Here is a 137,549-nt window from a genome sequence, read left to right on the forward strand (position 1 = left end):
TGTTTAGACTACTTACATGTTTAAATGAAACAAAAAAAAAAGAATTGGAACTGCTATACTCATTGCTAGAACAAACACGTAATAAATTACTTACAGACGTTTGAATGGTAAGTAAAATTAATATAACACATAACCTACCTTATTTCATCAGGGCATAAATAAAATAAAGAAACATATATTTACAAGTTCTGTTCAGAAAATAACCGCCACACGCCATTATTCCATGGCTAGAAATTGGCCTCAATGATTTGGGATCGAGGGGGATTATCCCTCTTTATCCTGCCTCATCTCGTGTAGGCCTGGAAAGCCTTCGTAGGTGGGCCCCATCCGTCGTCTACCCCGACCGCAAATGCGGCCGGTGTAGGCGCTTTGTGGGACCTCCTTTTGTCCTGGCTGGGCCCCGCCGGCTAGGTCCCTTTCTTCTGGCGCTCTTCTTGCTTCGCCGGCTCGTCTGTGTAAACCCCGGGGGTAGTGTCATGTTTATGTGTGGTATGGTTGGGTAGGGTAGTGCGGCTATGCAGCCTGGGATGCGCTTTGCTAAGGTGGCCCTTAGCCCAGCGCGGGAGGGGAGGGGTAAGGAGGGTATGGGGGGTGTGTATGTGTGTGTGTGTCGTTGTCTTCGTTTCTTGATCCTGGCTGTCTCTGAAACAGAAAAGGTTAGCGGGCAGGGGGGGGGGGGGTCGTTGGGGTGGTCACCCAGGGTAGAAAATAACCGAATTTTGTGAATTATGCGCTAATGCAGATATTTGGTGATATGCGGTTGGCAACATTGCGTTGCGCATGACCTCTTCTGTAACCTCATGTACTTAGATTATTGACAACTCATTTAGATTTCGTGATATTGTTATTTGATGCAACATAAAATTTTATTGGGGAAAACTTTCACGGGAAAGTTTCAACTTTTGAAACAAGCTTACGGAGAAGATGCATTGGGTCGTACGCAATGTTACGAATTGTTTTCACGATTTAAAAGTGGTCGTCAGTTAATTGGAGATGATCCTCGACTAGGAAGGCCTCCGACTTCACCTGATGACTCTCACGTTCAGAAAGTCAAAGATATAGTGCGTGTAAATCGCCAAATCGACTATTCGACTGTCAGAGAAATTGCTGAATAGCTTAGCATCTCAATTGGATTGTCATGAAATTTGAACTGAAAAATTGAACATGCATCGAGTAGCAGCAAAATTTGTTCCTCGTTTGATGCCCGAACAACAGAAAGAAAAAGAAAGACGAAAGCTTGGTTTACGACTACGACATTGAAACAAAAGTTCAATCATCACAATGGACTGGCAAAGCATCTTCACACCCCACGAAAGCACGTCAGTTTCGATCGAATGTCAAAGTGATGCTCACTGTTTTTTTCGACTTTAATGGAATTATGTACTTAGAATTCTTGCCTCAAGGTGAAACAGTGAACCGTGTGTGCTATCAAGACGTTTTACAACGGGCACGTGAAGAAATCCGTAAAAAGAGAAGAAAGCTGTGGCGAGACAACTCATGGTTCTTGTACCATGACAATGCACCCGCGCACACGGCTTTGTCAATTCGTCAGTTTTGTGCCAAAAATCAGATTACTGCCCTCCCTCACCTTCCTTACTCTCCAGACCTGGCTCAATGTGATGTTTTCTTATTTCTGAAATTAAAATCGGTGCTGAAAAGAAGCCGTTTTCAGACTATTGATGACATCAAAGCAAATTCGTCACAGAATTGAAGGCCATTATAAATAAAGCTATCCAGAACTGCTTCGCGAAATGGAAAAACTGCTGGGAAAAATGTGTGAATAGGAGAGGGGACAACCTACTTTGAAAGAGACAAGAACCAACAATGTATAAAATTAATAATAGATTAAAAAAATAAAGTTCGGTTATTTCTGAACAGACCTCATATTTAAAGAACTAATGCTATTTAAAGACTAAACATAAAAACAAACAAATATTATTTAAATATTAAAACTGAATTTACAGCTTATACAATAGTAATCGGACTATTTTGCAAAACCTGCGAAACTGCTGTATTTGGATGACCGCCATCGTGCATGATTTTCTCGTCAAATTCGATATTATTTTGCAGATGATCATCCACCTTTCTGTCTCTGTGGAAAATCTCCATCTTCCGTGTCTTTTGAGCCCTAATATGTCAACACCTTTATTGACAACAGTTTTGCCGAGGTTCTTCTAAAAGAATGACCAGTATAACTCAAATCACCCAAGTTTTTGACTTCAGCTTCCAATAGTCCCCTACTGCATATTCGTGTAGATAGGTAATTTAAAAATAAAAATTTGCTTTTCATATAAATTGGTTGAATGTATTTTCTAAAGACTACTAGTAGTGGATTTTATCATACTTTATTGGTTAAATACATTTTTTAAATACATATACGATTAAATAAAGTAAATTAAGAATGCAATTTATTGGATTTTAGTATTTGCAGTTTAAACAATGATGAACTAAAATTTCTTGATGATCGATGTCCATCATCATATTTATAGAATATATACGAGTATTTATAGAATTCATCCCTTTTGTCTGCTATTCCTGGGATCACTCCTACCTAAAAATACGAATGTATTTTTGCACCATGTACTAATCTAAATCTTAAGGATTAGAAATTTATCACCGAACTTCATTTATTTTTCTTTACAGAAAAGAAGTCAAGGTAGAAAATTTTGAAAAATCGATTCATATTTAATATTCCATCCAGATACTACCAGATGACTTTCATGCTTTATTCCCACGAACAAAATACACCATCATTATTTTATTGGCGCATCTTCCTTCCCAGACCAACTTTTGAACATTTTATAAGTTTTTCATAAAGGTCTTTGGATTTTTCTAGAATTATTGCTGTACATCCGATCTCCCACGTATTTTCTATTTAAATATTATCTTAAGAATCATTCTATAATTAAATAAATTAAAATTAATGTTTGCTTGCAAATAATGCTGAATAATATCCTGGAAATATCCATCTAATTTTACAACAAAATAGAAATTAATTTATTATGATAAGTGTAATACGAATACATATTTGGAAAACAATACATCGCAAACGTTACGCGTTGTTTCTGGTTCCGGCAAAACTGGCGTCGACCGATAATTCTGTACTATCTGTGCTGAAATTTCTTTTATTTTATATTAACACTGTAGCTTTAATTTGTTCATTTTTTTATAGTGAACAAATTAGATAAGTAAATAATTAAATACACCTAATCAAACGTACGTGACTTCCTAATATTCCAGTGATATTTACTTGACTTATTCCCGGAAATATTAAATGCTGTCTCAGTTGCCTGATGTTTGGAATTTCACAGGTGAAATATAAGTAGATACTTTGTGTTTCCCTAGCTATATTATGTTTGCTGGTCAGTCATATCCTCGGAATCCTTCTACTCGGTTACTGACTTTTAATTATTCATTGTCATTAGCGGAAGTGGATATTTTATATACAAATATGTAGCAGTTTTTAACTGTACTTTCGGAAAATACTTTGATTTTTATGTAAGGCTATTCAAGTGATTTTATAATCATGAAGAATAAAATGCAGGGTGTTTTAAATGAAGTAGTAAAAATAGTACCAGTGAATGTAGAGCCAAAAATAAGAGGATTGAAGTAAAAATACCTTATATGAAAGTTGCATCCCTGAGGAGATATACCCTCTTAAAGGAGGGGATTGAAATTCACATTTTAATTTTTTTCTTTAACATGAGGAATGCTAGAGACACGAAACTTGGTATGAGCATCCTACTAAAGAAGCAACTTTTCAATATTTGTTCGATCATTGGCGTATTTTATAACGGAGTGAAATAGTCAACCCCATTGCAATATATTAGTAGAAATTTTTAATATGAAGCAAATTATTTATTTAAAAATTTATTCGGAAGACTTATTTATTGCGCAACTTTTTTATCTTTTGTAATTTTTCGATAAAACCGATAGTTTTCTATTAAAAAAATTAGATGCGTCATCGTTCACTAAAGGGGTAAATGCGAAAATTTGTAAAAATAAAGTAGGTGGCTGTCATAACAAATAAATTGGTATTTATCATATTAATAAATTGAAGTTATCTGTCAATAACCTGGTAATTTAATAATAACATTAAGAATAATTTGCTATTAATTAATGAAAAATGTTTGATAACTTATAACTATGGGGCATATATTAAGTAAAGTAAGTTATCTGAAATAAAATTTAATACAAACCAAGAACAAGAAATGCAAAATTAAATTTAAAGAATATTCTCGAAATAATTTCCATTTTGCTGCAAGCATAACCTAATACGTCTGTTGAAGTTATAACGCACGCGCACAAACAGTTCTTGGTTATTGCGAAGGTCATCAGCTGCCTGAAATATTCTTAAGCGTAGTTCTTCTAAGGAGGAAACAGGAGTGGCATAAACAATACTTTTTATGTGTCCCCACAAAAAGAAATCCATAGGCGTTAGGTCAGATTAACGTGCAGGTCAACAAACAGGGGCATCACGACCACAACCAATCCAGAGATTCGGGTAATTTAAATTTAACCATTCTCTAAAGGCAAGTGCACTATGTGCAAGCGCCCCATCGTGCCTATACCACATCACCTGACGTGTAGCGAGGGGTACATCCTCAAGTAATGTTGGAAGATTTTCGTTCAAAAATCTAAGATACTCGGCCGCTCCAAGCCTGTGTGGAAGAATAAAAAGACCTACTAGAGTATTTCCTACAATTCCCATCCAAACGTTTAAACTGAAATTATGTTGACATCTTGAAACAAATATTTCATGAATGAACATTATGAATGCACTTACTCTAGGTAAATTTGCTTCATCGGTGAAAAGTATATTCATTAGGAAATTTAAGTCATGCCTGGAAATATTAATGTACCATTGACAAAAATCCAGGCGGTTAGGTAAATCAGGGTCATTCGATTCTTGCACGGGTTAATGGTGAAAAGGGTATAAAATATTTTCATGAACTACATTCCACACAAGACTGAGAAACTTGCAGTTCCTGGATACCTGTCTTGTGCTTGTACCACAGTCTTGTTCCAGATGTTCCAGTATAGTTTCCTCAGTTTCAACAAGACATTACGCCTTCTTCCGGCACCCTCGCGAGTGGGCTGAATTGTACCAGTTTCGCGAAGCCTTCTTTCCATCGAGGCCAATGTTTGTCTATGAGGAATCGGTCGGTTTGGATATCTTTGGTGGTATAATCTTACTGCACCGTTACTATTTTTTCTGGATTCGAAAAACACTTGGAGCACGTCGACATATTCGTCATTGGTATAAATATTATTTGCCATAATTATTCTGATAATAAATTAATCAATTGGTACTAATTATTGGTTGACAGAAAGTGTCAATTTATTAATATGATAAATAACAATTTATTTGTTATGACATCCGCCTACTTTATTTTTACAGTTTTTCGCAATTACCCCTTTAGTGAACGATGACTCATCTATTTTTTTTACTTGAAAACTATCGATTTTATGGAAAAATTACAAGAGGTAAAAAAGTTGCGCAATAAATCAGTCTTCCCAATAAATATTTTTAAATAAATAATTTTTTTCATAATATATAAAAAAATTCTAATAAAATATTGCAATGGGGTTGACTGTTTCACTCCTTTATAAAATACGACAATGATCGAAAAAATATTGAAAAGTTCTCTTTATTAGTAGGATGCTCATACCAAGTTTCGTGTTTCTAGCATTCCTCATGTTAAAGAAAAAAATTAAAATGTGAATTTCAATTCCCTAATTTAAGAGGGTATATCGCCTCAGGGGTGCAACTTTCATATAAGGTATTTTTACTTCAATCCTCTTATTTTTGGCTCTACATTCACTGGTACCATTTTTGCTACTTCATTTAAAAACACCCTGTATTTTCAAATCAGTAATGCAATTATAGCTCACACGATATGTGAAGATAATTCTGCCGATTTTATTTATAATATTTAAACGATTTTTTTGGACCAAATGTTCTATTTTATGATGTTCTATAACCTCCTAAATCTGTATATTGATAGATCAAACCTGTTTATCAAATTTATCCTAATTGTACTTACATTTTTATACTCAAGCTAATTTATTATGTACACAAAGTGCACTACGCTTGACAAAAATGTATTATTGAAACAGTAGGACGCTGTTTTTCCGCCAAATAGAATTGTCATATCATTCTGTTAATCTTAATAACAAATCGCCAAATGCAAATATAATGATTCTGAACACAATGAATTAAAATTACGTTTACAGGTAGTTTTTTTTTATTTATTTTATACATACAGCTCTTTATTAGTAGTATACTTAATTACCGTGCAGTAAAAGTGAAACACCCAAAAATTAAAGTAACCTGAGAGGTGTGTGTGTAGTTTTGAAATTATCAAGCAGATGTCACTCTTTCGTACCCCAACTGACGGGCTCCAAAATGATGTGTTATATAGAGCTATCATAAATGTTTACAAGCCACGTGACCCTCGAGCATAGGCAACCAACAATTCACGGGTGGTAATATCAAATGAAAATCCCTAAACCTCAGTGGAGTATTTGAAGGGGTTACATGAAATTAAATGAAATTGTTTTTATAATTTAGTATTAGATACTTCCGAAATATACTTTTTTTTGTTGAAATACTTTTAACTTTATTAACAAATTACAAATTTTTACTACGAAAGCAACACATCATGTAAACCTATAACAATTTAAAATTTTTTAATTAAGTTGAACATAGACAGTTTGTTTACTCTTTATTATAGATAAAATAGCATTCCTTCACTAGCTATGGACAAATTTACTCTCCTGTGCATATTTTCATACACATTTTGTGGCTGCAGTTCTGTTATATTGAATTTGTCGAATAGTTGCTGCTGATAATTCTTCAATGTGCATTTCAGATATCCAAACAAAAAATAATCTAAAGGAGTTAGATCCGGTGACCTCGATGGCCACAACATGTGCGGTTGCCCTATCTTGTTGAAAGTAACCTACTTCATTCGTCCATATGTAACTGTGCTAAAAATGGCTCTAAAATTAGTGTTCGATATCATTCAGCATTCATAGTTTCGTAGAAAAATATAAGCTCTATTATATGTCTTCTTGACATCGCTACCCAAACGCCTAGTATTAAGTATGTAAGCCTGTTTCTGCAAATGTATGATATTTTCTGCAGCCCAGGTTCTATAATTTTGGTTATTTACGTAACATGATATTTGAAACCATGCTTCATCAGTGAAAAACAAGTCCATTATTCATGTATTCTATATACTACTCATAGTACTGTAATGGTCTGATATAGTCTATGGGAAATTCCTGCACAACAGTGACGTTGTAAGCTTGTTCCAACTTAAAGAACAAAAATGAAATTTTTAGGATAATAACTATACCTCAATCTAATCTCAAGTTCAGGTAAAAATTTCAAAGTTAAAATATTTTAGACAAAAACTAAATTTTAGAATATTTGCACGAACTTAACAAAAAAATAAGTAAGCCATGAGTTTTTAGATATATTAAGACATCCGCATCAAATCTGAACAAAATACCCTGAATATAGTCATTTTGGTAACTTTGTAATAGTATCTACCTATTATTTATATTAGATATGTTGTATTTTAATGCAAAATTAATGATCATATTCTAACTTTAGGATGAGAATATTGAATTTTAGTTTCAATGTGGATTATCTTCATTTACGAGAAACGTATAGGCAACCAACTATGCCACTGAATCACTATAGAAATCTGATATCAGTTAACATTTCATATTAGTGGATGCTCCAGCTAATAATGGCTGAAATTTACCATTCTTATATAAGTACATATTTAATTATAATAATTTAATTAGTATTCCCCTTTAGCGGCCTCTTGTGGTTGTAAAGGCAATAGTACCAAATGGGTATACGGGGGGCGATAATTAATAATAGAAATATCTAAAAATAAGCCTATTTCTTTTACACAATGGTTTACTTAAGAATATTGTTCATAATTATGTTTATTAGTGACCTTAACTGTCTATAGATACGCAATAGCAAATCGTGACTGCACAATTAATAATATATATCATAAACAGCTGTATCATTTAAAAAAACACAGTCGATTATCGTTTTGATACAATCATAGGATTTTAATTATGACCAAGCGTTTAGATCAGTGACAATGTGCTGAGATAATGACTCAGCCTTTTTGCAAATAATGTAGATTTCAAATTTTTAATCAGTGCCGATATATATTTTTTGAACCTATTTAATATGCAATGTTAAGGATAAAACCAATATTTAATTATTAGTAAATTGTTTCATTTTCTTTTAATAAAGTTAAATGATTCATAAATGAGTAGGAAATACACAAAAATAGATTTATGAAACTCAAAAAGGGGGAAAATTAAATATCTTTTTGAAGACTGCCATAAATATCTCAAATTTTGAAGAATTAAAAACAAACGATGATGATTAAAACACTGATTATGAATTCAACTTCATTAACTCAATTGTTTTAGTTGTCCACAATCGTATTACTTTGTTATTTCCATTATGTTTGTGATCGATTAGGTGCATATCATTAATAGACAATTGTTTCATATCTTGTACGTAAGTGTAATAGCTGGAACTATATCTAAATGACATTAATTCTACGAAACCTAAACATCCGGTGTTGTAATTTTACGGAAAGTTTTATTGGTAATCGGAATTTTTTATGTTTTCCTGTTAGGAAAAGTTCTCAGCTAGGAATATTCCTGAAAGAAATAAACGCCGGAATTCAAATACTCTATTATGTGAGACTTAACATTATGGTAGAAAGCAAAAACTATTACTTGGTAGGTACCTAGCTGTCAAGTAGGTAGGTAAGAAAACGATGGATAAAGTAGAAATTTCTTATTTCTTGTCAAAATTAATTATCAAAATATATGTTAACATTGATTATTAGCTTTGCTGTTGTTCTAACATTCAACAATGATTTGTTTTAACATTTTAATGATCCATGAAGTGCCATTGTAGACCATAATTAATTTGAAATCTGAAGCTTGAACATATTTAAGCGCATCATTGTAGAGACATCTATGGTCTAGTAATAAATATTGCCACTCTTACAGAAAGCGTTCGAAAGGTTGTCCGTATTATTGAGAAATAATAGTGCCAAACTTTCACCAACAGATAGCGAAACAGATATGTAAAAATTAATTTCGAAGAACAAACGAGAGAATAAACAATAAAAAACATTTTTCCAATAGTTTTAATACTTGATTTGGAAGATAGTTTTATTCTTTAAAAATTGACATATTTTGTTTTCTAGAATGTAACTTAAAAATTATTATATAAAATACTTGTCTTTACTTTAGCCATTAGAATCAATTATTTGATATATTCACAATGTAAAGTAAGAATAGAAATTAGGAGAACATTCAGTAAAATGCAGGTGCAGCTTGTAGAATATATTTATCAAAACACCTTATTCAATATTAGCATAAAATGGAGATGGGAATTTCTATGGGAATAATAATAATTTAAAAAATTTTTCTTGCTCAAAATGATCAAATGAAAATAATTCAGTTTTAAGCTTCGTATTCATTTCCATTTTTAAATTATGAGTCTGTTCACACATTTCCATCGTTTGCAATTTCTTTATTTAACTTTGTTTTTGTTCTACACTAAATACATAATACTTTATTGGTTATTGCATTGCCTTGCTGCTTGAGTTTCAGCAACAGCATGTAAAACCAAGACATGCGAAATCCACATGATTTCTCGCTTTATATATATAGTGTTTTTTGTCCGTGAGAGTTAAGAATTCAACCTTTAAAATAATTAAACTTGACTTTGACTAAATTTGGAATGGGTGTGGTGTATTTTGAAATACAGCCTATGAAAATACCATTCAATGTCATGATTTGCTTTATAACTGTTATACTCACACACGTTTCTTATTATTAATATTGTCTTACTATAAATAAATGACTATACAACGTTCTTATTGATAATAGGACATATTATGTAACTTAGTCCACTGCGAAAAATATTAAATGAAGACAAATAGCTATTTTTTATTTTAACTTTTCTTTCTCGATTGAGAGCTTTTTCAAAAATTTTTTAATCTAAATTCATTTTATACAGCCATTTAAAATAAAACAAACGCAACCATTTCATATAATCTAAAAAACTAATTATTTAAAAACTATGGGTTTTTAAAAGCTCATAGAAATCAAACTTTTGAAGATAATTTTAATATTAAAAAATTTGAAACAATGTAAAAAGATGACGAGTTTCGAAAGTGGCTACCATAAATGGTATAGTTCTATGATTTAAAAACAATATTTTGTTTAAGACATTTTTACTTTAATGTGTTCTGTAGTAAAGGTTATTAACAAGTTACTATTAAAGTTTCCAATGTGTTTGTAACTTTATAGACGCATTCTAAGTAGAAGCGATTTGATACATTTTCAAGTTATACAAGGAGGATCTTGTATAATTTTGAATTCGCCTATAGTGCTATCTACTCCATATGATAAATTTAAAATAATTTTGATGTTCTGGTTACTGTATGTAGATCAAAATCGACAAAGTATATTTTCTCATTCAAAGAGGTATTTATTCTCTACACGAATCTTAAATGCATGTTACAACTACTTCGATATTTGTATTTGTCACTTTCTGTGTTAGTTATTCTATTAAATATAACGAAATTGACACAAAACATAATTAATAATATTCGAACCTTTATAACAAGTACTGACTTAAGATATTTTCTATTACTAAACAAAACCTAGATAAAAATATGAATAGCTGGTGAATAGACTTATTGATTTAGATTGGCATAAGGTCAAAAGCTATGATGTTTCTCTACACAATAAGTGATTTCACTGCTTTCACTTGTCAGCTAGGATAAATGATTAGAATATGTTCAATATCGTACCTGGTAAACCCTTTTTTATCCAAAAAATTAAACCAAGACAGTTCATATAATATACAGGGCGCCCGCAAATTTCACCGACAAAGTTTGACTGCATATTCACGACGATAAATAAATACGATCTACGGAAAAAAGTTGGTTTTTGAGTTACAGATCTTCAAAGTTGTCAAAAATAAAACTAACTTAATTAATAACTTCATAACCCTTTTACCGACCGCGTTAAAATTTGGCACATTTACTATTATGGCGTATTATTTCTTAAAGCTTTAGTCAAAGATACACTGGGTGATAGTTTTCTCCGGTTGCCTATTCCTTTCAGCGGTCAAAACTTTTACAGTAACTGGCAGCAACATTAAAAAAGTGGTTTCATTAAAAAAAAAATATTGTCCCTTGAGAAAATCGCCTTCTCAAGAGACAATATATTTTTAAATAAAACGACCTTTTCAATGTTGCTGCCCGTTTTAAAAAAATATGACCACTGCAAAAGTTTTGACCTCTAAAACGAAGAAATAACCGGAGAAAACCACCACCCAGTACATCGATTTGACTAAAGCTTTAAGGAGTAATAGTCCAAATAAATGTGCCAAATTTTAACGCGATCGGCAAAAGGGTTATGTAGTTATTAGTTAAATTAGTTTTATTTTTGATAACTTTGAAAGCTCAAAAACGAAAAATTTTTTATTTGACTTGTTTTCGTAAATTGTTATTATTTATCGTCTTGAATATGCAGTCAAACGTTGTCGGTGAAATTTGCGGACATTCTATATGTAATTTTTGTAAGTTATTTATTTGTGGTAGTTTCAATATTTCTTTTGTACCTATATTGGGTACTCGTTACCTGTAAAAAATAAAAAAATAATAATTAATGCACCTAAAAAAGCTAACTTAAAAAAGAAACGTCATTTTCAGTTTTTTTAACAATAAAGTAATATTGATTTTTCGAAGCGTTAAGTATAATTGAAGAGCAAGTGATGTGTTCTTGTTTATCCTCGTCTATTTCGGTGCGAGATTTCTGGATAGGCAAAAATAGTTTCATAAAAAGAATTTTGGTCTAGTTCTTTTGGCAAAATTTTTTACAGGTTGTAAATACCCAGGCCAATACCCAAAATTTAAAAATTAAATTTTTGTTTTTTTAGGGAATATCGCGTAGAAAAAAATTGATAATTTCTGTACTTTTATTTCGTGTGAAAGAAATTTATTAAAAAGTAATGTAATTACTGGTTGTGATAGTTCAGTTTGTTCGTAGCAATTTCAATAGATTTGGTAAAGTCGTATACAGTATGTCCGTGGTTTTACAAGAAGATAAATGGACCAAAAAGTGCGAGATACGAAAAAAGGCATTCTTGATAAAAGTTTTTGCTTGTTTAGAAAATATGAATCACCATGACGAACTTCAATTTTATTGTATAGGGGGGCCAAAAACACAAAAATGTTATTTTGCGTAAGAGTAAATATACCTTATTCTGCAAAATACGAAAAAAAGGCGTCCTTTATCTTCAAAAATGAATAAGAGTCACGTTATCAAAAATTTAATTAAGTATTCTCTAAGACACCTCTATTCACAATACATTAATGAAGCGAAAAGACTAGATTTGATTTTCGTTTGTGAATTTTTACAATAACACCTGCAATAGTATATCGTACTTACAATTAGAAACGTTGATGCATTTTTTAGCGATGAATGCGAAAATCGCTAAAATATGTATTTTCAACAGGATGGTTGTGCAACATATTGTGTTCGTCAAGTAACAGCATGGCTTAACCATAGATTTGGTTCAAGATGGATTGATAGAAATGGTCCAATTTTGTGACCCTCAAGGAGCCCTGACAACCATGGCCAATATGTTTCTATGGGTTTGTCTATGCTACTCCAATACCAAATAATATTGAAATGCTAAAAGGCAGAAATACCCAGGCTGTTCGTTCAATATCTCAGGAAGAAATTAGAAATTCCTTCAGATATCTAAGTAATTAGAAGAATATGTTCAATATGGGGGTTTTTGTGTTTTTGAAATTTGATATCTTCATTATATCGCTTTGTGTACTTTTTTTAGCTTAATTGTTGTTGTAATTATGTTCGTATTATTTAAAAATTACTCTTGAATAAGACGTATTTTAGATTTGTTGTTTGTTCCCTGTACAGAAAAATTAAATTTTTGACAACGTGACTCTTATTCATTTCTCAAGAAAAAACCTTTATCAGAATGCATTTTTTCGTATCTTGCAAAATAAGGTATGTTTACTCTTACGCAAAATATTTTTGTGTTTTTGGCCCGCCCTGTACAACAAAATTTAAGTTTGCCATGGTGATTCGTATTTTCTAAACAAGCAAAAACTTTTATCAACGGTGCCTTTTTTCGTATATTTCACTTTTTGGTCCATTTGTCCTCTTGTAAACTCAATCCGCGGACATCCTGTATATCTACACATTACGAATTAGGACACCCGTCTAAAGAATTTTGCGAGAACTATTTTATTGATATTGGCCTTCTAGATGTATTTTTTCAATCTATTTTTTACTTGTTAATTTCCGAATATTCCAAACTTCCAATTTCTTTAATATAATTTGTTGAAATAAATGTTACTTGTTATTGTTTTTTACGTTAATACTTTGCGTAAAGATGGGTATCGAGATGGAGATTCATTCTCTTTTTTGTTTCAATGATTTTTCAATGTTTTTAGAAGAGTCCTCGCAGCCTTATACAAATTACCCCTTATACATATTATATTACTTCTAATTATATAATTTTCAGATGAAAGCAATACCTATGTCTGTACCAAAACTGATAGCTTCCGGTTTATGCATTTTCCCTTCTACAAAAAAATATCTGTTTCTGGTTAATATTTAGAAGAGGCAAATGATTTTCCTCTTCCAGCAAGTTTTGCCAGGTACAATTTTTCTATTATTAGTTATTAGTTGTTTCCGCTGTTAAACATTATTGAAAGATTATCTCTATAACTTGATGATACTTGATTTAATTTTAATCTAATTACATTAAAACTTGTAATACTTCACTATATTTATTATGAAAATAATACATATAGTAGTCCATATGGCACATTTCCTCAAGTGTTCTTCTACAAGATAAATGAAAGTGAATTGTGTTGAACGACCTTCACTGTACTTGCTCCTGTTAAACCAGTATTTACATCACAATGTTGGCGTCGATCAAGTAGAATGGACTGGTTCCGGATACTGATACGTTCCTTATTGGTGGGTGGAGCTGGATACGAGGAAATCAAGGCTTTGTTTTAAAACTTTTGTCTTCCATTCATGCCGTATTATGAAAAAGATTTACTCTTCCTAAGCTGTCAGGGTAAACAGTAATACTCTGATGAGGTAGTGACCAAAATTACAAATTAGTTGTGTTAAATTAATTTAAAAACATCTACTTACATCAGGGAGAAAATAATAAAGAAACGAGAATGTCCAATCTGATCCTATTTTCATGGCATCACTAAAATTTATTGAGGATTTGTGCATAAATTGCTGTCATATTGTTTAATATTATTTGCAAGTTGTAGAAATAGAGTCGATTCTGGTTCTATTAATTAGCCTGTTAATAATTCGTAATAAAATGAGCATTAAGATGATGTCCTTTAGAATTCCACTTAGCGTTTTCTAGAAATTGATTTGTCTTAGTTATTTTTTAAAAAAGCATTCATTATTGGAACACTCTAAATAGAGTTTTTTACTTACAATTTGTTTATTAACAATTTATTATGTTAACAGCTGTTTTACATTGGAAATTTATTTATGAATAAATTGACGAAGTTCTTCATGTTGTTATTTCAAATAAATTCATAAAAAGTTTAGTTTGATTCATTGCAGAAAGAATCATCAAAAATTTGATGTTTAATAACACTTTAATAGCGATTTCCTGCTAAACGGTTATATTTCTCGGGTTGAATAAAGAGTATATAATTTTTTCTGATATTGTTTCTCTATTCAATAATGTGATATCTGGCAAGAGAAAAAAGTTATGAAAAAAACAAATTTTGGATTCTAGGTAAAGTGCCCTCTAGCGGCGCATATTGAAAGTTTTTTCTGACTGGTCCAATAGAGATTCATCTACTTAGTGGGTGTGCCAAATGAGAGATTAATCGAAATTAAATTAAATAAGTTATTTAAATAGAAAAATAAAATAAATTGAACTTTGACAAGCTGTAACTTACACACAATTGACAATTCGAAAGAAATTTTAGTTACATTATGCTAATATTTTAATCCGTAGAATCACCTCCCGGAATTTCCTGACGGACTTTCAGAACACCCTGTATAACAAAGTACTAAAAAAAGAGTTATCGGAAAGACGCCTAACTTGAAAGAAAGAATGTTCAAATCGGTCGTATAAGTTCCGTGATAACGAATGTCAAAGTCATCAAACGTTAGCTGCAACAAATAATTGAATTTGGTATTTTTTTTTTCAAGAACTTTCCGTTATGTGCTTTTATAAATTTTATCGCACGTAAGGTAAAGGTAAGGTAAAAAATATTTATTGTGCATAGTTATAAGACAATATACAATCTATACACAAAAGGACTAGACACAGATAACTGATAATTAGCCTACCCCTCAGAAAGTCAATTAACTTACACATATTAAAAGCAACAATATAAATAAATGATAAAGTGTAAAAAACAATGTAAAAAACAGTATAACCTACATATACATACACAACAGTCATATATGCTTGTGCAATACACATACAAAAACGTAGTATAGTCAGACTCACACTCGCACACACACGCATATTATATTAATACTAATATTAAGTCAAAAATTAAAAAGCTAAAACTAAAAAACAGCAGCATTCGTGGAGTTATCGTTTTCCATGACCAACTCACGAATGCGTTTCTGCATTACGGAGTGTTAAGTCTTGAGGCACCAGTACGTGTGCTTTTTGTATGAAAATTCAATAAATGTCGCCAAGCCAACCATTTGAGCCGCAAAGGGGATGAATTATTATAAATATTGTAATAGCGCGTCAAAAAGAACGGGTGCGCTTCGGCGCTCAATATCTCGGTTTCTATGGCTCCGATTTTGATTTTTTTTTTAAATCGATATAGCAAAATGAAAGGAATTCCATTATCAAGATCTCATTAAAATATTATAAAGCCTTATAGGCCTATTATGACTACCTTAAATTTCACACATTTCATAGTTGTTATGTATTCATGTAAATTATTATTTCGATGGTATTGATGGTAGATGCTGTAAATAGGTATTAGTTTTAATAATTACGTGGTAATAATGTTTTAAATCTTGAAATTTTTATTTAATGTGTACTTTATTTTATAGTATGTATATAATATAGAAAAAAATATAGATATAAATAATAATTTGATATTTATAAAACATGTTTATTTTATTTTCATGGAAGACAACTGTATAATACCTACAAAATATAATATTTTATTTCATCGACCAACAATAACTTTTTAATGTTTTATACTGGGTGTTGTAATATTCAACCGACAAATGTTTCCAGGTGATTTTATGACTAAAAATAAAAGAAAAATTTATGTGAACATGTAAGGTGATTTTACAGGTTTTTTGAGATCATCGATTCAATAAGCGGTCAGCAAATATTACCATTGCTACAAGTTTATCAAACGTTAAACGAATAAAACCTACCTTCATGTGAACTTTTATTATTATTATTATTGGTTAGAGAATCACCTGCATAATTTTGTCGGTGGAATATTGCGATATTCTGTGTATACACAAAAAATATTAAGTTTCCTATCACATTGATCTGTTTATTTGACTGTTTTTTTTACGTCATTTATGAAACTATACGCCATGATTAAGCGTTTAATTCATTTATTACGCTAATAAAAAATTACATATTTATTTTTATTTTTACAATGACTAGGCAATATTTACGTTACAAAAAGAAGTTAAAATACCTTTTTAGCGATTTATATAAAGGTGTACTAATACATTTCAATTTTTGAAGAATATACAGGGTGAATCAAACATTTTATTACTATTTCGTTCACGTTTGTTATAATTTTTTAAGATCATTAAAGAAAAAAGTAGTCTTCTATAAATAATTTAGGCCGACTTATCCAGAGGAAGCCAAAGTTTATATCCAGTTGTTCTTATGAAGTAAAGAATATAAGTTTAATAATTTTATTTTTATATATTGGTACAATTAAAAAAATATTTACGGCTTTTAACCAACATCTCCTATTTGGTCAGAAACTTAGTTAAGTCTCTTTATTAGATAAATATAGATAAAAGAATTTGATTTTAGTGTTTGAAAAAATAAATACATATTATTACAATTCGAGAATCTTTATCTTTTTTCAAGAAATTTTAGAAACTGAAAAGATTTTCGGAAATCGACTCTGATGTGATACGAGGTTCGACCAAAAAGTAACGGGAATACAAGTTTTGCGTGAAATAATCAGGAGAAAACGACAAGAACACTACAGCGATCTTGTGGATTTTGCGTCATGACAACGCACTGGCGCATACCGCTTTATTCAACATTTCTTGGCGAAACAGACACACCGTTGCGGCATGCATGCAACCACCCTATTCTCCGAATATGATCTCTGATACTTTTCCTATTTCCCAAACCCAAAAGGATGCTCAAAGAACAACGTTTTTCAACAATAAATCAGATAAAGGCAAAATCGCAAATTATGCTCAAGACAATACCTGAAGAGGCATTCCACAGTATTTCTCAAATTGGAAACTACGTTGGCACAAATGTATATCACAGGGGGGTTACTTTAAAGGGGATGTGATAAAAATTGAAGATTAAACGAACACTTTCTGAGAAAATTAACAATTCCCGTTACTTTTTGATCATACCTCGAATGTTATTAGTATAAAAACAAAATTATGTACATATTTTGTAACATTTTTTACAATAATTTATTCCTTTACGAGATTTTTGTTCCCATAGTGTGAATTAAATTTGGTTCAGCCTGTATAGGTACTCTTTTGTAATCATTTTAGTAACGCTCTTTTCTTCAAGGATATAATACGTGTTATGTTTTCTGAACAACAGAATTGTACCAATATAAAGTCACAGTTCATGAAGTAAATGTAATCGTGACTGAAATATTTGCATTCTTTTCTGCAAGTACACGTTACATCATGGTAACATTTAGGAAAAGGTTTTATCTTTCATAACAGGGAACAGCAAAGAAAATTACTCTCCAATTTTTGTGAAAATTGCACCTTACTGTTTATTTGAATACGAAATTATAGGGAATTATTTAGTTTTTGTCCCGCACTCTTTTATTTTCATTGCAAGTAGTAAAGTTAAAGGTTGACTTTTGGTTTTTATAAAACATAGAGTCAATTATTAGTATTATTATAGTATTTTATACCATTCTGAAGACTTTAAGTAAATTTAAACAAATAGTCCTATCAAATGAAGTCAAACCATGTTCTTCGATAGCGGAAATCTGGACAGGCAAAAGATCTAACCGCACAGACATCAAGATTCCTAATTGCTGATACTGCTTAAAGTAGTCGTTTTGTTCGATTTTATAGCAAAAATTTTTGACACTGTCGTGTCAAAATATAATTTTTTCTAAAAGTTAAGTGTTTATATACAATTTTGTTCTATCGGGTGTTCCAAAATTCATGCAATTTTGCGCCATTTGTGGGGTAAAGTGTAGCCAACGAAAAATAAAAGAGACAGTGTGATAGCTGATAGTTCAGGTTTATTTAAAATGCTAGCACTACACGAAAGAACAACGCATTTTCATAGTTGAGCAATATTTTCAAAATATTGAAGATTTGGCAGCTACAGATCGCAATTTTCTACAAAATATAGTCGGAATAGTGATTTAACTTCCACAAAATTAAGGAAGACTGGACGAATTAGTGACACTGTGGCTGTCCTTCAATACAAAACATCGGAGCAGTTCGTGAGAGTGTTACTGAGAGTCTAGGAACATCAATGCGGCAAAATTGGACATTTCGAGAAGCTCTGCGGCGTACTCTCACGAAAGATTTGCATCTTCATGCTTACAAACTTCAATTGACTGAAGAACTGAAGCCTAATGACCACAGAGAGATTGGATGGAATATGGAATAAGTGGATGTCAATTTTTTCAAAAAAATCATCTTCAACGATGAGGCTCATTTTCATATTGATGACTTCGTTATACAACAAAATTATCGCATTTGGGTTTCAGATAATCTACGAGTGATTGTTGAGAAAAAAATGCATCCACAACATGTCACTGTTTAGTGCGGGTTTTGACCTGGAGGCATCATCGGACCATACTGGTCGGGCAGTAACAGTTAATGGTCACGACATGATAATCCAGTTATTTGTGCCTAAATTGCATGATATGGATATAGACTACATGTGGTATAAACAAGACGGTGCCATATGTATGCTATAAACAAGACGGTGCCATATGCCATATAGCCCGAGAAACAATTTAATTACTACATGAGTAATTTCTCAGTTGTGTTATTTCCTGTTTTGGTGATCAGAACTGGCCGCCCGGATCATGCGATTTAACGCCGTTGGATTTTTTCTTTGGGGTTTTTTAAAATAGAAGGTTTATCTATACTGACAAGCATAGAACAAGTTAGATATTATTTGCATACCTAGATTTCTGGTAGATTAGGACATTGTTTGACTTCATTTGATAGAATTTTTAGAAAAATTTTTTGAATTTGTTTGAATTAACCTTTAAAATATACTTTTGGTTTAGGATATCTATCAACAAAAATTTCCTGCGTAACGTCGACCTCGTCCGTGCCATTTTTTTTATAAACTGCAGTACGTATCTAGTGACATTCCCTTTGCCTAGTAGTTTCGAATGCACGAATGCGATTCACTAGATCTATCTTAGAAACATTTTTTCTTATTTTCATATAGATAAAAAAATTGTTTTTCAAATACAGAACAATTTTTTTTCGAGTTTTGAAGCAACTACTCAAATTCAAAATTTGTCAGTATTATGGACAACATATATTTTTTAATCAAATTTTTAATCACTTTCCAGTTTCACATATAAAAAATAAAACAAACTGCGAGTTTGTACACTCTTTTTAAGCAATCTGTATTATAGTAATTATTAAACAATAAGAATGAATGTATTTTATCCTGTGAAATATTTCTGACTTAAATATGTATCACTTGTACAGTTCAGGAGTACATTCGGTATACAATACAGTATTAAAATAATTATTCAAATATGTGTTTACCTTTAAGAACCACACCCAGCTTCGCAGTCAAAGTCATGTAATGAAAGTTGTTATTTTCAATGTCTCAGTGAAATAAAACCAACATACCGATTTTGTACCAATTCACTAAAAAGGAACAAACCTTAATTTCCTCCTCACTAAATTTTATGTGACAGTAAAAGCAACTGTTTTCAAGTTAATAATAAATTCTAACAAATCATTTCATACGTAAAATTAATTGTACCTTCAGAAAAATATTAAATTGTTATGGCTAGGGCTCTATAATAATAAAGTACAAAATACATATTCTTGTGCCGAAAATATCACAAATATGAAATCTTGGCAAATTTTAGCAGACTAAAATTTATTTAGTAAAATATGCAGCATATTTAAAATAGTATATGTAGATATTTAACAAAAATTTCCAAAATAGAACCACCGAATAGATTTGTTTAAAATTTACAATGCACATTTATGTATTTTTGAAATATTAAGAATTAACTTACTGTAATTTTTTTTAATTATTTTTTAAATTAGAATTTTTAAGGTGAAGGAAATGGTAAATGAATGCAACAGTATCTTTACTATTTTTATTAAAGTACTTATCAGTCTGTTATTACTTTTCAGTACTTGTCTCTTTTTTAAATTTTACATATAAGTACAAAAAATAAATACATGTGGAAGTGTATCGAACAAATACATAACAAACGTGTAAACATAGAACATAGGAAAGGGAGCAACAGTTGCTTTATATTTTTAATAATGAAATATCTGTGAAGGCACTATTTTTGGAAGAGAACATGAGTATTTAGTTTTATAAATATATCACTAGAGATCCTAAGTAGGAAATTGTTCTATATACACTAAAAAATTTAATTGATTTCTAAATTAATTTATGATTTTTTGAAACTGTAGCTGAAACCGTCAGGGGATCTGTTCAGGGATAGTTTTCCTGGAGGATAAAACCTGTGTGGGGCAGGGGTGGTGGTCTCATAATTGGGCCTATATTGTTGCTGGGGTTGGTACTGAGGCTGGGGTTGGTACTGGGGTTGAGGCTGGTACTGGGGTTGAGGTTGAGGTTGAGGCTGGTACTGTTGTTGAGGTTGGTACTGTTGTGGAGGAGGTCTGTACTCGGGCCTGTAGTCGTTTTGTGGAGGTGGATTGTATTGGGGCAATGGAGTGTAGTTTGGTTGTGGGGCTACAGGTAAGGTGGTTGGCAGGGCTTGAGGAATTCCATCTCCGACAGCCATGAATCCATGTTTACCGGCAGTGTAGCTCACGGTGTGCCTTTGACCGTTGGGATCAACATAGGAATATGTGCCACGACGAGTTCCATCAGGTGAACTTTCTTCCTTGAAGTTGACTCCATCTTCTTGCTGATACTGTGCCCCGAATCTGCCATCACCACCGAGATATCTATCTTCAGCTAATATAGCTGCGGTCCTAGAATCTCCATGGTATCCTTGACCGAAGACGACCACAAGCAAAACTGACAACACGGCCTGCAATGAAGACAAACGATTTAATCAAGTTATTTCAGCCCTCTAGTTTACATTCAATTATGCAAATTATTTTAGTTAAGTAAGTTTTAAGTAATGTTAAAAGAAATTATATTTACACAAAGTATTTCAGTATATAACAGCATACTACATATTTGGTGGATTATAAATAAATTTGTCAATTAAATTAGGAAAAGTTATAATGAACTATTTAATATCAAAATGAAAGTATTTTGAGCACCCTGTAATAATATCACAATATTTTAGAACGTAAATATGGTTTGTTAGAACAAAGGAAATAATGCGTCTGAAGGCGAACCGCATTTCGCTGAAAAACTATCCTTTCTCTTTCAGATAATCCACGTTAAAATTCACATGAGCTTCAGAACCGACAGTATATTTGGTTAACTATCACTTATTTTCACTTTGGCTTGATTTTTTTGATACTCACTAATCTCAACATGGTGTACGGCGGTGTTGAGGTCTACCAAAGAGGCAAACTGACACTACTGCCCCCCTAAGCTCTCATTTTAATTTTATACCTCGCTCCAACCTTGATTAGTGCGACCCTGGAACACTCCCTGAAGAATCTGGTAAAGGTTTTGAGAGCTTTGTCAACAGACGCGATGCTACTACAACCGATTTGGCAAAGCTTTTTGTTCAGTCACTAAGCTCTTCACGAACTTTTCACGTGGGTTTTTAAATATATGGCTCGAATTTTAATCAACATAAATGTCATCCGGGTAATTTACCGCAAAGATGTAGTTCATTAATTTGTAAAATTAATTGACCTGCTCAATATAAGATAAAAATGCAAATTTCGAAATAATTTTACTTTTTTTTATTCAGGGAAACGTTTACGTCATTTTTTATAATTTTGTATACAATGTGTTTAAAATATGGAGAATCAAAAAAATTTTTTTAATAGGATGTGTAGATGTTTTTTTTTTTAAGAAAAGTTGTATATATTTAAAAATAATACGTCCGATAACCTTTGTGTCTGAATTTCATTTTTTTTTATTCGAACAATTGTTAAAAAATCTTGGATGGTTTTCAATACCGACATTCAGCATTTCAACTACCAAATTCTTTTGGTTACGGACAATACAATATTAATTGGTTATAAATTGTCTAGTTAGTTGACGTGGTAGAATAAAGTTACATGTTTTTTAATGAAACATCCTTTAGTTCATTCGCTTTTCAAAATCTACACATTTTTTTGAAATATTTCATCCAATGGCGCCCAAGAAATACAATAGTTTGATTAAATTGGACGTTTATGTTACAACAGACAATAAACAAAAACATAATTCCATTGCAAACAATTTAAAAAGAAAGATCAAACACTCAAATTTTTGTTTAATTGTTAGCAAAATGTTTAGTCAAATAAAAAACATGCCTATGTGTGAATCCGGAATTGAAAAAATCTGTAGATTTCGAAAAGCGAATACACAGAATTGCTTATAAAAGTATCTTTTCTATGCTTTTTTATTTAGGGACAACTTGTTGGACACAAATGTACTAAACTAAATTCTAAGCAAATTTTTCTGTAACCAATTTTATCGAACTTCTATGGATATTTTTTTATTCCAGTTCAAAATTACATTTTAATAACTTTGGTTAAAATTCGTCAACATTTTAATTAATAAATTAACAACCTTTATGTGGCTATAAAATGGAAACTGTTTTAAATGTTTGTTATACAGGGTTTTCAAAAAGTTTGGAACCCCCCCCTCTCACTCAGAAAATACTGCTCAATAAAAAAAAATGATTAGGACAAAAGTTGCAGGGTTTTGAGTGAGCAATCCAACGGTGACCTTGATCATGACTTTGACCATGACCTTGAAGGTCATTTAGAGGTCAAGTTGAAAATTTTAAATGGAACCATATACCTTTGACCCCGGAAATGGAAAAAATGGAAATTTTTACGTTCGGATATGACCTTAAAGGTCATTTAGAGGTAAAGTTGAAAATTTTAAATGGAACCGTAAATGTTCAACTTGACCTCTAAATAATGAAGGTCATGGTCAAGGTCATATCCGAACGTAAACATTTCCATTTTTTTCCATTTCCGGTGTTAAAATTCTACGGTTCCATTTAAAATTTTCAACTTGACCTCTAAATGACCTTCAAGGTCACCGTTGGATTGCTCATTCAAAACCCTGCAACATTTGTCCTAATAATTTTTTTGTTTGAGCAGTATTTTCTGAGATAGAAGGGGGGTTCCAAACTTTTTGAAAACAGCTGCTTTTAATGGAATAAGAAGTCACAGAAAAGTGAGTTGCTTGGGAAATTAGTACAATTATCTGTTCTTCTCATAATTACGTGGCCAACGAGCTACAGGGGTATTTTTTGGTTTGGATCAGCCAATATATCAAGCAAAAAAAATGTAAATTAACAGTACCTAAATATTTGAAATACATTAATTTCTCAAATGATATGAAAATATGAATAAAAAGCAAGTGCTTCCAGAAATGAATGTTAATATTTGCTTTTTGAATGAAAAATATATTTTGTCATATCAAAAACAATTTAGCTCTAGAAAGTTTAACTAAAAATTGAAATTTAAAGAGTTACTTTATGTAAAAGCACCTTAATAATGCTCAAATTATATTTCCTACATCCAATAATTTAATAAATGAAAGGTGCGTTCTGTCTCCGTTTTAGAGCACACGCCTTGTCCTTAACTTTTAGTATATAACATGTGCACATGTTTTTTCTCTTGCTATTAATATTCTATTGTTATTGTTACTAGTATTTGAAGTTTTGTTGTGACACCAAGAGCCCTGCCTATACAATAACGATAGATAAAATAGAAGAAAAGGAAACTATGAGGATTTCTCTCTATCGAAATCGCACATAACTCCATCACATTAGCGCAAATTATAGCACAGGTGCGTTTAAAACTGGTTGGAAATACAGGGTGTTTCTAAAATATGATGCTAAACTGAAACAGGATATAGGAAACGTGATTTTAAGCAGAGTTTTCTATCAGTATCGGTTTAAAAATGTTACCAAAATCCACTGCCAAAAAGATTTTTTTGTAATAATTTTAAATTGACCTATAAGACTCAAATAAAACTAAGCACAGATTAATTGCAGTAGTCTCATGGAGCAATAAGTTTTAACTCGTATAAACTAGCGGAAATATAGAGTGGATAATTAAATCTTTCTTTACATAAAAACAATGTCCTCGGAATTTTTAATAAAATAAAATAAATCAAAATTGCCATGGATCTGAATAAGAACATTGGTGGTGAAATCCTTTAATGCAATATTTAAAGCCTGCAATACCTTGCGAGTTAATGAAAAAAAGTACAAAGTCATGTTAGGTTAAAAATAGATTTTACTGTCAATGTTGTGAGTTACAGTCCATTAATGAAACTTACAAATAATTCATGGTGTTTTTCATTTTTAAAATCTGTATCATTCAGGTGATTAAAAATGTTTATTGTCAATTTTCCCGGAAACAGTGAGGATCCATATCAAAGAAGAGTTCCATAATTGCATCTTTTAAAGTGGTCTTTTTAAATACTGTATTGTTTCACCGAAAATGCCACGGAGTATTTTGTTAGCTATAAAGACCATAATTACCTCCTACATTTCCGCCATTGTACAAGAAGGAAACGCCATTTCTCCATAAGATATAATATAATGTGACGTGTGTTTTCCATGCTGATATATATTTTCATATTGTTTATATTATTATCTTATGTTTATACATACAGGGCGTCCGCAAATTTCACCGACGTTTGACTGCATATTAACGACGATAAATAAATGCAATTTATGAAAAACAATTTTTTGGTTTTGTCTTACAAACCTTCAAAGTTGTAAAAAATAAAATGAATTTAATTAATAACTTTATAACACTTTTGCCAATCGCGTTAAAATTTAGCACATTCATTTGGATTATTATGGCGTTATTATGGATCAAAGTTTTAGTCAAATCGATATACTGGCTGATAGTTTTTACGGTTACCTCTCCCTGTTAGCGGTCAAAACTTTTACAGTGGTCGTATTTTATTAAAACAGGCGTTAACATTGAAAAGGTCGTTTTATTTAAAAAAAAATATTGTCTCTTGAGAAAATAGCCTACAGAAAGCCATTTTTGAGAAAAATGGCATTGTTTGCAGGTATGTGCGGTTTGGTTTGCATAGCATTGTCACGGATTTAAAACTTTGAGATCAGTGGGCGGTGAACACAAGATGTTGATTGCTGCGGCTATTAGGTAACGTCATCAATGTCATGTTTCTTTAGGATTCTCATACCAGGTCCCAAGGGCTGAATTTTCAAAATTTTGTAGAATATTGTTTAAATGTTGCTCTTTTATATATAAGTTTGATTAAAATATTTCTTTTTATAATTATATTAAAAAATATATAGAAAATATACTTTTTTAATCTTTGAAATCCACGTAACCCCTTAAATAAAAAAAATAATGGTTCCAGTTAAAAAATGCAATCGCTCGTGATTTAGGGGGGTATTAAAAAACCAAATGTCAGTTTTTATTTTTTTTTAAGTAACGTCACAATCTTCTTTTGTTTTCTAAGCTGGGTCAAAAAAGAATTTAAGATTTACGGTGTACCTTCCGAGATACCTGATAACAGGTATCATTAAGTACATTAAGGTAGTAGAAAAAATATTGTAACTACCTTTGTGCAAATCGTCATTTTTACTTTATAGGGCAAAATTGTCTACAATACACAATCGTTGCATAACCAACTATTTTCTAGATAACCTAAAAATAGCTTACAATTAGAAAAAGGTATGCATTAGTTACAATAAATGAAAATGTATTATACAATTATGTATTTCTGTGTTATTGTTAAAAATAAGTCATCATACAAATAAAAATTGTACTGTATCTGTTAATCTGGGTATGGTTAAATATATAAGCAGAATAAATTCATACCATACAGGTTACTAAACAGATAATTTCTTATCTTAGAGGTGTAGCAAATGTCACAAAATGCATTATAATTACAAGTAAGCACACCTACATTCTCCGGTATTTCAGATAAGTCGATACAATGATGAAAAACTTTTGAATTGTTATAAATGAACAATTTTAAAAAATATATAATCAATAAATAATTATAGTGTCTATTTATTTATTTGAATATTTAAAATGGTACGTCTAAAATAACATTTATCTGCTCCCACTATAGTAAACAGACTATTAATACCTACATTGTTTTTAAGGAAGCAAATGGATTTTACCGTAGAAGTGGAAGTTGCTATGGACAACGGGAGGTAGGTGAGGTAACTTACCTCCCTAGGAAAAAAGTGATTTCTAGTTATAAATGTATTTTTTATGAACAAATAAATAGAAATATTTGATGAACGTTACATTTTATTAATTATTATTATGAATGAATATTTATAGTAATTGTACAGATTTTACTATAGTAACATTAAAAAAATCTGGATAGTTAATCCCCTCGCGTTTACTAATTGTCACATTTTTCTCAAAATGATTTGACCGCTCCATTTCAGTCACCGGAGGCTCAATATTATTTGACTGATCCATTAAAACAACATGATGCGACTTACTGCTAGAACCTAGCATTGAAGTGTCATTGTAAAGAATTCTGTTGGCTATTTAATGTTTGTTACTTAAACTGTCAGCAACATAACTTTCTGCGATTGTGGCTGATTTCCACCCACTATGTCTCTTGATTGCTAGTAACTCCTGCATTAGCCAGTAATGTTGCCGATGTTCTTCGGAATGAATGGCCTGTACATGTTTCAGGATGTTGTTGTTTCAAAAACTGTGCAATCTTATTAGGAATCATAGAAAAGGTATTCTTGCCGACTGGTTGGTTGTATCATGTACCTGCTTGATAGCACATAAAAATTCGTGAAAAATTTCAATTTTAATTTCCAATTTAATCTTGATATATTCCTTGAGAGTTTCTAAGTGACAACACAACCTAGATGAGAAGTAATTGTAAAAGTACGTGACATGCCATTTTTAGAATTTGGAATTATAACTACGATAAGTCATCGATATTTTTTAAATTAACATTGTTCAAAGTAAGTTTGCATAACTCATCAGAACGGCATGCTCCTGTAATGCTTAAGACTGTCACTACCTTCATTAGCAAATACAGGGATAGCTAGAAGTATGGAATAAAATTCATATCTTTTGAATGAGTTAATTTTTTTTAAACGCCGAAACACGTTAACTGATTTTGATTTTTTCCCATCTATCGGTTATATAGATAATAATTAATTTTTCTTCAACCCCCTAACCCCCAGCTACCCCTACTTATTTTTCAAATGGAAACATAAGGCATGAGGGGGCTCGTTAAAAAGCTTATAGAAAACCGAATCCAGCCATACCAAATAAACAAGTTTTATTTTTTCAATAACAAGTTTTTTTTCACTTAGAAATTGAAACAACTAGATAAATTACAAAAATAAACTCAATGTCGCAAATGCTGAAAATGTCCTCCATTCAGTATTTGGCATTCTCCAAGACGATAGTAAATGCTGTCCACAGCATTCTGAATGACTTCAGCTGGTAAATTATGCATCTCCGCCCTAATCTTGTTCTTTAAATTCTCAATATTATCCGGTCTGTCCTGGTAGACTCTTTCTTTCAAATATCCCCAAAGAAAATAATCCAGGGGTGTTAAGTCGGGGGATCTTGGCGGCCATTCAACTGTACCCCGTCTACCAATCCAGCGATTTGGAAACATTTCATCTAAGTATCTTCGAACATCAATACCAAAATGTGGGGGAGCGCCATCTTGTTGGAACCAAATTCTTTCATTCGGTATATCTGGATCAATTTCATGAGGGAAAATCACAGCTAGAGCAGGTATCAGGTCAAATGTTAGGAAATCCAGGTAGCGTGCGGCAGTAAGATTTTCTTCAAAAAAGAATGGGCCCAAGATTCTGTTGTTGATGATACATTAACTTTTTGTGGATGCTGCGTATGCGATTCGCATGTCCAGTGTGGATTTTCCTGGGACCAAAAGCAATAGTTGTGCCTGTTAACCACTCCATTTAAATAAAACGTAGCTTCATCCGAAAAAAGTACGTCTCGTTGAAAACCACTATTGTCGTCACACCGTCTCATCATTTCTTCACAAAATTGTAATCGCCTATCATAATCGTCTTCCAAAAGCTCTTGGACAAGACATACCTTATATGGGTGGTATTTTTCTTGTTTCAGAAACATTCAAATTGCAGTTCGAGAAGCATCGTGATTGCGAGCGAAACAGTTGAAGTATGAGGATATTCAATAAGTTCTAATGCAATGTCTAATTTCTTTTCTTCATTCAAAGCACATGCCCGTCCAGTTTTGGGCAAAGTCTGTACTGTACCGTGTTCCTCAAATATTTTACTAACTGTCCCTTACGAGATTTGGTTTTCGGGATATTTCGCATTAAATAAATCGCGCACTTCAGCCTGACTTCTTATTTTGTGGCCACATACGAGCAATATCAAGATTTCGATGCGTTGCCTTTCCGACAATACCATTGCGATTCAGTAAATAACTTGATTTTGACACAATAGTAACGTTTCGAACTCCAATTTACAACTAAAGCGAAAAATTAACCAGAAAGCCTGACAAGTAAGTGGTGCCAAAAAAACGCAACATAAAAAATATATCTTTTTTGCGTTAGCAGTGATAGGTACAGTTTCAAATTCTTTATTTTATTCTGTGCAAATTCATGGAGGATAACACTGATTGAATTTTATGTCACTTGTTAAGTAGGTGTTTATACAACCCTAAAAACCTTGCTATTGGAAAAATAAAAATTGTTTATTTGGTATGGCTGGATTCGAGTTTCTATAAGCTCTTCAACGAGCCCCCTCATGCCTTAGTTCCCATTTGAAAAAAAAAGTAGGGGTAGCTGGGGGTTAGGGGGTTGAAGAAAAATTAATTATTATATAACCGAAAGATGGGAAAAAATTAAAATCAGTTAACGTGTTTCGGCGTTTTAAAAAAAAATTAACTCATTCAAAAGATATGAATTTTATTCCGTACTTCTGGCCATCCCTGTATATGTTATCATGTGCCTGAAATCGTTGACTTGTTCTCTTGTAAAAACGTTTGACTTTTTAGGTGTATAGCCGTCATTCTTACGTTTCAAAAATGCTCTCAGATATTTTAATATACCCATGTTCTCCTCTATGAAAATAGTTGACTTAATAATTGAGTATTCACTCCACAAACTCGCCGGTGACTTTAAAATTCTTGACTTCTCCATGAAATATGCTATGCATTTCAGAAATACCAGTATTTTTGTTCTCTCACCATTTTTTGAAATTTCTGTAAGCTCGTCCGTAGCGTACTTTCGACTTCTCGGGCAATAAAAATTCGCAGACAGGCATTTTCTGCACTTTCTATTTGAAAATCACTCATTTAGAAATAATTGAAAACCATCAAAATTGCAACTTTTATGTAGCTTTGTTTATAAACATCTTAGAAACGACAAAATCCAAACAACCAAGGCGACTTTGCAAAATTTCGAAAAATATCAAAATGAATTGATTACATTATTAATATTAATTAAAACCTAATCTTTATTTCATGAACCATAAATAACTGTGGGAGCAAATGAAATGTTATACATCACGCAGCCAGCAGTTAAATATAATTTATCAGTCTCGGACTCTATTGCCAGCCCTCGCTCCGCTCGGGCGAAATATCGGCCTCAACTTACCTCCTTTATGATGTAAATAACTATTTCGCAAATATTCCAAAACTTGTCTAAACTTATTTTAGCTAGATTATATGAACGAAATTAAAGTTCCTAGTATTTATATTAGCAAAAGGTGACGCTTTTTAGACGATTGAAAACGTCGTTTTAAATTTCAACGAAAATTTCAATAACCGATATAAATAGTAGTCCAATAACAGCATTTATTTCCAACAGGTTACACCCAATTACAGGAAATATAAAAATCAATACCTACAATAAGTGCAGTAATATAAATAAAATAGAGAGATGGCAATACACAAAAAAGTAACAAAAGCGATAGAAGAAGAAAAACAAACAAGAATCTTAAAATTGAAATAACTAATAGGCAATGCAGAATATTTACACTCATATGAAAATTTCGCCTTTAAAGAGAATTTAAAGTAAGTATTATAGTGAGTCGGAAAGAAAAATATTGAATAAAGGGGGTAGTCATTCAACCGCAAAGAAAATGGAAATGTTGATTTCCCAAAAAATACATATGTTTTTAACAAAAGCTACATCTCAAGTAAACATGAACTTATCTCCTTGCACCAGAGTCTTCAACTGAAGTCTGTGATTCAGTGACGATTTACTACTTTTTTCAGTATACGATTTGTGGTTAGGCAAAAATGGTTTAGTAGAAATTCCTTTGACGCCAGGGGTTTGTTTAGTTAACTTTTTAATATTGTTCACGTGTGTCAAGATACCAACAGGCAAAGGAAAAACTAAAACTATACTACTAATAAACAAATTGAGGCAATAGTTAATAGTGCATTGAGCTTAAATAAGGTCAAAATTGAAAAAAAATACTTTTAACCTAGTTTTATTTTGTGATGAAATAAATAGCTGAAAAGTACCACTTTCATAATTCCCGAAACGGTATGGATATATTTCTATCAGATTCTTGTAGAATATAACTTTCCGAATTCAACAATATGCGATTAGAGTACTTATTTATTCAACGTTTAATAAATAGGATACTGCATATTACTGTATTCAGAAAGTTTTATTCTACAAGAACTTGACCAAAATTATAAGGATTCTTTTAAAGAAAACTCGTTGACGCTATTACGCTTAGACTATTAATTGACGTAGAGATGGTAGAGTACGTGAAAAAATGTCCTGTTTAAAATGCGAAACTGTCCAAAGAAAGGTCACGAAATTTCTTCGTTCTGAAACTAATCAATTTATTCCATACTTTTCTTCCACACTATGTACTTTTATATTATAGTATTAACACCATTCATTTTTTATATACTCATTGAAATACAAGGAAGATATAAGATAATAACTGTTGAAGTAACACATTCACCAACATCTTGTTGTCCGATCAACTTTAATATTTCAACAACTGCATAATAAGTAACCGGTTTGTTAAATGTGTCTCGGTTATAAATGTCCGTAGGTATTCATTCTGTTTACTGGTATTTGGCAATGGAAATTATAATTTCTTTCCGGTCTACTTATTCTGCAATGTTTGAGCAGTTTAAAAATGCAGGCTTGTCTACCGTTTTATGTTAAGCAAGTCGAATTATAATTCTTTGATGGAAATATTCCTCAGTGAATAACAAAATATTAAAATTACGGAAAATCTGTAATTAGCTAGGTGATTACTGATTATTATCTGTTTAATTACCAACATAAAAATTTTTATAACGTTTATATCTTATTATTTTCAAACTAGCCCTTAGTTTTATTAAGGAAAATTTTCGAAACACTGCTATTTTGTTTAATTTACCTAAAAAAAACTTTCCCATAACAATATATTTATATATAACGTAGACAGACTTTTGGACCACATTTATTGCTATCAACTATTCTAGAAGAAAAGAGTATCCTTCTGTTCCTAGTATGGTTCCTAGTAGTCTTTGTAAAGATGACAGCGGATGGTAACCCAGAGCACACCGTTTATAGAAAGCCAGCCTACAGGAATATGTGTCTGAATGCTGAATCTTATTACTATCTAATCCAAAAATAAAGGTAGGTATCATTAATGCATTAGGACATTGAGCATGCACTTACTATTTGAAAGTTAGAAGGCTTAAACGAGGTACTATGTATACAGGGTGATTTATTAACAATGGGAAATCCGAAAGATGAAGGTACTACACGTGAAATGGTGACCATTGGTGCAAATATGCCTTATCCGAAAGTCGATAGTTTCGGAAATACAGGGTGTTGAAAGTTAAAATTTTAAATCGTTTTCTTGCGATTATTCTGAAAATATGTAGGTTAGGAACTTGAAAATTTGTGAAACTATGTGTTCTTAAGCGACGAATAAGATGCGTGTTGCAATTTCAGCGTTGTTCATAGAGGGTGCCACTTACGACCAATTTTACCGAAAATTTAATTAATACCTTTTTACCCTGTACGTCTAACATGAAACTTGATTCAAAACCTGAAAGAGCAATTATTTTTCCATTAATTATGTACTCTTGTTTCATTTCGGTATCTCGGTCCGTTTTAGAGAAAAATCGATTTAACGAACACTATGTTTTGATAATACGAGAAATTAAAAGCGAAACAAACTAAGTGTTTCTTCATGTTATTACAACAATTAACAATAAAACAAATGAAATACCTAATAATGATTTAATGTAATTGTTCGAAGAATCCACCGTTGACACTGATGCACTTTACACAACGTTTTCTGAGAGATCTTGAAGTTTGAAACAACATATTGGGATTGCGTTGGACTTCGTAGGCAACTCTTTGTATTTTTTGCCACACTTTTCAGGCGAACCAATAGATTCTTTGTAATCTATATCTTTTATTCGAGACCAAATAGAAAAATCAAGAGGACTGAAGTCCGGACTTCTGGGTGGCCAAGTAAAAATGCTAACATGGCAAATCCATCGATTTGGAAAAACTCCATCTAAATATGCATGCGCTGGCCGAAAACAATGAAGTGGAGCTCTGTCGTGTATGAATCACATGTCTTTTCTTAAATAAAGTGGAACTTCTTCATGCCGTGGAAGCATTTTTGCTTGGCCACCCAGAAGTCCGGACTTCAATCCTCTTGATTTTTTTTATTTGGTCTCAATGAAAGATATAGTTTACAAAGAATCTATTGGTTCTCGTGAAGAGTTGTGGCAAAGGAATACAAATCGCTGCCAACGAAGTCAGAAGCAACTTCGATAATGTTTCTGGAAACGTCATGACGTCTAAACGGATATCATATTGTATTTGACTAATGCCCGGTACTATGAGTGTCGGTTCAGGCTTGATTAACTAATCAGGCGATTAGACTGTGTTTATACTTTATAAAATAAATCAGTATCTGTACAGTCTAATCGCCTGATCAGTTAATCAACCTTTAACCGAGACTCAAGAGACTGAAAGTACCGGGCCTAAGCATTACAGACCCTATATTAAATAAATGCACGTGATTGGTTAGTATGTTGTAAAGCTGGTTGCGGGCTAACAAAATATATGTGACAATTAATGTATCTCAAGTCTCAAGACTCTCAAACTCATGCTCATATGGTTCTAATCTAACCAAATTTATCAACCTTATTATTGTCATTGTTACATCTTATGTTGTGTGTATATTTCATTTTGCAATTTTTTTTTTAATAAAATAATTAATGTTTTACCCAACACAGCCTTTACAAATAAATACTTAAAATATCTGAATACACTGTTAAGTAAAATATATAGTGATAAAATACAGCCAACTTCAATTGCCCGAAAGCGTGAGGATGTATCAAGGTGTAAAAAAATTAATAATGGAAGGCCTGCAGCATCAGTCAAATCAATCAAAAAGATTTAAGAGAATACACAATTTAATGGAAAATATTGAAAGAAATAGAAATATTGCTATTCTTCATGGAAATAATCATTAATATGTATGTTTTCATGTTATACGTATAAATAAACTAAAAATCCTCAATAAATACTACTAAATAATTCTCGCTGAAGTTCTCTATTTTTTCCACAGGCTGTTACAAATTCGCTTCTCACTACAGGGATCTCGGAAACAGTAAGAGGTACGAAGTAGTTTAAATGAAGGCAAAGTTGCGTAATCAGGACACCAACATTATGCCTCTAAAAAATCAAGGGTAACATGATTAGTTTTCGAAATACGTGAAAAGAACCGAAATTTTGGAAATCGGTTTTTGTTTAATTTCAGTCTTGTTTGAGGTTAAAGAGAAAAACACTTTCTCATAGCCACTTTTTGCCCTCTATCGAATGACACAATCAATTTTTATATGTAAGGTTTCGTCTCTCCAGGACCATCATCAACTTCATTTTTGTAAATATGACCCTGGAAATTTTATTACATTTTTTGCATGCTGTCATGACCTCCAATACTGTACTGCCTCAGCCCGAACCAGATTCAGACGTTTTGTCGTGAAAAATTCATCTTCAGTGTATTCGTTCCAAATTTATCTAAATTTTCTTAGATTTCTTTGTTTATTGAATTATCGTACACTGTAAGTGTCGTTAAACCCTGTGAAATCCATCTAGTTATTTAAACTATTACCACCACGCATTAAAATAAAACATTATTAGAGATTTATTCCCGTGCCCATAGTTGATTCTAGGCTTCTCGAGTGCTCAAAATTTAAACAAATTTTAATCTATTTTTTTCAGGATATTCATACAAATAATCTGACATAGTCTTTCGCAATTGCGGTTACAAATATAATAAATTCCGATAATATTACGCTGATTTTCATTTTTAGCCTTTACCACAACGAAAAAGGTTTTGAACATTTACTGAAATTTTTCAAAGAATAATATTCAGTTGGCGTTTTGGTTGTTCATATGCATTTTTAATAATTAATTAGTCATAATAAAATTAAAATTGTAATAATGTTTTAATTTTGATGCAACAACTTATTAAGGTGGCCATATTCCTGGCCGAGAAATAAAGAAATTTCTGGCGTTTTTAGGTACTGAAATATTTGAAAGTAAAACGTGTAGAACAAAAGTAAGCACAAAAATAAAATCCTTGATGTTTTGTTTATTCATTGTTACCATTTAAATTTACTCAAATAAAATAATAACTAAAAAAAAGCGTTTGTAAAACATGCGTTTGCTGTTATCGTAACCCCACATTTTAAGAATTATTTTCACGTACTTATAAATAAAAGTAAACAATTTTATATGTAGGACTAAGCAAGTAAATGTTATAAGAATATTTACATGTGGAATTATATATAAAAAAGTTAGTATTTTCGTAGATTTCAGTACCTAAAACCTTGATGGTTTGATCGTTTTTTTGTACCTGTTTATTCGTTTTACTGCGGCCCCTTTGAAAATACTCAGGTGGTATGACATAACATTCCTGTTATTTGATAAGCTTCAGATTATTCAGTTATTAAATGTTTGAAATTATTTGTCTTTGCGGAAAACACTATTTAAAGAATATGGGGCCCTTAAGTTATGTATGATCAAATGATGGTAATAGTTAATAATAATAGTTTTATTGTAACGCGTGGTGGTAATAGTTTAAATAACTAGATGGATTTCACAGGATCTAACGACACTTACAGTCTACGATAATTCAATAAACAAAGAAATCTAAATAAAAAATTTAGATAAATTTAGAACGAATACACTGAAGATGAATTTTTCTAGACAAAACGTCTGAATCTGGTTCGGGCTGAGGCAGTACAGTATTGGGGGTCATGAAGGCTTGTGAAAAATGTAATAAAATTTCCAGGGTCGTATTTAAAAATATGAAGTTGATGATGGTCCTGGAGAGACGAAACGTTACATATAAAAATTGATTAAGTCATTCGATAAAGGGCAAAAAGTGTTCTTCTTTTTTCAATATAACTTCAAACAAGGCTGAAATGAAACAAAAACGGATTTCCAAAATTTTGTTTTTTTTTCAAATATTTCGTAAACTAATCATGTTAGCTTTGATTTTTTAGAGGCATAATGTTGGTCCTCTGATTACGCTACTTTGCCCCCATTTATGCTACTTCGTACCTCTTACAATTTCCGAGATCCCTGTAGTGAGAAGCGAATTTGTAACAGCCTGTATAAATTGGTTTAAAATGATATTTGTATTTGTAGATACATACATATATGGATATATCACACACAATGATTAAATGCTGTTTATATTAAAGGTTAGTTCGCAACCAGTTTTACAACGTGCTAACCAATCACGTGCCTTTATTTGTTATAGGGTCTGTAACGCTTAGTCAAATACAATGCAAATGGATGACGTGGCAAATAGGATTATTTTCTCTCCTAATTCGATCGTCATAAGTTAAGGTTATAATCTCTGTGTTCATTAACATGACATATATTACTTTGACGAAATTATATCTTTTCTTTACTCGAAATTTATAGCAGATATCAAAATTTTACAAAAGTAAAATCTCTTACAAAATGTAAATCAGATAAGCGTAACCGCACGTGAATAAAAAAAATTGGGATGGTCAAGAACTCCAACAGTTCTTAAGTATCTGTACAAAAGCTGTGTGTGACGTCGTCTGGATAATGGAGCCCCTAGGAATCATTTTAGGAAAATGTTACTATTGTATTTCATTTGCCTTAACGAAAGGAAATCAGTTCGAAAAGTTTACCTGAAAGTCGGTGGTACACTCTGTATTTTTCTTAGTGAAAAGACTAGTTTTATCACTGGTAATGTTTGATCAATCCTTGTCGTGCAGGATTTAATTACTTTCTTGAAGTGAATCTCTGCGTTTCACTAAGTTTAATAGACTCGTAACCTTTGTAATCATGAGTTGGTACATAAAATGAAGAATTTAATTGGCTTAGTGTATAATTGAAGAATTTAATCAGAGAAAAAATTATCATTTTTAATTAAAACCATATGTCAAGACATAACTTTATTCACATGTCTCTACATGTGTATTGCTGGGTGTACGTATATTTGTATTTAGGAGCTTGTTGTTACTAAGTAAACAAGTTTATGTGAAATTTCGAATGTATTATTTAATTTAAAAAATGGTAAATGGTAAATAGTTATATATTATGCCCGGAAGCAAATGGGGTCATAGTTCTAGGATAGCTTCCTTGAAAATATCATCCTAAAAAATGAAATCATATTAAAATTTGGTTAGTCCAAACAATCCTTTACATTAAATTTTGTTAAAGGATCTTTAAAAATTACGTTAAATTAAAAAAAGAAAATAAGAACATCTCTTTAAGCTTCTTAAGGAAGTAAAATTGTACTAAAGTAACCTGATGATCTAAATTTGTTTATTTTCACCCAATGAAGAAACCCTTATATTATAACCCATTCGCTTCCGGATACCCTGTAGATGAATTACTATGTTACCTTAGGTTTGGTAAAAATTTCTAAGAATATCATTTGCTAATATACACTGAATGTCATAAAATTCGTTTTCATACTAAACAGAATTTACTGGCTCTGACATTGGTTTTCTCATAACTAAAGTTATTCACATTTTCTATTATTTTTATTGATTAATATTTCTTTTTGCTTACCTAAACATGTACCTATACTTTTTCAGCTACTTCTAATTTTGTTGAAGGAAAACCACATGTCTTATTTCTGCACAATTTTCCAGTTTTTCTTTATATTTTGCATTAAGAACTGCAAGTTATTGGATCTAAAATTATCGAACAACGTCTGCTCGTCAATCTATATTTGCAGTCTTTCACAAACACAACGTTTCGTGACCTTTTTTTACAAGGAATTGAATAGCAAAACGATGTTCACTGTTTGAATGCACACTACTTGGTGTATACAAATTTGAGACGTGTTTATTTTTTATGTGCATAATTCAAATTTTACATCTCTTCTTTTAAAAAATGATACCCCGATATTACAGGAATTGTTGCTTAGCAGCATACAAATGAAAACGTTACAAGTGACTCCTTGAGCAATAGCTGAACGGTACTGTTTTACAAATCTGTCTATTTGAATCAATTTTCCATTACTGCAATCGATACATATCGAATCGAACGCAATAATTTTTCCAGTCTCACCGACACCACAGGAATTTAACTAGATTTGTCTTTTACTTTCCAGCAACAATATAATACGGCGTATTGTTAAACGAGTGGGAAAGAAAATCACGCCTCTGATTTTAAAGGAAGTGTAATGAGAGGTTGGTAATGATGTGTGTTAACCACCTTGCTGTAAGCAGACTGAGAAATGTCCTCAGTATTAACTTAAACTAAATTAGCATTTTCAAAAGACGCTTCCTGGTACTTTATCTTAACTGACTGAAGATCAATTTCGACGTTATAACACTGAAATAATATCACAAGTGGACTTTTCGAATACATTATCCTTGATCTGGATATATATTCTACTGCTAACGTAAATAACTGAAGCGACATTATAATGTGAATATTTACAGTAATAATAATTATAGTACAATATCAAGGACTTTATTCTATTGGGTGTAATATACATATTTTTTCTTAGAATAAATAGAAAATAAATAAACGTAAATATGTCATAATTTAATTGCTTTTTAAAGCATTGCTATACACAATAACGGAGTTTCAAAAACTTTGCAACAATCAGACGACAGTTTAAGTTAAAGAACAAAATCTTTAGTGTTATTCGCGTATGCAATCAAAGCCAAAATGTAAAATGCGAACTCTTTTTTATTACTCGAGCTCTCGGGATTAATTATCCCTTCTTCAGGAGAAACTATAAAAACATTGTCTAAGTAACACATACCTATAAATATTTTTTTGTGTTACCTAGACATACGTATAATGTGTTTTTTCGTTTCTCCTAAAGAAGGGATAAATAATTAATCCCGAAAGTTTGAGTAACAAAAAGAGTTCACATTTTATATTTTGGCTTTGACTGGATACCCGACTAACATGAAAGATTTATATCATTTATGTTTGTCAGACGATTGTTTGCCTTGACGTAGGAGGAAACTATTTCTAATCTAAATTTTGTGACAAATGTGGACAATATCTCGTTTTTAAATATTATTCGTTTCTGGCAAAAATTTAAACGACACATTTCTCTTCTTTTATATTTTAATAATAATCAAATCCTAAAAGCATAAGCATCAATTTTCAAACGCCCTGTATTTAGGTGGTGATAATATGATCATAGTTTTATTTATTACATCTAAAAACTATTATTTCAAATCATTTTTGTTTGGGTATTACAGAATTCTTTAAAAACTCAATTAATAAAACTGGATAGACCAAAAGTGTGTTTTTTGAAACAACAATCTGAATTTTTTCAAATTCGTGATAAAAATGAAGTTGAAAATAAAAATTGTTTACAAAGTGTAATAGTTTAATAAATTTTATTTATAATAATTTTGTTTTCAGTTAAGCTTAATCTTAAGAATAAAGAATAAGTAAATAATAATAATGTATAGACCTCTTTTATGCACGCGTTTTTCTCCTCTCAACGCGAATTTGAGAAAAACGTGGTATATTTCTGCTCCATTTTATGCACGCGTATTCTATCAGTTGTCGTCAGTTTCATGCCACATAGTAGTCAGTGAAGTACATGAAAATGGATCCGTGTATATTGTATTTGTGCTATAAAAAAATATGTAATAGAAAACGTAAGAGGCGATGGGCAATACATCCAATTAATAGAAATAGAATTCAATTGCGTCCATTGCATCCATGTCCCGCTTGATCAATAGCTAAACTAAAACTAAAACAAACTGTGCTAAAACTATTCTTGACAGACAGAGCCACTGGACTTGCGACAAAGAGCGCTTTGCATAAAAACGCCGATATACTTTCGTGCTTTTTCGGAACGCGTGTCGCCAAGCGTTCTGTAAAGCCATCGCGACAGAATTGAAAACGCGAGAGCAAATAAACGAGCGTAAAATGCATAAACTTAGTAACTCTATACAGGGTATCTTGAAACGCGGAGTTTTTGTCAACTCCGCTTTGAGAGGAGAAAAACGCGTGCATAAAAGAGGTCTATAGAGTAGAGCATTTCAATAGCAATTGTGCATGCATGGAGTAGCTAACCAACTACAAAATAATTATGCAACTAACAATATAGTGAAGCTAATAATAAGGTATAAGTTATGAGTTTTATCTTGTTAAATATAATTTTTATAATTTTATATAAACACAGATAAGCGTCCCAAGTAAGTAATTAAAGAAAAATATAGATTAAAAAATTAAAAATATAATTATTGTTGTTGTTTAATATACAATTTAATTGATTGTTTCTAATTTAATTTCCGAATCGGTAATTGAATAATTTTATTGTAGACTGAAACCTGTTTTCTTTATTTTGTACACATAAAAATTAATTGGCATTATACGGTTAGATGGAACTACTTGTCTGTGTTCTGGATAAAATAATAGCCTTGTGTTATAACAGCCTTGAATCTAAGAATCATAGGCAATAATATTAAAGTTAATGTAGAAACCTAGGTACGTATTCCTTAGCTCCATGACTAGTGAAATCGTAACAAGAGATAATAGTAACAGATGACTCTGCTAGGTAGCTTGCTTTATCTGTATTTAAAAAAATTGGAACAAAAAAATTATGTTTCTTCACGACATCAATATTTTTCTCTAGATAATGTAGGTACTAATTTAATTTTGCTTTTTAGTTTTAATGCTGCTGCATACATACAATATCACTTCGTTTTTCCTGTGTCGCTAGCTGTATCATAATCATTTACAATTTTCACGAACTTATCCGTACCTAATGAGAATATACCGTGAATTCTGTTATTTTTCTGTTACATACAGAAACAAAAATGGCTGTAGATGAGTTATGTTGGAATAAGTTAGATTACCTTTGATATTCCTTTTATGTCAAAGGGCAGCTCAATTTTTTTTTGAAAATGGAACAGAAACTGTTATGTACCATTGTATCAGTAGATATACTTTACCAGCAATAAATTATTTCTAATTTCACATTTAATAGTATGTTGTTGTGAATTTTCAGTAAGACTGAAAAAATTATATAGGGTGTTACAAAAAAAGTAGGTCGAACCGTTGGCTTTAAATTCTTGGGGTGAAATAATGGAACTTTCCTTAAACCGTTTTTCAATTAGGTTTTCACAAGATTTAGGGACAACTTTTGAAAACATATTTTTATTAACAACTCAGTTGATCAGTTGAAATTCTGCAGAAATTTTCATCATAAGTTGACAATCTTTCGAGTAATTTTGGTAAAATAAATCGTAGTACCAATGGAGAAAAGGAGGGTCATAGCAACTATTTGACAGGTACCTCAAACTTTTCCTCTGCATGTTTACGATTTAAAGAACGGTTATTCAATTAATGTTTTAATTTAATTAATTAATAAATATTAATATTAATTATTTGACAGGTACCTCAAACTTTTCCTCTGCATGTTTACGATTTAAAGAACGGTTATTCAATTAATGTTTTAATTTAATAAATTAATAAATATTAATATTATGTCAGTCATTTATGAACAAATTAAATTTGAAAAATTAAATTCTCAGTAAATGCATATGTCAACACAATAATTTAGGTACACAAACAACTAATGATCGAAACTCTACAACGCCTTTGAGCTTGGGAAAAATCAATTGAAAATAGCATCTTCTTAGATAACAAATTCCGCCAACGCCAAACTAATGAAGCTTTCGGGCTGAAATTTTTACCACTTATTAAGGGTGCAAAAAGCCTCAAAAATCCNATATTAATATTAATTATTTAGTTGTTTTCACAGCTGCAAAATTTTAATTTAGCGCTTGTTTCGTAAGTTCTTTGAACATGCAAATAAGTTTATTTTTTTGTTTTAGACGACGCTTAGCGCTTGACATTCTTAAAAAAATGTAGATATATTCTAACAGTGAAATTTGAGAAATGAATATTATTAGGATTTTAAGTAAGCTTAACTCCAATGTTAGAACTAAAAAAATAGAACAAATACAAAAAATTGGTCTCAAAAATGTAGCTCTCTTTGACCCAAGTAGAAGATGGTTTTCTCGTTTATTTCAGCAGTTTAAAACCTTAAAAACATTAATTTAAATGTAAATCGATTTATTGGTATATTTATAAGAAATATTTTGTTAATATTTTCTTCAAAAATAGCGAAACGAGTTTAATTCACCTTGGCATAATTTTCAGAAATGTTGGCGATATAATTTCCTAAAATTAGTATTATGTGGCGTACGTTGAACACTGCAAGAATATACATACTGTGTGATATTACACCAAATTCCTATAATCTTTGGCTCTAAATTTTTTTCTCAATTAAAAGAGGAACATTTTACCAAACCTTGATGTAAATAAAACGTAATTATCTTTTTAGATTACAAATGTAACGTAATGGTTAGAACTAATTTTAATTATAGATGCTTTTAATATTATATTATTGAATTTTCCAAGTATACCCTGAAAGTCATTTTTACTTGGAATACGTTTTCTCTAACGGCAAAATTACTATTCAGTGCCTAAATTTCTTTAAAAGTACACTGAGAGAAACATTAGTTTGCGCATTATATTTGTTCCGTTTGCCCTAAACTGATCCTAGGTTTGAATATGTAGTTTTAATGATAACCTGTAATAAGTTTAAAATCTTGAAAAATTCAGCTTTTATGTAAATGTGATATATTTATTATTATTATAACAAATACATTTGATCATACTTCAATATTTTAAATACTACTCTTTCTTGTTTACTTCAAGAATTTCTTCTCTTAGTATTTAGTAATTTAATAGTTAACTAATGTGTTTAGTTTTAAATGACTACTGTTAATTTATATTTATAAACTGTTCAAAAGTGGAAAATTAAATAAATATTATTAAAAAATCTTGTCAAATTATATAAAGTTTGTGACAGCATAAGGTAAAAGTGTATACAAAGATTTAGCTCAATATTTAAAAAACACAGCAGTCAGTATAATCAAAATATCTTTCTGTCTTGAAACTATCATAAGAGATTTCAACCAAAAAAACTGTAACGGCTTGACCTAATTTTTCTGCATATCCTTATAAATGTTTCGGCTGTCGAAATAACGTCTATTGTCAAAAAATGCCTCAACAAAAAAATTCAGTTTTGTGCAATTAGGTACATTTTTACTTGTAGGGTGATAAATTTAATTAATATTACCTACTTATTTGGCCAGCTCACTGTACGTTTTCAAACTGTTACAAGCTTTTTCCATTTCGAATCTAAAATTCGTTAATGTTTTTTTTTAATAACCTTGCTCGCCATTTTTTCCTCATATGTTCTAAATCATTTTTAATTATGTTAATAGCTAAATAAGCTTCTCAGCATTTAAATATCCAAATCAACGGGCGAGGCCTGTAGCAAAATAAATTAATAGTAGGTGACAAATTTTTATCTGATAGTAAATAATGTTAAGGTTTCAAATCTTGTTTTTTCAATTTTTTAAATATTAATGAAACAGAACAAGAGCACATACTGTTTTGCATCGCAAATTAAGTTATCATAAATAATCCAAGAAAGTATTTTTATGATCCACCATTTACATGTTTTACATTCTTGCATTCAATGCTGTTCAAGCCCAGTTAATCAGGGTGGGCTTTGCTGAGTTTATTTTTGTCGTCGAATGTTTAGTCAAGGTAATGTTCAAAATAAAAACCTCTGAATATGTAATGTAAAAATTTCAGCTGTAAAAAACATTATTAATTTGTCATTGGTCTCTTTAATAAGATTTATAAAGAAACTTAACAATAAAAAATATATGGACGTATTAAATAAATACATAACCTTTATTTTCCTTATAATAAAGTATGGGAATAATCAATAAAAGAAAAAAGCAAAAAAGAAGAAAAAAGAGGAAAGCCATAAACTGTTATAATAAAAGAATTCAATATTGTAATACTTATTTAATGTTATATATTTGTCAATTAAATAATATTTTAACAGAGATTTAAATCCAACTAGATTCTCAATAATTTTTATTTCCAGAGCAGAGGGTCCAAACGCAAAGGAAGGACTTTACAGACACATTATAAATACTATAAGGCACACAAAAAGTATTCCATTGTCTAGTTTTATATTTATGCAAAGTACATAATACTATTTTTATCATTGAAAAAGAAAACACATAATTCAAATATGTAAAGACTCGGAAGCGTTAATATTTTATATTCTTAAAAAATGTTTTTACAAGATTGTTACACCTGCTATATATCTCAGAATACGTTTTTGTGCCACAAATACACTTTTCGCAGTCACAGAATTTCGCTAAAACATGATACCATATCTCAGCCTAGAACTGACGTATTGTGCATGATACAGGTCCATGACTGTTTCCCACGGAAATACACGAATCAAATTTCGAAGAAGATAACACAGTGAATGTAATTTCGATATCAAGTTATTGCACTGTTCCTTTCAATTTGGGGAATCGTTCAGTTGCAAACCCAGAAATGTAGTTAGTACTCGTACATGTAGAAATGGAGACATCACTGATGTTTAGATCTAACCCTACACACTGCTTCTGCCAATTATGAAATCTTATATAATGAGTTTTATTTACGTTAAAATAGAATTTGCGTACCAATTTGCAACGTCACTATTATTACACTTGACTTTTAACGACTCATCTATTACATGAGAAATTAATAGAGACGTATCATCAGCATACATTGTTAAACAAGCGTCATCAACTATTTTGGCGAAATCATTAACATAAAGCAAAAACAATATGGGACCCAAAATCGAACCTTGTGGGCTCTCTAAATTAAGAGAAGCATGCTCCGAATTTATTCTATTTGTAATTTCATCTTTATTATAGGTTATATTATATTATATTAAATTTACTTATATGCACGGGGTGTTTCAAATTGAATCAGAAACTATCCGAGATAGAGACATGATTAAATCGATACAAAGTTGTGTAATATTCAGAATTTTATTTAGAGGCATATATAGGATATTTGAAGTACGTAATTCTCGTCTAGACTGTATCACTTTTTGGGTTCATCTAAAGACCTGTACAAAAATAGAAAACATATTCTTAAATTGAGTTTTATTCCTCTGTTTAGATGTATTACTAATGTATCGTTACATTTCAACAATATATCAGTCCAGAAGAATTATAATCAAAGCTACTTTTTTAAAAATTTGTAATTACTCTCAATTTAGGAAAGGCTTTTAAATATGCCTAAAACTGCAAAAGACGCGTGTAAATACTTGTAAAGTTCATATGAATCTAAATCTAAACTGCGTAATTAGAAATTTTTGCACCTATGGTGTATCTACAATTATTCATATGTTTCCAAAGAGACAGTTTTGGTGGAGTTTATTTTGACCTGTTTATTTTCTCCTTTTTAAACGTTCTGCTTGAAAATTCGAAAAATTTAAACAAAAGGACAAACCTCATAAGAAAATTCTTGATTTACATCTATAATTTGATAGATATTTGAATACCTTTTTCTGAAAATTATATTTTGAAAAATAAGTAACATGTTATACATCCACTAGGAACCTGAAGTTGTTTTAAAGAGTAGGATAAACTTTCCGTTAAGTGTTGATATAGATTAAACTCAAACCTAACTTACCATCAAACATTTCTCTTTGCACTACCTACTGTGCCAAAAGTTTAACTTTTTTCACAGTAGTACAAAAAAAATATTGGTTACAAGTTTAATCTAAGCATATCCATAAGTACCTAACGTCTGACATTGACAATTTGCCCAATTAATTTCCAGTTGTCAGTTAAAATTTTAATATTATGTAAAATACTGTTAAATAAAATTTGAAATAAAAACAATTGTAGAAAAAATGTTGCGTGCAACATGTGCAAAAAGCATATTTGTTGCACTTAACATGATTGCAGCTCTCAACTTCGTCTCGAGCTGCAAACTTCATGCATCGTACAACAAATACACACTCTTTACAGTAGTTGCACAAATAACTGTTTGAATGTCGCAGAAACTTTTATTAAATAGAAGTACAATGAAAACGAAACTAAGAAATAATTTATTATCAAAAAGAGAAAAAACAAAAAACTTAGTTAAAGGACATTTTCAAAATAATTGCCATTTCTTTCTAAACACAACCTAACACGTTTATCAAAGTTGTTACGGACTCGAGCAAAAATTATGGGATTGTTGCGAATCTCATCAGCCGCCGCGAATATTCTTTCCTGTAGCTCTTCAACACTGTCAACTGGGGTCGCATAAACAATACTTTTTATATGTCCCCAAAAGAAAAAATCCATGGGCGTTAGATCGGGAGAACGTGCAGGCCAAGAGATAGGTGCCTCATTGCCGCGACCTATCCAACGATTCGGGTAATTTAAATTAAGCCACCGCCTAACTACTACAGTGCTGTGAGCAGGAGCCCCGTCATGCCATGTAAACCACATGGCCTGACGTACATTTAATGGTACTTCCTCCAGAAGTGGTGGTAGGTGCTCATTTAAGAACTGCAAATATTCAACAGCACCAAGTCGATGAGGTAAAACAAAAGGGCCGACAAGCACATTTCCTACAATTCCTGCCCAAATGTTTAAACTAAAGTTATGTTGAAATGTTGTCATAGATACTTTGTGAGGATTTTCAGGAGCCCAGGATTGAAGATTGTGCATATTGGTTAAACCATGTCTGAAAAGTTGCTTCATCTGTGAAAAGTATCTTAGAGGCAAAATTCAAATTATTTAGAATATTAAGATACGATTCGCAAAAAACATCTCGCTTATGCATGTCTGGTTCAAGTAGAGCTGGCCGGTGGTGAAAAGGATATAATAAATTATCATGGACAATATTCCAAACAAGACACTATGGGACACATTTAAGTGCATTGCTGTTTTTCTCGTACTAGTCTGACGATTTTCGTTAAACTCTTCAAGTACTGCATCCTCAAGATAAATAGTACGAACAGGTCTTCCCGAAGTCTTCGTTTTACCGCCGAAAAAGTTTGTCTGTGGAGAACTTGACGATTTGGATATCTTTCATTATACGCTCTTGTTGCCGCAGCACAGTTTTTGCGACATTCAAAATACACTTGAAGCATGTCCACATATTCATCATTAGTAAAATTTGGCATAATTCTTGTTAATTTACACCCAAAAAGTATTTAGCTGATAACAGTGACAACTTACAGAAGAGTTAATTGTGACAACTGGCATGACTTGCAATCATATACGGTGTGAGGTGAATGGTAATACATTTTATTTTTTTATTAATAAACGAAAAGTTTTAAAGGAAAATTGCTAGCGTGGTAAAAGTTTGTAAAAGAACCAGTTTATCTAATGCGTATTTTTGGATAACGAGTTTTTACGAAATATAAAAGTTATGGCAAAAAATGGCTTGAGGGGTGGAAAACTCGCATCTGTATTAGTAAACAACCTGTAAAAAAATTGTTATTTGTACCTCGTTCGGTTTTCAAATTACAGCCAATTTTCATAATTTTTTTGGAAACTTTGATGGCCCATATCTCTTCAGGGGTGAACATTTTACTAACACATTTTTGCAGATCGTGTTCTTTTGAAATGTAGATTCACTGGTATCATTTATACTACTCCATTCGAAAACACCCTCACAATTATAAGATTGCATAGAACAATTTACAACAAAGTACTTCGAGAATATTACCTGCTAATTAATATGGGTTAAACACTTTGATTTTTCACTATTTTGCCTCACTGCCCGCCAATCGTCTTACTACCCATCTCCACCCTGTTCTCACTTCAACTATCTAGGCTTCCTTCCAGAATTCCCCACCTAAGCGCTTGTTTCTGTGCTTCCTTCTACCAACAGTCAATATTACGTTTTCATTATTGTACAACACCCATGTAACAGGTGACGTCGAAGTTGATACGATAAGTATGGTTTTGCACAATTGATTGTCCGGATCTTCTAGCTGGCTTGTGTTTTCGTGTTCCCCGCTCTGGAACCCGGTTTTCGTCTTTCATCTTCCCACACCTCGAACGAATTTATTAAAGTTTTCACCGTTGTATACAATGGTTGAAAATCACTCTCGAATGCAGAACCTTTTGGATATTTTTCATGAAAATATATCCCATATTAAGAGAGTTTTTTCTAGTTATAACTTGCAATATTAATTTTTAATCATTCTTTATATGACCTGCTTTAGGACACTTGTATGTTGTATGTATGTTGAATTTTAAAATAATTGTTTTGTTGGTATTTATTTTAATTTTGTCGACCGTATGTTTTATTTTATCCTATATACGTTGTGGTTATCTTTTATAATTTTTTATAACTTTTATAATATGTGTTATTGTTAACTGTTTTTTTTACTCTTGCATTTTAGTAATCTGATTTGTTAATGCATCTATTTTTATTAGCTATTTCTCCCACCTATTAATTAGTTTTAACTGTCAGGTGGTGCAACTTAACTTAAACACTTAAATTATTCTTGAACTTAAAATAAAGTTTACACCAAATTTGTTCTTATTTTCTACACCATCTTTTATAACGGCATTATTAGTTCCTATTGTCAGGAATCTCTTTTTCAACACAATGAACTGAAACTTTATATTCGGGCTAATCTGTGCGAAATAACTTTTCTTTAAAACATAAGGGTACTTTAGTCTTGGGCCGACTTGCAGTTTTCGTTTGCAAAATTGGATAAGATTAGGTATTTAATTTCGGTTGATGATTCTATGGAAAATATACCTACCTTCCATTTTGTTAGGAAAATTTGTAATTTTTGAGTAATTATTTTTTTTAGATAGGCTTTTGACATATATGATTAATAAAATTATAGGATTCTTTTGTCAAAAACATAATTTTATATTCAATATAAGCATCAGAAGCTTAAAAAGTCATCGACAGTAATTTTAAATGAAATATTTGTTTTAACCATCAGGAAAATTCCTGTACCAATGATTTTTTCATAATAATTGTGTTATATTTCAAATTTTATTTCTAAAAAAAAATTCCTATAGTTTTTGTTTGTGAAATGAATAGTTCTATAGTTATTTTCTTTTTATTCTAGTCAGTTCGAAGGTTTATTAAATGCACTTATCTACTTTTTTTAAAGATTCTGACATTCTGGGATTCTTAAAGATGATGTCAAAATTTTACCCATAATTAGTAGTTAAGTCATGACCTTAACTTTCATTAATCTACGTCAAACATTTTCATCCTTTCAAAAAAATGATTAAACCAAATTTAGAAAATTTTGAAATGTCGTATATGAAAATACACAAGCGACACATTGAGTGACAGTAAGGTAAGTTTCTAAAACGTAGCCCAAAAATTAAAATTGTCAATCGAAAAACAAGAAAACCATTTCTAACTGCACTATTTTATCAATTAAGTATTAATTTTTCGTAAAGAAGAGTTTAACATAAGGAAATACTACTAGGAAATGCAATTATGAAAAGAAAATACCAAGTACTTACTACCATAAGCTCATTCATTTAGATTTAATTTATTCTATCCGTAGGGTGGACACGATATGAAGGCGGGTCAGCTATTTTTTAGCATAGTTAACGTTGTTACATACCCATTGAATTTATATTTTGTTTTATTTGCATTTGTTTATTTTGTCCATTCAACTTGCATTGGCCTATATTTGCTGTACACGATAATGCAAATCTAGTTCATATAGCAACCTACACCTTTTTTTATTGAACAGAGGATTAAAAGACATTCATCTGAAAACTTCATATTTACATAGTAGTAACTTAGTTCATGATTTATCTACTTTACTATATAATTAAACCATTTAAATGTTTTGAATTTAAATGCCTTTACTTACGGGAACTACTTCTTAATTATAAATATCTAAGTAGATTTGCATTAAACAGTTGGGGATAATTGTAATACTACAAAAATGCATTTAATCGGTTTATTGGTGACGAGAAGGATTTTTAAAAGGATTACATTATTAAAACAAGGAAACCTAATGAGATTTGTTAAGAAAGCAGTAAACATAACTAGGTATTGACATAGTGTTACATAAGTTATTAAGGGACCTTTATTTTGTTATATTAAGCAATATGATGCAAAGAAGTAGTTTTTCTAGATTCGAATAGGAAATTGAGAAGAATGGTATGTTACGATACACAAATGTAGTGGAGAATGGGGTCTAGTATTTTTTACGGATTACTCCAAACCAGCTAGTGGAATAAGAACTAGAGTAGTAGGATTAAGTCCTAGGTAACAAACAAACTATGTATAGCCTGGGAGAATTTTCTACAGTATTTCAGGATGAAATCTTCGGTAAACTGCGCGTTTCACACCGATTTTACGGAAGACTACAATGCCAATATTATCTAGATATTTTCTTAGATACTAACAAAATCTCAGTACCTGTTTGGGACTTGGCAATTGCTAGCGCCAACATGGTTAGGCTATGTTGGATATTAGTAGATATATGTATTTGGAAGTAAATAAAAAAGTGCTTTCGTTCAGTCCAACCCATAGAAAATATAGTACTAACGTAGAATGAAATCTAACATATGAATAATGAAACTGTCATGGCGGCGTCACATGTTAGTTAGCTTCCAAAATAAAAGATGGCGCAGAGAATGCTAACACTGTCATTTTGGGTTGGTTGGTAATGCAGTTTGGACTTTGCATGTATTTGAAGTTTGGCTTTCGTTATCTTTGGCACAGAATATAATTCTGTGTCTTTGGTTTCTTAGGTTATCAAATTATAGTATTGCAAGAATTGTGTTTATAATTATTTAGTGCTTAAGAGTTTTCTATTTGTTATTATATTATACTGGGATTACTGGGAATACGATGTGTAAGTTTTAAGTTATATTTTATTAAAAACCAAATCCTATATCTTTACCAACATTATGTGGAACACTCATACTCATGTTACCTGTATTAATCGATTAGAAACAGTCCACATAAAATGTGCATGTTTGAAATTACATATTATTTAAGTTAAATATAGATAAAAATAATTATGTGTATGATGATAAACTCCAACTAATATTTTATGAAACCTTTGATACTTAGATGCTTACAAAATTTTTAATGGTGGTGAATTGCTTTCTTTATTCAGTTTGAGACATAGAAAATATACTGTTAATATTAAGGTTTGAAAGTTCCAAACTATATGAACTATTGAATTTAACCCAATATTGTACAAATATTCGGTTAGGTATACTCTCCGGAAAGTGAGATTATTATAACAGTTCATGCATAATTTTTATATTTTTACAGCTTACTTGCCAACTTATCAAGTTTATGAAGCAAATGAATTAAATCCTTGTCGTTTTTACGTACAATTAAATACATAACAAGAAATTGTTTTAATAGTACATGCATAACAACATTCTGTATAAATCAATTAGGATTTCTTGTAGATACAAAATAAACTTAAAATTATTAAAAAATGTTTTATTTCCTTATCGAAACCATTTACTAAGTATATCTTGGCAAATGTCAAAATTTGAAAAATACTATAATATAATAAAATAATAAATAAGAAATTGTCTGTATTTATTTGTGGCATTATAAATGTTATAATTTGGATATTTTGCCATAGTTTGAAGAAAAAAAAACTGGAAAAATAAACCCTTGTACCGATAGGGACAGTCAAGTGTCAATACTGAAAACTTTTGCCTAATAGTGAGATGCCAGAGACATACATCTACATGTATAAGTCTGGTTACGCACTGGAAAAACAAATACACATCACAATAACACTGACGTTTATGAAACCTCTAGTTTCGTTATCAAAGCAAAAGCGAATTAGAAAAGTACTGAATATTAGTTTTTCGCTACATTTTCTGTTTAACTAAATAATCTGTTCTCAAAAGTATTGACACTTGACTATTCCTATTTGTATAAGGGTTTACTTTTAAAATAATATAATATAGAGGATATAAGTGAGAAGTCGTTTCCATACGATAGATGGCGCTGTAATCAGTTCACAAAGTATAAAGTGTTGCCTACTCATTAGGGGCTAAGTAGTAGTAAGCCTCCAAAACGTTACGTGGCGCTGTTTCGCGGTTTAGTGACAATATTAGGGACATTTCATTCTACGTTAGTACTATATTTTCTATGGTCCAACCCAACAAGAAATCTTTGTAAGTGTTTATTTAAATCCTTTGCTACTAAACTTGTATTGCTGCCGGTGTATTACCATACATTTCTTTTACGTCAAATACAACCCAGTCCTGGTGAAAAAAATATGCTGTGGTATCAGCAGACTGATCAGTCCGACTTTGTTTCAGATATTCGGGTAAATCGTAGTAGTTGACATTTGGCAACGTTTAAATATTTCAGCAGTACTCGAACAATGATGTTTTTTTCTCATGTACTAATCAAATTATATCAACTGACTTTCAATTTTTAAATGTCGTCTTCTATGTAACAGTGGCAATTTTGAATAGAATAAATTTGATGCTATGTGGAAACAAGGTAAAAAATAATTTATTATTTAATTAAAAAATAACTAATAATTTGCTGTATTTACAGTTGATTTTGAATTAAATTGATCATAAAATTATATGTGGGTAGAAAGAATAGAATTTCCTACTGAGGATGAAATACTTATTTTCATTAGTGAATTTGTCTCACTTATCACTGTCGCGTCTCGTCGATAGTTGATCCACTACAGAAAAAAATGAATTTTCAATTATTGTTGCAAACAGTTCAATTTCTATCATTTGCACGGAACTTTTCCTAACATATTTTTTGAGCAATGAGTTCTTATACATATAGAGATCTATTTCCCATTAAAAATAATGGTACTGAAACTGGTACATTAAAATGTATTTTTTAGTGGTTATAGTCAAATAAACTGAATAAAGTGTAAACATTTTATTAAAAATTTAGGTTATCCTCAGAATACTAATCTGAAAGTCAAATAAATAGTCGTTATAATTAGTTTTTAAACTGCACTAATACTCTTGGTACGCTACCACTGGACAGCACCCGGACCGGAGTTGTAACAGTGTCGCTAATTGTTACGTTTTTAAACCAACTATGAAATTAACGAAGTGACATTGTTTTTGTATAACTTTACACTATGTTAGTTTAATGTTACTATATTTGCGGATGAAGCGCCAAACATTATTAAAATGTTCTAGTTTCTAATTAAATTTTTATGTTTTCCATGATTCATTAAAAATTAAGTAGTATTGGAATCTGAATACGTGACTTAATTTTAATTGTAAATAGAATTTATGTTTTAAGATAACTATATTATTTTTGCTGTTTTATAAAAGGTTCATAATTTAAAGTTTTTAAAAAAGTGTGTGTTACTATTCTCCTGAAGCACTGTATTTAGTTTGTGAATCTCTATGTCAATGACCTTTGACATTGACCTATACTATGATCATTTTTACATATTCTAAGGCAGTAAATAATAGCACACGGCCTGGCGTCATCATTAAAGTAGGCAGGGACGCACTTAAGAAAATTAAAACAGATACTAAACGGAAAAATTCTTAATAAAATACTGTACGTTTTTACCAGCCACATTATCAGCTGAATTGAATTAATTCAAGATATCATAAAATAGCATCAAAATCAAATCACGTGTTATAGATATGAAATCAAAACTATTGTACGATGTGAAGTGCGGTTCTATAAGAAAGCGTGTTTTTGGTAGGGTTGAGTTCAATTAGTTTCAATCAATAGCTTTGCAGGGGTACCTATGCAAATATGCAAATCGACTTTACACCTGATATGACATACCAATGTAGTAGACAGGCAAAAACTAAACGGCAACTTTAATTCTTTAGTTTTCAGTTTATTGGTTTATAAGACGGTATTTGTAATTGTGTAGGAAATTTTGCCATCTTCTACGTGGAGTATACTTGAAAACAACTAATAGTTGGGTGTATGTATAAAATTTTTATATTTGAAGCCTTGTAATGTCAGAAGCTTAGTGCAGTGTTTCATTCAAATGTGAGAAATTCTGCCAAGTACCAGGGAGTACAACTAGAAATGGGCCATGAGCTAATACTTGGTCTTACTAATTTGTCTACTAAATAATAGGTGTCACGAAATGTAAGTATCAGTGATAGTTATGGTGCTAAGTGCCATTATTTTACTAGATTAGTTGGTTTGTTGGCAAACGTATATTGATAATGCAGAAACATTTAAAAACACTGTTTTGGTGAAGTCATAACTTGTTACAAACGCTCAATTTAAAAAGAAGAAAAAATTTGTATAAACATAAAAATCCTTTAATTCACTCAAGATCAATGTTGACAGTGCAAAAACGTTTGGAAGTCATTAAGAAATATTTCAGATTATTACCATTGTCTGAGGAATGGTTCCTTCTGTAGAACCAATAACAAGAACTGAAATAATTATACGGGCAGATCTAAAGATTCCTAGCTAAGGTATAGGGAACTGGTTATGCGTATAACAATCTGAAAAATATGGTACATTAAATAACTATCTGAGTAATGACTTTTATTTAAAATGCATTTTTAAGTCCTTTCTATTTTTCGAAAAATATTTTTTGATACTTACCCCATTTAATATTTCAGTACATCAATTAAGCGAATGAAAATAATTAAACATGTAAATGCAAATAATTCATTTGAAACAAACATACATATTGTGCTATCAGCTGATTTATAACAAAAGTTGAAAGTTCTTTGGTTACCCTTTGGTAGAGATCTCTTGTGATCGCCAACTCAATGCAGATAGAAGCGCTAAAGTTATAACTTATAACACTCCATATTTTTCAGCATAAGTCTGAAGACAAATTTGCGTGTCAATTCATATACAGGGATGACCAGAAGTACGGAATAAAATTCATATCTTTTGAATGAGTTATTTTTTTTTATAACGCCGAAACACGTTAACTGATTTTGATTTTTTCCCATCTTTCGGTCATATAATAATTAATTTTTCTTCAACCCCCTAACCCCCAGCTACCCCTACTTTTTTTTCAAATGGAAACATAAATCATGAGAGGGCTCGTTGCAAAGCTTATAGAGAAACTGAATCCAGCCATACCAAATAAACAAGTTTTATTTTTTCAATAGCAAGGTTTTTAGGGTTGTATTATTAGAAACATAAATCATGAGAGGGCTCGTTGCAAAGCTTATAGAGAAACTGAATCCAGCCATACCAAATAAACAAGTTTTATTTTTTCAATAGCAAGGTTTTTAGGGTTGTATAAAACACCTACTTAACAAGTGAAATAAAATTTAATTATCTTCAGTGTTATCCTCCATGAATTTGCACAGAATAAAATAAAGAATTTGAAACTGTACCTACTGCTAACGCAAAAAAGATATATTTTTTACGTTGCGTTTTTTTTTTGGTACCACTTACTTGCCAGGCTTTCTGGAGCTTGATTCTTGACGGTGAGAGAATAGAATGCTCCCTGGGGAACGTTCCATCATTTCGCTCTACTACTGTTCTATTAGAAAATTCATAATATATTCTCGACACAAAGGAATCGAGCCATGAAAGTGGAGAACGAGGAACAATGTTGTCAAATGTACCGACCAATCAGAAAGCAGTAAATAGGCGGTAGAATGAAAACTAGTGATGAGCTATCATGAAATAACTGTTACTTTATTTAGAGTTATTGTAATTTGTTTGTCAGTACCAGGTGCAGTCTAAAAAGGAAAGAAAACGGAAAATAATAAAAACCGAAGCTAAATCCAGTAAGTTCTAAACAAAAGGAACTTCTAATAAAATATATTGAGGGCAAAAAAACAAATGTATACTGGATAGTTAACACCCACCTACACTAGAGAGAAAAAGAGGCCTAACTGGGAAAAACTTATACATATTTTAATACTATATTAGGCAGATCCATTTTATTCTATTATTATTTTATTCGTGTACTGTACAATCCTCCAAGTAAATACAAATTATACGAACGTTTCCTCAAATTCTCGAAGGTTAGCACCACAAAACAATAACTAGAGATATTACAGACAGTTTGCGGAATTCGTAATTTGTGAAACATGTCAAAAAATATAGGGTTAGGTTTAATGATCTCTGCCTGTTCCCCCGAAAATATCAGTAGAAGAAATAGGGAACAATTCTTCTATCATTCATCTCATTCCTTCTACTCCCTATAATTCGAGAATAAAGTCTCTGGTTAATTTTTCGCTTTAGTTATAAATTGGAGTTTGAAAACGTTACTATTGTGTCAAAATCAAGTTATTTACTGAATTGCAATGGTATTGTGGGAAAGGCAACGCATCGAAATCTTGATATTGCTTGGATGTGGAGACAAAATAACAAGTCAGGCTGAAGTGCGCGATTTATTTAATGCGAAATATCCCGAAAACCAAATCTCGCAAGGGACAGTTAGTAAAATATTTCACAAATTTGAGGAACACGGTACAGTACAGACTTTTCCCAAAATTGAACGGGCACGTGCTTTGAATGAAGAAAAGAAATTAGACATTGCATTAGATCTTATTGAAAATCCTCATACTTCAACTGTTTCATTGGCCCGCAATCACGATGCTTCTCGAACTGCAATTCGAATGTTTCTGAAACAAGAGAATTATCACCCCTTTAAGGTATGTCGTGTCCAAGAGCTTTTGGAAGACGATTATGATAGGCGATTACAATTTTGTGAAGAAATGATGATACGGTGTGACGACAATAATGGTTTTCAACGAGACGTACTTTTTTCAGATGAAGCTACGTTTTATTTAAATGGAGTGGTTAACAGGCACAACTATCGCTTTTGGTCCCAGGAAAATCCACAATGGACATGCGAATCGCATACGCAGCATTCACAGAAAGTTAATGTATGGGCAGGTATCATCAACAACAGAATCTTGGGCCCATTCTTTTTTGAAGAAAATCTTACTGCCGCACGCTACCTGGATTTCCTAACATTTGACCTGATACAGCTCTAGCTGTGATTTTCCCTCATGAAATTGATCCAGATATACCGAATGAAAGAATTTGGTTCCAACAAGATGACGCTCCCCCACATTTTGGTATTGATGTTCGAAGATACTTAGATGAAATGTTTCCAAATCGCTGGATTGGTAGACGGGGTACAGTTGAATGGCCGTCAAGATCCCCCGACTTAACACCCCTCTATTATTTTCTTTGGGGATATTTGAAAGAAAGAATCTACCAGGACAGACCGGATAATATTGAGAATTTAAAGAACAAGATTAGGGCGGAGATGCATAATTTACCAGCTGAAGTCATTCAGAATGCTGTGGACAGCTTTTACTATCGTCTTGGAGAATGCCAAATAGTGAATGGAGGACATTTTCAGTATCAGCGACATTGAGTTTATTTTTGTAAATTATCTGTTTCAATTTCTATATGAAAAAAAAACTTGCTATTGAAAAAATAAAACTTGTTTATTTGGTATGGCTGGATTCAGTTTTCTATAAGCTTTTCAACGAGCCCCCACATGCCTTATGTTTCCATTTGAAAAAAAAAGTAGGGTAGCTCGGGGTTAGGGGGTTGAAGAAAAATTAATTATTATATAACCGAAAGATGGGAAAAAATCAAAATCAGTTAACGTGTTTCGGCGTTTTAAAAAAAATTAACTCATTCAAAAGATATGAATTTTATTCCGTACATCTGGCCATCCCTGTATGTTGTCTGTTACTACGTTTCTTATTTACTAAAGCTTTGTGTTTAGAAAGGTCGTACTTAGTTAATACTTACAAGCACTACAAGATGATGATTTAATTAGACAATTAAAATCAATATGTAAGCTTTATGAACGAATATAGTACTTAGGTGTAGCTATAAATAATGAATGAGATAGATACCTGAAAAATACGCTCATAATATACTTATTACAATTAATAAATGCACATACTGTCATGTAACATATGAAGAAATATACCAAGGAAGGTCTCTTAATACATAAACATTGCCAACATTTTAAAATTATAAGGAACACAATACATTGAACGATTTTTCTTTCTAGCACCGCTCATCAAACATGTTAATTCATTCTATTATTCTTTGTCTTGATTTTGACAGGTTCTGCCCAGCTCACAGTAATCAAGGTCATGGAAATTATTTTTAAGGTGTGCAAGCATACATAGAGGACGTATTTTATAAGTAACAATAGAAAATATTAAAGTCTGATGTATTAGTAAACAATACATGGCATTTCAGTGAGAACAGCGAGATTGCTGAAGTTAAAATGGAGCGTTTGAGACAAATCTGCCTTAATGAAATGTTGCTCAGAATATAAAAGTTAATGAAAAACTTTTCAAAACCTTTATTATTTTTTGTTTACATTATAGATATATTCAGAACAATGTTTAATCGTATTAATTCCACCAAAAAGCATAATTAATTAACGCGTTATGCATTAAGCACAAAATGAATACAGTTTTTGAAATTCTTAACCTGCTTTTTTAAGTGACAAGTTGTAGATTAAACATTGCAATTTGATTATCGCAGATTCTTCATGTGTAGCTTTGGACTGACACTTCTAGGGTGTTAAATCGCAGCTGCAGAACACCACAAGCAAGGCAGTTAACAAGCGGTCCAAAAAAAAAATTTTTTTTTCCCGCACTAAGAGCGGGAATGAAATACAAACAATGCCACCAGCAATATTTAAGCGGACTATTTGTCCAGTGGCGTGCAAGCCATTTCTTTTAATAATGCGAACAAACCAACTGTTTCTAAAAAGATCTGATATATTATATGTCAACAAGACGACAAGATATGTCTCATTGACATGTAGCAATAAAAAATCAATGAGCGCGGTTTTCAGGTTTTAAAGTCAGTAGAAATACGGAGCCTTCATAAATGTTTACAAGCCACGTGACCGCCAAGCTAGGCAATCCAACATTGCACGATTGGTATTGTTGATCGAAAATTTCCTAGATCTTGGCGTCATCAATATTAATGACTTGTTTACCAAGACCAATGACAAACCGTTACGTCTACGCTCGAAATAATTCGATCGCTGATTGGTTGTATAGTATCTCGTGAAAAATTACACCAATCGTAACCGGTGAAACAGAGCGTTGTGTTTTAATGTAACCTTGATCTTACTATTTTAATAATATTTATTTTACCGAAATTTAATAACCAACATGAAGTACCTAAATAAAGTTATTGTTCCAAACAAAATTAGTGGTCACGTGGCTTGTTATCATATATGAACGCTCCGTATTTACACATATTGATTAAGCAGTAATTATTATTTAGTAAGTGTAGTTAAAACTAGCAACAAATAATTAAAATATTTTATTGGAAAAACTAAAATTAATTAATAAGAACGAAACAGCATGTTTCTAAAATAAACTTTCACTCTCTTTTTCGTTTATATGCGTCTTTCCGGCATCGAAGCGTATCGTCGCGGCACGTTGTCGTAATTAGACTACAGGGTCGGAAAGTCCCCATGGTTCATCAGCCGTTACGTGAGAGCGATAAAGAAAGTCATAGAAATGCGTGCGATAGAGAAAGATGGCTATAATGAAGATGTCTAATAGTCACCGCCCATTTCGCCCTTCCACAAATAAGATCCACTTTTTATTTGTGGAAGGGCGAAATGGGCGGTGACTATTAGACGCCTTCATTATAGCCATCTTTCTCTATCGCATGGATTTCTATGACTTACTTATCGCTCTCACGTAACGGCCGATGAACCACGGGGTCTTTCCGACCCTGTATATGCTTTGTGCGCTTGTTTACAGCTTCTTTTATTTTATTGGATGTTGTGCTAGAAGCCACAGCGCATTTCTCATGGAAGGCAAGGCCCGGCAATGTCAATCGCTAGGCGTACGATGCTCACTCAACGATTTTGTTAAACCTTCCGTATTTTGAAACTTAAAATAAATCGTTACTATTTCTTTTAATCTGACATTTTGTACAAACAGATTTCCATGCTAATTCGCATCCAATGTAGTCCCCGCGCCTAAACCTCCTGTGTAGCGAATCTTAAGGCGGTTTTCCACTAAACGGACAAAACAAAAACAAAACACAAACTTCAAACTTGTGTCGAATAAAACAAAGCTGTAACTTTTCGCAAGCTTTTTGAAGACTGGCGTGTTTTGCGACAGTTGGTTAGTGGAAACGGTCGTGTTGTGTTTCTATTTAAGTGATCCAACCCAATATCTATGTTGGCGTCTTCTTCATCCTAAAAACAATATTTTAATTATTAATGAACTATAGCTATTAAAAAATATATATTGGGATGCTCCAATTAAGATAATTAGTTTTTTAATGTTTGTGTAGTTCTATGTAATATGTAACGTTGAGCGTCAGAAGAAATATTATAAATTTTGAATATTATTTTTAGAAAATATATTTTTATTACTTACCAGGCTAGCTTTTTATTTGTTATAACTCAATTTCATTTTGAAATATAAATTGTAAATTAAAAATTATTTTTTTTAAGTATTCTTCATTTAAAATGGGTTTCTATTTCACGTTTGATAATTTTAATGACAATTAGATTACCTATGTCAATTTTGTATAAATAATAGACATCAAATTTAATAGAACAGGAGGTCTTATCTCAATAGTCGGTTCACAAAATAGGTTTTAATTGTAATTAACTTTGTTAACAAAATTAAATAATATTGTTGTAATCTGTCTTTAAATTTTTATATTGATATAATAAATTAGAAATTTATAATCCTTTTTTTAAAAATGTCCCTATTTATCCTGCGATAACTTATTTCTACTCTACAAACTAACATTTACTTATTAACTATACATACATATCTACTGCCCTTTCTTTCTTTTAATGTCCACGATTTCTTAAGTAGTAATTTTCTTTCTGCTTCTTTTCGTCCATTCACTCTCTCCTTTTTGTCAATCTGTTCCTTTCTCGGTCTCTTGTATCGCTCTGCTAGCTGCAATTTCCCGACCCGCCTTAATAGCTCCTACTCTTTATCTCCTTTATTCCTAGCTACGACAATTTAAGTAATTTTACTAATATGACTATTTGATAATTACTCTTTAGTTATCTCTCAAACTTCGTGTACACCCATATTTTTTCTTCAAACACAATATTTCTCTGATTTTAATTTTCTCTGTTTTCTTCTTTCCTTTATAGTTTTCTGCACGATAAACACCAATTTTGCATTCTCCTTACTCCGTAAGAAAATTTTCTTTCTTTTTCTCAGCAACTGATTTTCACTATCAGCTTCGTGTTCTTTTGCTTTCGTCTTCTTTAATTTATTTAACTTTTTCTTATACAATATTCTTTTTCTGTTTTGACAATTATATCTCCTCTCTCCTGTTTTATTTATTATTTTTATTTTTTTTCCTCTCCCTAATTAGCACTGCACTGCATTCTTATTTTTAAATACAATTTTTTCTTAACTTATCCTTTTTAATTTAACCAATCAGATTACTTTTAATTTTAGATTTCCAATTTAACCTTTGCAATACTATTTAATTCTTATTTTGCTATACAGTACCCTTATTTTATGACCACTTTTATTAATTTAGATTGATATTGCATCAAAATTTATATTTTACTTTAAATTGTCATTTTGTATCTAATTGTCATCTTAATTTCAAATCTGTTACTTAACTCTTACATTGTCATTCTTTGACATTCATCTATTTTCATCCTAATACTGAAACTTAAACTTTTGATTCTAAAAATAATAGTCAAAATTTATAATATTTCCACTGACGCTCAACATTACACATTACATAGACAAACACAAATATTAAAAAACTCATTATCTAAATTGGAGCAGTTCAATATGTGTAGGTACGGTTAAAGTGTTTACCTACGACCACTACTGTAAATACTTAAAAACACACCGTCTGCGATCAATGTAAGATTCCTATTACGTACGGTAAAAAAATCGCACAGTTTTCCTAGCAACCGCCTAGCAACAGCCAATACAATACTGTTTGTATTGACCGTTGCTAGGCGGTTGCTAGGAAAACTGTGCGATTTTTTTACCAAGCTGTGCTTTACCGTACGACGTAATAGGAATCTTGCATTGATCGCAGACGATGTGTTTTTAAGTATTTAAAGTAGTGGTCGTAGGTAAAGTATAGTACGTAATACGTGGTGTAATGCAATTACGCACTCATAGAATTACGCACTCGCCGCTACGCGGCGTCGTGCGTAACTTTTCCATTCGTGCGTAAAATGCTTTTTACAACACTTATTACGTAATATACTATTACTTGTCTAGAATACAAAGTAACTAACTAACCAAGTAAACACTTTAACCCTACATATACCACGAACTCCATCGATGGATATCTGGGAAACCGCTCGAAGGATTTTTTTGAAATTGTGATGGTGTGATACGGACCGTGGAGCCTACCAAGCTAAAATATTTTCAAGGTCATCGTATTTACGGTTATACCGGAAGTTGATACTAACTTTCTTATTTTAAATGGACCCCCTGTATATTATTGCATTTTTGGAAATATCATCCATTTTTAAGTTAGTGTCGACTTGCGGTATAACCGGAAGTACAATGACCTTGAAAATATTTTAACTTGGTGGGCCCCACGGTCCGTATCATACCATCACAATTTTAAAAAAATCCTTAGAGCGGTTTTCCAGATATTCATCGATGGAGTTCGAGGTGGGACACTCTGTATACACTTACTTTTTTTCCAAGGACTTCAGTATAAACCAGCCATAACTAAGAATAAAAAAGTCATCTCTAAACATGTTGGTTGGTTATTGGAAAAATGTGTTCTGATTTCCTCGCGACAACCAGTGGAAAAGGACCGAAAAGAAAAACAAAATTAGAACAAAATGTAGCCCGCTTGATGGAAACAAGAGTTTTGGGTTTGTTTCAGTTTTGTTTTTGTTTTTCAGGTTCTAGAAAACACAAACAGTACATAAACTCAACTGTCCATTTAGTGGAAAACCGCCATTACATGCGTCGTGTGCAGAAAGCCTTAAATAGCCAAAATAGAAGAAGCCGAGAAGCGAAGAGTCGGTATAAAACATCTTATTTCAATGCCTTCTTATGATTCATCAGGATTAAGGATTCTTGCATGAAACCCCGTTCACAATGAAGTAACTCGTATTCTGCGTTAGTTTGACAAAATTTTAATGGTCTTAGATATAGAGTGTAGTTCCAAGGTTCTATATTGCGTCTGCAATTCTTTAATTACATTGTATGAGAGCATTTATTTATTATAAGTATTATTGCAGTTTGCTTTGCTTCAACTTTTCAATTAGTTCTACTGACTTGAATATGTAAAATTAGCAGTATTGTTTTCCCCTGGGGCAAAACGTCAATGAAAAGAATCCCTTTACGGTCCCAAAACACAGTTGCCATGATTTTTTCTCCTTAATCATCTTGAACATTCGTTCTGTCAGCTTTATACTCTACGACACTATTTGTATACATGCCCATAAACAGTTTTGATTTCTTTACTCTGGAACCGAACTACGCTCCTCAGCTGACAACTGGCGGAATTCGAAATAGCGGCACTTATTTCAACACGCCACTACAACAGTTCTCAACTGAGACATACGAGCGAGTGTGCTGCTCTTGACGCCTCGGCCTTAAATGCAGTGTTGCCAATTTTGTTGAAAACAAAAATCACAGAGCATCGGAGCCTCAGTACTTACTTTGTGGTATACCTCGTATATAATTCAAACTATAATAAAAGGATTTCTATTTTATGAAATAATTACTTGATAGTTTCGCAACATACTATATGTGCCACTCGTCTGTTGTAGAGATGTAGAAGTAGGTGGAAGTTCTCACGATTTTCTTTTAAGGAAATTCTCTATAAATAGTTTAAGTACCAGTATCTTATTAATAAATTACTTAATAAGAATATAAATTATCATTTTTCTTTTATATTCCAGCACAGTAGTACCTTTTACCTTGTCATACCGCAGTAGATATATTTTATATTTTATGTGCAATAGTTACAATTGAAAACCAAAGAACGAAAGAAATAGTAACATTTGCATTTGCTAACTCCAGGTTTATGCCTTTCAGTTGCCTATCGTTACTGAAAGGCAAATGTGTAGTTTTATTTTTAAAATTATATTTTTACGATGTTTTGAAAGCAGATAAACGTAAAACAATTTGGAAGGATTTACTATAGACAAAAATATTAAATTTCATAATGTTATAATGAATTTACTTCAAATTTGAAAAAGATTATTGAGAATTTCAACCTCCCGAAATGTCTATAATTTTCACTTTTAGCGTTTATTGTTATATGTATTTTTCTTTTTTAATTTAGTATTTTTGTCATATCCAAAATTATAACTTCTTACTATAGAAGCATCAATCATGGGGTTGATTTTATAAAGGACCCCGCAATAATCTTATGGAAATTGGGTTTCTGTCAAATTGTCTAAATTTTTGATATGTTGTAGATTTTGTCATCCTGAACAAAAGTCTCCATGGGCACAAAGTGCCAAAATGAACATTTTGGCAGCTACGGAGCTGCCAAAGCTCCCCTGACCCGTTGCAAAACTATTCATTTTCAATACTATTTACAGATGTCAAAAGCATATTTTAATTATTCTAATATATAGGGTAATGTTTTTGAGGTCACTGGATTCAACCCTCATGTCAGATTGGACAAATTGACCGTTAAAAGCTGTCAATACACTGTCAACGAAGAATAGAAAAGTAAATATTCTCTTTTTACATTGAGAGTTTGGGCTTTTGAGGGAGCTGAATTCAATTCTCATGCCAGATTGGCAAAATTGACAGTTGACAGCTGTCAATTGACTGTCAACGAGGAATATAAAAGTAAATATCCTTTTTTCACATTGAGAGTTTGGGTTTTTGAGGTCGCTGAATTCAATTCTCATGTCAGATTGGACAAATTGACCGCTGACAGCTGTCAACGGTCAATTTGTCCAATCTGACATGAGGGTTGAATCCAGTGACCTCAAAAACATTACCCTATATATTAGAATAATTAAAATATGCTTTTGACATCTGTAAATAGTATTGAAAATGAATAGTTTTGCAACGGGTCAGGGGAGCTTTGGCAGCTCCGTAGCTGCCAAAATGTTCATTTTGGCACTTTGTGCCCATGGAGACTTTTGTTCAGGATGACAAAATCTACAACATATCAAAAATTCAGACAATTTGACAGAAACCCAATTTCCATAAGATTATTGCGGGGTCCTTTAGTTTTGCCTAATCAGAAATATCTTACTCTGAGAAAATAACTGATTTTGAGTTTTGGAAATGAAAACAGAAAGATCTTCGAACAGTTATGTGTTTCATGTATAGTACTTTTCAGTGTGGTATAAATGCTTGGATAAAATAAGTAAAAAAAGTTTCTATGAACAGGTCCTTAGGCATTAGGAGTGATCAAATCTACATTTTTAAACGGATTTTGAACAGTACTGGAACTCGAAAGAAAATTGTTATAAGTATTTAAAACATCAGGTATTTTGTTGACTAATCTATACATACCAGACTAAAACGTATGCCATGTCATCTATACCTATGCCTATGTATTTTGGGTTGGGGGGTTGAGTTTGTGAGTTGATCCGCTGAATGTAGAATTTTAGCTGATTTTTAGGTTTTAGGCATGGTTTTCCGATGTTCGTCAGAAGCAAAGGTCAATTGAATCTTTGAATACCCTATATATGCATTGGACACCACGAATATGATGCGTTGGCTCATTTTCATTGCTATACCCCTGGATAAACCTAATAAATGCAGAGTTTGACAGATTAGTTTTCAGAGGTTGTTTTTAACAATTCAAAAAAATGATCCCAGATTCGGTTTCTGGGCATCCACGTAGGCCTCATCCATGGAACAGATGACTTTTATGTCCCTATGTTATTCTGTCTCAAACGAAGGCTTCTCATATTTTAAATTTAAAATGGTTCTTCAGTCAGTGGCTGAATTTATCGAACATATAAAAATGAATCTCATCTTAAATAACTGAAATTTTACTTCTACTTCATTGTTATAAGAAGAAATATAAAGAAAACTTTTATTCGCTTTGTAAATCCATATTCAAGTTTTTCAAATGGCTGAAATTTTATTGCTATTAGCTCTATTGGTAACTATCTATTAGAACGAGACAGAATACATGTGAAATAGTTATGACAAAAAGCTTTCCAGCAATAATTTATTGCAAGCAATAAAGTTGCATCCATACCGGATACCGAAGGTACTTACTGATTCTAAAGGATACAGCTCTGTTATATATTTATGCATAAATGAAATAGAGTATTCATAAATCACATAACATACTGAATATTAATAATAATACATAATACCTGAAAAAAGTTATCAGCTATCGAAATCCCGTTAATGCTCATATATTTCAGAGTGAGCCCATAAAGTATAAATTAAATGTTTTAATTAAGCACATGGTGCGAATGTTAACGTTAAGAGAAGCATGTTGGTATAGTACAACGAATGCAGGAATGTTTTTCTTGCGAACTGGTCAGCATTGAGCAGGGCGCGCCGGTATATAAAGATTGAATATTATATCGCCGGTATTATTTCAGCAGTTTTCACCTCATCGGTCGAGATTTGCTGAAAAATATCTCAATTAGTGCGAGTGGTTCTTCTTCGCTATGGCGTTTGCTGCGTTTGTCAAGTTGGTAAGTATTTTTTCATAGTGTTATACATAATGTATTAATTTTCGGTCATCAGTATTCAATTTTCAAAATAGGTTAATTAGACTATTAGACAAAATATTCGTTAGAAAAGCTATTTTTTTTTTAAATAAGTGACTCCGATGCTAAAATCCCTAAACCACAATTTAAATGCTTCCTTTAAAGTTAAATTGTATTACTTACTTTTGAATGATAAAATTTACCTTTAATTGGAATTTTGTTACATAAAAAATGGCAACTGCCAGTCACTGTACAACATTCAATAAAGTTTAATTTTTAAAAAGATATTAGAGATTGAAAAAATAATAATGTACTATACCTACTATACCTACTTATGTAATACAAATTAATATAAATAACGATAATCTAATTTTGTTACAGTAAAATATTTCCTCCCATGTAATAGTTAAAAATACAAATTCTGATTAGAAATTTGAAAATAGGGGGTCTTGTAACCTGTGTAAGAAAAATTAATGTAATTCCTTTATTTAAGAGGACAAAATTCTGAAATTTCATGAAGTCTTTTATGTTAATCCATAATTATTTATTTCGATATTCGGTATAACCGGAAGTAATGCAAAATATATTTTAAATATCACACTGTACATTATATATATATTGTTAACTCTCGTACGCTATTATTAATATCAAAATTCAACATCTAATTTAACGATTTTTAAGTCATATGACTTTAGAATATTTAGAACCAGGAAATTTACAGTACTCATGTACTCAAAAATAGTTGAATGCTGTTTCAAACTATTTATAAAGAATGGTTTATGTAAAACATGTATTTTTTCATAATATTTGCAAAAAACAATGCAGTTTTAAAAAACGACATATTATTTCACCAATTTTTTCTATTTATCTCTTCGGTACAAAAATGCAGAGCTGAATATTCGCTATTGCTTTTGATGAATGTATAAAAATATTTTTTTTACTTTATTTGGATATTTTAATTTAATGGAACCAACATTTGTCAAAAAAATAGGTCAAAAGTTGTTTCTATGTGAAACTATTTTTAGCCAACAAAAAGTGTCATATTTGGAGCATGAAATAAATAAAACAAAAAATACACATCACTATATCACTTTAACTATAGCCTTTTCTAAAATGGATATTATTTCGTTTTTAGAACTGAAAACTGTCTTTAAATAAGTATTGGCAGTCATCAATAATTATTATTCGATACACGTGTTTTATGTAAGATCGAATTTATTAAATTTTCTTTTAAAATGATCATTTTTCTTTTTCAAATTTTGGTCGAACTACCATGAATCTCAAATTATGATTACCTGCCAATTTATTTTATTTATTTAAGCTCCTTGCATATACACGAAAATTTATATACGTCCGAATATTACAAAATATCTTTAATTGGTAATATTGTCTTAAAGAAAATGTGTTAAAACCGACTAAATTAACATATTGAATCCAACTTGACTTCTACCCATTTAAATGATAAACTTTTATTAATGTAAGTACTAATTGTGTCTGTATACATTATGTAATAATGAGATCAACATCTGACTTGATTCGTTATAATTTATAAGATTTTGTGCATTACAAATTAATTGCAACAAAATTGAGGTAAATGCAAATGTCTATACCTATGTATATGTATAATTTGATTTGATATAGTAAACATATCAAATTACTACAACAAATATTTCTACTGATAACTGAACTTCACAAAAATTCAGATTCTTGTAAACTGGGCGACTGGAAATAATTATCTCATATTTCGTAATTATTTCGCTAGTTTCCTTTAGCGAAAACAAATCGATTGTGATAGTTACCTAAGTGCAATTTTGCTTCCTTAAAAAGTAATGGGCTTGCAAATAAGTTTTGTTTCAATATTTTAAGATAACTCTGTTATTTTTTTAATATCTTAACAAAATTTGGTAAGGGCAGATTTTTGTGGTAGCGCAAAATTGAACATAGATGTCATTAAAATATATATATGACTGTTTTCTTTTTACTACATTTTTTTTGTTATTAACTATAAAAAACAAAATTATGAATAAAATTCATCGTTCTGCATCAAAATGGATCTAATTTTTTTGTCGCAGTTATTAGTTATGCAAAGCTAAATATTTGGAGGTAACTAAACTTCATCCTTTCATTAAGTTTGTAACACTATTGAATATTTCTTACAATTTAAACTAACTTGCCTTTATTCAGATGTAAAAGCCTATTGTGATACATTCTTCTAGCTGTTTCACGAAACCATATTTTAAGGGCTAACATTTGAAGGCAAAGGAATGTAGCTACAAATTTAGCCAACAATCAATTTTTATTAGACTAAAGTGTCAAAAAATTCAGCTGTCTGTAATTAACAGTAGAAAATTGAAATTAAATTTTCTCTGGAACTATGTATTTTAACGACATGACTTTTCACAGTAAATAAACGAAAATTTCATAAAAGACCTTCATTTCTACAATAATAATAATAGGTTTATAACAAAGTGATCTAGGAATATATTTTAGTTAAAATTAAGCCTTTATCCATTTTTAATTCAAATATAGAAAGTGACAGAGACTTCTTAAAAATTAAAAAAATATAATTTTCTTTGAGGCTAAATTGTACTTAAACCATTTAATGAGAATCGGTTTCCATTCTTTTCCGAATATATTTTGAGATATTTTTTAGTAAGAACGACATTTGACACTGTTTATTTCACTATAACAAATTTAACACACTAGATATATTTTCCGCCGTAATAGTTAGTTTCCAATTTACTACACCTCTTGAATGTCACGTTCGTGACCGTTTGAATAAAAATGTAAACTGTGCTGAAATGCGCGTCCTGTATTTATATTTATTCCTAATATGTTACACAAACCATTTATAATAAGATTTATAACGTAGAACACCTTTATAATCGCATACTTAATAAGGAGATCGTGTGTATTATTATTCTAACATTGTTTTATAATATTTGAGAAATATTGACCATATATACATTTTCACAATAAAGTGGAAAGAAAATTTTCAGAAAAGAAGTACTGAAATTATCTTTAAGGGGTGCAATTTTTTGTCCAGATTTTAGAAAATATGAACAAGTTAGAACAGTATCTCTTCACTGTATCAGTTATATAAGTTTTCTGTAAGGTGTAAGGCATCTGACAATACATTCAAAATAAGGAAAAAAGCTACAAATTTCCGGAACAAAACACATGTTCTCTGTGATCTCTCAATGCGAAAAATTATAGAAGTTGCTCTAGTTTAGCGTTATGCTTTGTCACTTCCTGAATGGATTCACTTGTTATATCACTAGACTTTACTAAAAGTGTGATTTCTTGTCTACAAAACGACAGTCTTAAAGATAAATCGAAATCTTATTTGAAAGCTGTTACCGAAAACTGATTATTAGTGAATGATTATTAATAATTGATATTAATACACATTTGTAATTAATGCACATCATTGAACATATTAGATATGCAGTAAACTGTAGTGTTTTCACCAGGACAATGATAACTTTATTTCCTGACATTGAAATGGTCTACTAAAGTTCAGGAAATCATTTCTTGGTTTAATTAAACTAAAAAATATGTAAAAATCAAACATCTAAAGTTGTTCATTTCATTTAAAGCAGTTTAAACATTACATTTATCAAAATTTTTACTTTCTGCGAGTAAGTATGGTCAGTTTAGGAAAGATCCTTCATATTTATTATATAAAGCATCCAAAATACACAATTTTGATACCTTTGTTCTTTATCAAATATTCATAGAAAGCTATTTATGCCTGATCCTATTGCAAATGCTCATTTATCTAATTTTTTCACCTCACTGTAAAAAAACCTAAAATTATAGCTATTTTATATAGTCATAATTTACATTGCATTAGAAATCCAGATAAGTCCAGGTGGCAACTTCTCGTGTCGCTTAAATGTTTTACAGTAATTTAAATTACTATAGTGGTTGCAAAACATATGCAATTAACATGTCTTTGAACAAGTTTTCTTGTAAACAAGCAGAGTTACGTACATACGCAACAAACAAATGTTTTACGACTTTTTTTCAAGGGATACAAGATTTTTTCTGTTATTCATATACACGAGTTAAATTTATTGACAATTGGTAATATTAATTGCCTACATCAAAATCTTTGTTATTTTTGAGATAATATAGATAACAATAATAATTTCCTTTTTATATAGAACAATATAAGTTATAAAAAAATACATTTGCCGCAAAATTGTTTGACTTATTGCAAATACAGGTAGGTATATGCCTAATAAAAAATCATAATTTAGTTATTCATAAACTTTTATTGCATAAACGCAATCAGTAAAAACTTTGAAGCCTCTAGAAATATATAATAACTTAATTTGGAAACTGAGATTTGAAACATGATATGTCCAATATTGACATAAATTTCCATACTTCACGCTGAAATAAACTCGGCATCATTGGTCAAGTTCACCAAGACTCCAGTCAGCGTTGATTTATATTCAAGTAATTATGAACTGATCTATATTACTTTAAATTACCACTGACTAGTGTTATTCAATTACAGCAATTATTTCTAATGTGCGAATATGTTACCGTATACCTTAAAACGAAATCACTAGATTTATTGCCTAATTATAATATTGTATTGCCTTGAGTTCGAAATTATCGCTTGCATAGCTTATAGCAGTATTATGCGATAACAAGTTTATATTTTTTATAGATAATTTAAATTTAATCATGTAACCTTGCTCTTATTTAATTAAATCTTCTCTGATAAGGTTTACTTACATATTATAATCCATTTGGGAAATACATTTTTTTAGGAAACAGTTAATTTTTTATAGTATTGTTTAAAATTATTTTAGGTTTACTGCAGTTTTTCGGGAAATTTTTTACTCTGGTTTATAGGTACTAAGCTAATTCAAATTATTTTTTTTTTATCTTACCAAATGGAGTTAAACAATGTTCTTCGATACCATAAATGGTATTGAAGGCCATATGGGATTTGAAACCAAGGTATGCAAAAATATTTAACTCCACAGATAAAACTCCTACTTGCTGATATTGAGGGAAACATCTCCTCATTTATGGTTTTTATTTTGGATAATTAATTATTACTAGCTGGCACTGGCAAGTCGATGTATTCATTTTGGGGCGTGATATTGGATCTAAGTAAAATACATTATACAAAAATCGTTAATTTTAGAGATATTTTGATTTCTGTTCCTTTGGCAAAAATTGACTTCAATGTCATAATGTCTAAAATAAAAACAAAATAAAGCGTTCTTTTTTTTTCAATATTTCTAGATTTCGCCCTATTGAGTATAGACAGTTACGCAAGTTACGTAAAAAAAATATTGTTGGTTTCGATATAATAAAAACACAAGAAATACCTAAATTCTACACTTGCCTTGATTTCATCTAACTACACATTTATGTCGTCTAAAATTTTACAATATAAATAAATTATAAATTTTTATGATTTATACCTCTTAATGAGAGATAATATTTTAGGAAACATTATTTACTTACGTATATTATACAACAGTTGTAGACGTGGGTAGAAACTTTATCCTCATCCAGATTATATGTTATATTTTCGATATAAGTATGACGACGTCTATACCTTGTTAAAGCACAAGCTTGTTTTCCTATTTATTAAAAAAATGTTTTAGATTTTTGCTGTTGCGTCTTAAATTCTATTAGCCAGTTACTTACATAAACATACACATAAATATTAAGAAACGTTTAAACTGAGGTTGGGATAGGAGGATCGATACCGTGGCCTAGACGACGCCCAGATTTATCCCCTCTTGATTTTGCGTACGGTAGCATTTGAGACAAAGATACACATCGGGGAACAAATGAAATTCATGATACAGAAGCAACAATCCGGTACTATTTTTTTAGAATTACGAAAACGGAATTAGGAAAACGTTGTACTTATATAAGAAAAAAATGTCATTTTTAAAATGATAAATAGATAGATAGATAGATATTTATTATTGTTAGTACACAAAAAGTGTTTGTCAAAAAAAAATAAATATAGTGGTAATATAAAATCATTATGAAAAAAAATAATAGTAAAATACTTACATATACAACACAGTACACACACGCGTATAACAGTGTTGACACATAACTAGTTCATAATTTAAAAAACAAAGAAAATGGTAACAAAACAATACAAGTACAAGCAATAAATGGTTGTCAAATGTTAAAATAAGATGTTTGTAAGAGGACAACAAAACAAACAAACAAACAGTAAATGATACATGTTAAAATAAGATTATGAGTAAGGTAATAAGAAAAAAAATGAAACAATGCAACTGAAGTGTGCGAAGTCTACGTCTAAGATAGTCATATTATTAGGGTGAGATCACTTTTAAAAAATTCTTGCGTAGTATAAAATGCGTTGGTTAATAGAAATGAGATATAAATTGGTGCAAATAAAATATTGCTATTCTATCTATTTAGCATGAGAATTAAATGCAAATTTTATAATTTATATGTAAGTATGATATTATGTTTCGTAAACATTATACTTCGAATAAACATTCGAAAGGTAATAAAGCACACTTTTTAAAGTAGTTCGCACGTTTAATGTATTATCAAGTTTTAGAAATATATCCACGTGAGTATACAGTTCAATTTAATTTTGTAACGCCAATGCAAAATTTATATTTTTTGTTAACTATACCAAAATTTTATTACATATCTTGTGTTTTTGCGTTTACTAACAGAACAGATAACTGTTAACAAAAAGTAATTTTTTAAATGTTACAATATTAAAGAGAGTAGGTATTTCTCAATAATCAAAAATTAAAATATCTCCAAACCTATTGATTTTTGTATAATGCATATTACAGTATTTTATTGCAAATTTACAAAATATGTCTGCATATTATTTAACCACACGTCATTCATTATTTGTATTGTCGGAAACAGCCACCCTAAAGAAACTAAAGATAATTGTGAATTCAATTCATTCATTGGTATCAATAATAAGAGTTCTTTTTTAATCAGAAACGTCAAGTCTGAACCAACTTCTTGGCAATCAACCCAAAAATGTCGTAACCATATAAAACAGAAGTTTAAATCAACAACTGATGAAATTCAATAATATTTTGGTAGAATCTACCAACTTTTATTGGTAGCAATTTTTTATTGAAAAATGCACAAAATTAAAAGCACACAATATGACGACAATTAACTTTTATTAATTCTATTCCAGTTTGTAAATTAACAAATGCATACAATAATTTAATCATCTAAAAAACTAACTGATGTAGATGTGAACTTTATTGAATCACAAATTAAAATCAGTGTATTTTAAGTTTTGCATATACATTCTCACTTATTAAACATGAAAGACAATTAGCTTAGCAGTTGAAATTTCTTCGTCAATTTTAGTATTACGGAACCAACAAAAAACAACTTTTATTCAATACAATAATGGTATCTATTTATAAGAAAAGATCTGCTAATTAATTAAATACAAAATTTGTAACATTTTAGAATATTTAAAATAATAATATATAAATATCCTATAATTTTAATTATTTACAAAATGGTCCAAACTTGTTATTTTCCTATTGATATAAGTGAAAAATCAAGTAATGATTTCTACAAACAAGCTAATGATGTTTGCACGCTGGAAGTATAAAATACCTTTCACAATCATTTGATTTTTAATGGTATTTTTTGTATTTTAAACGATTCAAATGAATTTGCAATTTATGAAGTTGATGCAATATTCTTGTTACGTACAGTTACAGATAGTGTAGCACTAGTGGCGCCACACGTTTGGAACACCATGTGAATACCTAACATCAAGTTGGTTTAAGGACTTTCATTAGTTACTTTATGAAATCAACAAATTCATTTAACAGTTCAAATTGGTTTTCTCAATACATAGAAAATAAAGAATTTTGATTAAAATATTTCAATTTTAATTTTAGTATTTTCAACGTTCTTTATTATTTGATATATACCTATATATACAGCGTGGTAAAAAAGTTCTGCATAAAATTCATATTTTCGATAAACAATTTTTTTTTCGAAAAACGGTGAGAACCGTCGATTTTTATTTGATCCAGGGCATCTTGTTATGTGGAAAAATTTTTTTTTCGATAATCCACTTACGGCAGCGATGACATAATTTTTTTTAAAATGACAACGCATATTTTTTTCGTTCGAAATTGATGACAGTTATCTAAACAACGGTGTGAAAATTTCGATGTCTTACATAACATTTTTTTTTTAGAAAAATGCACCTTAAGTTCTTGAATGCAATAATTTGCTGTTTACGGATCAAATGCCTTAGAAAAAAATTTATTCGGCAGAAAGCATTTCAGATAACTTAAGTTGCAACTGGTGTTATGTAATTATTTGCGGAATTATTCATCAGATATTGTCAGGATCCTGATTAAACTGCAAAATTTAGAACCAAGTTCAACCGCACAAAATCCAAATAGTATGTAGCAAATTAAGGTCGACTTTTTGACTTCGAGTTTGCCGATAAATTCCTCAAAAAAAAAAAGATCCAAAAAAATGTTTACTTGAAAGGAGTAGATTACCTGAAATATTGTAGACAAAAAATCAGTACCGATTTAACATTCTTTGGTGAAATCGTTTAATTCGAAATGGCAAAGCTTAGTGTACGCGAAAGAATTGATATTTTGAGGATTATTGGTTTCGGCGATAAGTTACGAACCCATCAAGAAGCTTGCCAATTATTTAATGCAACGTACCCTGACAGACCACCAATTACGCAATCTACGGTTAGTAGGGTACAGGCAAGGTTTGAGAAAAATGCGCCTCATGCGGGTCGTCCTAGAGTAGATAATGAAACTAGATTGAATATCCTGGTGGAGCTCCAGGACAATCCTCATTCTAGTACAAGGTCGATTGCATTGAACAATGATATTTCACAAGTAACTGTGGTGAACTTCTCAAAAAAGAGAAATTTCACCCCTATAAGGGTCACTTGATACATGCATTGACTGAGGACGACCCAGACCGCCGTCTCCACTTTTGTGAGGATTTAATGCATCGATGTAACGGAGACATAACTGCCGGTATTGGTCTCAGGAAACCCTGCACTGCAAGAAGTAGATCATCAGCACCCCCGAAAGGTGAACGTTTGGGCGGGAATAATAGGGCGCCGTATTTTAGGCCCGTATTTTTTCGAGGAAAATTTAACTGCTGCTCGCTATTGATTTCCTGCGGTTCGATTTGGTCCCAAGCTTAGCAGAGTTATTCCCGAACAACGAGGATCCTGATATTCCTGAGGAAAGAATTTGGTTTCAGCAGAATGGTGCACTGCCCCATTATGGAATGCAAGTACGGGAGTACTTGAATAACACGTTTACTGGCCGGTGGATCGGGCGACGCGGAACAATCGAGTGGCCTCCGCGTTCGCCTGATTTAACACCTCTAGACTTTTTTTTGTGGGGCTATTTGAAATCGCGTGTGTACACAAACAGACCAGGTGATTTGGAAGAACTTAAAAACCGTATTCGTTTTGAAATAAATCAAATCGACCCGGGAATGCTTGAACGAAGTGTAGACGGCGTTTACACACGCTTAGGACAATGCCAAATGGTACAGGGTGGGCAATTCGAACAATTTCGCTAGACTTACACAAACATTAGTGTAATTTTACTCGTTTGAAATGTAATTTTGTCAACTTTGTCCTTTTCGGAGCCATTAATAGTGTAAGTAGACAATTATCACTTATAAGAACTTAAGGTGCATTTTTCTAAAAAAAATTGTTATGTAAGACATCGAAATTTTCACACCGTTGTTTAGATAATTATCACTGTCATCAATTTCGAACGAAAAAAATATGCGTTGTCATTTAAAAAAAAATTATGTCATCGCTGCCGTAAGTGGATTATCAAAAAAAAAATTCCACATAACAAGGTGCCCTGGATCAAATAAAAATCGACGGGTCTCACCGTTTTTCGAAAAAATAATTGTTTAACGAAAATATGAATTTTATGCAGAACTTTTTTACCACGCTGTATATAACTGGTAAAATATTAACTTTGTTATACTTATGCAGATAGTTACTTCAAATAAAGTAGGTGTTTAATTAATTTACAATGCGTCTGTAATGTAACATAACATTCATAATTTTATTGTGACTTTTCGATACGTCAATTTCCATTTTCAATCCATTTTATCAACAATTTCATACATGCAGGATGAACTATGTAGAAACCAAGACTTGCTCGATGATTTATTTAGATGAAAAGTTAGATACTACATAAGCGAATCTACGGGACTTTCATAAATCAGTACAAGCCAAGTGACCGCTGAGCTTAGTCAACTAACATTGCACGATTGGTACGGTGAATTAAAAATCCCTAAATCTTAACGTTATCAACATTAGTGATTCGTTTACAATGTGTTTTAATGTAATCTTGATTTATGTGTTCTAATAATTTTTAATTTAACCAAAATTTAATTGCCATCGCTAAGGAAATAATGTTACTGTTCCATAAAAATGAACCTTTTTCTTCAGAACTTTTAAAATTATCCTTGGTTAAAAATGAAGAGATCTCTAATAGTAGTTACAGTTTTTAATAAATGCCATTTTCCAAAGCTTTCAAATTAAAAATAATAAAAAATAACATCTAAACATTCATAACTTTCTCAATAGTTAAAAACGAAATCTAACAAGTATTATGTTTAATAGGTAGTGTAACGCTACATATTAGGAAAATATACAAACTTTCAAAGTGTAACAAATGTAACACTGTGATTGCTGGGCGTAGGGGTGGTCTGATCAGAGTCATTTTATAGGAGGAGAATGGCGAATCTCTATATTTTAGCAAATTTTATAAGCTGTCGATGTTTATTAAAGTACATGTAAGGGAAAACCTAAGATTTTTAAGGCATATAGAAAAGAACTTCTACTTAGTCCGATTTAAACCATAAAATATTAATATTATAAGCATATAAATGATTTATTTGTGAATAATATTTGTGTGGGTGTAAATCCTGACTTTCATATTAGGTATAGGGCATATGCATTATATCGAAATATGAACGTAATTACTTTGACAGTATTATGACACACTGCGTCGTATCTAACCAGGATATCATTGACTGCAAGTTAACCAACCGTTGCAAAAATATGAGTATTTCGAGTGGTAAAAATCAGAATGCATTAAATGTGGAATGTAGTAGTGCGTATGTGTTTTATGGCACAGTTTAAGAATATCAAATGTTCTATTAATAATTTAAACATAGGTACATAAATATAACATGAACGTAAAATAAAAGCCTTGACTGGGATATTACTGTTAGATTCTAGATTGTCCTTTTATGGATCAACTTTTTAAATATTTTACATATTATTATAATACCGGCATTAGTGCCGTTTAAAATTAATAAATAAAATTAATGATCGTATTTACCATTTACAACTCGACAGCAGAAACCTAACACTACAAGCAATTAGTAGTTACATATTATGCAAATTAATTACCACAAGTTTTATGTAAAGTTTGTTTGACAAACATACACGGTGTAACATGTTTCATCCCGATATCGTCAGGAACGGACAAAACAAGTAAAAATTACCTTTTGTTTATAAATAGTTAGTAAACATTAGTGCACTGGGTAACCACAATGTTGATAAAATGACGGTAAACTTTAGAGATTTTGTATTTATTTTCTATGGCACAGTAACATTAGTAAGATATTTTTTCATAATAAAGTTGACTCTAGTGTATGTGAGTCGACAAATTGTTTAATGGACTTAAAAGATTGAAGAAGAAAAATATTAAATTAATTTTCATTGCACCCTGTTGAATATTATGTTGATAAACTCACCTGATTATCTTTGCTTAATCTAAGAATATCTAATTTATCCACGTTAAAATATATGTTATAGTTTTTATAGCAGGTATTAAAAATTTATGAACTCAATTTTATTTACATATCATTTATGTGATTAGTTATCTTTTATTATCTAGATCGCTATATGATCCAGTTTTTCAAACTGTGTTACTTGGGATTATTTTAGGTAAAGAAACCTTAGTTATAATATACGTGATTAATAATATGTAGTTTTAATTTTTTTTAATATTAATATCAACAAAAAAAAATAAAAATATACTTAGTAAACGTTTAATGGGACAACAAAATGTTTAGGTACAAAGGTGTGCAGAATTTAAATTCAGTACCTAAACATTAAAAGGTTCTTCATTTTTGCTCGGCGCTTTATACCACTGCAAATTTTGAGAACAGTATTGAAGTTAGGTAGTTGTTATTTTTTCCTCATTAGAAACATTTATTCATCAACTTCCCGAGAAAAATATTGTCTGAAGTTTGCGACAGTTTTTGTTATTTATTTATTGGTATTTTACCACCTGTCAACAAATTCCGATTAAAGACGTCAATCGATTAATAAAAATGTCAAACAGCCTAAATACCTTTCCTTGGGGCACGTCCAGACTGCCCTGCTTTTTTTATCTTTGTATGTAATTCGGAAGACTATATTTTTCGATTTTTAGTATTATTCGTTTATTATTATCTGAAATACCAGCCACACATAGAAAAAAAAGTTGTCTGTACTTTTCATGTGACATCATCTTATCACGTAGGGGCGTATAATCCAAGAAATGAATATACACATACGGCTCTACGTGATAATAGGTACGACATGTTATCCGCAGTATTTTTACCTCCCGATTACGAATCCGATGTTAGAATTGAGGAATTTCCTAACCTCAAAAAACAGGTCAAAGATAGCAAAAATTCACGAAAAAAGTGCTAGAAAAACAATATTTTTTTCTATATTCAAATGTTCATTTAGATGGTTAAGACCCCGCTGAATGTGAATCCTAGCACTTTTTCGTGAATTTTTGCTATTTTCTACCTGTTTTTTGAGGTTATTAAATTCCTGTGATGTGATAGCTCAATTCTGACACCGGATTCGTGATCAGGAGGCAAAAATACTACGGATAACGTATGTCGTATGAAAAGTACAGACTACTTTTTTTTGTGTGTGGCTGTGTAATTTATTTGCCATTTGAATTCTAGTGAATTGTAATTCCTATGTTGTTGTTAATTAATTAAAAAAAGTTTACTCTAAACATTATTTTACCTTCTTTTAATTATATAATTTTCTACTTAATGTTTCACTTAACCTGGTTTATTCATTACCAAATTTTTCTATTAAAGTGGATTGGTTTAAGAAAAACATAAAATTATAATTAACATTGTCTATAAGATGGTTATAAGAATTCAGGATATTAGAAATCTTGAGTAGTGCAAGAATGATTCAGAGTACCGCAAGTTTCACTTAACATAACCTAGAAAATATAAACTAACTCTTTGGCAATTCATTGATAACAAATATAGAAAATTGAGAAACTAATTACCATCGTGAATCATTATATACTTAATTGAAATTATTTTTAATATTGTCATCATTGTTATTTCATTAGTAAATAATTGAAAAAATTGTTGAAGGTAATAGTCATAAATAAACAATAATAGTAACTGCCTTTATTCATTTTCAATTAATTAAATACGATGTCTGTTCAAAAAATAACCGAACTTTTTGAATCAGTCCAATGGAGATATTTAGTGAAATGCGGTTGGCAGCATTGCGTTGCCTCCTCCGTAACCACATGATCTTGGATTGTTGTTTAAGTGTTAGTCCGATTTTTGAAATGTGGGATTTTCTGAAACAACGATGCGATGTAAGATTTTAAATGAAACTGGAGAAAACTTTCACATAAACTTTCCAACTTTTGAAATAACCTTACGGAGATGATGCTCTGGGTCGTATGCAATGTTACCAATGGTTTTTATGATTTGATATGTTTTGATGATTTTTTATGATGATTGAGAGTGGTCGTCAGTCAACTGAAAATTATCCAGGAAGGGTTTCAACTTCAACTGATGACTCCCACATTCAGGAGACAATGATGTGTAATATCAAGGCATTTTAGCTTGCTTGCCATATGGCTCTTTGCGATTTTTTCTTATTTCCAAAATTATAATTAGTGCTGAAAGGACGCCGTTTTCAGACTATTGATGACATCAAAGCAGAATTGAAACACCGCTGGGAAAAGTGTGTAGAAAATATGAAGGAAACAAAGACGAATGTATAAAATTAAAAAAATAAAGTTTGGTTATTTTCTGAACAGACTGCATATTTACACTAAAATGACTGTATTGTAAAAATTGGTTATTGAATCCAGCATTTGTATTTAGCACAAAGTAAAAATATTCTTTTCACTTTTTTTTATTACATTTACAATGACCTTTCCTCCATTATCATCTGTAAATTTCCTAAATTATGTAAATAAAGCTTAAAATTTTCATTAACCTCGAAATATGTATTCAAGGGTCTAACAATAGTTCCAACTTCATTACCTACTTCCTAGGCGGGACATTACCGAATACTAACCTATGGTAATAGGCGATTTACAAATTTTCTGCATAACATTACCATGTCATTACAAATTCAACAGTTGCATTTGAATTTGTAATAACAGCGCAACCCATTTTCAACCACAATAAAAACTAACTGTAGTAAGTCGTAGCAAGAGTCAATTTGCAAGTATAAATAAATCGACATTGCCTATTTTGCAATCACGACCTTGCACGTAATTCTTGAGTACGTTTCATTATAATAACATTACTATTTTTTTTTCAGGCCATCGTATGGGCAGTCTTATGCATCCAACTGGTTTGGACTCAGTCCCGACACAATCAATATGCGTCGATTCTTCAAGACACCCGAAACGAACCCACTCCAGATGGTAATAAATCTCTTACGTTTATCGTGCCTGATTTTGATATGTTGTTGACAATGAACTGACATATCAATGGTGTGGTTTTCAGCAACATTTTGCAAGACACTCTTTTGGCTATATCTCATTTATTATAAAGTATATTAAATTTTAATATCATTGTAATTCTAAGAAGCCGGTCTATTTAAACATACAAAAATATTCAATGTTCTATTTAAAAAACTATGTGCTTTGTCACTATCCCAATTTGATAATCAACTGTTGTTGCAACTTACGATTTTTAAAAAGTTCTTACAATTTTTACATTTGTATCGAAATAACGGAAGATTTTGGATTAATATGTAATGATAGATTACTTTTCGTTTTACTTACTTTGATGGCAACTAAAAGGAAACGTTAACAACTTTCTAAAGTGCGCTATATATAGTGATGTGTTTTTGTATTTTGTAAAAAAAAAAACGAAAACTATGACACAGATAAATAACTTCAGACAATATCTGTCGTAGTTACTACATTTGATAGTTGGACAAAAGTAACATAAGAGTCAAAATAAGGAGAGGTTTGAATGATTTCAACTACCAAAAAATTTATCTAACGTTAATAAAATCATTTTATACGGACCCCACACTTTTCTTATGAAAAAGAGGTTTCAGTTAAATTTGCTGAAACTTTTATATGCTACAGTTCTTAACCTGCCGATCAAAAGTCTCCATTGGTGCAACATCTAAAAGTTCATAGTTTTCGAGTTACGTTGACTTCAGAGCAATAACACTGTATTCGAATGGGTAAAAATAGTATTTGATATTTTTTACCGTTTGCAATTGCATTACCTAAGGTGTACCACAAGGAGGTTGCAAAATCGGTTCAACACCTCTTTGGGGTGGTTGAGTTTAGTCCTGAATCTTGATTTGGTCATTGTCAACAGATTTTATGAATAGTTAATAATAATGCAGGATGCTACTGTTTCAATAGCAAGAGAATTGCGTCAAAGAATTAATGACGTGAACATAGTTCAAACTCAAGTTGAAGCCGAAAATCTCTTTAGAACCAACTTAATGAAAACCATGCTAGAGAATTTCCTAGATTTAACATCGATTATTTACATAGGATAACCATTGATGTTTACCAGGTTGGTTTAGCTCCATCTTACAGTCAAGATAAACTTGATATAGAAGGAACAGAAGTATTCCAATTGGATGAACACGTTCTAGAACCAGGTTTTCTACAGATCGGAATTTACTCACGTTTCCTTAATGCAGTGAAACATCAGCTGTGGGTATTTTATGTGACTGAACCAGATGAAAACGAAGAGCCCATTCTCGGCCATTATTGTACTTGTAGGAGTGGTGCAAGAACAATGTTGTTGTGTTCACGTAGCCAGCGTGTTGTGGTATTTGGGTTTTGCGTGATATCAACAAAATGTACATTACCCGAGTGACGCATTATTAAACTATATTAATAGTAGCCTCAACAGATATAATAATATAACAGAAACAGATGATATATTGGACCCATGAAAATAAAATGCATATATTTAGACGTAGTAGAAGATTAGTGAGAGGCAAGGGGAACTCACGGCAAAAAGACACCCCAATGATGAGAGGCAAGGGGAACTCACAGTAAAAAATCCACCTCAAAGAGGTGTTGGACCGATTTTGCAACCTCCACGTGGTGCACCTTGGGCAATGTAAATGCAAACGGCAAAAATATCAAATAACATTTTTAAAACAGAGTTATTACTCAAAAGTCAACGTAACTCGAAAACTATGCACTTTTGGATATTGGGCCAATGGAGGTTAAGAGCTGTAACATATGAACATTTTAGCCAATTTAACTGAAACCACTTCTTCATAAGAAAAGTGCGAAGTCCGTATATACCGTTCTCAAATAAAAATTTGGTACCTCTTGATTTGTTGAAGTATTGTATTTGTTTCTACGAAAATTGGTAACAGGAGGTAAAAATTGTGATTGGAAATGGTCTGTTTAAATTGCAAAAGATTCTTTTCAACGTCAAATAATGTTTCAATCAAAGTTTTGATTGGAAATCATCTATCCAAATATGTAATTTTCTCAATATTCATAGTTGAAACTACTAACAACTCTTCTAATTCAATGGTTAATTTTTGTTCAAATTTTAAATATAGATAGAGAGACCTTTCGAATTTAAAATGCATATAATGATCGATGAATGGTTTTGTTAAAAAAGCTGTGCTTTGAATTACATCTTCGCAGAATTGTAGTCTGTGGTTCTGCAGATTTTTAAAATTTTCGATTACCTATATTACGATAAAAATTAATTATCCAACTTAATTTGTAAGTTCCTATATTATCTGATATAAAAAATAGCAAAAATCCATCTTGTGAAACACATTCTAAGCTTACATACGTATCCCAAATCCGTCACATCTAAAGTTCCTTGAATATACATTTATTCCAGGTCAAATTCCAGATAGGTCTCCTATTTTACAACTTAACGCACTATTAATTTCCATCGAATGATTAATATACCACCCAGTTGCGTGGTTACGAAAGTGAATAGAAATTGTTTTACAACAGGTAGACCAATAAGATTTTGCCATAATTCTTTCAGTTAAAAAATTCGGATATATTTATGTCCTTATTATGTCTAATGATTATTTATTGCAGTGTATTACACTAAATTGTATTTTATTGTGGGTATAGTTCAGGAAATCTTTCAAAAATAATATAAACTTTGGATTAATTAAAAACCAACATTTCACACGAACAAAAATGTACAAATGTAGTAGCGGTAGATCCTTCGTAGCTTTTGCTTTTTTGTATTAAAAATATCTCTAGATTTTCATATTTTATTATATGGGTTATAAGATATATTATATCATAATTTCTTGGCCAGAAAAGATAAAAAAAGTGAGAGTTTTTATTTTTTTCTAAATTTAAAATATTACATTTTTCCACTATTGTGTTTCTTTAGTAGGTATTAGTGTTCTTAGTAAAAATATTGTTTTAAAATTATGCCGGTCTCATTTAATAATATAACCTAATTTAATAATATTATAATGCCAGTCTGTCCTAGCTACCTACATTAAAAAAGTCGTCTAACAAAAAAGCTATCTAACGATAAAATCGTCTGTTACAAATTTGCATATACCGTTCCCAAGTAAAAATTTTCTGTCTCTTCTTCTTGGTTTGTATTCATTCGTTGTATTCGTTCCATGAAAAATGAAAATGAATATCTTAAGGCGTATCTCTTATAAACATATTTGAATTACTTACCTTCATTTTCCTTACTGTAGTTATAATGAGGGTTTGTTTACATTGTATCTACTTTCGATAAGTACAAACTATTTCCGCCAGATGGCGGACGCTTGTCTTAAATTGGAATTAACTAGTTAATCTTGATCTTAGAGCATATACTACTAGAGGCAGCGTCCCAGTCAGTGACTGAGAGTATAGCGGTGGTTTATAGAGAGAGAGAGAGAGAGAGAGAGAGAGAGAGAGAGAGAGAGAGAGAGAGGTATAGGAGTGTATATGCTATCTCTCTCTAGCAACATGCAATCGCGTGCTGCTAGAGAGAGCTAGCATATACCCTCATATACCTCACTCTCTATCTAAACCTCCCCTAAACTCTCGGCCAATGCAATCGCGTGCTGCTAGAGAGAGATAGCATATACCCTCCTATAACTCTTTCTCTCTCTCTCTCTAAACTTCCGCTACACACTCGGTCACTGAAACGCTGCCTCCAGTAGTATATGCTCTAAGGTCTTGACAGTGTTATAATTTCGTCATAGTTTATTTTATGCTTTGTTAATTCATTCATCTATCAAGCACACCTACTCCGATTGACATTGTTGATCTTACACATACAAAAATTTGGACAATTACATAGGCTTGCAAAAAGTTGTGTATTCCACTTATGAGACCTATGTTACCCTTCGATTTTTTATATCAAGCACGAAGACAATTCACACAAAAGAATTTCTACTTACCAAACCCTAAAAATCCGCTACAACTTTACATTTAGTGAGTTTTTCTTTGGATGCAGCTCTGCAAAAGAGTCTATCTGCAATCTTGGTATACCTGAGTCGAAAAAGTCGACTCAGCTGTAAAAATATTCCTAAAGGCTGTAATAAATTAATACAGTCATTTTTAGTGATTGTTTTTTATTTTGTATCGTTTCCATGATGGTAGACTATCTTGATAGAGGCTTTGAGTTGTATATCAAATAGATAACATGAAAATATATAGTTTAAGGCTTTCACGTCCCCCTGATGTTTGAAGTCCGATGTTTTTTTGGGTAGTTATGCCATGCCATATATATAACCACTGGCGTTGCCCGGGTACATAAATCACAACATAACTCATAAAACTGTCGTAGCTACTTTAAATATGTTATAAATCCTCCACACAGATTGGTCGAAAATAAAAGACAACGACAAAAGGAGAAAAAGAATAACAAAAAAACCGTTGTATTGATTTATTGCAATCTTTGGTATAGTTCCATAACTGAGCCCTTGTTATCGATTCACTAAGAACTACCTTCAGAGATTTCAGATATACTATGATTGCAAACATACCCCTTTGCAGGGCATTATTCAAAGACAAATTCGTTAACTGTAAAGTAGAAGAAAACTGGAGGGCGATGGAGCATTCCATGGCAGAATTGATTTCTGGTAGTCAAAATGCATGGGTGGTTTGGTCTCATCTGAGGAACAGGCTACGTTTTTGTGCGTTTAACTGTTAAACGACTTAAAAACACATATTATTGTTAAAAATTGTAATGCTCTATTAAACGCGATATATTCTCAACAGGTCACTTTGGATACCTTTACAAAACAGAAGACGGCATTGTGAGTTCGGCGAGGGGCGATCCAAGTGGAGTTATCCATGGCACATTCTCTTACACAGATCCAACGGGATTGAGAGTGAACTACAATTACAATGCTGGATCCAGGTTTACTCCAGGATTAAACTACCACAAACCAGCTGCCGCTCCGGCTAGAGCTGGTGTACCAGCGCCTAAAGCGAGATATCAGGAACCAGATTATGAAGACGATGGACAGTACAGGTATTATACGTGAAATAAAAACAGTTTTTCTTGAGATTCTCAGTTTACTTAATTAGAATCAACGAAATAGAAATTTTCTTTCTAACTCTTACATACAAGCATAATTCAAATTAATGTTGAAATTAAAAATAATAACAGTAATGTAATACTAACATCATTTTTAGTTTTACACAACTCAGTGATAAGCAAAGATAATATTATTTCATCTGGATGATACATTAAAATCAAAATGGACACAATTAAAAGATAAAAAAAGTTTTATTAAGAATGGTCTACAGCTTAATGAAAGTTTCTTGTGGTCAAATTATAGTGATTGGGCCAATTTTTATCAAATGTTGTTAATCTACTCTTAATTTATGGAAACAAATTAAAAAAAATCTAATTCTGTCAATATCTCCAAATCAATAAAGTTGAAAATTTCAATAGATACGTTCCTTAGCATAAAAGGATTTCAAGTTTTTGACGGGGGAGGCTAGTTACGCCATTGTTTTTTATATTTTACGTGTTAACATTTGTTAAATATAAGTAAGCTTCTAATATTGATGCGAAAAGAATTCGAATCTTTGCCTGCAATATTTATGGTTTGACGTATATCAGTTTAATGGCTGTCATAAAATTAGTGGAGGGTAAAACTATTTCAACATGTTTTGTTTAAAAAAAGTAAAAATGTATATATAAATCTTTTAATGATTAATAAATAATTGATAAGTTTTTTATTTGACAGGGAACAACCTGAAGAACAGTATGTGGAACCGGCTCCACAATACAGACCCAGAGGTCGAACCACTTACAGGGAACCAGTAGATGTTTACCAAGAAAGGCGCAGCAGGCCTCCACCAGGAGGAAATGACCTTTACGAAGACTATAGAGCATAAAATTTGAAACACTAAAAACTGTATTTGCCAATAATTTAAGTCAACTTATTTAAATAATAATGTTATTATTTTTGATAACGTGATGAAGTAAGATAAGAAAATGTATATAATAAATAAGTATTTATGATCCTTCAGTGAACTTTAGTATATCAGTTCGTATGTTACCTTTTGAACTACAAAAGTTGTTTAAAGCAAAAAGTGTAGTTTCAGAAATATAAGTATGTATTATTATTTGTGTATATTAAGTAAAAAATACTTTGTATTACAAACTAATAAACATTTTAGCTTTTTCAAATATATTTTTATATTTCATTGGTTAGCTTAAAGAGATACATTTAAATGGATTGGTGATTACAATAAGTCTATTAATTAAATATTTTTTTTATTTTGGCAGAAAATTGTTATCTATAATTACGTATTTGTAACGCACAATATAGGTTATGGCAATTTATTTATCCGATCAGTGAACCAATCGAGACCTAAATTATTGTCTCTAAAAGAAATCTGTGTTGAAACCTCCATGACTGTTTAGTAGTTTATGACAATGGTATTTAAATTAAAATTTCAAGAAAATATAAAGTGGTGCAAAACCATTCCAAACGTCAGTAATATGGAAGCATTTATTAAGTAAATTGCACACATTAGTATACCTAATTTCAAATAACATGGCTTTTACCCAAAAATTATACAAATTTTATAAATTACAAAAAGTTATTACAAAATAACGATTTTCATCTGTTAATTTCAAGGGTTATTATACACGTACTATCAAAAAAAAATTGAGATATTATTTTTACAATATCTCTCCTAATTTCAAAGTTCATCATTTGTATAGCGTCTAATTAATTTCAACACTGTATATCCTAATTAATCATTTATGAGTGATTTATTTTTGCACTCAATATTTAGTTAATTAAAACCAAGCCTGAGTAAAAAATAACTCAATAATAGTTAAATTTAAATCATATTAGAGAAAAAGTTAACTCTAAATTGGTTTTATATACTCAGAATAGAGTCAAAAGTCACTTAATTGATAGTTAGCAGTAACTCGAGTAAAACTCACTTATTTCTGATGCAAGAGTTTCACTCGGTCTCTGTACGTGAACTTGAAATAGCGGAAATAATAGTTCAGCCCAAAAACCAAGACCAGAATCTCATCCTCGAAAGACAATGTTATACGATTGGTGTTTTTCGAGTCAAAACCGGATGATTTTTACAGAAGAGGCATCGAGAAACTTGTAAACGTTGGGAGAAGGCCATAAATAACGATGGAGAATACCTATTGATAATTGTAGTTAAAAATATAACATCTTAGATAAAATGAGGTGTCACTCATTTAAAGTTTAAGGGTAATTTACGTTCCTGTCTAAGATACCAAAACTTACGCCATCCTTGAAAAGAAAATCGACGTGTCAGGTTTTTTTAGTTTTTTAGTTTTTTTAAATCCGATATTTTCCAGGTGGAACACCCTGTATAAGGAATAAATTCACTGTTGGGAAATGATTTTAATCTTAATTTAATCTTAAAAAACTAATATGTATGTATGTAAGCCTCCTAATTTTCAAATTTTAATGTTTCATTTAGTCAATATTATTATACAAAGAAGTTAGTTTTCAACCCGATAATATAACAGTTCAGAATAGAAATGTTGTCTTAAGAATACCACTAGATGTCACATTTCTAACTAATTAATCGAACTGTCTTATAGATGGCGCTGATATTAGGTATTCAATTTTTTCGTCAAAATGTACTTTGATTAAGTCTAAAGATTACCTTTCTGATCTTTTATTATTATTTTTTTTCAAACAAAAATTAATACGGCATTGAGCACTATAACACATAAATAACATCTGTGAAAGAAAATCAATACAGTAAGATTTGAAGCCACCTCTTGGCAAATAGCTGCATCACTCTGTAGCAGTTACTACGAGTGAAGATATATTCTAGGAAGTGTTTATAGTTGAGAATACTTCTCCTAGAGGAAGACTAACACAGTGGATATACAGGGTGCTAATTAAGTACGTCGACAAGCTCTAAGAAGAGATTCTTTAAGTTGAAAAAATTATACCTATAAATACAAGTAAATAGTTTTCAGAGTTGAGGTATTGAAATTTGAAATAATCTTCGCCTTTTCTAAAATACCTTTGAAAACGTTTGATGCAGAATGTTGAAACTTAGGCTAATGATACATCTACTTAAAAGTAGTAATCCGTTTAATTCAGAAATAAATACCTGCACCAGTCAGTGGCGGAGATACTGAAAATCTCAGAAATTCAACGCCACTAGATATAATTCGGTCACTCCCTGTAACTCCTTGTTCTGTTTCCAAGAAAATAAAATATATCTCTCAGTTTAATCAAAAAACATTTATTTATTCTTAATATAGTAAAATTACGAGAGCTAATAATAAAATACATATTTTTAAAAGATAAATTTAGCAAAAAGGGCAAATATAAAAACAATTCGAATGTTTCTAATCATATTGTCAACACTTTTGGTAGTCTTTTCCGAATGAAATTTTTTCGAAGTTTTGTGATTGTATAAATACATATCTATTATTATTTATTTCATTGACAAGGAGGTCACCTGAAGAAACAATCCTAAAGAAATGTGTCGAAATAGCAATAAGATCTTTATTAGTGACTACTTTTAGGTGTTGGTTTCTGTCAACAACAACAATACAATATATTTTTTTGAAAGATTACATTATTCAACAACTTCAATGTCAGATACGTGTTTTTTATATTAATAATATTTAGACATATCACTTTTAATTTTTATTTTGGATAATAGTCAATTACTAGCTTTTGCTGATATAATTCAATGCTAGGTTGGGTAAGTATTGTAATACAGTAAAATAATGTGCTTTTTAAATAAATAGATTTTATGAATAAAGTTCAATGGAAGGAAAAATATTATTAAAGGCAAAAAGGATAATCCAGAAATCCGACAAAGGCATATATTTTAATACTTACTTAAATTTTGGATATCACTTCCTATTTGCCTTGCAGTTTGTACCAAGTAACTTCAATTAGACATTGTTGAGATTAGTTTGTCATTATCAGTTTCACTAACAGAACACCCCCTTATCGGTAGGAGGTACAGAAGATTAGGTTCGTTATTAAAGAAAGTTAAAATTATTTTTTGTCTAAGGATATTACGTATTAAGTTTTAAGGAGCTTAGTATTTTTAAATGGTACACAGGGTAGGTAGGTAGGTATGTATATTAATAAATAGGTTGAGATGAGACAACTTTGAAGTGTTAAAGAGAGCTTAATTTTTATATTTTTAGTATAAATCTGTGTAAAAAACAAACGATATTCATGATGAGAAAACTTAGTTAAATTAAATTAAAGTTAATCTAATCAAATTTCGATTTATTGCGCGTCAGCAGTTATTTTTTATCTAGAATATAGAATGTTATTTGTAAATAAGTAGATATCCATAATATTGCAATAACATTTCAAGCTGCTTTGGAAAAATTATACAGTGTTAATGAAGTTATGTTAATTATTTTTGCCACATGTCCGTTATGTCAATATGAGGTAAATATACGGATTTGTGTTGAGTAAATGTAATTTTAAAATATGACTTACCTCAACACTGCAAGGAGCCACTGTTTGAGAACTGCTGATTTTCATAGAAGATGTTCGAAGTACCCACCGTTTGCTTGTATACAAGCTTCAGCGAGACGTATCCAATTCGCTCACACGTATTGCAACATTGCCGCTTCCTCTCGAATCGTATTACAAGCTTCGGCAATACGATCTCGCAGTTCGTTGATGTCACGAACTTCTGTGGAATACACAACACTTTTCAATATCCCCACAAAAAGAAGTCTAAAGGAGTGCATGAGGTTTGGGGACCGGGGGGCCATCTAACTAGGCTGCCGCGACCTATCCAGCGATCGGGAAAAGTAATGTTTAGAAAGTTGCGCACTCTCCGGAAAAAGTGAGCAGGGGCTCTGTCATGCAGTAACCGTATATTTTGCCGAACATTTAATGACACGTCTTCCAATTGCTCCGGCAAACGATTTTGCAAAAAATCTAGATACGAAGCGCCGTCTAAGCGTCTAGGCAATTCGAAAGGTCCTATTAAAGTGTCATTAATGATACCGGTCCACATGTTCACTGAAAACTGTTGCTGAAAAGCACCGCGACGTATTTTGTGTGGATTTTTGATAGTCTAGTGGTGAGTGTTGTGGACGTTACGTACATCATTTCGACTGTAACATGCTTCATCTCTAACAAGTATTTGAACTGTAATTTCTTGCATATTCCTGAAGCAACCATTCGGAAAAACCTCGACGTAGGGGAAAATTCACAGGAGCAAGCGCTGAAACACGTTGAATATGAAATGGGTACAACTGAGCTTCTCGTAATGTCCGCCACACAACAGGATGCGAAATATTTACTTGCTGTGCGATATTTCTGGTGCTACGATGCGGATCTTCTTCGACGAGATAAAATCATCTCCTCAACATTTAAGATTATTAGTGGTCACCCTGTATCACCTTTACGACTTCGACGCGGTTGTACGTCACCGGTGTCCAAAACTCTTTGCGCTACAGCAACAAATGATCGCGGTGCGGGGGCACGTCGCTCAGGATATCTTGCACGGTACACTTGACAAGCCCTGTGGGCATTTTCGTTTGTTTCGCCCTAAATTATGAGCATATCATAATATTCGCGATTGCTAAATAAATGTGCCATTTTCAAAAGAAAGCTTGGAAATACGGTTATTAAATGTAATCTCGAAAAACAGCACAGCAATCATTACAACAATGTATTACAAACTGACCTTCGAATCCAGTCCGGCTTCATAAGAAACCTACAAACTCGTAAAAAGTGTTACATAATTTTTTGGAAGTACTCGCCGCCATAAAATACATGTATTTCAGCAGTTCCAAAACAATTTTAGACACATTTTTAATTAGCTTTTTCTCCATGACCTTAAACTTCCGATACAAGTTAGTGACATCAATTAACTCAGTTTTGCCCCTTATTCACCCCTTTAAATTTTTGACATATGTTCAATAACATCCTGTATAACTGTTTGCTATATAAACTTATTCCAAAACGCCAATCGTTTTCAAGTTACAAAGAGTTAAAATTAAAAAATACATCTCTAAATGTCTTCTGAATAAATAAAGATATGGAAACGAAATTTTAGGTATACAATAAACGAATAAAATGGTATTCAAAGTGAAAAAATGTAGTCTCCATCAGTGGCATACATAGGAGGCATTCTTGTTATGATGTGATTTTTGAAAGGCAAATTTTACTTTGAATAAAAATGACCCCTTCAGTGTTTTGCATGGATTTTGCCATTTTGATATAAAACAGCAATTTAGATAAATTTAAAAATATATAGGGTATTAGGCAGCAACGTGTTAAAAATAAAAGTGAGAATTGAAGAATCCAGAATTTTCATGGCTAACAATAAAATTCGGTACACCTTGTAAAGGCGTAAATCTCTTAATACGCTCGTGAAGAGTAAAACAGTTAATTTGCTTTTCAAATTTCTAAGCCGAAGAAATAAAATATGGTAAACATCTTACGCCAATGAAAAAGCATTTCTTTTTTCTCTTGTATTGTTAACAGGAGAAATAAGTAGTCCTGACCAATTTTTATTGCATCTAACTTAATCAGACTTTATATAGGTACTTAGGTACTACAAAATGTTATCTTTATATCATTATTTTTAACATATTCATTAAGAAAATGTGAAAAGTCACTAATAACAATGTAATAAATGGCAATCTCGTACTTGTCTAAGTCTAAGATTCGATCTATTCTATAAGGGTGGATAAATATAAAGGGTATTTGCTGATATTCAAGTATATTCATAACTTAGGATGTTTAGACTATATTTAGATCTAAGTAGAGACTGACTGGCTAATTATGTCTAATTCGCATTAGGTACTTATTATTACAGTATAACACTATCTATTCACAATCACAAGTCAGGAGTGTTTGTCCAGTTGATATCTAAAAAGAGCTAAAAAATAGTTTATACAGTAAAGAAAACTGAGCTTGGGTCTAGAATTTCATTATAGGATTGTTTAGTTTATAATATTGTGGGGTATGGAGCTCTTGGTTTTTATTTTTATGGCTGGTTCTTTGTTGTTATATTTATAGGTACTAAAAAAAAATTTGGACCTTTTGGCAGGGGAGGCAGGGGGGCAATCGTTCTCATCGCCCTGCCCTGTGGATCCGCACCTGTCAAAACTAGACATTTATTATTTATTATTATGTCTAGAAAAATATGAAACAGCTTATAACACAATCAATTTTTTGTTTCAAAAAGAATATTTTATGTTATAATTAGACTTAGTGCACGTGCAGAGTCTAACAGAACCGGTGCGGAGGTCGGTGGCCTTCACAGCTGATTCCCGTTTTGAACTGTTATGGAACCTTGTAGTAGTTGATGTCACGTCGATACCTTTCTTTTTTACGTCTGCTGTAACTTGTATTCGCCGAGTGTATTTAAATAACTATTTATAAATAGTAACATAATTTACATTAACAACTAATAGTTGGGAGGAGTGAAGTAAAATGCCAAAAGAGAAAAGAAATAGACGGGAATTATTTCAAATATGATTTGACAGTGATCCTGAAGGTTACGGGGACGTACGTATTAAAGGAAATGACCTGTTTTGTACTGTGTGTGAACGCATTATAAACACTTGTTACAGAACTAAAGTGATAAAACATTTGAAGAGCCATGCCTCGTCCAGCGCTGAAGACTCTGTATTTTTCTATAAACTTACAGAAGCCTTTCTTCCAAGCAATATTCGATTAAACAAACTAGAGAACCCAAAGTTCCGTAATTCCGTAAATTAAAATCACATGGACTATCCCTAAATGAACAACTTGATATAATGCAGGATGTACAAAAAATATATACGATGCCAATAATATAAGCCCTGTCAGTAGTACCGATAAAAGAAAAAATGCAAAGAGTGTTGGAAAAAAATCCAGAATACACATTTTGAAAAACATATGTAAAGTTTTATCTGGTACATATCAGGAATTACCAGCTAATATGTTAATATATAGTTCATGCCTCAACAATAACTCATACTGTACGTTGTCAACAGTAGACGTTGAAGGGTCATTTTCCCTACACAAGTTAATATTAAGTGATAAACGTCGCCGTTTCACTAAAGAAACTTAGAAAAGCACGTAGTAATATTATGTTTTAACTCCTTTGCGACATATTTTCTGTAAACATGTTAATATTTTCATTTGTAATCTGTCTACGGTCCGGTTAAACTCCGCTCTGCACTAAGCCTAATTATAATTACTACACTTAAATTAAAAAACAAATTTGTTATTAAAAATTTTGCAGTTAATTGGTAGGTAATGCAGTAAGTATTACTTTTATTTTGAAACACATAATTTTTTAGCTACCTATGAGGGTGGTCCCAGAAGTACCCGGCCTGACCTAGAGATGGCGGTTGTTTGAAAAATATCACTGTATTAGAAATTACACAATCTATAAAGCATATGTTTCAAGTTTGAATACGCCATGTTGTTTAGTATTTGTTTGACAGCCATCAATAGTGAACGTTTTCAGTGAATTTGTGAAAATGGAGAACAATACACCAGCTCACACGTCCGTTATTGCAACGACCAAAATTAATAAATTAAAGTTTAAATTGCTACATCATGTACCCTATTCGCCAGATTTAGCCCCCCTCGGATTATTTTCTGTTCCCAAACTTGAAAAAATGGCTCAATGGTCAAAGATTTTCCAACGATGAAGAAGTGATGCCGGCAGTTAATGGCTATTTTGAGGAGCAAGACAGTTCTTATTATAAAAAGGGTACCGAACTCATTGAACATCGCTGGGAAAAGTGTATAGAGCTGAAAGGATATTATGTTGAAAAATAAATATATTTTTTTCCAAAATTTTTGTGTTTTCTTTGTTGGGTCGGGTACTTCTGGGACCACCCTCGTACCTCATTTGTAATTTTTCTACATTAAAATAGACATTAGGAAAATAATTAATTAATCCCAATTAAACGATTATTTTGCCATAATTCATCAAATAACTAGGTTAAATTTAGTACTAGAGTTTAAGTATTTAGAAAATATAAAATTATGTTTCATGATATACTTATACTCTTATCGTTGAGAAAATAAAATTATAGTATTTTGACACAGTTCTTTTGCTATATTGAGCACTGTTGTTATGTAAGTAGACGGAACTAGAAATTTGCAGAAGGAAGTACTTCAGAGAGTACTCCAGGATCTACCACAATATTATGAAGGTATACAACCCCAGACCAGACCAACTCTTCACTGTTACACACGATTACATAAAATTGTACAAAATTACCTTTAGAACTTATGTTCGTAAGGAACCTGAAATTATCGATATCGACCAGAACAGCGGTCCCTTTGTGCAATATTAAGTTACGCTTAAGAATTATTTAAGCGAATATTGTATTATGTAGAATTTGCCGCAAAAGGTAGAAGTCTCGATGCCTACTCAAAAAGGTTTAATCAACCGCAACCATTACATTTCCTTCTTAAGTCTCATTAGGGATACTGCGTATATAGGCAATTATTCCATTCGTAAATAGGTAGGTACTATCGTTGATCCAAATTTTTATGTATATGAAATGTATAAATTTAGGAATAATTGCAGCCTGAGTGGCATTCCAATTAAATATGACGGGTGTAAATTGACTAATTAATCGTATGGTATTTACGACAACAGAAGTCCCCAACATGAATCCATGGTCTAATATTAATGGTTTTCAATATTTTTCAAGTTAATATTCTTAATTAAATCATTATTTTAACTTTCTCAATTTCCGTTCTCATCATTCAGTCAAAATGTGGTAGAGACTGACATAAATAAGTTTGCGTCTGAGATAGCTCCGTTCTCAATTGCGCACTGAAACCAGCAAGGGAAACACTCAAGAGGTACTCCAGGTAACCACTCTCCCAAATCGGCGTGCCTAAAGGTGCGGTTTCGGTGGTGCGTCTGGCGACTGCGGCTTACGACTGCGACTAAGCGCAGCTGCTAGTCGCGCGGCATGGGTGTTTACAGTGGAGCGTCTAGAAAAGCGCGACTCACTTATTAGTCTACGTCCGGTGGTTAATATAATAGGTTCTCATTATTTTATTTATTTCTTTATTTCTTTTAAATAGGGAAAATGAATGAGAAAGATCTTATATATTTGATTTTATTAGAAGAAGAAGATTATGAAGAACAGTTGTTAAAACAAACTTTACTGCACAAGAGGTGTGACGCCCATAATATATACAAACAACGTAAGAGGGAAGGATATTTCAATCTCCTTATTAATGCTCATTTAAAAGAAGATGAAATAAAGTTTAGGCATGTTTTCGTCAATTAAATCCTAACAGTTTGGGGAGTACTTCATAATTAAAAAGAAAGAGATATTTTGGAAGTTCTACTAATATTTCATCTTCATGTGCAGAAAAACGCACCATTTCTCCACTGCGACTGCGGCTAGACTGGTCCCATAGGCAGTCGAGTCGCCGACGTCGCGACTCGATCGCTAGCGTTCGCGGCTTGAACGCCTCACAGTTGCCACGTGCATCTAATATGCATTAAAGCAGTAATTTGCGACTAGTCGCAGTCGCTAGTCGCAGTCGCCAAACGCACTACCGAAACCGCACCTTAAGTCTTATTCCTTCTAGTCTAATGCGTTCTTTCTCAATCGCGCAGCTCTGCTTGAGTCAGAAACGCATACTTACTTATTCGTTTCTGTGTGTACATTTTTAAAATTTCGACACCTTGTACCACGATAACATATTGGCTTTATATTATGCATTTACTAAAGTTCTTTGATACACAATGCTATGTAAAGAACAACCTACTGTAGTTATGACATGCACTTAGAAAATTCCTATATTATTTATGTGAATTATTTTTATGAATGCTTAGTTATCTTTAAATAATCATATTTCTTCTCAAAATTAATCATAATCGTGAATTGGTAATGTAAACAATATTAAGTAAAATAAGATAAGAAACTAGCATAAGCAGAAGAGGATACCATTAATCCTACTTAAGTGAAATGAATAATTCGCCCACTTATGAGATAAAATACAGAAAAATATTGGTTATCGCAGCTTTACTTGTATTAGAAAATAATATAACGAAAATTAGGTATATTTAATTTTATCAATTTTTTACAAACATATATGAACTTATATACATATATTTGTAAATAGAATTCGCTGTTTTTTGACTAATTATAGCAGCAGCATTAAAAATAATATTTTGCAACTGCGATTTTAATTTAGTTTCAGATCAAAAACGATTTTAACATGATAACGTGATTCTAGGAGTAGTGGTCGACAGTAGATACTAAAAATATCACATTACTGAAAATACGCTACAAAAATATTCGAATTCATCCAATAGACAAGGCAAGACATTTCTCTAGGGAATTTGATTGTTTATGTTATGTTCTGGACTAGAATTTAACTATTCCATAAAGCGGATCTTGCTTTTTTCTTTTCATATAACTATCATGTTTGTAGTCCTAATAGAAAGGCGTTTAATTCGGATATGATTTTAAAAACGATTTTATTATGTCACATAAAGTAATTATCTAAACAAATTTGAATGGAATTTTACAGAAACTAAGTTAATACAGATGTTTTTTTAACAAATGTAAAATTTATCATAAAATGTATAATATATTTTCAATTGTTCCTGAAGTTGTTATAAGTGGACTGATAATAATTTAATTAAAGTAAAAAATTGTGAGAATTGTTATAGAAATACCATATATCAACTTGAGTGTCATCCAGGTACTGAGAGGTCTAGAATTTGTACGCTACTGACTGTTTTATGCAAATTCGTCAAGAGCATTTTATTCTTATTTACATTCTAAATAAAAAATTTTATTCGAAAAATAGATAATTTTCCAGTTATCATTTTATTAATTTAAAATAAGCTAATCATAAAGTTGAATAAATTCGTAAAAGACATAAGATTTGTTTTGCTGAAAATTCCATTTCAAACAATAATTGGCGCCCATGTTTTAAATTTTGTGGATTTGCGCCTTCTTCTTACTCTTCAGATTATTAAAAAAATATATTTCTATTTGGAATAAAACATTTCTTTAACATATAAATAATTTTGGAGTTGTTTTTTATTTATTCAATTCAATAACCTAATTTTCAATTTAAATAATAACTTCAAAGTGACTCGTGTTTCTGTACAAAATGTAACTAGGGGTCTAGTTATTAAGACTTTTAACATAAAATGCATACATACATACATGCCCCTTAAGTTAGTAATTGAGTTAAAAAAACACAACATGTTTATCGCTTTCTATACTTATGAATACTATTAACCCAAACCTACTTTCAGATATACGGAAATTATAATATTAATCTTGAAAAAGTAAATTAGTATGACCTTTTTCGATAATTTTTTAGTGGATGATAATGACGTAATTACTCTTATCTACTTTCACGTCTCCCAAATTTTTACATTTATGATTATTTTAGCATCTACATATAAATGTTGACTTCTAGATATTGTTGTATAGAGCCTTAATAAATGATTACAAGCCACGTGACCAGCAGTTTTGTTTGGAACAGCACCTGATTTTATTTCTTTCACGCTGGCAATTAAATTTCAGTAAAATAAAAAATATTGAAACAATAAGATCAAGGTTACGTTAAAACAACATTCTGTAACACCACCTTGTGGTTGGTGCAATTTTCCTCTAGATTTTGTTCAACCAATCAGTGATTGCATTATTTCGAGCGTAGATGTAACGATTTGTCGTAGTTCATTGTAAACGAATCGTTAATGTTGGTGAAGTCAAGATTTAGGGACTTTTACTTGACAGTACCAATCGTGCAATGTTGGTTGCTTAAGCTCGACGGTCGCGTCGCTTGTAATTATGTGTGAAGGCTCCGTATATGGAGGCTGCTGTTTGCTGCTGCTGTATTTGGTAAAGGCATTTAACTAACATCTGTGTTTATTTTAATGCGTATAGTTTAAAAGTTCAAATTATGTAGTAAATCGCAGATCTAGTAGATAGAGACATACTGTATAGCAGGTACCTAGTTAAGTTAAGTCAAGGGCTAAAAACAGGCGATGGTATAGTTCGCTGAGAAAGAAGCCGTTCTCACGCAAGGCGGCTTTGAAAAAGCATCTCGGCGTGATTTAAAATAAACAAATCTCGAAAGTTATCGGAGCTCGCCGGATATTCGTTATTAAATTTTATCTTTAACACGACTCCTTCGAAAACTGTCAATTTAACAACTTTTGGAAAGATAACTGTTCCTGGGAACTTTCGGGCCGTGGGGAAAAAGGCTGCGGTTGCAGAAAGGAGCAGTTAGCCTTTTTTACTAATGGCCGACGGTATACTTAGTTACACCCTCTTTTTATGATAAAAGACAAAAACACTTAAGTGGGAATAATTTATTGGAAAAATGTAATAATTGATTGGTGGGATCGATTCAACCATGTTTTAATTAGGAGAGCTTTAGAATACGGGGCGGGGTTAAAACATTGGAAAATCGGGAGCTGAAGACTTTGGGAAAAATCAGGGAGTCCAAAGTCGTTGCGGGGCTCCGGGAATCGAAAGAGTGTTGCGAGGATCCGGGGTCCGAAAGTAGTTGCAGGATTCAGGGAGTCCAAAGTCGTTGCGCGGCTCGCGAAATTGGAAGTTTATTTTCTAGTGCAGGGCACTAGGTCTTGTTTTGGGCCATATTTTTCTAGAGTCAGAAGTCGGGTTTTCGGGACGATCAACTGGGATAAGTGGTAATAGTCCGGGGACTATAGATTCACGGGCATCCGACGGTCTAAGTCGGGAATTAATTACAAGTCAACCGGGATTGATTTTTGGGTTACTATTTGATTTTAGTAAAGTTGTGGCGACAGCGACGGAGTGTACAGTGCACGGTGGGTGCCATTTTGCTTCCTGCTTCTCAGTGGATTAACACCAATTCTGTTTCGAAAGCTTTGGTAAATGTACCAAGTAGTATTTTTGTTCTTTTCTTTGATTTAGCTTGGAACGTTATCCTAGACAGAGCGGCAGCGATTAGACTGTCTCTCTGAACATTATTCAATAAGTATACCAAGTAGCATTTTGTTCTTTTTCTTTGATTTAGCTTGTAAAGTTATCCTAGATAGAGCAGCAGCGATTAGACTGTCTCTCTGAACATTATTCAATAAGTATACCAAGTAGCATTTTGTTCTTTTTCTTTGATTTAGCTTGTAAAGTTATCCTAGATAGAGCAGCAGCGATTAGACTGTCTCTCTGATCATTATTCATATACAGTTAGTATTAAATCAATGCGAGGTTTGATTTCTCACAACCGCCTGACTCATCCCCGCTAATAAGAAGTCTCTGCAAGAAGTTTTTTGCTTCGACTTTAGCCAGAGCCGAATCCAGGTGTCTGTCAGCCGCTCGACAACCAACCAGGAGGAAGCCAGGGCGAAGATACGCACAGTAGTCTAAAATCGGGAGCCGCGACCTTATTGGTGCCCGAGGGGGAATAATCCTTGGGTAAGCAGCTGCCCGACGGTTGTAGTATTGGTGTGTAGAAATTTGGTCACAGGGTGGAGAGCTAACGGGAAAAGAATTACATATTCCTGGCAAAAATAGGTTTTTCTTTTAGTGCAAGTTTGGAACGTTTTTGCACATATATTTTGGTGTCAGGTGCTTGAACCACATGTACAATTATAAAGGGCGAACGGCAGCTCTTGTAGCGGATGCAATGGGAAGTGGGTTAGTTCTAATTTTTGATCTCAGCACATATATTCACTAGTTTGAGGAAAACATGTTAGGGTGGTTAAAAGGATTTTAAAATGGGCGCCAACCTACAATCAAATTAAGCTTATTAAACCCTATAATGGTTTCCTCACCCCGTAGGTTGGGATTGGACGGAAAGGAAATGCAAAAAAATAAAATTACAGGTATATTTCTCACACTGTTGTCATGTGGGGTACTTTGATGTTCAACGGTCTACAGATGATCCAAGTGTGTTGGACTCGGGGTATACGAATCTCATGTCGCAGGGTGGACCTAAATCTCTCTGTGCCAGGCTACCATAAAGATTGTGAAACTTCAATTTCCCTTAGATGACAACTTCTCGTAAATCTTCATTAAATCTGGTGTGACTTATTCAACTTTAGCTACTAATGTTCGCTCGAAACATTACTAATTATAATTTTAATTATAATTCTTTACTTTGATTCATAATTTTTATACAAATCTTTACAGAAATATTTATTTAATATCTCAAAATCTTTATGAAATATCTAATCGAAAATTAATTCGAATCTTAATAAATCTTTAATCAAAATTTGTAATTTTGTAATCCTTAAACATTTAGGTCGATGTGGCAGAAACAAATAAATAACCTTCAATACTTGACATCCAAGTAACCTAAATGTGGTGGTGAATTGGTCCATCAGATTCGTTTACAATTAAACAATAATAAAAGGAAATAATAACAATAAACGGTAGTACAGTGAAATTACACAAGTACAGATATTACAATTCGATCAGAAAGTTTATCCAGGTTTAAAAAAAGGTACCTAATAGCAAACATTTATCACATAAGTTTATTAAATCAGTGTTCTATAACTAGTTTTAGGGTATAACAAAGATTTACATGATGTATCAACAATATAGTATACAGATGGAAACAAAACTAACTAAGTATAATAACATTTTTATATCAAGATCTCAAGAAGCTGTTAAATGTTGTACACGAGCAGTGCTGTAACTAAAAATGGTGATATTCACTCTGTATAAATAGTTAATGTTACAATTTAATACAGTGTTATTAGTACATTTCAGATCAAAAGATCAGTATCAAAATGAAAGTGCAACAATGAAAATATAATTGCGAAGTTTATAAATATTTTATATGTGCAGTAAAAACTATTGTTGTTATTTTATTTGAACGTTGATTATATTAATGTACAGCTACAATTCAAAATATTTCCAAGGACCTTTTCACTTGCTTGTCTTCTTATTTAATTTTTTTTGTGTAGAAATCCAAACATTTCATCAAAGGTAGGACAGCTTTGAAATATTGATATTAGATATTATTTCCATGCAACTGAATAATGTTAAGCAATAAGAACAACTGAAATTACTGATCTTTTTTTAGAAAATTTTGATAAATTTAAGATTAGTTGGATTTGTTTAAAATTGTAGACAATTTACGTAGTACGAATTGACACCTCCAAAATCAATAGCCGAACTACAAGTAAAGCTAATTAGGGGAACTGTATCCTTAAAATCTTTCCATTTATACAGGGTGATTCAGCCATAATGACATTAATTTTAAGGGAAGATATGGGAAAAATGAGTAAGATACGAATACGCGATTAAAAAAATTTTAAATGCATATTTACGCTGAAAAAAAATATTTTCAAATCATTATTTGAACCCCTTTTCGGACCGCTTCTGACCACTGACCTAAAAAGGTTTAACGAGAGTGAATCTTGACCTACAGTATTATTCGGTCACTAACCTAGCTTTTACTGCGTTTTTAATCCGTAGTGAAAGACAAGGAAAAAACAGATCTTTTACCTAGACACATGAATGAATAAGATATTCTTTTTACATTTTATATATTAACAACTAACAAGTTAATTTAGTTGTCATTTGTTAATAAAAACAACGGATTGTTTTCGAAAGTTAAGTTATTTCAATTCACTATTTTTAATATTGTTAGCGTTTTCACTATGTTTTATAATTGAATATTAGTTTTTGGTATTATGTTCAATTAATTTTATTCAGTTTGTAGTACATATACCTAGTGACTTTTTGCTTTTCAAAGAGTAGTTTGACTAAAAAAACACTTATCCGTCCATAGCACTTTCTTAATAAACTTGGGATCCGCTGCAGTTTGAATTTGAAACCAATTGCTAAATTTAGAGGACTGAAGAAATTAGCTGTTTCGCTTCAACGTTCGAACGCTCTGTAGTCCGCGGACGCGTTCTCTGTCAGAAAATGTGTTGCGAAGTAGCTCGCCGAATTAACGGGAGTTAAAGGGTAATTTGCTTATTTTTTAAAAGGTCGAGTACATATTTTTTTTCAATTTTCTGCCTTAATTAGGCCCTCCGAATACGTGGTTAAAATTAATGACATTATGACTGAATCACCCTGTATAATCTCCCCGCCAAATTGGAGTTAAATATTATCTGCCAAAGCAAATAAATGAGAAACAACAAGTAGGTACTTCTCTAAAGAAAAATTTATTCAATTTTGCTTCCAATAGTAACTGTGTGGATAAATTTTTCCCACCATCATTTCACGGAAATGCAACACGCATACTTACCCAGTATTGATATTTTTATAACCTCTTTACAATCAGCTGTCCCCATACGTTTACCATAAGTGCCATTACGTATTACTAACAATTGACTATAGAGACTTCGATAACTGGAGCACCTATGAAATGAATTTTATGCTTTGTTACCTTCAAACAATCGAAAACCTTCGACACACCACAATGGTCGCCGACCCTATTCAAAAATACATACATCGAGGCTCTCAAAATGTTACCATGTTCGGAGAGTCCTCCAGTCTTTGTTTTAAATTGTTGCCGATTTGTTTCTTTGGGAAAATCTTTTGAATAATGGCTTTAATAGATGGAGCTGTTGTTAAATACTAATTGCAGGCACATACTACTTTAAACGATATACAAATGGGATACTGTATTTGGAATGTTGTCGTAATATTAGGTGTCTCTATAAATATATGTCGCGACTTCTATTTATTATTATTAGTTAATTCTAAAGAAATAATTTTGGGCTTTTTAAATGTCTGTAAAAGTGTTATAAAACCATTCATAAGTTTCATTATTCTTCTTAAAGTTTATCTAGAAAACCAATTTTAAAAACATGAATATATGCGTCTCAGGAAAGATAAGTCTTATGCGGTAGTGATGGGTTGGTATTTGAGTAATGCTATTTTCTAGTGGTATTTTGTTGGAAAGACGTTTCAGGTTACTATTGTGAGGAGTAACTGGTTACTTTGGAACGTAAAATTGCGCAACTGCGGAACTGCAGGCGCAGGTCAGAAAAAGCGTACACTGTAACAAGGAATTGTTTGTTGCTCGGAAGAACAAGGAATAATAAATTACCACATTAGGACTGAGTAACTGAATGTGTTGGTACATACAGGGTGTCTCACGGTCCATTAGAATTATTTCAGATACTACTTCGATTTTGAAAATTTGGGATACCGGGTTTTCGGGCATGCCCTTCTCAATTAAAATAATGGCGTCCATGTACCACTTCCAGTTATACCGGAAGTCGTCATCAACTTGCTTATTTTAAATGGAACACCCTATATATTACTGCAATTTTGGATTCTACGTGTTATTTTAGGTGGACTTTTATGAAGTTTCCCTAGGTACATTTTAGGTGCTATTATTCGTGTTTCTATTACACTTTATAAAAGAAATAATTTAATTGCGTCAATTTTAAGGTACCTACTTCTTGCAACAAACTATTGAAAATATCAAGCTATTATAACAAAAATAACCACATCTAATACAACACAAATAACTCAATTTGTTGCGTTTGAGACCTCACTAATTTATTAGGGATTTGTTTAAAATTATTCTTAGGCAAATATATCTAAATATGGAACAAAAGTCAAACTTTCTCATGTATCATTCTCGAGGTATGTAATAGTGTTCATTGTAATTCGACGATATCGTTAGAAAGTAACGGTATTTTGTAACTGTATTTTTCTGGAGCGATATTAGTTGTAATGTTACAAATGTGTAACTGCTTTACTCAACTTCTAATAAGAAGTTTAATAAGAAAAGCTATATGATTTCGTTTAGCAATTATATTTCTAAATATGTAACGAGCGTTCAAATAAAAAAGTGGTCAAGTTGGTTCTGAAAATTTTGACGTAGGGCGTAGCGTATAGCAAATGAACTTAAACGTCATCTGTCAAAGCGCTATATCGCCGCTATCAATTTGAATATTTTCGTTTTAAAAAGCGTTTAAAATGGTGTTTTCTCAAGAACAAAAAGTGTTTATCATAGAGTCCTACTTTAGAAACGGACGCAAGATTGATGGAATATGGAAGTATTCTATTGAGGAATGTTTCATAGAAGTTCAAAATCAATTTCCCGGCGTTGTTGAGTACAAAATTTTTCAAAGTGCAATTAAAAGAAAACGTCCAACAAATAATGGAAAATGCGCCAAGAACTTCTGTACGTGTTTTATCACAAATGGTGGGAGTATCAGTCGGTACCTGCCACACAGTGTTAAAAAAAGATTTGCGTTTGTTCTCCTATCGTTTAACTTGTCAGCAAGAACTTCATGAAGTTGATTTTCCGCGACGGGCTGTATTTTGTGAATGGTTTTTAAACAACTACGGTGAACTTCATAATATCACCTTTTTTTCTGATGAAGTCTGGTTTCATTTAAGTGGTTACGTAAACTCACGGAATATGAGAATTTTTTGTCGAGGGCCCTCTACACGCTCAAAAAATTGGAGTTTGGTGTGCTTTCAATCGAAGGAGGATTTATGGACCTATTTTTTTTAATGGTACTCTTACTGCGCAAAGGTATAGAGAAGAAATTATCGCTCCTTTTGTTAACCAGCTGGAAGAAAACGAAGTTACAAACTTTTACTTTCAACAAGATGGCGCAAGGGCACATACGGCAGGCGAGACGATGAATATGTTGAGGGAAGTTTTCCAAAATCGACTAATAAGTCTCAATGCTGAACATGAATTTCCACCGAGGTCATGTGATATTACGCCGTGTGATTTCTTTTTGTGGCCTTACCTTAAAAACACTATTTTTGAACTGCCTATTCCTGATTTAAACTATCTGCAGACTGGACTTATAGACTAGATTTGTGAAATTAACCCCGAGCATATTAGAAAATGTCTTTAATTCTTTGAGGAACAGGTGTGAAAAGTGCTTGGAATAAGGAGGGGGACACTTACAGCAGCTGCTTTAATTTATTGTTATAACAAGGAGGGGGGACACTTTCCGCAGCTCCTTTAATTGTTTGTTATTGTTATCACGATTATTCTTTAAAATAAAGTTATATAGTCATTAACGTTATTGAAACTGACAGCTGCTATATAGCTCGTTGAGAAATGAGGTTAAGTTGGTCGCTATAAGCTACTCCCTACGTCCAATGTGTCAGAGCCAACTTCGACCACGTTTTTATTTGAACGCTCGTTATATTTAAGCAAATAAAATTTTGATACATAAATATGTACGGAGAAGTAGGATCTTTTAAGATTAAAAACTTCAACAAACCACAATGCTGTTGAAACTGCATAAGATAGATCCTAAATATTCACCTGGTGCGATATGACGACAGGGCGCTAGGCGGACAAAAACGGTCAATGTTAATTCGACGAAATGCGAATGGTCGAATATGGTCGAATCACTATTTCACTTTAATTGTCAATTTATCGGTTTACGAGAAAGTATTTATAACACCCTAGGTAATTTCGCGACTTTCTATTTGAAGTATTATTATTATTATTATTATTCTTTTTAATCTAAATAGAATTTATATTGTGTTTTATTAATAGATATCGGAAACTTTCAATTTTCTACAGATTACTACTCTCTTATGTTTTTCGAAAAAAGCCTGATTTTTGAGTAAAACTTAAAAAACGAACTGAACACACACTTCGATATTCGAATGAAATTCGGTTTAAAATTACAACTTTGACATTCGGAGCTGTTAGAAGAAATACCTAATGCTTTTCTTCAGATTGAAGCAACAATAAATTTCGAACCAATTACATTTCCGCTACTAAAAAAATGTTGCGCCTGTGTTCGTGGAAATGGAGGTATTTTTGAGCATTGACTGAAATAAAATTATTAAAATGATGACTAATGTCATTAACTTTTTTATTCGATTAAATAACCGAATGATTAGTGTTTGTCATGTCATTTAAGTAAAAGCGTCCAGTGCGTTTTTTAAGTTTTACTCGAAAATCGGGCTTTTTTCGAAAAATATAAGAGAGTAGTAATTTGTAGAAAATTAAAAGACAATTCTGAAAATATCATGATTGTTACTGTAAAGCAGTGGCGTCCTATTTTATTTAAAAAAATATGTCATTTAAATTTTAGGAAAAGACCTCAGATTTTGGACAATGTTTACATAAATATATGTGTCCAATTTCAAATTATTTCACATACTAGTTTTTAAATTATTTAAAAAATTATATTTTTAACGAAGCGTCCTAGATAAAATTTCATATGAAAGAATCCCCTTAGAATTCACCAAAGAACACGAGGTTTCATTTTTGATCACCGTTTGTGAATCACCCTGTACTTATACAGGCTGATTAAAAATTCAGTACAAACACTTCAGTGGAGTATTTTTGAGGTTAAAATAAGATTTTTTTTTCCTATAAACGTGGATCCACAAATGCTTTGTTTTTGATATACGGGGCGTTAAAGTTTTTTATTTTTTTCGATTTTTTAGAAATTACCAAATAGATTTGAATGTTCGCATAAAACTTGGGGTACGGGGACTTTTTAGGATGCTAAATATGTCATTGGTTTTGACGTTGCTTGTAGAGGGTGCCACCTATAGATTTCTATTTATTCATTTTAATTCCATATTGATATTTAAATTGATATTTAACGCAGTATTCTTCTAGTGCAAGTGTACAAGCTTATAAAATATATTTCAGTGTTTAATGCTGGTAATGAGATTTGACAACAATGCGTCCCATAATTCCCAATTGGTAATGCGTTCGCGGCTAGTGCGCATGGCTGTTTTAGTTATACTAGCCTGTCTAGCGACGGAGTATGAAAGACGGGAAAGGATAAATAAATTTCAATTTTCATTCAAGATCAAATGTACCTCCTTTGTATAAATATGACTCCCTCTCAAGGTTATATCCTGTATATTATTACTATTGACTGAAAATATATTTGACCTTTTCTGAAATTCAATGAATATTTTCTGAATTAAAACTGACTGTTCTGAATTTACAATTGAATAAATAATAAATGTTTATTTTTCGATCCACTAATACTTTCTTTTTAAGAAACCTTTCTACATTTTATTAAGTATTAATAGTGTTATTTTCTAAAAAAAAAAAAAATAAAATTCCCTTTTGTGTGAAGGCTAGTATGGTGGTTTGACATATCAAAAACCAAACCGCATCTAACTTGACTATCTGCAAAAAAGTTGCATCGCCCGAGGCGTGAATTACGTTGGGGCGAGGATGTCGGATATATTCAGTCGCTATTCAATAGTCAGTCACTTCGGAGATAATCCCAAACTAAACCCAGCACTTATGTGTACCCCCTGTTTATTATGAGCCATACCCCGGGGCGCTGGGTTAAATTTTCAGCAGGGGCAGCTCACAAATTATCATGCGGATAGAATTAAAAGAGTGCAGTGATTTTTGTGTCAACAGCCAGCGGCGATTTAGATAATTTGAATCTTTTTGTTTGGTTAGTGAAATCATAAGTTGAAAAATTTTATTCACGTATAACCTAAACTAGTGATGGGGATAAATGCTTAATAGCAAAGAAATAAACAATAAGAAAACTACATAAAAATAAACTTCGGGAATTTCATGCTATAAATTGTATTTCCGGTCTTATTTAAAATGTCCTCAAATAACAACATAATTATTTTATTAATTTACCTATTTATTTACTCGCGTATGTCTACTTAAGTTATACCATTCAATAATCCAATCCGATGTATAGGATATAGGATGTATAGGATAGGAAGAACGACGTTTTGCATAGCTGTTACAATACAGAAAATAAAAAAAAAACAAAATAATATAACACAAATATACATAGTAGTCCGTAATGATTGAACCATAGAGCTCAAATTCTATGAATAAAAATAATGAGATTTAACTAAATATGCATGAACAAAATATTGCTCGTTATATGAGATACAGGGTGTTAAAAATTGATTTTGGATTGTTATAAATTGTAATAAATTTTACAGTTTTAGAGAAGATAACATGAAAACTTGAAATGAAAGGTTTTTGATGACGAGAAATCCGAATCTGTACTCAGTTATCAGGTTATTACTTATGAATAAAAATTGCTCATCGTAATTTTTTTATCTTATCACATTTTGAATAAAAAATTTGATTAACTTATTATTTTTAAAAGGAAAAGAATTCTTGTTTAATATCGATAAACCTCCCCAGTTTCAAGATATTTGATACATACCAGCAAACTTTCTGACCACTGATTCAAAAACGATCAAACCATCAAGGTTTTAGGTACTGAAATCTACGAAAATACTAACTTTTTTATACAGGGTCGGAAAGTCCCCATGGTTCATCGGCCGTTACGTGAGAGCGATAAAGAAAGTCATAGAAATCCGTGCGATAGAGAAAGATGGCTATAATGAAGGCGTCTAATAGTCACCACCCATTTCGCCCTTCCACAAATAAGATGGGGACTTTCCGACCTTGTATATAACTCCACATGTAAATATTCTTATAACATTTACTTGCTTAGACTACATATAAAATTATTTACTTTTATTTATAAGTACGTGAAAATAATTCTTAAAATGTGGGGTTAGAATAACAGCAAACGCATGTTTTACAAACGCTTTTTTTAGTTATTATTTTGTTTGAGTAAATTTAATACCTAGTAGCAATGATTAAACAGAACATCAAGGATTTTATTTTTGTGCTTACTTTTGTTCTACACGTTTTACATTTCAAGATTTCAGTACCTAAAAACGCCAGAAAATTGGGTATATTTTACTAAATCTCATTATTTTTTTGACTAGAATCTCTATGGCCCAATCATTATGGGCCACCCTGTATACATTAAACCTCAAAATGTTACATTTGAAATATTTTTTTTTCTTTATTGAACTACTGTTACAGCCAAATATATCCAAATTAACTTGCACAAGATAATTATAACATAAATTAAGCAAAGGCGAAAATTTTAATAAATTTGGTCGTTGGTGTTAATATTATAAAATCTGTTAGTATGTTTAGTTGCAAATGTAGAGACATCAACATAATTTAAGTCAAAATAGAGGACTAATCAAGATCTTAAATTTAAAATTTGAGTCTTATGTCTTATCAAAAAATCCTGATGAGACACAAACAGCTTAATAAAAACCATCCTCTATGTTAGAATACAAATAAAGAATTAAAAAATTGAAATAGAATAGTTATGTCATTAAAGCAACAAGAATTTCATATAACAAACCCAAAACTTCTGGATGAGGAAAATACAAGATTGTTACAGGTTTGATTAAAATTAAGTTTGTTAGAAAATATTATGCCTAGCTTTTTGAGCTCAATGGCGCTAATCAGTTTCTTGTTTAGTATGTATTTATACAAGGAAATATGTTACATTTTTGTATACCTATTTAACTCTAATTGTTTTTAATACTCCAGATGTACATTTTACCTAAATTTTCTTGTAGTTTTAAAGAATCACACATAATTAATGGCATTATTTTTTAATCATCGGAGTAAAAAAGACAATTCACATTAATTACAATACACATATAATTATATACAATATGATAAAAAGTAAAGGCCCCATTTTAAACCTATCAAAGATTATTAAAATCAGTACAGATAACGAATATCTGTTATCCTGTGTCAAGATACGTACAAATATAAAGTTTCAGTGTTTGATAATTTTCTAATTAAAATATTTCGATAAGTATTTCCTGATCAAAGTTTTGAGTACGTACTAAAAAAGATGAAAATGTACAAAATATAAAAAACATTGTCTATTTGTTTAGAACAACCGAAAATACTTTTAACGGTCAATAAAGTTCGAACATCGGCCGAAATTATTTCGTAAGGAAGCTATAGCGCTTTGAAGGAACACCTATCCGCGAATGCAGCTGAAGGAACACCTATCCGCGAATGCAGCTAAGAGCTCGCCCTCTAGCGGTGACAAGTGATATTAGTGAAACAAGGTAAACATTTCTTGTATGTGACATTTCGTTTTGTATTTTATTTAAAACTGTGTATAGTGTTTGCTTTTGAACACTGTTATATTAAAAAAATAGTGTGAGGAAAATTTCACCAGTTATGGATCTAGGGTTATGGATAAAAACAGAAACTATTATTGTTCAGTTCATGGTTGTTCTTCATGGTCCAAGAAAAATCCAGAATTAAGTTTTCATCAAACTGAAGAAATTTTCAAAATATTATTGTCGATAAACAATACTCCCTGAATTTCAAGAGCGTTGCTAGTAAGGGCACTAGTTTGCAGACACAATGAATAAATTTCTAAATTCAAATCACTTTGCCCAATTTTCCCACATAGTACCACATGACCAGCGTTAAAAACTGCTTCTCCTTCTGATATACGAGTTTTCGTTGGCACTTAAACACGGATAACTTCATAGTTATAACCTCAAAAAATGTATATTAAATTGTAATGCTAGAAACAAGGTAGACAAATACTTGCATTAAAATTTATTTATGAAATATTTGAAACCTATAAATTATCACAAAAGTTAAATAACCGCAGTTTAATAACAAAATTGCTAATAATAATGGGAAATAAAGCGAATGTCGTTCAAATGAATCTGTAAACACGAAAGGCAAGGTCAAAATTACCTTGTCTCAGAGCTTACCGCTTTCGCCGCTTGATGCGCTTGCATCTTAAAAATAATCGCGGATAGTGAGGATAGTGTGGGTTTTTACTCAATATTCCCAAAACTTGTAGGCATAAGTAGTGAAAGTCAAAATTAAACGATGGAGTGTCTCAAATCAACAAAAATCTCCTATAAACATAAATCTGGACAAGCTTCATTTTTTAGATACAATTTCATTTTAATTTGGTATATAGCTTTAATTTTTGATTATCCAGAAATGTATGTAAATAATATTGATATTTATTTGCAGAAGCATACATCCAAAAGTGTTCAGCGTAATTTTCACTATTTTCACAAAACGATTTCAAGTTTGCTTTTTATTATAATAGACTTTCCAAAATAAATAATCTTACTCTATAATGCACTGTTGTGAATATAAATAATAAAGAGTTAAATCATGTCTAAGCATGCAAATGAATGAAATAAGAAAGCATTATTTGCATGACTATTTTTTTGGAATTTAAAATAACCGTATATATTTTTAACGTACTGTATATTAAAAGTTTCCGAACTTATTAGCAGACACTTTTATTATTGTAAAGTAGAATCTACCATTAAAGTATGGTCTGATTAATGAAATTTTAGAAGTCTACCATTTAGTTCTTAACAAAATCGACGGACAACAGTTATATTTAATAAGATCAGAACTATACTCACGGTGGGGATAAAACCTGCTGTAACTTTTTTCGGTTTTCTTATTTGATTTTGATAGTAGATACCTACCATTTTCGAGTAAATTTGGTCTTAAAAAGCTTCATCCGCTCACAAAAATTAAATGACCAAGCCAGGTATCCAATAATTTGCTTGACAAACTTCATCACTAGCTTATACGCTCTTAATGCAAGCAAAAATGTTCTTATAAGCGGTGGTTCAAAAATGCTTCTTTCGGTAGCTGTACATAGATAGCTTCTTCAACAAATATTTTCGGACCTATATTTATTGCAATTTTGTTTCGTAATTTTGAATGAAGAAGAATCTTGTGATGGCTAAGTTTGGTACATTAATTATTATGGGTCGTCTTGAATTAATAATATTCAAATCACCGGTTTTTTTACATTTGCTTTGGGTACGACATGACATCCTTCATTTGACAAAAATATCGATATATAACAATATACAGGGTGTCGCGCTTAAATATGATACAAGCCTGTAACTTCTTTATTTTTTGGCCGATTTCAAAAATTTTTATTTGGGAATGTAGGGTAAAAAATACTCTATCTGACTGTGATACTGCTGTTTTTTATTAATGCAATACACGGCCAACTAGTGCTCGTCAGAAGATGTATCGAATTTGATGAAACTTGGTGATAAGACATTTTAAGGAATGCTGAATGAGAATATGTAATTTGTTTTTTAGAAAAAATCGCTAATATCAATTATTATCAATGACGTCAAAAAAAACGCGTACTAGTTGGTCGTGAATTGCGTTAATAAAAACAGCAGCATTACTGTTAGATAGAGCTTTTTATCCTACATTCTAAAAAAAAATTTTGAAATCGGTCAAAGAAATAAAGAAACTACAGGCTTGTATTACATTTAAGCGCGACACCCTGTATTTGTACCTGAATCTGCAGCAATATTATTATGTCGACCCTTAAATATATTTTGAATGTTTTTATTTAAAGAATAATATAATGTATGCTATTATATTAGTAGATGAAATTTTCAATAAACAATTCAGTTAGATACAGCACAAGTTATTTTTTTTTTAATTTCGACATTTAGGAAAAAAGTTTTTAGAGGACGTTAGATATTGATAAAAAATATCGTATGATTATAATATTTGCGATATATGCAATTATTACTTATACTTTCAATATTTGGATCCTAAAAGGATCAAATTCATGATATTACGAGTCTCGTATATGTAATTCGACACACATCTTTTCACCGTGAAATAATGGAAGTTTATTTTACATTAGTTGTTGGGTACTTATTTAAATTTAAAAGTCTCTGCGCCCTGGTCAGTGTTGCCCTGATCTAAAAAGGAGAGAACAATTGTAATTTGTTTGACAGTATTGACAGTTATGCTTGATATATGAATAGTATTCTTTGTCATTCATAAAAATAGAAATAAAGTTGATATTTCAAGTAACAAGAAGCTAATTAAAAGATAAGGAACTCGAATATTATACATTAGTTATAAATCAATTGCATTCAGTGAAAATTTTCGAAAAGGATTTTAATATCTAAATATTAATGTGTTTTATGTAAACTTACAATTAGAGGAGTATCTAAAAAATTGCTGCGAAATTTACTTAATTTCGTTCTGTTAAAGTTAAAAGGCTATATTCGATGATTGTAGACAAGCAGTTATTTTATTTGAAACATACGACATTGTTATCAAGTTGTGAATATGGATATGTTTTTACAGAAAACTTATTTAAGTAACTCCTCTTTGCCTCTCTATTACTAAATAAAAGAAGGACAGTGGTATGAGACTATCCGCGATAATTTTTAAGATGCAAGCGCATCAAGCGGTGAAATTGGTAAGCTCTGAGACAAGGTAATTTTGACATTGCCGTTCGTGTTTACAAATTAATTTGAACAACATTCGTTTTATTTCCCATTATTATTAGTAATTTTGTTATTAAACTGCGGTTATTTGACTTTTGTGATATTTTATAGGTTTCAAATATTTCATAAATAAATTTTAATGCAAGTATTTATGTCTACCTTGTTTGTTTCTAGCATTACAATTTAATGTACATTTTTTGAGGTTATATAACTATGAAGTTATCCGTTGTGGAATACCAACATTTCCTATTTAAGTGCCAACGAAAATTCTCGTATATCAGAAGGAGAGGCAGTTTTTAACGCTGGTTATGTGGTACTATGTGGGAAAATTGGGCAAAGTGATTTAAATTTAGAAATTTATTCATTGTGACTGCAAACTAGTGCCCTTACTAGCAACGCTCTTGAAATTCAGGGAGTACTGTCTATCGACAATAATATTTTGAAAATTTCTTCAATTTGATGAAAACTTAATTCTGGATTTTTCTTGGGCCATGAAGAACAGCCATGAACTGAACAATAATAGCAGGGAGACTAGATAAGGAGCACGAACTCATACGGGAAAATTGACAATATTTGTCCAAGAAATGGCAGAAGTTGGGGTGGCGCTAGTGTTCCATATGACCCAAATGAATGTAGCATAATAAATACGAGTGAAGTAAGCAAATAACCAATTTTATTTTATAATATTGAGTTTAGTAGATATATCGGAGAGGTATACTAACCTAAAAACTAGAAGTCATGTCAATAATTATTACAATTTGTTTTTATAATGGTAAATAAAAAGTTTCGAAAATAATTTAAATATGGTAATAGCACGTAATAGTATGTGAAGTGAATGACTGTCAACAAATTAAAAATAAAAGAGTACGTTTGTGATCTGCAGTTTCAATCTAATGATGTCCAGCAGTTCTATATATTACAACTTGACCGAATGGTGGGTTAATATTATGGCAAAAGGTCGAATAATTCGGAAGTTGGAAAGATTTCATAAGTGCAAATATTGTATAATTGAATGATGCATTGTTTCTTTATATATCTTGCAGCAGCATCAACAGCAAGAGCATCCGCTACACCAGCAACAACAGGTGAAGCAGCTACAACAAGAGCAACAGTTACAACAACAACAACAAGAACAGCAAGTAAATCAAGAGCAATTAAGTTACGAGGAGATTATATTAGATAGTGAGTATCCTGTCCTGTATAATCTAATAAAAGAAAAGTTCTGTTGACGTGTGATGAGATCTCAACAAAGCAATGATGAATATGTTCACATAATATTGACAACAAAGTATACTTTATTGATTTCTACATATTCTTGTAATTTATATTATGTGCATTAATAATTAAATTCGTATCTTTCATATAATTCTTGCTGGTGACATTGTTATTATCATTACTGAATTGAATAAATCATTTCCAATTAGTTGCTGTTTCTTTCCTGTTAGTAAAAAACTGATTGAAATTCAGATATCATATAAAATTTAAAGAGAGGATACGTGTAGTAATTGATGCTGATCGATCTGTATTGGTAATTGACTACTTTTACTAAATATTTAAACATGGAAATCAATTGCTTCATGAACAAAATGAAATTTTAAGAAGATAGACTGACACGTATTACTTATTTTTAAGTTGTTTTATTTGTAATATATATTTACTTTGTTACTTGTTTGTTATGAATAAATATTTATTTTATTTTAATTAGGCACAAATAATTTCGTTTTTTTGATTCAATTAATAAAACATTGAAATCTTTGGTAGATAAACATTTTATTTTTACAAAATATATAACAAAAATATAGAACATTGCTAAAATATTTCTTTATAATACCTTATTAATTTTGGTCTATACTCTACCTTGGAATAAGTCATGGAACCATGTTACGTTCGAATTAAATCAACAATTTTACGAAAGTAGAATTAAATTTTACAGCAATTTTAAAATATATACCCAGAAAACTAATCGATTTTAAACAGTTATAAAATATTTAGATTACCTATTTTTTGTGACCTTTATAATGGAGTACCTATATTTTGTTAAAATTTTGGTATCAATTGGTTGTTATGTTGTTTTAAGCTTCTTGACATTTTGAGAAGAGAGCGATATGACTCTCGAAGCATTGAGAAGTCTAAACCGACAACATGGCAATCAGCTTAGAAATTGTCCAACCATAATTTATCGACTTTCCATAGTCAGTTTTCAGTTACACTATAATATAGTATATTATTGGTTATTCAAAAAAAATATGGATTGTGATATACTCTATCTTATATGAATTCCTTTCCCATCAATTATTCCTATAACCTGCTCTGGAAATTCATATTGGGCAAAATATTGTTCGATTACAACTGCCTCATTATCTCGGCCATTCTATAATTTATGGAGACAAGTTACTTAGCAAGTATGTAACTTTTCTGGTTGTTGTAGAGCTTAAGGCAATGCAAAATTTACCAGAATCATGGGTGAAATAATTAGAAATGGCAAATTTTTCTTCAATTCTGTTAGCTACTTCCCATATGCTAACATGGACATGTTAAAAAAACTTGGCCACTATATTCAGGTACAATAATTTCAAAGTAGTTCTTATTTTTTACTCTATCTGTTTCTTAGAATAAATCTATTTCATCACCACTCTCAAGCTGGACAATGCGTCTAATAAGTCATCTGAATCACTGGACTCAAAATCGGACATCTGTAATATTTTAAAAAGTTTATTTAAAACACCGAGTTTTTTTATATTCTATTTTTTATTACCACAAGTAAAAATTCCATATTAATAATACAAGAATTACTATTTTTTTAAAGGCAACTTCCTGTATAAAATGTGACTTTTACTAACATTAAACTAAAATCTTTAACAAAGTAATTATCAAAAACATAAACCTTACTTATAGGTTAATATTAACAAGATCACGTCATAAATTCCTTGAAAACTAGTTTCTTTCTACGAACAGCAAATTCTTCTCATAAAGCTAATATTTTTTATTATATATTTAGTTTAATTACAGTCCGGAATGACATATTTTCATGATTTATATAATTCAAAGTAGCTTACATTATTTATTTTAAAATTTTTAACACCACAAAAATGACATGATTGATTTATAATTCAAACTGCCGCTTTTTTATCTCCTCTCTACGTATGGGACATATGGAACACTAGCGCCCTCTTATTTTTGTAAGATTTTTGTTTACATGGAGTTCGGGCTCCTTGTGTAGTCTCCATGAATAATAGTTCGACAATTTCTTCTTTTTATCCATAACCCTAGATAATGTCCATAACTGCTGAAGTTTTCCTCACACTATTTTTTTAATATAACAGTGTTCAAAAGCAAACACTATACACAGTTTTAAATAAAATACAAAACGAAATGTCACACACAAGAAATGTTTACCTTGTTTCACTAGTATCACTTGTCACCGCCAGAGGGCGAGCTCTTAGCTGCATTCGCTGATAGTTGAATTCCTATTAACAGATGACACAATTAATTTTGGTATAGCACGGCACAGCCGCCCGCCAAATTTGTTTTAACTTTTACATATTTCTTTAATTGCCAATTAAATAATGATTCAATATAAAAAATACGGGTCAAGTTTTTTGCCACATTATTTAATTGTATGGTATATATCTGAAAAGGTGACAAACACCTAATTCATCAGGTAAAACAGTTATGTTATAAAGTAAGAACTAAAAAAGATGGGGAGATAATACTCGATTGAAATCTTGCTCAAATGACATTTTATTTCCCCGTCCACTTAATTTGGACATTTTGTAGCTGCGGTCATGGGCGCAAAGATGGCGGCTTACATTAATTGAATTGTTTTCTGTTAGAACGTAACTGTTCCCCTTCCATGACGTTCCTTAAACGAACAGTCTAATGGTGGGTTTTAGTGACATCGGGGATAATGTATGGCTTAATAATACAGTGTTGAAAAGGCAGGTCACTTTGTACCAAACTTCATTATTTTATTTGATCCTGTCATTGCAATCTCTATCAGTCTGAAATTACAGTACGCCCTGAGGAAGACACGGTGATAACTGCTACCGTAACTTACTGAGATTTTTAGTTGGTAAGGGGGTGATAAAGCACAGCTGTGAGCCTTAAGCTCGCTATTGAGTCTATGTGTGCATATGTCAGCCCGGTTTGCGGATGGCGTATGCGATGGGTCCTTTGTTAAGCGATTTGTTGCTATTTATTTTGTAAATAAATGTAAAACGTACGACGTTTAGTTATAATGTTGATGTCACGGCTTTTTAAATTTTCACATGCCGTTCTTAGGATCCCATTTACTATTTTTTCCAACAAAAAACATGGAATTATATTGTTCAGAAATAGCTTCGTTTTGTATAAAACTTGTTTTCTTATGTTGTGGGAGTTTTTCAGTGAGGTTTTTGTTTGACTCTCTCCAGGATAATCATATTAACCGAAGAGAATCACTATAAAGAATATCACAATTTTTTACCTGCTACAAGATATAGGTACTGCGTTAAATAGTCTGTATATGACTTAGAATTTGCTGATTACTATACAGGCGATAAATATTTATTTATATTCAACTTATCTATATTATTATGGGTTTATTGCGACTTAGAAATTTGTGTATTTATTTCTTTTTCTTTCTTCATTTCTGGGTATCGTGAAAAAATATGTGAAATAAACCCTTGTGCCAAAAGGATCAGTCCAGGGTTATTTTTATGAAAATAGTTTTGCCTAACCAAATTATCTCAATTGAAAATAGCAGACAAATACAAAAAAAAGTACAAAAAGCACATCAATTTGTATCGGGCACTTTAAATGAACTGTTTTTGACTTTTCGTTTCAGTTACTTTGACAGATTAAATTTGTTTGTTTTTGTCAGTCTCCATAACTAAAGATATCATATGTAGTCCAATTAACTAAGCCTTTAAATCGAAATTTTGCCAACTTGGCTGAATTTTTGATATGAGTTAGTTTAAGGTATATTATAACAATAAGTGAGAGTAATTTTTTGTTCAACCCCCGGCCAAGGGTGGAAAAAGATAAAACAAAGGGCTTTTTCAAGATAACTCAAAAAGGGTAAGAGCTAGAAAAAAAAGTTTTTCATGAAAGTTGTAAAGCAGACAATTCTACATAAAAATGGCCTCTTAACTTTTTCTTGTACTATTACAATTAACAGAGTTAGGGAGGCTAGAAGTTAAGGGAAGATTTCAGAAATTTAAAAAAAATCATAACAAACAGAAAAATGATTGAATTTTGTAATTTTTTTTTTCAATCTGCTCTAAAATATGTAACTTTTCTTTTCAGAGAAATAGATATATTTTTTAATTTTTAATAAGAAAGTTATAACAAAAAATCAAATTTTTAATCGTTAATTTTAATGATTTAACAAAATTAAATTTCTGAAATCTTCCCTTAACTTCTAGCCTCCCTAACTCTGTTAATTTTAATAGTACAAGAAAAAGCTAAGAGACCATTTTTATGTAGAATTGTCTGCTTTACAACTTTCATGAAAAACTTTTTTTTCTAGCTCTTACCCTTTTTGAGTTATCTTGAAAAAGCCCTTTGTTTTATCTTTTTCCACCCTTGGCCGGGGGTTGAACAAAAAATTACTCTCACTTATTGTTATAATATACCTTAAACTAACTCATATCAAAAATTCAGCCAAGTTGACAAAATTTCGATTTAAAGGCTTAGTTAATTGGACTAATGATGTTCCATTATAGAGTAAGTAAATAACTTCATCTTTAAGAATCTGTTTGACACACATATTTCACCATTTAATATCCCGGCCACCTTTTGCAAAATTTTAGCCGAACTCCATTTAATATTATGACCGTTTTCCCAAGTGTGATAGCAAATTTTAGATTTCTTATTTTTGTGTTCATCAATTCTAATATTTACAGGTCGTGAGTCTCTTCATAATGTTTACCTACGACCACTACTGTAAATACTTAAAAACACACCGTCTGCGATCAATGTAAGATTCCTATTACGTACGGTAAAAAAATCGCACAGTTTTCCTAGCAACGGCCAATACAATACTGTTTGTATTGACCGTTGCTAGGCGGTCGCTAGGAAGACTGTACGATTATTTTACCAAGCTGTGCGTTTTTTTTTACCGTACAACGTAATAGGAATCTTGCATTGATCGCAGACGGTGTGTTTTTAAGTATTTAAAGTAGTGGTCGTAGGTAAAGTATAGTACGTAATACGTGGTGTAATGCAATTACGCACTCATAGAATTACGCACTCGCCGCTACGCGGCGTCGTGCGTAACTTTTCCATTCGTGCGTAAAATGCTTTTTACAACACTTATTACGTAATATACTATTAATGTGCATGCTCAGTGNTTCATCATCTGCCTCTCTTATGAATTGATTTACTTCTTCTCGAGTTAATACCTTGGATTTCTTAGGGTTGTGTCCAACTGACAATTTTTTCAAATATGGAACCAACTTGGTAAATTTTTTAATATCTACGTTTTCCTTAGCATTAAGTGTTGATTTTAGCATAGAATATACTGCCCATAATGTGGAAGGCTTCACCTTCTTGGATCTTTCTGCAAAATATGCTAACAGCACATTTTCGGATGCTTTTCTTGCTTTATTTGTTTCACACCACTCCTTAAATTGCCGATATGCATTTTCATATTGGCGCTTCGATTTTTCCGGTAAAAGATTTGAAGTTACCAAATTGGCCGCATCTGCCAAATTAGGTGGGGTACTACTTAGTTCATCGTCACTAGCAATTTCCATTATTTTAAATAATATCTGGCACTTAAAAATTGAAGACGCGAGCACAAACGTCACTTTAAAATAATTATTATTGTTGTCAACAACAGCCACTTTGTTTCCATAGTAACAGTGAAAATTTGATTAGGAAAGACATTTTAAGCCAGCTCAACACTATTTTCTATAATAAATTAGGCATTTTACTTATTTATAATATTTTTAAGAGATAGATTTTGACGTTTGTAGAAAAAATATTGTTTGCATCTCGTGCGCGAACTACTTTGGTGGTCTCGAATAATTTTTTAACTCGGCTTCGCCTCGTTAAAAAATTCAATTCTCGATCACCAAAGTAGCATTTCGCGCACTAGATACAAAAATAACTATTTACAACACTTATTACGTAATATACTATTATTGCATTCACAAAGTGTTAGACCGTGAGCTAGCACACATGGGTGTGGCGTCATCCAAAAATGTCCACATTTTGAGGTCTGAAAAAGGTTAGTTAATGAAAATAAGGGTGGTTTTAAGGGCCGACCCGTGTTCGAAAATTTGGAAAATTAATTTCCTTTTGCATAAAATAATTAGTTTTTCACTCATATTAAAGTGTCTGGCAGTTGATGAAAAAATAGACATTAATAAGTACCTAACAATTTTCAAATGCTAGACGGTTTTAAATAGCCGAAAGTGTGGTTCATAGGGGTGAACTTGCAAGAAGAAAAAAAAAATTCATCATTTACTTTTTGTCTGGCAATCGAAACAATGAAAATTTTTATTATGAAAATGATAAAAATAAATTGCCAGACGGTTTCCAATATTCGGAGCCGAGTTTCTCTGTGGAAAATTATGTGAAAATTTTTAAATTTTTCAGTGATCACTATTTGTCTAGTATCTCGGGTACTTAAAATTAATACCCATATTTCCTGTTACCAAAAATTTGCCAGACAAATTGGAAAATGGACAAATTTTGCCAGACAAAAGAAAATTCGTAAAAAATATATTAAAGTTTAAATGATTTATTTTTGTCTGACATTATGAATTTCAATTAGAAATACGCGTATAAACACAATATACAAATGTCAGACAAGTTGAGATGTTCGAAAATGTATAAATGAATGGAAAAGTTACAAAAAAATTAATGAAAACTTGGTTTTCTTTTTTATCTAATTTAAACGATTTATTTTTGTCTGGCATTTTGCATTACTATTGAAAATATATATTTATACTTCAGGATAAAACGCAAGTTGGCTTGTTCGAAAATTAAAGAAAAATAAATTAAATTCGAAAAAAAATGACAAATTGTATTTTTTTTACAACTTTGTTTATTTATTTATATATATATATTCGGACAGCCCAACTTGTCTGGCATTTTTAATTTGAGTTTGTAAATGTATTTTTTATTAAAAAACGAATTGCCAGCCAAAAAACGGCATTGAAGTTTTCATTACTTTTTTTACAACTATTTAATTTAATTTATTTTTTTTTAATTTTCGAACAACCCAACTTGTCTGGCGTTTTAACCTGAAGTATAAATATGTATTTTCAATAGAAATGCAAAATGCCAGACAAAAATAAATCGTTTAAATTAGAAAAAAAGAAAAAGAAAACCAACTTTTCGTTAATTTTTTTGTAACTTTTTAATTCATTTATACATTTCGAACATCTCAACTTGTCTGGCATTTATATGTTGTGTTTATAAGCGCATTTCTAATTGAAATGCAAAATGCCAGACAAAACTAGATTATTGAAATTTTTATAAATTTTCACGCCTTTTTTATTTATTCATAAACTTTCGAACCGGCCAATTTGTCTGGAATTGAAAATTGAATAACATTTTATAATACCGCAAACACAATGGCCCTCTTTTTTGTACATTTAGATCACTGAAAAAGTTAAAAATTTTCACATAATTTTCCACAGAGAAACTCGACTCCGAACATTGGAAACCGTCTGGCAATTTATTTTTATCATTTTCGTAACAAAAATTTTCATTGTTTCGATTGCCAGACAAAAAGTAAACGATTATTTTTTTTTTCTTCTTGCAAGTTCACCCCTATGAACCACCCTTTCGGCTATTTAAAACCGTCTGGCATTTGAAAATTGTTAGGTACTTATTAATGTCTATTTTTGCATCAATTGCCAGACATTTTAAGATGAGTGAAAACTAATTATTTTATGCAAAAGGAAATTAATTTTCCAAATTTTCGAACACGGTCGAATTTCGAGCTGTTATAAGAGATCAAGCTTTCATAAATCTAAGATTTCAGCCCTATCCTATCATAGCTGGTGACGACCCCAAAGATCGCTCAAATTCAATGAGAAGAAACCGTACCGAGGATCACCTTCAGGATTTGGTGGATCCATCCCGAATTAGGTACGAACGTTGTCTCCAGATAAGTATTCAGGGTGCTATACCTGACCAGTCCAAAGTAGGTACCATCTCAAGCATTCACATTTATATTAGGTATATTAACTGTATATTCCATTGTTGATGAAATATTTGAAATAAACTTTTACAACCAATAATAAAATTGTTACATATTTTGCGGGCTCTGGCTTAGAGCTAGATCACCAATCGAGCATTTTTATCATCCAGGATTAACCATACAATGATGCTCTTTAGCTCAATACAAAAACCTCTTTACCCAAACTCAAAGACAAAGAAAGAACACGGAAGGTGACAAGGCTTAAAAGTGAGAAAAGACTCAATTGAAAGCCTAGATGCAAAATGCAATGAGTTAGAGGGAGCTGCAATAGAAAAGAGCCGACTAGCCAGAGATTCCAGTCAGGGTTCAATCTACAATAAGTCTGGTGTATTGTTCCAAAATTACTAACCCAATATCTACGCTTCGATGTTACATTCTTGAAAGCTACCGAGAGAATACGAGCATACGAGCGAAACCTCAACCGACAGGTAATTTTTCCGATGTTAGTGAAGGATTTTCTTTTACTTCTATGTCAGTTCTAATATAATGCTGATACATATCCTGTCTTTGAGCAGTTCATTCCTCGTAACAGAATTTTTTACAGACAAGTATATGACATAACAGAAGAAAATTTTACACGGCTAAAAAAGTACAGTTATTATCTTGACATTTACATTTACCACTTATCTTATCTGAACACTTAGGAAGCAACAAATTAATAAATTTTTTGTTTTATATCAGATGCACCTAAATAATAACAAATTTAATATATAGGGTGTCCCAGAATAACGTGTACAACGGAAGACCATAGATTCGTGGGCTCAAAATAGACATCTATAATTCAACTATATCCGAAATCGCTTAGTTTGGCCGCTAGATGGCCTCAAAGTTGGTGAAAATTTTTTGAATTTTGTAAATAACTCGAATATCTATTAATCGATTTTAATTATTTTTGGGATGTGGACTTTTGCTTTCAATCTACACATTTTGGTGCTATACAGAGTGTTTTTTAAAACCTACTACTCGTACAAAATTGATGTATGGTGATAATATCCATTCATTCCTTTCGGGCAATAATGACAACTATTTTTTATATAATAGGCGATACTATTTGGAAGTTTTTGCGCCTCTTATATAATCTTGATAAATAAGCGGTTTGGGTACAAAAAAATATTTTTTAAATGTGTACATTATCGTGCCACCCATATTATATGTACTTAACAAAGTGCTAGTAGGCACTAATTTTGTAGGTTGACTGTAATTTCAGTCTGATCTTTAAGTCATTGTGCCTGACAATTCTTAATTAGTGTTTACGACGATAAGAAAAGTATACCACCTGTTAGTTACTTCATTATTCGATATGGATACACACATACGACGAATTAGAGTTATTTACAATGTGTCTAATGACCCCGCATTCTTCTTATGGAAAATGGCTTTCGGCTAATTTTCTTGAAATTTTGCAGCTTGATAGTTCCCAATATGTAGATCAAAAGTCTCAATGGGCAAGAAGACCTATAACCCCTCCTTGCCCCCCAAAAATTCACCACCAAGGGGCTAGGGGGATATAACTGATTTCTGAATATGAAACAGAGCTAACAAGTAGTTCATGCATGATGGATCTCCATCACATTTCACTGTAAATGTCCGGCAGTATCTGAACCAAAGATTGTCTCGTCGATGGGTCAGTAGAAAGGATAATCCTGTTAATCCTGTTAATTGGCCTGTACGTTCACCAGACTTAATACCTTGCGACTATTATCTTTGGGGTACTCTGAAAACAACAATGTATGCTTCCACATCTAACACTGAAGAAAAGTTGCCTTCAAGAACTGCAAAGGGTGTCCTTTAACTTTCTTCACCGAATTAACCTTTGTTGTAGAAACAACGGTGGTCATTTTGAACAGTTTTTATAATAAGTTGTACTAAAATTAATAACAGCAACTTTGTTACTTTTATCTTCAGCATTTTTTATTGTATTTGATTGTTTTTATGAATTATTTCAATAAAATTAGGTATGTTGTAAATAACTTTAATTCGTCGTATGTGTATGTATCCATATCGAAATATGTATGTATGTATCCATATCGTAGTAAACACTCATTAAGAATTGGCAGGTACAGTGACTTAAAGATCAAACTGAAATTACAGTCAACCTACGAAATCAGTGCGAACTTAATTGTTATTGCAAAAAAATTCATTATTTTTCTTGGATTTCTCGTCGACAACTTAGCAACTATTCATTTTAGACAAAAATGGAAGAGGAAAAAAAGTTTTGTAATTAAATTTTGAACAAGATAGTTAGTTGAAATTCGAAAAAATAATTATTATTATTGCAAAAATCGGAAAAATCTTTTAAAAAATTACAAAAATGCTAGTTTATTTGTCAATTTTTTTCAGACACTTGAATAATACCTAGTATCTTCATACTTTTCCCAATTAAACTTCTTAGTACATAGAATCATCACACCAAACTTCATCCAATTCGGTTCGATAGTTTTTGCATAATTCAGATCGGAGTAGCTGTGTGTTTGCTCCCCCCCTCCACTGATACCTCATTGATTTCACGCGGTCTTGAATATTTTTGAGTGACATTTTAAATGGGACGCTCTTGATTGCAAATTTTGAAAATTTATATCTGGAAATTACTCGGAATGACAAACCTATTAGTTCAAAAAATAGCCCTTATACTCTTATAGTTTTGCTGTAAATAAGGGTTAACTTTAACGGGCTATAACTCCGAAAATAATGGGCGGATCATCAGTTTTTTTTTAAATACTCGTCTTTCCGAGTATTTTCAAACCATATTTTAAAATAAAAAAAATGAAAAAAACATTAAGTTATTGCAGTTGTTTATAAGCGTGAAAATTGCGGAAATGTTTAAACAATCATCACGGCTCAACTAACCGTCCGATTTGAATTTTTCAAAAACCATTTTAAAGCTTGAGAGCTCTTCTTTTTGTGGTAAAATTTTCAAGTATTCAAAGGCTTTAGATTTTTAGAAATTTGTTTTTGAAAATTTTTTAATTTAAAAAAAATAAAAAAATTAAACAATTATTATGCAAAAACTATCGAACCGAATTGGATGAAATTTGGTGTGATGATTCTATGTACTAAGAAGTTTAATTGGGAAAAGTATGAAGATCCTAGGTATTATTCAATTGTCTGAAAAAAAATTGACAAATAAACTAAACTAGCATTTTTTGCAATTTTTTAAATGATTTTTCCGATTTTTGCAATAATAATAATTATTTTTTCGAATTGCAACTAACTCTATCTTGTTCAAAATTTAATTACAAAACTTTTTTCCTTTTCCATTTTTGTCTAAAATGAATAGTTGCTAAGTTGTCGACGAGAAATTCAAGAAAAAAATTAATTTTTTTGCTATTTTTTTATACTTTTTTGCAATAACAATTAAGCCCACGTTTTTTTTATTTGCACATAAAAATTATCATTTCTGATGTTATTTAGAAGCCGTTAAAGCAAAAATCTCCGATCATATGCGTTTTACCCAAGTATACCCTTTTTAAAACAGATATCGCCTGGACTATAATGCATAAGGCGCAAAATTTGCCAGGCTGCAGGTGACGCACGTTTGTTGAGTTATGTTAAACAGTATGAGTTTTCAAAATTTTGGAAGGGACAGAATTTATTTAAAAAAGTTTTAGCTTTCACCAGAAAAAAATTGTGATAATCAGATAATACACAAAAAAATATGAATATTTTTTAACTGAGCTATGAGGCATTTGTGCTAGTCGGTAATTAACATTAATTGCATCATCAGGAGCCTTTTACCAATATATTTCTACATACTAAATTTCATTTTAATCGTTCAACACTTTTCCGTTTTGTAACTGATTATTGACATTTTTCCAAAAACTTTGGCGCTTCTTGCGGTGCATTTTTGCACATAGGTAAATTAGTGTAAATCATAGTAGTTTGACCTTAAGAATCTAGGGTGGCTTGTAATGACACCTACCGATAGTATTTTAAAACTTGTAAGAACTTTTTGCTAATATTAATTAATGTAAAAATGCATAATAAAAGTTCTGAATTTATCATATACTTACCGTAGAAACTATAAATCTGCATATCAACACTTACTAAACTAAAAAACTACGAATCTATCTTAGAAATTGCAAAGGCAAAATTATGCTTAATTAATACAATTCTATTAAATTCTGTATGCCTGACGAATTAAGATTAAGATAAGTACTTAGCAGAGGAGATATGTTTTGACTCGATAATTTCATTCGATTATCTGTTAGTAAGGGACTGGTTGTAAGTACAACGACACTGATATAAATAGGAATACAAAGATATGCGACATGAGTCGAAAACTGACAGAAAATCGTCGATGATGCGTACAGCGGCATTGTTTTTATTTGCTGTTTTATTGGTGTGTCTTGTGTATAGTGTTGATGTTAGTGGGGTGGCAAAAAGTAGTGTTAACTCTATTTCAACGAACTCTGATGAAAATATTAAAAGTAAGTCATTTTAATTTAGTGTTTACATGTTTGCTTATCAATTTTGAGGATACTTAACGAAAAATAATTATATTGTGAAGGTTAGAGCATTTATTTTTATAGTTTATGTAAATAAATACATTCAATTATCTGTTTGTTTGAAAATATAGGTTATATTGTATTTAAATATTTTGAAATTTAACTGTTTGTGATAAAATTAATAACAATAAATAATTAGGATTATTAGTGTTGCTAATTATACAGAAAGATATACCTTATTAAAAAAATTAAATAAAAAAATATTAAAACATATAAAATCTATATTATAATATCTAAAATATATATGGCAAAAAAAATTAACTGTTCTTGTGCAGTCATGTGATATTTTTCATATTTTCATTGAAAACTGTATTGGAGAAAATAAGTAAAATATCGATCACTGGGATTTTCTTATTATACATTGTACAATAGGTATATTTACTTCAGTGTTTTGTCATACTATTGAACAATTCATACTGTACATAATAGATAAAAGATAAAACCGTATCTTTTAATATAGGATCAATATACAGCTTTAATACTCACTACTTATGTTACCCGAACTGTAGATATAACAAAAAATTCAGTTGCAACTGCTGGCAACAGTTAATAAATCTCTAGCTACTTACATTTGACTACATGGCTATAATTTTGAAAATATTGAGGTAGGTACCTATGCATAGACAAAATAATTCAAATACAACCTATCCGACAGTTTATCCCACTGGGACTTAAATAAATCGATATTGGAAATGTAGGTATAGTGTTTCCCATCTGAGTTGAAGAACCAATATGTTGGCAATATGTACCAGGTTTGGTCGCTGACGCAGCAGCTCGGCATTGAAATATTTGAAAAACTTGTTCCCATATTTATTTAGCTATACCCATATACAGGTCGCCCAGTTGAAGAATGAGCGTGCGGACAAACGCGGCACAAACACAGCCGAACTGGACGACCTGTCCATAAATTCAGTTGTCGACAAATGGCCTAGCAGTGCAGTGCAGTAATGCGGAATTTGGTGTGATTCGGGTAATTTTAATTTATTATAGGCACCTGCTATTAATCATTCATATTATAATTGCGAAAGGGAGAAATAAGAGGGATATTTTGTTTACTAATATTATTACAACAAGGCATTTTGGAGACCTTTTGAAACAGAACAAAACGAATTTTACCATCAATATAATAAAATTGTTTGAGGACATAAATAATTTAAAATATGTTATTAGTCAAATGAACATATAACAGAAATTTTCTATAACACATACACAAATTATTATAATTTTTTAACTTTAGCAGAAAACTTTTTTAGGGACGCCTATGAAACTCATTAAATTTTATTGTTCGTCTTTTTTATACATGTTCAAATGACATCGGAAAGACTATACTAGTTGAATTTTTTTTGTTATTAATTAAGGAACTTAGACGAAAAAAGGAGAAAATCTCGATAAAGTTCCTTTCAATCTGAGCTTTTGCACAGATGTTCTTTGAGGTGTCCTAAACCCAAATCCGCAAAAATCACAACATATTGCCATTCAAAGGTTTTTGCAAATATCTCACATTCTATGCATCGAATATCCATAAAGTAAAAGTTGTAGAGAATTTAATTATCTACAAGATTGTCTCTTGCATTTTTCCCAAAATCTCGTCCTTTTCGAGATATTCAGATTTTTTCTCAGTATCATTTCGGAGCCATACCATTAAAGTGTATTATTTCTGACACCCTGTACATTTTCTATAAATATGTAAATTTATCATAATTCACAGTATTCATTATTGTTTTTAAATTTACGTTGAAATAGGGCAAATATTTTTTTCAATTTCTCTATTTAAAACAAAGACGTTGAATATTTATAAGTCACTTTGATTTTTTTTTGTCTATAAGTGTAGTTTTTTTTCATTGCTGTTACTGTTTAAAGAATAATAAAATAATTGAAATTGTAATAGAAAATTTAGAATTTGTAAGATCTTTTACATACAACCACAACTTCCAGAATTTTCTATTACTATTAAAACAACCCCAGATATAAATAAGGATATTGGGATATCCCAACGTAAATTTGAAAATATTAACAAAAGCAATAAATTATGTTGTTTAACCATTCAGAGAGGAATCTACATGCATTTTTAGTAATAATTTATATGTATTTTTGGAACGGTAATAAAAATAAACGAATTAAATCAGTACAGTATATATACAGTGCTTTCGAAAAGTAACGAATAAATTCATTATTTTTTAAATTGAGAAGTTTTCGAAAAAATCCCCTGCCACGTCGATTTTGTTTTTTAAAAAGGCACTTTTTGACATACGACCCATATTTGTGACGTCATCGTTGTTCGAGATATGACGTCATAGACAATTTTTTTAAATAGCAACCCCCAATTTTGACCATACCAAAGCACTGTATACAAGATATTCTATTAGAAATAATAATCTTGAGTACCTATTTTTCTCTAAGAATATGAAACTAGAAAAAGAATTTCCTTTATATTGAAAACCAATCAAGTTATCCAGAATCTATTTATACTACTAAATTTAAAATACGAGAACGCGAAAACCTTTTTTTTTCGGTCTGTCACTATTTAGCATGTTTTCTGGAATGAGACTAGAATGATTGATAAAACAGCTAGTTGATTTATAAAATTTTATTTATTTATTCTTACAAGTTTCAATTAAATTAAAATATCAAGCTGTTTTTCCCTCAGAAAGCCGTGCTGGTCTTAAGTTTATTAGATATTTTTCTTATTTATTTATTTATTAGAATGTTTGTGTGTAATATTTAACGTGGTTTACATAATCAATGCTAGAATTTACTAGTAAAAATTTGCACAGTAATTTTGAGTCACCCTGTATTTAAATATGTTTTGGTATATTGAAGACCTTTAATTATCAATTTTCAACAAAAGATAATTCAGGTACCGAGGTTTTGGAAAACATGCACACAGTATTAACAAACGCACAGGGCCATTAAAATTTACTAGCCAGCTGTGAAAGTAGTAAAACTCGATTTCATATATTAAATACTTTTTCTTAGTCTTTATAAACTGTCAAAACAACTGACAACAAATTTGAAATCTGTGACAGTAGTAGTAATACTAAGGAACAGGTTGTAAGTATAATGACACCGATAAAAATAAAATAGGAATACAAAGATGTGCCGTGCCACATGAGTAGAAAACTGACACTTTTATTGGTGTGTTTTATGTATGGTGCTGATGTTGCTGAGGTGGTGAAATCTAGTATTAATTATATTTCAACGAACTTTAACGGGAACAATGAAAGTAAGCTATTTCAATTTAGTATTTACGTGTCTGTTTATTGTAATTATTTTTCATTTTATAGGACTCGAACTAAAAATTAATATAAACAGTTTTTAAATTGTTAGTTAGTTAGATTTGTTTTTGTTTTCATTGATAAATGTTTCGGAGGTAATAAGTAATAAGTACAAGGTATCGATCACTGGCAATTTTTTTTAAACTGAGTGTTTTTAAAGTATGTACGGGGAGCACGTGACATAATGTATTCCTGGGCTCAATACAAGTCATTCTGTACCATTGTACCTAAAGACAAAAGTAATCGCCTACTGAGATATGTACCATCTAGTATCATCAAACAGTATACTTTCATACAACTTTAAAATAGTTAACGTTAAAGTTGGTAATCGTCAAGCAAGTTTATTTAAATAAATGTCCCTAACTACTAAATGTATTATAAGAATTTGTAAGAAAATGACAGAACGCGTTGTTTTGAGGTCTCAAAACCGTTTGACGACCCATAACATTTTATGTACGATGGCTACCTACCTGATGGCTAGCTATCTAATGTATGTTTTTAATAGAATATTAACTTTCTTCATCTCTCGTGAAAATTTAATGTCTACCTAGATTTGTCTATCTAGTTTTCCAGTAAAAAAATAAATCTTTGCCTTTTGAATAAATTGAAGTAGGAAAATCCATTTTTATACAGGGTGTGCCATTAGTGTGAGAAAGTAAAATAACTCCCTTGTTATTCATAATACAGAAAAAAGTTTATATAAAAGTTGTACAGAATCAAAAAACCTATGGGCCAAAATTACATTAAATATTACATTTTTTAAATAGAACATAGTATATTTTTAAACAATTGGATTTCTGAGAAAATTCTATATATGGCAATATAACAGTTTAACATTTTAGTGCGGGGTTGCCAAGTTATGTAGAAAATTCTTCGAATATTGGAAAAAACATGACCTCGAAGAAGTTGACTTTCAACTATTAACCTTGGAGTAAAAATATTTGACAGAGTTATAGGCAAATGCTAGGCAAAGACTTCTATGTTTGCTAATATCGACATAATACAGGGCATTCTTTATAATACGATCATTTTTAGTAAATTCAAACTTGATATTGATAGAACTCTATTTTATTGTTCTATTTTATTCACATATCAGTCCATTTCAACTTTTATTAAGTATGTTCTACACCTAAAGTTGTTAGTTTTTAAGATATAGCAACATTTCTGGAAAAACCTAATTTTTATTATTTTCGGTCTCACGAAATGGCTTTGAAAAAAACTGTCACATTGTGTCAACTTGTCAGTTCATAGTTTATTATTCCATTTTGAATTAATTTTATTAGTTAATATTTATTTGTGGTATTCTGTAAAATAATAAAAATTAAGTTTTTTCAGAAATGTTGCTATATCTTAAAAATTAACAATTTTAGATATAGAACATGCTTAATAAAAGTTGAAGTGAACATATGAATAAAATAGAACAATAAAATACAGGGCGTTCCATTTGAATAAATTTAGAAAATCAAGTTTAAACTTTCTAAAAATTATTGTATTTTAAGAAATGCCCTGTATAAAATATCGATATTAGCTAATATAGGAGCCTTTGCCTAACATTTGCCTATAACTCTAATTATTTTGTTCCAAGTGTTAGTAGCTGAAAGTTAATACAACTTCTTCGAGGTCATGTTTTTTCAAAATTCAAAGAATTTTCTACATAACTTGGGAACCCCGCACTAAAATGTTAAAATGTGTAAATTGCCATATATAGAATTTTCTCAGAAATCCATATGTTTAAAAATATACAGGGTGATCCATTTAAAAAACGTATCGCCCTGTATGTTGTATGTTTCAAATTAATTTTGTAGTTTAGCTTTCTTGATTCTGTACAACTTTTATATAAATTTTTTTCTGTATGAGTAACAAGGGAGTTATTTTACCTTCTCACAGTAATGGCTCACCCTGTATATTTTTCTATACCTACCGAAAGAGTTTTTGTGAATATACTTCCTAAAATATTTCCTAAGTTTAAAAGATATGAAATAATGACTAAGTACAAACGGTAGAGATACTACATACCTATAAGAATATTTTAAAAATTTATAGGCATATGTATAAAAATTGAGAAATTGTCTTTGATTATAACGTCTCTGTTTTCTGACATTGATATAACCTATGGGATAATTCACTGACACAAACACAATCTTGCAATATACTGTTTAAATAGTTTGTTTACTGTTAACCGATATTATCAAAAATTTACTCGGAAAAACCATTAACATGTAATTTACGACCACAAGACAACAAATTGAAGTGTCAAAGGTCATAAAGAGAGCGTGCTGCAAAATATTTGTAGACTATTTTTCATTAATGATTTTAAATATCAAGAAACAATAAAAATAAAAAAAATATTTATTTTAGCATACTATCTGTCTTATCTGACTTAATTAATTTACAGTATAAATTAAATTAAAAATAAAATCTACTTCATTCTAAAATTCCATAACACTTAAATTATTTACAAATAGCCATTTTCGGTACTAACTTAAAATGTTAATGATTATGTTCCAATACCGTCATAATTTTGATTAGAAAAAGGAATTGCTCATATTCGGAAGAGAAAAGTGTAAATAAATTTTTAAGTGAAGCAATGAAGCAATATTTATTAATTTATTCTATTTATTTTTCATTTAAGGTATCAAGTAATATTTCAAATACAAAACTCTAGCTTTTAATATCGCACTATGTGTGAACAAAAATACAAATAAATTTTATAAAAACACGAAACAAATTAAATCTAATAAAAGTAAATGAGTAGTGACAAATACTTCTCTCCGAATCTGAAAAAATCTATATTAAGTTATACAGGGTGAGTCAGTTTTTTGTAGACAAACTTTAACAGGAGATAGAACACATGTTTTTAAAAAGAAAAGTTCCTATAAACATATGTCGTAGAAGGCTTCGTTTCGGAGATACAGGGTGTTGAATATATTTTTTTTTTCTCGAATTTTCATTATAATTTATAAACGAATGCTTAGATTTTTTTTCATGCTTGGGAGATAATGTCTATTAATTAAGTGGCATAAAACAAGCGATAAGATTGTTCAAAAACTTGCACAGTGGCGGAGTGGAGGGGGTGCTCAACCCCTTTCTTAAACAGAACTTCTACGCCAATGACTATTTAAAAAAAAAACTGTTATTTTCATTATCTACATACAGTTTAACAAAAATAATGTCTCTTCTTCCGTTTCGAAATTCCTGTGCGTTTAAGAGTTATTTTGATTTTTAGAGTTTGATGTGGTACTAAATTAAATAATTTATTTATTATCAATTATCTGTTAAATATTTAATTCTATTAACGAAACCTACCTAAATATGGTTTTTTAAGGATTCTAAAAGACGAAATCTCATATTCTTTATCTCTTTCCAATGTAGTCAAAATAAATATTTGTTATATCAAGCTATACTCAAATACAAGACTTTTATAAGTTGAAATCTGTTACATTACATACATACAATACATTATTGTGCAGTTGTCAAAAAGTTTTAAGAAGATGTTACTTAAATATTGTTCTAAATTCAAAAAATTTCTCCATAAACATTAACATCAATGTTTTTTTTTTGTAATTTAGTTGCAGTACATTAGTACGCAGCACATAATAAATAAGGATTGTTAAAATTAGTGTACCTACTAAAAAGATTTCAATTTATAAAAGTCTTGTATTTGAGTATGGCTTGATATAACAAATATTTATTTTAACTACATTGGAAAGAGATAAAGAATATGAGATTTTGGCTTTTTAGAATCCTTAATAAACCATATTTAGGTAGGTTTCGTTAATAGAATTAAATATTTAGCCGATAATTGATAATAAATAAATTAATTTAGTACCACATCAAACACTAAAAATTAAATTAACTCGGAAACGCACAGGAATTTCGAAACAGAAGAAGGGACATTATTTTTGTTAAACTGTATGTAGATAATGAAAATAACAGTTTTTTAAAATAATATTCATTGGCGTAGATGATCTGTTTAAGAAAGGGGTTGAGCACCCCCTCCACTCCGCCACTGTGCAAGTTTTTGAACATTCTTACCGCTTGTTTTATGCCTCTTAATCAATAGGCATTATCCCCCAAACATGAAAAAAATCTAAGGATTCATTTATAAGTTATAATGAAAATTCGAGAAAAAAAAATATATTCAACACCCTGTATCTCCGAAACGAAGCCTTCTACGACATATGTTTATAGGAACTTTTTTTTTAAAAACATGTGTTCTATCTTTCTAAGAAATAATTTAATTTTGGCAAAATTTCTACATTTCTTTTCAGTGTAGAGATAATGGCATCAAACATAAATGTCGTGAATGTGACCTAAAAAAGAAATTATGAATATTTGATAACGTGACTTTTATTCATTTTTCAAGGAAAAACTTTTATCAAGAATGCCTTTTTTCATATCTTGCAACATAAGGTATGTTTACTCTTACTCAAAATAACATTTTTGTGTTTTTGACACACCCTATATAACAAAATTGATGTTCGTCATGGTGACTCGTGTTTTCTAAACAAGCAAAAACTTTTATGAAGAATGCCTCTTTTTCGTATCTTTCAGTTTTTGGTCCATTTGTCCTTTTGTAAACTCCATCTACGGACATACTGTGTAACTTTAAATTTAATACAAACACGAACATATGGAGGAAAATGTCTCCTGGGAGGTTACAGTCTTTTAAAGTTGAACAGCCCCTGAGTGTTGTTTTTACCAGATATCTCAGGTACCGTTGGAGTTAAAAAAATAACATTTAGACTTGAGTAGGTGTTACTGTTATTTTGGGAATCTAATGGGGCTAATTTTTGTTAAGAACCTTGCACCTGCTTGAAATAAAAATTATAAATTTTAGACAATCTAGCCGTGAAAAGGGCGTTTTTTTATCATTTCAACAGGTTTTGCAGTCTCTATATTTACCACATGAACCAATATGAACCATGAATAATTTTGTTACCTATTGCGTATGTTGGTCTAAAATTGTCTTCTTATGAATTTGTTTTACTTTTTTTTAATTCCGTTTTTATAAGCAACTTTTTTTTTTTGGTTTTTGAAATAGTGTTTCCATGATTTTTTGATATCTCATAGTATCATTAATACCATAATTTATTTTATATCATATTCCAATATCACTAGATTTTGGCACAGTTTCTAAATAATAGATATTTCTTTTGTAGCCCTTGTCGAACGGATACTTCGAGGACGGATCGTTCCGTAGTCGTTCTTCTCGTCTCCTTGTACCTTTTCACGATCGGATCCTCCACCCAGCCTCTGATTGAAACGAGCCCGTGCGAACGATGTCAGTCGTCTTCATTCCCTTTTTACGCAACTCCACGACAGTTGAGTCCTCTAGTATCAAAACCCCTTAAATCCGTTTTTGATGAAAAATGAGATATACGCATCAAAATATTCCTACTAAAATTCCCTATTGAAGTGTTCATTCGAATGATTGCAAAAGTTACCTAATATGTATAAAAATGTACTCTAAAAAGTGTGTTTAGATTCAAACGCCACGAAATCCATTTGAGCTAACATTCACACCCCACTAAATCCACAATAGCCAATCATAGAAGACTAACGTGACAACATGTGGTCGGCGGCGCTGTACAAATTTAATTTATGCAATATTAGATCAATCATTGTTGTGCTAGTATTATTGTTTTTAGTTTAGTCTTGTATTCGTTAACAAGTGCCAATAAAATAATGTCCGATATTACTACACAAATTGAAATTGTAACACCAGATAAAGGTAGAAAGCGAAGTAGAAGATGTTCCAGACCTGAGTGTTTAATTTTATTTTTTATTATTTTAGTTTTTTAGTTTTTCATTAGTTTATTATTAATTTTTACTCGTTTTATTAATTATTAATAGTAATTATAATTACATTATTAGTTTGTCTTTAATAAAAATGTGTGCCACCTAAATTTTTTTTGTCATTTTCATTTGTTCTTTGTCAAAACCCATTAAATCCACTTTACTGATATTCAAAATCCATTAAATCCTATAGTTGGTTTCAAATGCCACTAACTCCATTTTTGTTTTCAAATTTGTGGGTTTATTATAAACAATTTTGTTGTGTTTGTTGCAATTTGTTGTCCAGTTAGTGTTAAAATTTCACAAAACAAAATTTCATTACGGAGTCGCTATCAGAAGTTGGTTAAACAGTTTTTCTTCATTTATGCAAATTTCACTAAAGTGGATTTAAGGGGTTTTGATACTAGAGGATTCA

The 137,549-nt window shown here is 31.2% G+C and overlaps 3 protein-coding genes and 1 long non-coding RNA gene across 4 annotated transcripts in view; 2 read left to right on the forward strand and 2 right to left on the reverse strand.

The window, feature by feature from the left end:
* Nucleotides 1-20,631: 20,631 nt before the first annotated feature.
* LOC108907888 (DNA translocase FtsK) lies at nt 20,632-22,101 on the reverse strand. The gene is made up of 2 exons (XM_018711722.1): nt 22,006-22,101; nt 20,632-21,557 (listed from the first exon to the last, which is right to left on the reverse strand). The coding sequence occupies exons 1-2, from the start codon at nt 22,015-22,017 to the stop codon at nt 20,949-20,951; spliced, it is 621 nt and encodes a 206-aa protein (XP_018567238.1). The 5' UTR covers nt 22,018-22,101; the 3' UTR covers nt 20,632-20,948.
* A 44,328-nt stretch (nt 22,102-66,429) lies between these two features.
* Nucleotides 66,430-87,426, forward strand: LOC108907891. The gene is made up of 4 exons (XM_018711724.1): nt 66,430-66,542; nt 81,208-81,313; nt 86,096-86,351; nt 87,076-87,426. The coding sequence occupies exons 1-4, from the start codon at nt 66,516-66,518 to the stop codon at nt 87,224-87,226; spliced, it is 540 nt and encodes a 179-aa protein (XP_018567240.1). The 5' UTR covers nt 66,430-66,515; the 3' UTR covers nt 87,227-87,426.
* A 29,508-nt stretch (nt 87,427-116,934) lies between these two features.
* LOC108916003 lies at nt 116,935-117,151 on the reverse strand. Its single transcript, XR_002762964.1, has 2 exons — nt 117,112-117,151; nt 116,935-117,049 (listed from the first exon to the last, which is right to left on the reverse strand). It is a non-coding gene; the product is annotated as an uncharacterized LOC108916003 (long non-coding RNA).
* Nucleotides 117,152-127,769: 10,618 nt separating this feature from the next.
* Nucleotides 127,770-137,549, forward strand: part of LOC108907886 (probable beta-hexosaminidase fdl) — a 19,338-nt gene continuing 9,558 nt past the window's right edge. Inside the window, exon 1 of the mRNA XM_018711720.1 lies at nt 127,770-127,982. Coding sequence (XP_018567236.1) covers nt 127,817-127,982 — 166 coding nt within the window. The 5' untranslated portion in view covers nt 127,770-127,816. The remainder of the gene's footprint in view (nt 127,983-137,549) is intronic.

The sequence above is a fragment of the Anoplophora glabripennis genome, unplaced genomic scaffold (assembly GCF_000390285.2).
Source record: "Anoplophora glabripennis isolate ALB-LARVAE unplaced genomic scaffold, Agla_2.0 scaffold122, whole genome shotgun sequence".
Taxonomy (NCBI): Eukaryota; Metazoa; Arthropoda; class Insecta; order Coleoptera; family Cerambycidae; genus Anoplophora; species Anoplophora glabripennis.

Excerpts from the sequence above, each read along its gene's own strand:
- LOC108907891 (XM_018711724.1), top strand. The coding sequence starts at position 66,516 with ATGGCGTTTGCTGCGTTTGTCAAGTTG. Across the intron at positions 66,543-81,207 it reads TTGCTGCGTTTGTCAAGTTG|GCCATCGTATGGGCAGTCTT; the intron begins GTAAGTATTTTT and ends TTTTTTTTTCAG. Across the intron at positions 81,314-86,095 it reads AAACGAACCCACTCCAGATG|GTCACTTTGGATACCTTTAC; the intron begins GTAATAAATCTC and ends TATTCTCAACAG.